General features: G+C 40.6%; 7 protein-coding genes and 2 non-coding genes across 9 annotated transcripts in view; 3 read left to right on the top strand and 6 right to left on the bottom strand.

The window, feature by feature from the left end:
- LOC122037477 (histone-lysine N-methyltransferase TRX1-like) overlaps positions 1 to 159 on the bottom strand; it is a 2,063-nt gene extending 1,904 nt beyond the window's left edge. Inside the window, exon 1 of the mRNA XM_042596975.1 lies at positions 88 to 159. The gene's annotated coding sequence lies outside the window, so the exon portion shown is untranslated. The remainder of the gene's footprint in view (positions 1 to 87) is intronic.
- Positions 160 to 64,606: 64,447 nt separating this feature from the next.
- Positions 64,607 to 66,841, bottom strand: LOC122037476 (subtilisin-like protease 4). Its single transcript, XM_042596974.1, has one exon. It carries the CDS (start codon positions 66,839 to 66,841, stop codon positions 64,607 to 64,609), a length of 2,235 nt encoding a protein of 744 aa, XP_042452908.1.
- Positions 66,842 to 88,167: 21,326 nt separating this feature from the next.
- On the bottom strand, positions 88,168 to 90,405 carry LOC122037475 (subtilisin-like protease). Its single transcript, XM_042596972.1, has one exon. It carries the CDS (start codon positions 90,403 to 90,405, stop codon positions 88,168 to 88,170), a length of 2,238 nt encoding a protein of 745 aa, XP_042452906.1.
- A 6,203-nt stretch (positions 90,406 to 96,608) lies between these two features.
- LOC122037474 (subtilisin-like protease 4) lies at positions 96,609 to 98,840 on the bottom strand. Its single transcript, XM_042596971.1, has one exon. The coding sequence runs from the start codon at positions 98,838 to 98,840 to the stop codon at positions 96,609 to 96,611; it is 2,232 nt and encodes a 743-aa protein (XP_042452905.1).
- A 1,183-nt stretch (positions 98,841 to 100,023) lies between these two features.
- On the bottom strand, positions 100,024 to 108,544 carry LOC122037473. Its single transcript, XM_042596970.1, has 10 exons — positions 108,112 to 108,544; positions 107,378 to 107,445; positions 103,304 to 103,465; positions 103,140 to 103,234; positions 102,684 to 102,765; positions 102,501 to 102,540; positions 101,883 to 102,130; positions 101,001 to 101,075; positions 100,627 to 100,728; positions 100,024 to 100,554 (listed from the first exon to the last, which is right to left on the bottom strand). The coding sequence occupies exons 1-10, from the start codon at positions 108,542 to 108,544 to the stop codon at positions 100,285 to 100,287; spliced, it is 1,575 nt and encodes a 524-aa protein (XP_042452904.1). The 3' UTR covers positions 100,024 to 100,284.
- Positions 108,545 to 116,454: 7,910 nt separating this feature from the next.
- On the top strand, positions 116,455 to 116,537 carry TRNAL-UAA. Its single transcript has one exon. It is a non-coding gene; the product is annotated as a tRNA-Leu (tRNA).
- A 105-nt stretch (positions 116,538 to 116,642) lies between these two features.
- TRNAL-UAA lies at positions 116,643 to 116,725 on the top strand. Its single transcript has one exon. It is a non-coding gene; the product is annotated as a tRNA-Leu (tRNA).
- Positions 116,726 to 123,894: 7,169 nt separating this feature from the next.
- Positions 123,895 to 125,896, bottom strand: LOC122037480 (membrane steroid-binding protein 1-like). Its single transcript, XM_042596978.1, has 2 exons — positions 125,534 to 125,896; positions 123,895 to 124,494 (listed from the first exon to the last, which is right to left on the bottom strand). The coding sequence occupies exons 1-2, from the start codon at positions 125,830 to 125,832 to the stop codon at positions 124,029 to 124,031; spliced, it is 765 nt and encodes a 254-aa protein (XP_042452912.1). The 5' UTR covers positions 125,833 to 125,896; the 3' UTR covers positions 123,895 to 124,028.
- A 2,631-nt stretch (positions 125,897 to 128,527) lies between these two features.
- LOC122037469 (CCR4-NOT transcription complex subunit 1-like) lies at positions 128,528 to 144,165 on the top strand (the record flags this gene model as incomplete). The annotated part of the gene is made up of 20 exons (XM_042596963.1): positions 128,528 to 128,752; positions 129,233 to 129,527; positions 129,643 to 129,871; positions 129,964 to 130,303; positions 130,388 to 130,501; positions 130,570 to 130,698; positions 130,782 to 130,958; positions 131,046 to 131,237; positions 137,985 to 138,122; positions 138,203 to 138,328; positions 138,426 to 138,670; positions 140,796 to 140,899; positions 141,991 to 142,085; positions 142,157 to 142,393; positions 142,680 to 142,892; positions 143,070 to 143,154; positions 143,313 to 143,410; positions 143,584 to 143,729; positions 143,830 to 143,938; positions 144,019 to 144,165. Coding segments are annotated over exons 1-20 (3,315 nt in total), but the record flags the coding sequence as incomplete, so codon positions are not given.
- Between the last annotated feature and the right edge of the window lie 14 nt (positions 144,166 to 144,179).

Here is a 144,179-nt window from a genome sequence, read left to right as displayed (position 1 = left end):
AGCAAAAGGTGAAGCTTCCAAACTGATGGTTTTTGAGAGGTGTTAGGAGATTAATGAACGATTGACCAGACAAAATTCAATACATACTCTATGATGCTTGGTGTCTGAATTGTACTCCGTGATGGAACCCTTGTACCAATCATCATCTATAGGCCAGAGAACCTGAAAAGGCTCAGTTAAAAGCTGATATCCACAGAAAATCATTTAGTCGGATACTCAGACAGTCATGGGAATTACTTGCCTTGCATTCCAACCCAATCAATGCATGTGGATCTACACCTTCAATTTCCAACCTACAAGAACAGAGGAAGCACCTAACTTAGCTTCCAATTACTCAGCATCTTTCAATTCCATTCTACCAAGTTCTGTTCAAACATTCCCTTGCCAGTAGCATGAACTAACTTAGCTTCCAATATTAGTCATCATCTTTCAAATTTACTTAACAAAGCTACATCAACAAACTGACCCAACATTTAAGCTAGCCATGCATACATAACAGAAGTAAGTGCAAAGCAACACTAGAATCAAATCCTCAATAACAAAGATAATAAAAACTAAAAGCTTGCAATACATAAATGAGAGCTAAAGGAAAAGAATTCAGCACCAATAGCAGTTATCAAACTAGAAGAATACCCTTCGAATTCCCATCACAAGGTGCAAACCACAGAAACATTCATCCATGAAAGAGAGCGATAAGAAATGGAAATTCAGCACCTAACATGTATCAATATTTGAAAGGAAACAACCGAATTATGTACCTAAATAAATACTTGCAATGAAATCCGAAACTAGCCCTACGAGAACAATCCAAAGCCTTCACAAGGAGAAAGAACTACATTGAAATCAATTCATAACCCACTAAAACTATCCACAAAACCAAAGATCATGATAACGACTTCTAATTCAGTTCTCAACATACACAACTAATCAAAGAACAACACAACAAAACCAAGGCCATTCACAGGAACAAAATAGCATCAAATTGCATCCCCACCAAAACCACAGCTATCTGCAAAACTGTACAACCTGGCAATGAAATCCTCATCATCCCAAGTTATGAAATAAAGCAGCACACCTCGAATTAAATCCACAAAAAAACCACAGTTAACCAGAGAAACAACACTTGATCAAATTGAAACCACACATTCCCAAATCCGTTCAAAGTTACCGAAGCAATAAATCACAAGAACATCATTGATCAAGGTCCCAAAATTTGTTCAACATTTCCGAAGCAATGGGTCAACAAGTACCTCATCGATCGAGGCTTAAAACTTCCACAACAGGAATTAACCAAACCTAACCAATGAGAACAACACGACACATCAAATTCGTTCAAAAGCCCCCAAATCATGGCTGGAAACAAAATGGATTGCAAGAGGAAACGAGAAGTTACGGAAATCTGCAAGGAACCGCACGATACGACAAGAACAAGCATGAACATCAAGAACATCTTTGGAATGCCTATCAAATCCTCCCTAGTTCTTATCCTCTACCTCACAGTACCCAAAATTCATTGCCAAAACTCGAGAAGAAACCTAGGGCGGAGCAAGAACAACACAAAACTTCGATTCGCAGCTCATTCAACCAGGAAACCATCATACCAGACCATCACTATAAATCCGAGGATCTATCCTCTACTTCATGGAGTTCATATCAATATATAGGATGTACTTGCCTTTCGCTTCTTGTGCCTGTAGCCGCAATCCTCGCTCTGTGTTACCGTGCGGACGGTGATCTTGCCCGATCAGTGTCCTCCACGGAAGATGGCTACGGGTTGCCAAGCTCAGCCCACGCTTGAGCTGCGGTGAGGTGCTCCGTCGGTGTGGCGGAGAATGTTAGGATCGATGGTCGCGGCTAGAGAGGGGGGTGTGAATAGCCGACCCCAAATTCTTCGCGTTTCTTCCTACGATTAGGGTTAGCGCAGCGGAAATAACTAAATAGAAACGCAAAAAGGAAAGATCAAACCTCAAACTCGAACTCGACGATGTAATGAGGTTCGGAGATGAAACTCCTACTCCTCGGCATGTCCGTAAGGTGGACGAAGCCTATCAATCCGTCGGTGGATGAGTCCCCGGAAAACCGGCTAATAAGAACTCCTTCTGGGTGGAGAAACCTCACCACAAACTCTTGCAACAGCAAGATGAGAGTACAAGTACAAGAAGCACAGCAAGATACAAATATAAAGATGAATATAACAACTCTTGCTTGCCTTCTCGTCGTCGACTGAAATCTGTAGATGAAGCACCAACTTCACAGAATCACAGCAGCAGTTGAAACCGGTCGAAGAAGTCGAGGAAGCTCACGCGAGCAGAAGCAATAACTTGCAGAAGCAAGAAGAAGATCAAGAAGAAGCAGAAGCTTCGGAGAAGAAGAAACAAACTGTAGCAGCCCTCGATCTCCTTTTATAACCTGCATCCACCTGTGAAGAAGAAGCCAGAAGACAGCAGAAGACAGAAGACCGTTGTGAGCCAACGGATAGTTCTGGACCGATCAGGCTCCAACCTGATCGATCCACACTGTCCCTGATCGGTCTTGGGGACCGATCGAGCTAAGCCTGGACCCTGTCTAGGAGGAGTCTGATCGGTCCCCGGACCGATCGCCTTCTCCTTCTTCTTCTTGTTTGCTCGATCGGTCTCGGACCGATCGGATAATCCTGAAGCATTACATTTGTTCTTGATCGGTCACTGGACCGATCACCGAGCCACCGAGCCACTCGAGCCCTCTCGACCTAGTCCGGAGAACGACCCGAGCCCTCTCCGACCGTCCGGTCCGAGAATGAGCTACCGAGCTACCGAGCCCTCTCCGACTCCATCCGGTCCAGAGAACGAGCTACCGAGCCCTCTCTGACCTAGTCCGGAGAGCGAGCTGCCGAGCTACGAGCTACCGAGCTACCGAGTTACCGAGTTACCGAGCTACCGAGCTACCGGGCTACCGAGCTACCGAGCTACCGAGCCCTCTCCGACTCCATCCGGTCCAGAGAACGAGCTACCGAGCCCTCTCTGACCTAGTCCAGAGAGCGAGCTGCCGAGCTACGAGCTACCGAGCTACCGAGCTACCGAGCTACCGAGCTACCGAGCCCTCTCTGACTTCCCATGCCAAGCTTCCATACTTGGACTTCTCCCGTGCCAAGCTCCCTTCTTGGACTTTTCCGTGCCAAGTCTCCATACTTGGACTTTTCTTGTGCCAAGCTCCCTGCTTGGACTTTTCACCAGATGTCTGGTCAACCTTGACCTATCTGGATTTCCCTTGCCTGGCTTCACTCACCAGGACTTTCCAACTGCCTGGCTTCACTCACCAGGACTTTCCAACTGCCTGGTTTCACTCATCAGGACTTTCCATCTGCCTGGCTTCACTCACCAGGACTTTCCAACTGCCTGGCTTCACTCACCAGGAGTTTCCATCTGCCTGGCTTCACTCACCAGGTTTTTCCCCTGCCTGGCTTCACTCACCAGGACTTTCACTTTCACCTAGCTTCACTCACTAGGATTTTCACCTGGCTTTACTCACTAGGATTTCCCGACTGCCTGGCTTCACTCACCAGGACTTTCCGAACTGCCTGATTTTACTCACCAGGACTTTCCGAACTGCCTAACATCCCAGTTAGGACTTCCCAGTCAAGTATCCGGTCAACCTTGACCTACTTGACTCTTCTTCATCCAACCTGATCAGACCCTGATCAATATCTCCCTGCATGGACAACTGCACCTGCATTGTCCATGTCTACATGTCTTTCTGTATTGTCAAACATCGAAACCATGACCAAGGTTTACGCTTGGTCAACTAGGTCAACCTTGACCTACTGGAAATTGCACCAACAGAGAAGATGCAAGGCACAAGGTTGGCAATTTCATGGAGAGGAGCGATGGTTTCGGCGATTTCGGGGATGTGAGGTGGCGGCGTGATGTCCCGTATGTACCTATACCTAGGTTACTTCGGTTAACTGAGGTAAATTAACTCTCGGTATATGATGTGTTTCTATCATCTTAAAAAGGTGTCATATCCATTCCAGTTAAATCTTAAAATTTTCCTATAATTCATAGAAAATTTACGAATGCATTCCTTAGTTATTCGTGTGACCTCTATTGATTTTATTTTTAATTAAATCCCTTAATTAATATTTGAGAGATCTTGCAATTGTACATTTTCACAAGCCCGACATCTGAGGGTTTATCCTTCCAACCCGCCTCCTCGCCCCCCACCCTCTGACTCGCCAGTCATCCTGGCCTTCACTTTCTTGGACGTGACGGAGGAGGATCCGTTAGGGTTGGCGCAGGGAACGGAGTAGGAGTACACTCGGTCGAGTGACAGGTAGTGCACGGGGTGCTCGACCTCCTCCTCGTGGAAGAACTCCTCCGCTGCGAGCACCATCGACGATGGGGCGAAGCAGAGCCGAAGGGTTTCGGACCGCCTAGGGTTTCCATAAGACAGAGAGAGGGAAATAGGAGGTTTCCTAATTTTCGCCTTCAGACCTCCCAAAATCGCTCGTTTCCCACCCTGACTGAAACTCGGGTACACAAAGGCATTGTCGCAAATATTTTTTTCAATATGCATAGGGTCTAAATTATATCGGATCAAATTAAATTTCTAGTATGGAAGGCTAAAAAAATATGCTTTGTTTTCTCCACATTTGTTCAATTGATCCTGTTTTTATTCTCACATTTGGTTTTGATTCATTATTCTTACCAAAAATTACATTCTTATTTAAGGTACAATTAGTTTTTTTCCATGAAAATTCCAGATGTGATAATCTTGTAAGATACCATTTATCATCAGATGTTCGTGTACTGTCTCACGATCATGACTCAATGAGTTTATGCATTTGCAACAAGGACATGGTCTCGTGACTTCTGGAGCTGCATTGCCAAATGAATAACCTAAAAAATATAGGATTCTCACCCGATACTCAAGACTGTCATGTGGCACAACCATCCATTGCTTCTGCAAATTTGATGTTGTTTAATAATTTATAAAAGTTAACACATTGAAACAAGATTTATCAAAATTACAGAAACTTTGTAGATAAAATTTCAAAGAATTCAACAAACATATATATAAATACAATTCCTAAATATAAAATTTAAAATATATAAATAGAAGGATTTTAAAAGAAAAAAAAAATCATATATATATATATGCTAATCGTCTTATGAGAAATCCATGATATTATTCAACTTAGAGAACAAAAATATGAAATGAAGTTTAGCATCATAGACACGCTGTAAGCAAACTACAATAATAAACTTAAAAATAATACGGATAACTTGTAGAAAAAGACAAATTAAATTAAAGGAATTTATTGGAAAAATTTACAAATCTACCGGCCAACACAAATTAAACCCTAATCGATTATAATTTTTATCACCATTAACATATAAAAACATTGTCACCATATGAAAACTAAACCAAGAAATTACCTTGAGAAACAAAATCAAAGGTGATTTATGATGTGGATGTCGAAGGATGATGTTAGGGTATAATTAATCTGACGGGTCACTAGAATAGAAAGGATCGTTGGAACATAGATGGTCGATAGAAAGAGAAGGTCGCTAGAACAAAGAGGGTCGCCGAAATAGAAAGGTTTGCTGAAATTGTGAAAATAATATGATATGCGAGCATGTTTTTTTTATTAATCTCGTATGTACCCTTTAGAAGCGGTCGTATGTAACCTTTAGAAGCGGTTTAGAACCGCTTCTAAAAGAAACATATAGAAACGGTTCTAATAACCGGTTCTATATGTGTCCAATAGCAACGGTTTACCAACCGCTTCAAAAAAATTCAATTGAAGCAGTTTTAAGAGCGGTTACACTTGACCGATTCTATTGGGTATGCTTTTACAACCGCTTCATCAACCGTTGCTAATATTTTGATCCTAATGTCCAATTTTTTTGTAGTGTTCGAAGCTTCCTAGATGGTGATTGGCTCTTCTTTGGGTGAGAGAATGTTAGAAGCGTACCCCGAGGCGTTACCAACCCCAGCGTGATCCGATCCATCACATCCAATATAAATGTTTTTTATGATGGTATGACACATACTTTTTCTGACCGCCACGTCACGTAGGCCTCTTGCCTTTCTCTCAGCGTCTGCATGTGTCACCGCCACGTGACACGATTGTGTGCTTTTCAAACCCTAAACCCTTCGTCTCCTTTTAAACTTTGTCCCTTCTTTTCTCTTCTCTAGAGTTCTTTTCTTGTTGCAGTCTTCAACCAAACCCCGTGCTCACCGTTTCTCAGCGATCACCTTTCTTGTCTTCAGTAAGTAATCTATTGTTTCACTAGCCTATACTTTTGTCCATGGCTGAGGAAGCAATTGCTCCTTGGTATGTCCATATGTCTTCTTCCTTTGATAAAAATGCGAGGCTAGCCATCCGTCGTCAGTATGAAATTCCTCGAGAGTATGGCATCATAATCCCAAAACCGGATGATCATCCTCATCGTCCCCCTGTTAATTGCATAATCTTTTTCAGGGATCAGTTGATAGGAGGTTTAAGGTTTCTCATTCCTCCTTTCTTGATTGAAATAAGCCAGTATTTTGATATTCCTTTGCAACAGTTTACCCCCAATGCATTTCGTTATCTATGCGGTACTTATATGCTGTTTTGTTTGCGGGATATTCCTCCTACTCCTTAAAATTTCTTCATGTTTTCTTATCCCAAATGTTCAGAACCGGGTGTTTTCTTGTTTCATTCATGGACTAAAATGGTTCTTTTTGAGGATATGCCCTCGTCTCTTAAAGCCTGGAAATCCCGTTTTTTCTTTCTGAAGTTTCCAGGACTCATTCCTTGGTCTTATGCCTGGAAATCCTTCTTGCCTCCCTTGCCCGACGTCAAGGAGTTTCATCTTCATCCTTCCTTTCCTGTTTACTGTGAGAAGTTATTAAACCACCGACTTTCTATTCCCAAGTGGCTGAGAGTCGATCTCCTATACCTATTTGGCTTAAGTCCCGTCAAACCTGATACTCGAGTTCCTTTAGGTAACACCTTATTTCTTTCTTCTTATTTTTAACTAACTAAACTATTTTTCTTTTCTATGTAGTGGATAGCTTCTATGATGCTTTGATTGACGAAGAACTACGTCTGGAAGAGGATGCCATTCGTGCAAAAGAAGTCGAACTTCTGGCTGCTATTATTCCTCCTCCTTCAATCGAGGAGCCGGCTCCTTTAGCGGAGGCACCCAGTTCTTTAGGGGTTCTTGAAGCTCTTGAGGCTTCTGAAGGTCCTTCTATGGAGATCCTTGCTATTTCTTTACCCACCGTTACTTCCCCAATGGCTACTGCTACTTCTTCATCTGCTCCTCTTCCCCTCATTGAACTCACATCTTCCGGTAGCCCCCATAAATCAATGGTTGAACTTGTCACCGGCAAACGTCCGGGGCGTAAACTTACCAGAATCCCTCCATCCAAAAGGAGGCTTGTCCTTCCGGCTGATGAACAGGTTTCAGAAGGTTTCATTCCTGCTGACCCTCCTTCTGACGAACCCACGTTGGCCGAAATCTACCCTTCTCTCACTTTTCCTGCTTCACCTTTCTCTAATGCCAGTGCTTCTGGTGATGTCTCTTTCACTTTTCCTCTATCTAATCCAACTTCTGGGTCTTTACCTTCCTCACATTCTTCTTATTTAGTGTTTGCTCCTCCATCTATTCCTACTTCCTCCTTTTCTGCTGGTTCTTCTACTATTCCTGTTCTACCCATACTTTTAGGAGGTTCCTTTGCTGGCGCTTGGGATAAAGTTCGTCCCATTTTTGAAGAACTTAATACTCCTGAAACAATTGATCGTTTCTCTCATAGGGAGAATCAGGTATGTCTACTAACGTCTATTTTCTATTTTTTAGCAATTATCTCATGACCCTTTATTATATCTCTAGCGATGGATAGAGAACATGGGTTTATCCCGACTGATGCACAATTTATACAACGAGAACAAGAGATTAAGATCTGAGAATGATAGGCTGAGACAAAAGGTTACTGAGTTATCTTCTGCCACGTTTTCCACTGCTGCCAAGAAACAACTTGAAGCTCAGATTGAAAGTCTTCAAACACAATTCAAATTGGCTACGAACCTCAACCAAGAATTGACTTCTAAAATTGACGAGCTAAAGGCTAATTATGAAGCAGAATTGGCTGAAAAACTTAAAGCTCTGCAGCTAAAGGAAGATGAAATAACCTCCTTGAACACCTCCCTTACTTCAGTTAAGACCGAGGTTTCTGTCAAAGAAGATGAACTGAAGACTTCCCAAATGGCTTTGGTGGTCTACAAAGCGAACGAAGATACTCGTTACAAGGAACGGGCCACTGCCATGCTCGAATCTCCTGAATTCAATAGGCCGATCGTGAAGTCTATCTTATCAGCCTTTACTGCGGGAGCTCAAGGGGCGATTCAGCAATTAAGAGAGGAGAGCTACTTATCTCGTGACCCTCCTCCTAATTTCTTAAATCGTCGCAGACTTATTGAGAACAAACCCCCTGATCTATACCCTCAGCTGACTTTAGTTTGATTTAAGTTCAAATTCTTGTAAAAAAGTGGATCCAAAACTCTATGATGACAATCTGACAAACTTATGTGACGCTGGTTATCCCCTTTTCTCTGTAAATTCCACTCTTTTTTATGACAGTCATATGTTTTTGTTTAAATATGTCAAATGTTGTTTGATAGGTCGTCATACAACCTCACCTAATAGATTATTATGTTTTAGATTGTTTCCTCATGACCGGGCGGTATATATCAAGGTTGATAAGTACCGCCCGATATTTTATAAACTAATTATATCTCGTCCGATCTGGTGTAGTTTTACTATGATATTCTCAATATCGATCGATTTATTTTACTTGATTGATTTACATCTATATCTTCATATGTTATTTTATGTATTAATCAAGTTTCTTATGGTTTTATCACAGTGTATATCATTTAACTTATCATGATGGACTTTCGGTCAACATATTTGGGTGGTCTTTGTCTCGGCCGATCTATCAGAATCGCCCGATTCATTTCTATGGGCCTCAAGTCCTGTCTGTTAACTAATACCTTGCGCTTAACTTTTGTCTTATTTTATAACACCAATAACCTGAACTTATAATTACTGGACTAATTTTTCTTTATATCCGTCAAGCTTTCTTAAGAATTGTTTCTAGGGAAACTTTACACATTTTTCGAGGAAGATTACTTAACTTTACCTCTTTCTTTTGATTTTATCTTTTACTACTATCACTCATTTATGACGATTGAAATTCTAAGTATCTTTCCTTTTCTTCTTTTCTTATGCTATTTCTGTTTGGGGGTTTTAGCACAGGGTCGAAAGAAAAACAAGGGTTTACGAAGTTTTCTTCTGCTTTCCTCCATCTCTTTTCCTCTTCCTTGATTCCTCTTTCTTTTATCATCTCTCTATGGCAGCTTCTCCTCCTGCATGGTTTCTCTCGTGTGTTTCCAACCTTATAGATATAGAAGAAGTGGACTTACAGGCGACCTATGATTTTCCTTCTTATATAATCCGTCCCGCTTCCCACGAGGGTCCACATCTTCCTCCTTTAGGGTGTATATCTATCTTTCGAGACCAAGTTCTACAAGGTTTCCGATTTCCTCTTCACCCTTTTTCTGTAATGTTAGCCTTTATTTTAATATTTCACTCAACCAGTTTGTCCCTCAATTCTTTTCTATTCTTATGGGTTTTATTGGGGTATCTAAACTGTTAAATTTTCCCTTGTCTCCTCGTCTTTTTCATCACTTCTTCATTCCTCGTCGAGTAAATGTTGGTGTTTTTAAATTCCAATCTCGTCCAAAGGCTATTTTGTTCAACCGAATTCCTCCTCAGGGGGAATAACGTCACAAATTTTTCTATATGCGTCTCCCTTCTCCCCCTCCGTTTCCTATCCAATGAATACATGATTTACCTCCACTTCCTAGCACCCATGATCTTCTTAACGATCCCTCTGTTGCTTCTGCCCTACCTAAACTGAGAGGAGCAAAATTCAGCTTACCGCATCTAATTGTGGAGGGTTTAATGTTTCCTTTCGGAATAAGCAAGATTGACACCCCTTTGGATGGATCCTTTGGTATGTATAAACATCTCGGTCCATATTTACTGATTAATACATCTCTTTTATAACGGTGTTTAATTCCTGTGTTTCAGCTGATGTTCTTCTTCCGGACTTTATGTACAAGAATCCTGCCATGACTAAGTCTTTTGTAAATAATCTTGGAGAAGAATGGTTGCGTGCCCGCCGATCTAATCCTGATTTCTCCACCTTGGGTTTGCTATCTGAAGAAGAACGACGGGCAGAGACTGTCGCAACCATGGAAGAGGAAGAAGAAGAGCCTTTTGTTACCTTAGTTAAAAAGTCAAATCTCACCGAGGCTTCTCCCTTTAGTGATTTCTTTGGTACTTTTGTGCAAGCTCCTTTTGTCCCGGCGCCCATTTCTCTCGAGAGAGGTAAGGCACCGATAACTCCTACCCATATTATCTCTAATCCTTCTCTTAGGATGATGAGACCCGGTCTACTTATCCCTTCTTCTTCTATTATTTCAGCTCCCTCTGCTTCTGCTTCTGAGATGGCCGTTATCCCTTCTGTGTCCTCTGCATCTTTGGCATTGGCCTTGCCTCCCTTAGCTTCTAGGCCTCGAGAAAAACGGACACCTTGCCGGAGATCTTCTCCAAGTGTCAGTCCTTCAACTATCAGTGTTTCCATAACCGAATCAGCTTCTCCTGCATTGTTACCCTCTATTCCATCTAGTTCTTCCTCTGCTTCTCTTGTTTCTACTATTTCCTTTCCTTCCATTGCATCTTCATCTTCTTTGCCTCTTTCTTTCCCCATTCCCCGACCTTTATTTAAACAGGCTATGGGTCTACCCTCTCAATTGGGTCAATCCTCTGATTCGTCTAGCTATGGTTCTCTGCAACTACAAGGCTTATTGGCCGAATCTTGGCGATAAGGTCAAGAACAACTAAGAGGCCTTAACCTGCCACATCAAGCTGACCGCCACGGTCGTCAGGCAATAGCTGTAAGTATTTCTAGTTATATGTTGTCACCTTTGTATCCTCATTTTTAACTATATCATCCTTTTGTTTAGTTTCTTGCCTCAAGCTTGCATATCGACCAGCTACTTGTTGCTAAGGACTAGGAGAACAACAAGTTGAAAACTCAACTGGAGACATTGAAGGCTACCTTACCTTCTCCTGATAACGACTTGGCTCAGTTGCAAGAGAAAGTGACCTTACAAAATCAACAGTTGGGGACCTTGAAACAAGAATTGGAGGAGTGCCAGCAGTTATTGAAAGATAAAGAGCTGGCAAGAAGAACTTCGGAATTACAGGTGGATCGATTACATTCTGGTCTTCGACTGGAGATTGCTTTAAAAGAGAAAGCTGTATTAGATGTTTCTCAAAAAAGTCTTATTTTAGAGAAAGTAGAGAAGCTTCATAATGCCTGTCTTTCTGACCAAGACCAAGACTAGCCTCTCTTGATTTCATTATCCTACAGGAACAAGAGCAGAGGAAAGCTCAAGATGTTGAATTGTCACTGCTCCAGAAGGAATTGGAACAGCTTAAATCAGAAAAGGATGCTTTAAAGGAACAAAACACAAAACTACAAGCTGATTTCTAAAGTTATAAGGAGCAAGAGAAGAGTCGGTGGGAAAAGTGGCGTCAGGCTTACTTAAAGTCTTCAGCCTTTGCTCAAGAATTTGTCCGCAGGATAGTGGGTGCTTTGAATCATTCCGTATCGGGAGTTCTTCAACATTAAGAGAGGGTGACTATCTACCTAAGGAACCTTCCCTTTCTTTCATAAATCGTCGCAGGCTTAACGAAGAACTGCCCGCAGATTTAAAAGGTCCTTTTCCAAATGTCTAAAGAGATTGTTCATAAAAGACTGGTAATAGAAGAACTGGTAATGAAAAGAAGTGTAATTAAAGCTTGGTAATTAAGTACTTGCGATATATAGGAAATTTTTGATACTTACTTGCTTCTTTATTATGCTGGTTTAAGAATACCCCTTCTGAAATGCTTTTGAGCATTAAGTATAAACTTTATTCGAGAATTCCTTGCTCATCTCGTGAAGTTAAGCCTCGTCTTGATGAATCCTTCTGCAGATAACATCTGGTGTGCTTCATATTTCCAAAAGAATGCATAATTTCAAGTGATTTCTGGATAAAGAATGTATAAAACTCCTGAATATAATATTCCGGGAGATTTTTTATGAAGATTTTCATATGGATGGGCTTCCAGATAGAAAATGTGCCATATGCATAGAATCCCCCTTTTAATCTAGTATAAAACGCTAACCGATCTTATGAATAAATCTATATAGCTCTGTATTTATCATGCCCATATAATCCCGATTAGTTATGCTCTGAAGTCTCCGGTTCTTCCCATGAAAACCTGTCCGAGTTACTTCATGCGATTTCCCGATGTTCTGTGATAGTTTAAAGTCTCCGGTTCCTCCCATGAAGACCCGTCCGAGTTACTTCATGAGATTTCCCGATCGACTATGTTCTGTGATAGTTTAAAGTCTCCGGTTCCTCCCATGAAGACCCGTCTGAGTTACTTCATGAGATTTCCCGATCGACTATGTTCTGTGATAGTTTAAAGTCTCTGGTTCCTCCCATGAAGACCCGTCCGAGTTACTTCATGAGATTTCCTGATCGACTATGTTCTGTGATAGTTTAAAGTCTCCGGTTCTTCCCATGAAGACTCGTCTGAGTTACTTCATGAGATTTCCCGATCGACCATGTTCTGTGATAGTTTAAAGTCTCCAGTTCCTCCCATGAAGACCCGTCTGAGTTACTTCATGAGATTTCCTGATCGACTATGTTCTGTGATAGTTTAAAGTCTCCGGTTCCTCCCATGAAGACCCGTCCGAGTTACTTCATGAGATTTCCCGATCGACTATGTTCTGTGATAGTTTAAAGTCTCCAGTTCCTCCCATGAAGACTCATCCGAGTTACTTCATGAGATTTCCCGATTGACTATGTTCTGTGATAGTTTAAAGTCTCCGGTTCCTCCCATGAAGACTCGTCCGAGTTACTTCATGAGATTTCCCGATAAAGACTATGTTCTGTGATAGTTTAAAGTCTCTGGTTCCTCCCATGAAGACCCGTCCGAGTTACTTCATGAGATTTCCCGATCGACTATGTTCTGTGATAGTTTAAAGTCTCCGGTTCCTCCCATGAAGACCCGTCCGAGTTACTTCATGAGATTTCCCGATCGACTATGTTCTATTGAAAAATTATGATTGCACTGACCTTATTAAAATTTCTGGCCTTTTCAGGGGAGGGGGAAGGTCGAATAAGTCTTTAAGATTCCCCATTGTTGATTGCTCGAACATAGATTATAAAAGTTCTACCAATACTGGTCAATCTGTATGAGCCACCTTTATTTTTGTGGCGGTATTTGCCTTATATTGAATTTATTGAAAGGAATGGAGTACATAAACTATGAAAATACTTGTCTTCTTTTCATTGGAAACTTACTTCAGACAATTATGGTTTGTTCCCTTTGACATATTTTTAAGTAGCATGATCTTTGTTAAATCCGGTAGGGTTGTAAATGATTTGCACTCCAGGGACGTTCCAGAATTCTTCCTTCATCATCTTGGAGATAATATGAGCTTGATGCAAGCTTTTCCACCACTTTCTAGGGTCCACCCCATTATGGTGCCAACTTACTAACATCCCCGACAGGCTTAATACGTTTCCACACTAGATCTCCTACTTGGAAAAATCTGGGGATGACCCTTTTGTTGTAATTTTGTCTCATTCTTTGTCGATACGATACGAGACGAGCATCAACTTTATCTCTGATTTCTTCTATCAAGTCCAGCTCCATGAGTCGCCGACCTTCATTGTTTGCATCATATAACTGCCTTCTGTCGGATTCTATTCCTACTTCAATGGGAATTATTGCTTCTCCTCTATAAACTAATTGAAAGGGAGTGATTCCTGTAGCTTCTCGAGGTGTAGTACGATATGCCCAAAGAACGATGGGTAACTCATCTACCCAGCTACCTCCAACATGATCCAATTTGATTTTTAAACCTCTTATAATTTCTCTATTGGTTACTTCCACTTGACTGTTACTTTGTGGATAAGCTACAGAGGTGAAGGCATGAGTAATACCATAACTCTCGCACCAAGCTAGAATTCTATCCCCTTGAAATTGCCTTCCATTATCAGAGACTAACTTATGAGGAATGCCAAATTTACATATAATATTTTTCCACAGAAATTTAATAACTACATCTTCAGTAATCCGGGCAAGTGGTTCTGCTTCTACCCATTTGGAAAAATAATCCACTGCTATCAATAAAAATCTTCTTTGTGCAACTGCCATAGGAAAGGGTCCTACTATGTCCATGCCCCACTGATTAAAGGGACATGAGACTATAGAGGTTTTCAACAATTGTGTGGGATGATGCGAAATATTTTGATGTTTCTGGCAAGACATACAAGTTCTTACCACTTTGTTGGCGTCTGCGTGTAGAGTAGGCCAAAAATATCCTGCTAATAAGATTTTTCGGGCCAATGCTCTTCCTCCTATATGACTGCCACATGAACCTTGATGGACTTCCTGTAGGATAAACTGTATATCTTCTGTACCAATACATTTGAGCAAAGGTCTAGAAAAAATTCTTTTATATAATTGTTCTCCTACCATAGTGTATTGAGCAGCTCTCTTCTTAAAGACCCTTGCCTATTCTGTATTACTGGGAAGAATACCTTGCTGTAAATACAATATGATTTGAGCCCTCCAATCACCTTGAATTTCTGCTTCAGCCTGTCTTTCAATACAAGATATTAACAGAGTTTGTTCTACGGGCCGATCTAGACTCCATGGCACTATAGCAGAGGCCAACTTAGCCAATTCATCTGCTACCTAATTTTCAGATCTAGGAACCTTGAAACTGAGATTTCAACTTATCAAACGCTTCAGCATATAACCGGAGTCTGTCATTATTAATTTCAAAATTGCCTGATAGTTGTTGGGCTGCCAACTGAGAATCAGAATAGATGAGAACTCGAGCTGCCCCTATATGCCGAGCGGCCTGCAATCCTGCTATCAGGGCTTCATATTCTGCTTCGTTGTTAGTAGCTCTATAATTCAATCTGATAGAGAGTTGAAGTCTGTCTTCCCTTGGAGATATAAGAAGAATGTCAATTCCACTACCTTGTCTAGTTGAGAAGCCATCTACATAAACTTTCCAAATGTTTTCTTCCTCAGGGCCTTGAACTTCTATAATGAAGTCTGCCAGAGCTTGTGCTTTGATGGCTGATCGAGGTTGATACTGGATGTCATATTCTCCGAGTTCAGTTGTCCATTTGATCAATCGACCTGATGCCTCTGGGTTGAGTAACACCCGTCCAAGAGTACTGTTGGTTAATACAATAATTTCATGCGATAAGAAATATGGGCGCAACCTCCGAGCGGTCAAGACTAGTGCATAGGCCAACTTTTCTAGTGTAGTATATCTACACTCAGCTCCTTTTAATAAATGGCTAGAAAAATATATAGGTTGTTGCTCTTTTCCTTCTTGTCTGACTAATACAGAGCCTACAATATTTTCATTAGCCGACAAATATACCCACAGAGTCTCTCCTACTATAGGCTTAGCTAATACAGGGAGAGTAAACAAATAATCTTTCAATTCTTGGAAAGCCTTATCACATTCCTCATTCCACTGAAATTTATTGGCTTTTCTGAGTATTTTAAAGAAATGAAAACTGCGATCGGCCGACCTGGAAATAAACCTAGACAAGGCTGTAATCCGGTCGATCAATCTTTGAGTTTCTCTCATGTTACGCGGCGGCTCCATGTTCTGAAGTGCCTTGACCTTGCTCGGGTTGGCTTCTATCCCTCGTTCGGACACCATATATCCCAGGAATTTTCCCTCTGTCGCGCCGAATAAACATTTTCTCGGATTTAACTTGAGACCATATTGTCTCAATGTCTTGCAGGTCTCCTCTATATCCCTGCACAGATCAGCAGCTTGAAGAGATTTAATTAAGATATCATCAACATATACTTCCATATTTCTATCAATCTGCTTCTGGAAGACCTTATTCATAAGCCTTTGATAAATTACTCCTGCATTTTTTAGTCCGAAGGGCATAACATTATAACAATAAGTACCTTCAGATGTTATAAAACTAACCTTTTCTTGGTCTTCTTTAGCTAAGGGAACCTGATGATAGCCTTGATAAGCGTCTAGCATAGAGATGTACTCACATCCAGCAGTGGAGTCCACCAATTGATCGATTCTGGATAACGGATAATAATCTTTTGGGCAAGCCTTGTTGAGATCCCGGAAATCAATGCACACCCGCCATTTGTTCCCCGGCTTAGAGACTAACACCACATTAGCTAACCAGCTAGGGAATTGTACCTCCCTGATATAACCAGCCTCCATGAGTTTGGTTATCTCTTCTTTGATGATTTAGTTCTGTTCCGCGCTAAAATTCCTCTTTCTTTGCATGACCGGGCGGGCATCTGGGAAGACATGTAAGGCGTGCTCCATGATTGCAGGAGAAACGCCCGAGACTTCTTTGGGCGTCCAAGCAAATACATCATTATTCTTCCTCAAGCACTGTATTAGCTCGGCTTTCAAGGTGGGATCAAGGTCAGCCGCAATATATGTAGTAGCTTCAGGTCGACCGGTCTGGATTTGAACTTCTTCCTTTTCTTCATGAACCAAAACAGATTGCTTTTCCTGAATGGTATTAACTTCCATTCTTTGAATTTTTCGGGCAGTGTTAGCTTCAGCCCGAACTATCTCTACATAACATTTTCGGACTGTCTTCTGATCACCTCGCACCTCCCTAACTTGGTCGTCCACAGGAAATTTAATTTTCTGACAAAAAGTAAAAACGACCGCCCTAAACTCATTCAAGGCAGGTCGACCCAGTATGACATTATAAGAGGATGGAGCATCTACTACCATGAAATAAGATCTCCTTGTTCTCATCAGAGGCTCCTCTCCTAGAGATATGGCCAACTTTATTTGACCTATCGGTTGTACTTCATTGCCTGTGAATCCATACAGAGGTGTGACCATCTGCTGAAGTTCACTTGGATCAATTTGTAATTGATCGAAAGCCTTCTTGAATATAATATTGATAGAACTGCCTGTGTCTATGAAGGTACGAGAAATGGTGTAGTTGGCTATCATGGCCTTGATAATTAGGGCATCATCATGGGGTATTTCTACCCCCTCAAGATCTCTAGGCCCAAAACTTATCTCGGGACCGGCCGCTCGTTCCATGCTACACCCCACGACATGAATTTCCAGTCTTCGAGCATGCGCCTTTCTGGCCCTATTAGAATCCCCATCAGTGGGTCCACCTGCAATCATATTGATATTGCCCCGAGCGGCATTACAACTATTTTCTTCCTGCCGAGTCGTTATAGCTTTAGAAGGTGCTTTCTCTGATACTTGGCTTGTACCAGCCGGGACTGGCAATGCATCCTGTCGAGGCTCGACCGGGCGATATTCTAATTTGAGTGGGCTTTGCTGCTTGGGGTATTGCTGCTTGGGGTATTGCTGCCGATAATAATTTTGCCTTTGATATCGCTCCCTATTAGCTTGTTTATTTCTTAAAACAAAACAGTCTTCAGTATGATGACTGCTAGTTTTATGATAAGTGCACCATCTCCTTGGTGCCTCGGGCTGTATCTCGACGTGTTGTACAGCTTGGGGGCGATATTCTAGTTGACGGTGAGGCGGATGAGCTGCTCTAGGCCCTCTTGGTGGAGGGATAGGGGTCGGAGCTTTCTCTTTAACGTGGATAGGAGAAGAGGTAGCACCCTCCTTCCTACGAGTGTCTTGAGCCTCCTCCACATTAATGAATTCAGTAGCGCGCTCAATTAAGGAATCAAAATTAACAGGAAGATTTCTTACTAAATCTTTAAAGAAATCATTATCATTTAGACCTTGAGAAAAAACACTCACTAAGATTTCTGTGGCAGCATTAGGTACATCAATGGCTACCTGATTGAATCTTTTGATGTACGCTCGGATGGATTCTTTGGCAGCTTGTTTAATTGAAAATAGACTCCAAGGAGTCTTATGATATCTTTTGTTGCTGGAAAAATAGTGTAGAAAAACTTTCTTGAAGTTTTTAAATTTACGAATAGACTTCTCTGGCAATCTCTTGAACCAGCGTCGTGCGGCCCCTCCGAGGGTAGTAAGAAACATTCGACACTTTACCCGTCAGAGAATTGTTGTAATAATGCTACGTTCTCGAATTTCAATAGATGATCTTCTGGATCTGTTGTTCCAGTGTATTCGCCAATCTGAAGATTTTGATACCGTTTAGGAAGCGGATCATCCAATACACTTTGAGAGAATGGGGAGATGATTTTCTCTGGTGAGCTATCGCTAGTTATCATTTTGATCTTGCGCTTTTCTTTGTCTGGTACTTCGCCAGAGGATTCTTGGAACATGGGCCTCCTACCCCCTTGCTCCATGGGAGTGCGAAGAAAGGCTCGTGGACGTCTGGTTGGAGAAACAGCAGCTGGAGGAAAATACGCCTGTTCCTCTTCTTCCAGTTCCTTTCCTTTTCGATGCTCAGTAGTTGAAATCGCCGGATTATAAGCCGTTGGCAGAGTAGCTCTTGTGTGAGCCTGAAGTTGTTGTTGTTGTTGTAAGGCTTTTTGTATGTGAGAATTGATGAGGAAATCCAGATCCTCACGACTAATAGTGAGTAGGTTTGATTTTCCGACTTCTTTCATCTTGTAGTCTCAGATTCAGGTGAAGTTCCCACAGACGACGCCAAATTTGATCCTGTCTGAGAAGCTGGGCAAGACGGAGATTCGGAAGAAGAAACCCACTGTGGATGTAGAAGAATAGTGCTGCTAGCGAAGAATAATGCCTAGAGAATGCCGATCCGAGAAACCTAAAGTGGATCGGGGAGAATAGAGTCACTGAATGCCTTCCTCGCACAAAGATCGGATGCCGAGAAAGAAATCCAATCGAAGAACGACCTAGCTTCAGAGCTTCCGAGACCTCCTGCGCACAAGAGATCAGCCAACACTATCGTCAGTGACCTAAGACCGGGGTGGGAATCCCTGGCTAGGCCCTCCGACGCTCAAGTTAGTGATCCCTCTCGGTGTGGAAGAAGGAAGAAGAAGATGAACAGTAGTCGGAAAATAGGGTTATGAATGTGCACAATGATGTGAACTTACCTAGCCAACGGAGAGGATTCCCCTTTTTATACCACTTCATATAACCTTCGTAGTCATGAAGTGGATCCCGGTTTGTTAGAGTTTGTTATGAGATGGCGTCAGCTGTGTACTTGTGGTGAATGACTTTTAAGGAATCTTTCTTGTACCCCAGATGTACCTTCTTTGTCGTTTAGCACCTGCAAAATAATCTAAAAACACATTTCCCGCCAAAATATATAACACCTGTCATAGAGTCACATATTGCAGATATCTTTATTAATTATCTTATTTGAAATATTTACCTCTATCCTACCTCACGAGTTCCTTTAAAGTATTTCTGTCGTTTCTTCCCGCACTTCTTGCTTTTATTATATCATGGATAGCTTAATGTACCAATGTTCCTTGCATCAGTCAAAGTTAATCATGACTAGAGACTTCTATCGACGACCTTCTATGTTACTTTACCTTAGGCTATATTTTATCAAGTATCTTTCCAAGGTACTGGTCAACCGACCAGTTTTGGCTTTCCTCCTGGGAAGTATATTTCGGTCGATATAAACTTACCTCCCTTGGAGGTATATCCCAGCCGATATTAGCCTACCTCCTTTGAGGTATATGCCAATTAATACGAATTTTTCTCCTGGGAAGTATATTTCGGTCGATACAAACTTACCTCCCTTGGAGGTATATTCCGGCCGATATTAGCTTACCTCCTTGGAGGCATATCCCGACCGATATTGGTCTTCTCTTCTAAGAGTATGTCTCGATCAATATTGGCCTATCTCCTTTGAGGCATGTCCCGACCGATATTAGCCTACCTTCTTTCCTTGGAGGTATATCCTAACCGATATTGGCCTACCTCCTTTCATTGGGGGCATATCTCGACCGATATTGGTCTTCTCTTCTAAGACAATGTCTCTATCGATGTTGTCCTGCCTCCTTTGAGGCATGTCCCGACCGATATTAGCCTATCTCCTTTAGGGCATATTCCGTCCGAGATTAGCATACCTCCTTCGAGGTATATCCCGGACGATATTAGCCTATCTCCTTTAGGGCGTATTTCGGCCGAGATTAGCATACCTCCTTCGAGGCATGTCCCGGCCGATATTAGTCTATCTCCTTTAGGGCATATTCCGGCCGAGATTAGCATACCTCCTTCGAGGTATATCCCGGACAATATTAGCCTATCTCCTTTAGGGCATATTCCGGCCGAGATTAGCATACCTCCTTCGAGGTATATCCCGGACGATATTAGCGTATCTCCTTTAAGGCGTATTTCGGCCGAGATTAGCATACCTCCTTCGAGGTATATCCCGGCTGATATCAGCCTATCTCCTTGGTTTTATTACCTCCTTTCCTTTCCTTATCTGGGACCCACGAAACCTAACACATATCAGATATATTTTAAACTTAAGAATACATAATACATAAAAAATATTTAGGAAACGATGTCAAGTTAACTTGGGGGAGTTTGATCTTTCGACGATTTGTTTAAACCATTAAATTAATTTTTAAGACTAAGTTTTTAAGGTAGCTAAAGCATGTAAAACAGTCTTTTGGAAAATAGCTAAGTTTTGAAAGAGTTGCTAAATATAAAGCATTTAAAGATTTATTTTTGCAAAAGTTTATTTTCAAAAATGACTTTGTAAATTCATAGAGGATTTTCAAATCAGAAATTTGAAAAGCTAATTTTCTAATATAAGTATAAGTTTCAAATTGTAGGATCAAGGTGAATTTTCAAAATATGTTTCAATTTTCAAACATAAGTTTTGTCAATCAAAGTTTTAAGGCAAAGTTAAATTTTCCAACCATCATTTTTCAGATTTGAAAAAGGATTTTAAAATTGAGTTTTAAAATATATTTACTTTTCAAAACTGATTGGAACAAAGTTTGGAAAAAAATCTGAGTTTATAAAATCTAATTAAAGAATTTAATTTTATAAAAGCTAGTTTTAAAAAAAAATTTGAAACATAAGATTACAAAAATTAATTCTGAGAAACTTTTCTTTTCAAGACTTAATAAGCTTGTAAAGATTTTAAATTTGAAACCAAAGACCAATTTGAATAATGAAAAAAAATATTAGAAAAATATTATGTTTAAGGCTGAGAAAATAATGTTGGTGTTAAGTGTTGATTTAATCCTCCCCCTAAACCTGACATCTAACATAGTGGTCTAACCAATTAGGTACTTACTGACTATCAGAAGATAACAACTTTCACTTGGTTAGTCAAGTTAAGTTCATTATAATCAGTTAGTGGTTGACTTAACTGAGTAACTTAGCTTGATCAATGTATGTTTTGTATTTAACACCTAGACTTATATCGATCAAATGACATAAGCATCTTAAGTCCAGGCAATTGACCTATACATCTCACCCCTTTCTATGTTTGTCAATCACAAGCAAAGTAAACCTAGGGTGTTGGTGAGATGCTCAAATACTAGTCCTGGGGGAACATGATTTCTAAAGGGATTTTTCTAGTCTAAGGCTAAAGTTGTTTTGAAATTCTAAAAGTAGGAAGGTTTTTTAAAAAAAAAATAAAACAATTTTGACCTAGAATTTAAAATAGTCAATTTTAAAACAATTTTGAATTTTGAAAATCCTAGTCTATTAAACACATTCCTAACTTTCTACGCAGATTGCTAAATTCACTTTCAGGGAGTGGTTTTGTGAATATGTCAACTAAATTGGATTTGGACTCAATGTATTTGAGTTCAATGTCCCCTTTAGTAACATGATCCCTGATGAAGTGATGCCTAATTTCAATATGTTTAGTTCTGGAATGATGCACTGGATTTTTTGTTAGGTTAATTGAGCTAATGTTATCAATTAAGACTTTGACATTTGTGAGGTTCAAGTTGAAATCTTTTAGGGTGTGTATCATCCATAATAATTGTGCAACACATTCTCCTATTGCTATATATTCTGACTCAGTTGTAGATAGGGCAACACAATGTTGCTTTCTACTAAACCAGCTGACAAGTGATGGACCTAATAATTGACATCCGCCACTTGTGCTTTTGCGGTCTAACTTGCATCCAGCATAATCTGAGTCAGAGTACCATATTAATTCAAAGTTATTAGTCCTAGGATACCAAATACCTACATTTGTTGTCCCTTTAAGATATCTAAAGATTCATTTGACTTGAGTCAAATGAGATTCTTTAGCACAAGTTTGGTATCTGACACACATACTAACTGCAAATAAGATATCTGGTCGACTTGCAGTTAAGTATAGTAGGCTACCTATGACACTCCTATAATGCTTTAGATCAACTGGTTTTCCATTGGGATCATCATCTAGGATTGTGTTTACTGTCATAGGTGTTTTCATCTCTTTGGTGTTTTCCATTTCAAATTTCTTAAGTAATTCCTTAGTATATTTTTGTTGATAAATGTAGTTACCTTCATTTGTTTGTTTGATTTGTAATCCTAAAAAGTAGGTTAATTTGCCTACCAGACTCATTTCAAACTCGTGTTCCATTAAACTTGTAAATTCATCTACGAATTCTGAATTTGTTGAGCCAAAGATTATGTTATCTACGTAAATTTGTGCTATAAAAATATCTTCTTTTATTAATTTGACAAATAAGGTTGGGTCAATTTGTCCTTGGTTAAATCCTTTAGATATTAGGTAAGACGTTAATCTTTCATACTAAGCCCTAGGTGCTTACTTAAGTCCATATAAGGCTTTCTTCAATTTATAGACATAATCGGGGTGTTCCAAACTCTCAAACCCAGGTGGTTGTCCTACGTAGACTTCTTCTTTTGTTAGTCCATTTAGGAATGCTGACTTAACATCCATTTGGTATAGTCGAAACCCTTTGTGTGCTGTATAGCTTAGTAACATCCTAATGGACTCTAGTCTATCTACTGGGGCATATGTTTCATCATAGTCAAGTCCTTCCACTTGACTGAACCCCTTAGCAACTAGCCTGACCTTATTTCTAGTAATTTCACCAGTTTCACTTAGTTTATTTCTAAATACCCATTTTGTTTCTATTATTTTCTTATTCTTGGGTGGTGGAACTGTTAGTATGTATACTAAAAGTCTAGCTTTTGGTATAAAATATTTATCTAGAAATAAGAATCACATTGGTCAAATATCTACATTTGTGATAAATGTAGTTGTTCAATTAATTTATATTGTAGATAACATGGTGTGTGGTGTCACACACAGAAGATCATGTTATCAGTACCTTATAAATTATAAACAGTAGCTCACGACCATGATGGAAAGGAATAAACCATTGGAAGGTCGTAGTGTAATTAGGTGTTAGTTTATCTTAATTATATAATTACACTAGTACACTAAGAGTGTATTGAGTAGGACCATTAGAGGTCGTTTCTTTTATACTGACTTTATAAAGGAACAAAGACCTCAGTTATTATGGAAGTGTGTGCTCTTAATCCTAATATAATAACAAGCATATATATTTGATATTTATTTCTTTAATTTATCAATGAGTGAGATTTAGTTCGATGAATCAATAAGCCCGATAAGTTGGGAAATGATATCACTTATAGTGTGTGTTGTTGATTATAGAAGGGAACTGTGTCCTAGTAATCTAGGTTGAGAATGTCCCCAAGAGGAGCTCATAAGGATTGTCATGTTAAACCCTGCAGGTGGACTTAGTCCGACATGACGATGAAGCTGAGTGGTACTACTCTTGGAGCTAGATATTAATTAAGTGAGTTGTCAGTAACTTACTTAATTAGTGGACATTTGTTATCTTAAACACAGGGAGACTAACACACTCATGATAAGAAGGAGCCCAAAATGTAATTTGAGATTGGTGCGGTAGTTCAATAATAGTTCTCTAGTGGAATGAATTATTATTGAAAAAAATTAAGTTGTGTGTTCGGGGCGAGCACGGGATGCTTAATTTTATCGGGAGACCAAAACCAATTCCTCCTCTCGGTCCCTATCGTAGCCTCTAGTACATAGAGATTTATACCCACCACATAGCCACCTTCTTACCCATCCAATGGGGTCGGCCAAGCTAGCTTGGAACCCAAGCTAGGGCCGGCCAAGACCAAGTGGATGAGCCATGTAGGTGGCCGGTCAAAGCTTGGGTCCCAAGCTTAGGTGGCCGGCCACTAGAATATTAAAAAGGATTTTTATTAAAATTATTTCTTATGTGGATATCATGATTTTAAAAGAGAGTTTAAAAATTAAAAATTTCCTTTTATAGCTTTCTACAAAAGATTAAGAGAAGAGATTAATCTCTTTCCTTATTTGTAGTTTAAAAGGATGGTTTTAATTTTTGGTAAAAACTTTCCTTATTTGTAAATCATCTACATGTTTAAAAGAGAGTTTAAAATTTGAAATCTTTCCTTATTTGTTGATTAAAGGAGGATTTTAAATTTTAAGAAAACTTTCCTTTTTAATCATGTTCATGATTTAAAAGAGAGTTTAAAATTAAATATTCTCTTTTATAAGTTTCTACAAAAGATTAAGAAAAGATTTGATATCTTTCCTTATTTGTAGATTAAAAGAGATTTTAATTTATAGAGATAACTTTCTTTTTATCCACATGTTTAAAAGAAAGATTTTAATTTATTAAATTTCCTTTTTATAAACCAATCATGAAGGGATAAAAATTATTGGAGAAATTTTTATAAATTTCCGGAATCAAATAAGGAAGTTTTAATTGTTGTTTAAAATTTTATTTGCTTGGAGAATTTATGTGGTGGCCAGCCATTACAAATTGAAAAGAAAAATTATTTTTAATTAAATAAATTTTCCTTTTCAATGGCAAAAGAATTAAGGAAGTTTTTATTAAATTTTCCTTATTTGCCAAGACCAATGATTATAAAAGAGGGGGTAGAGGAGGCTTCAAGGTGAAGGACTCTATTCTATTTTTCTCCCTCTTTTCCTTGGTGTGGTGGCCGGCCCTTCCCTTTCTCTTCTCTCCTCTTGTTGTGGCCGAAATCTATCATCTCTTGGAGCTTGGAGGATGTGGCCGGATCAAGGAAGGAGGAGAAGGAGAGAAAGCATGCATCCCTTGGAGCTTGGTTGGTGGAAAATTCTTCATCCTTTGGAAGTTCTTGTGCTTGGCCGAAACTTGAAGGAAGAAGGAAGAAGGTGCCTAGGTGGTTTTCATCTCGGAAGATCGTTGCCCACACAACGTCCGAGGTTAGAAGAGGAATACGGTAGAAGATCAAGAGGTCTTTCTAAAAGGTATAACTAGTAATTTTTGTTTCCGCATCATACTAGTTATTTTTGGAAATAATACTAAATACAAGAGGCATACGATTCTAGTGTTTTGAATTTATTTTCGATATAGTGTTCTTTTGATTTTCTTTTCCTTGTGATTTGATTGTTCTTTTCGGTTGACCTAAAGTTATTTTAGGAAATTAAATATTAGCTTTCCTTAAAAGGTTTTGTCTAGTCGGTGGTGGTTGCTCCCATATCCAAGAAGGTCATGTGCCTCGCCACGTCAGTACTGGGAACCAATTATGGAAATTAATATTTAATGGAATTAATAACTTAAGGTGACTTGGGTCGAACGTGTTAAGTTCCGCAGGAGATCCAAGTCAAAACCTAAAAGAACAAATAGATTAAGTTTTGGATCAAACGTGTTAAGTTCCGCAGGCGATCCAAAATTTAATTTAAAAGAACACATGGTAGCTAGGAAAAGGTTCAGACCTTTGTACAAAATTTTTGTACAGTGGAACTTCTAGGTTTTTCGAGTAGCAACCAACAGGAACCAGGTCCCAGACTTCATTACGCTCAAATTGAGCTAGTTCTTCTTGCATAGCTATGACCCAGTCTGGGTCAAGTAGTGATTCTGCTATGGTTTTGGGTTCAAAATTTAAGGATATTTGACTTAGATTTCTAAAGGAGGATCTAGTTTGAACCCTAAGATCTGGGGCACCAATTATTTGATCAATTAGGTGATTTGGATTGACTCTTATTGTTCTGGGGGGTTGACTCTCCTGAGGTTGTTCTTCTTCTTCATGATTTAGAATTTGGTTGGTTCCTTCAGAATTATTGTTTTCTTGAATTAATTCACTTGATTGATGTTGTGTTTGTTCTGTGTTTTGTTTAGATTCTTCAAATTTCACATTCGTGGTTTCTTCAATTCTTAAGGTAACCTTATTGTAAACCCTATAACCTCTACTATTTAGGGAGTATCCTAAGAAAATTCCATTTTCAACCTTGGAGGTGAATTTTCCTAAATGTTCTCTTGTGTTTAAGATAAAAGCTGAGCATCCAAACACTCTAAAATATTTTATATTAGGTTGTTTATTGTAATAAACTTCAAAAAATGTTTTGTTATGGGTTTTGTTTAGTGTTGTTCTGTTTTGAACATAGCAAGCTGTACTAACAGCTTCTGCCCAAAAATATTTAGGTAAGTTGTATTCATTTAACATTGTTCTAGAGGCCAAGTAATGTTCTATTTTTTCTTTCTATAATTCCATTTTGTTGGGGGGTTTTAGGGCACGAAAATTCGTGATGATAGTCATTTTCAAGATAGAATTTGTTAAAGTTATGATTTTTAAATTCTCCCCCATTATCACTTCTAATTCTTTTAATTTTAAGGTCCTTTTCATTTTCAACTTGTTTACAAAAGTTTGTAAAAATTTCAAAAGTTTCATCTTTATTTTTTAAAAATTTTATCCAAGTGAACCTAGAATAGTCATCTATTATAACTAGACAGTATAGACTTCCATTTATTGATTTGACTCCATGGGAGTCAAATAAGTCTAAATGTAATAGTTCTAAGATTGAGTTGGTTTGTGATTCATTAGTTGGTTTGTGGGTAGATTTTGTTTGCTTACCTTGTTGACAAGCATTACATATGGTTGAATCAAGGTTAGGTAATTTTGGTAATCCTCTAACTAGTCCATTTAGTCTGCTTATATTTCTGAAGTTTGTATGTGACATTCTTCTATGTCATAACCAGGTTTCTTCTTTTTGTGTTAAATAACACTTAATTGAAGAAGTGGATAAGTTAATTACATAGATGTTGTCTTTCCTAAATCCTTTTAGACTTATGTTAGGGTTGTTTAGGTGTTTGATTAAACATTCTGTAGATAAAAACCTAACTTTATACCTAGTATCACACAGTTGACTGATACTCAAAAGATTATACTTGAAATTTTCAACAAGTAAAACATTTGTAATAATAAAGTCAATTTTTAGTTCGATGTTACCTATACCAATTACCTTGAGTTTGCCATTGTTCTCAAAGGCAACTGTTCCTAGGCTTTTGTAGGTGAGTTGAGTGAATTTTGTGTGATCTCCAGTCATGTGTTTGGAGCAACCACTATCCAAAATCCACTTAGTTTCCTACAATAAGTAGGAATTGGGGTTAGTTTAACTATTGAACTTAAAAAATTATAAGTTTTAATTTTAAAATAAATTTCTAAGTTAAAAATTTAAGTTTTAATAATTAAAAAAAATTAAGTTAAAAAAATTTAAGTCTTAATTTCTAAAATAAATTTTTAAGTTAAAAATTATGTTTTAATTTTAAAAATAAATTTTTAAGTTTTTTTTTAAATTAAGTTTTAATTTTAAAAATAAAATTTTAAGTTAAAAAAATAAGTTTTAATTTTGAAAAAAAAAATTAAGTTTAAAAAAATTAAGTTTTAATTTTGAAAATAAATTTTTAAGTTTTAAAAAAATTAAGTTTTAATTTTGAAAATAAATTTTTAAGTTAAAAAAAATAAGTTTTAATTTTGAAAATAAATTTTTAAGTTTAAAAAATAAGTTTTAATTTTGAAAATAAATTTTTAAGTTTAAAAAAAATTAAGTTTTAATTTTGAAAATAAATTTTTAAGTTTAAAAAAAATTAAGTTTTAATTTTTAAAATAAATTTTTAAGTTTTTAAAAAAATTAAGTTTTAATTTTAATTTAATGTTCTTAGTCATCCCACCCGATCTATGTTTTCAATCAGGGAATCCTATGATTTTGTGAGATGAATTAGATTCAATTTTAGAGTTTGTTTTTAACTTGTGTTAGATTCAGGTTTGGCTTTGAGTTCAACAAATAGGCGTTCTCTGGATAAACTTCTGGGTTATGGTGAGTCACTCGGGCATCATTAAAGTAACTATGCCTTCGAGGTTTTCCAAATAGTCCTATCCACTGAACTTAGTACAAAACCTTGGTCTAACTGGTTAGGATTCATAAAGGGTAGCTTCGGTCAGTTTCACTTAGCCAAATGCACCAGGTCGAAGCCATATCTTCCTAGACATGCATAGACTAAGCTTCCCTAACGTACTATCATCCAATATTTCACCAGTACCATTTTTCAAGTTAAGCTTGAACCATTTTTAACTAATCCTAATTACCCTGTCGGGTAGGTTGGTTAGGGTTACCCTGCCGGATAGGTTAGTTTTGGAGTTGCCAGCTATTCTGAAGTCTCCCCCTGAATTAATGACCATTTAATTTAACTTTGTTCTCGGTTTATGTCTATTTCTTTTATAATTAAATTTTACTTGATGATAGTTTACATTTTGTTGAGTTTTAATATGTTTAGATTTTAAACCTTTTGGTTCAGGTTTGTATTCTAGTTTTTTATTTGGTTTATTTGACTTTATATAATATATTTTATCTTTAGGGATGTAGTATTGATTAAGTCCTACTTGCGTGATTAAACATGCTTTCGGAACCCAAGCTTGTTTTGTTGGTTTGTGTTGGGTTATTAATGACTTGAATGTTTTATTTGAACTTGACTTATAGCCAAGTCCGGTTTTATTATAAATTACTTTTTGATTATTTAATATTAAATCTAAGTTTTTGGATCTTGTTGTGAATTTTTCTAACATTTCTTTTAGATTATTAATTTCATTTTTTAGTGATAAATTCTCCTCCTCAAGTGTTAGATCTTGAGTTGGATTTGAATTTTTTATTTGTTACTTGAGATTTTGATTTTCTTCAAAGAGCAGCTCATTTTCTTTTTCTATTTTAACTAATTTACTGTTTAAGCAAGAAATAATTTTGAAAAAATTCTTATTTAAATTTTGGTATACCTTTTCAGGACCTTCGGAAACGAGTACGAACTCGTGTCTCGATTCGGGTTCGGACCCGTCTTCCGATTCTTCGGCTTCCGATTCATCCGAGGAAGTGTCGTCCCACGTTGCTTTAAGAGCCTTCTTTTTGGTCGTCCTTGGTTTCTCATTTTTCAATTTTGGACACTCGTTCTTGTAGTGGCCCTTTTTGTTGCATCCAAAGCATGTCACACTCCTCGGGTCGGTTGGAGAATTGATCTTCTGAAGGTCCTTTTTGGTGAAGCTCTTTTTCCTCCTGGTGAACATTTTCCTTACCAAGTTCACCAGGTGCTCTTCATCTTCAGAGTTCTGATCAGAGTCGTCTACAGGTTCAGACTTATTCTTTATCTTCTCCTTGGAGGAACCTACAAACAAAGCTACACCCTTCTCGGCCCCGACGTTAGTTTGTTCGTGTAGTTCTAATTCACAAAACAACTCGTCTAATTTAAGTTTAGATAAGTTTTTTGAAATTTTGTAGGCATCCACAATAGATGCCCACAAACTATTACGTGGAAACGCATTCAGTGCATACCTTATTAAGTCCCGGTTCTCCATTTGGTGGCCTATCGCGTGGAGTCCGTTGAGGATGTCCTTGATCCTCGCGTGTAGCTGACTTGCAGTTTCCCCTTCCTGCATTTTTATATTAAATATTTTATTTAAGAGTAAATCCCTTTTTGTTACCTTAGCATCGCTGGTTCCTTCGTGCAGCTCAATCAGTTTGTCCCACAGTTCTTTGGCGTTCTTATGTGGTCCGACCCGGTTTAGTTCTTCTCTAGTCAATCCACACTGTAGGGTGTTGATTGCCTTGTTCTCTGTTGATGCCTTCTTTTTTAGGTCTGATGTCCAATCTTCTGGATCCAATAGATTCCCGGAACTGTCTACTGGTATTTTGTAGGGTCTGGTGACGCTCATCCACTGGTCGAAGTCCGTCTTGAGATACACTTCCATTCTCTTCTTCCAGTACGGGAAATCGTCCCCGTTGAAAAGGGGAGGTCGTACTGTGCTGAAGCCTTCAAGCTGAGACATTTTAATCCCTGCACACAATCAAACAGATAGACAGGCAAATTCCCAAGACTTGGTCTTGGATTAGCAGTGCAGGAATAATTAAAAGATAATAAAAGAACTAAATTGGTGTTGCACCAATTTAGATTTAATTACAATGAGAAAACTTTCCAAGAAGATAATAGTATCAGTTTGGAATTAAACGTAAGACTGAAAGCGAAAGAAAAAAAAACAAAAGAAAATCCCCCCCCCTTGTCTGATTGGTGGTTGCACCAAATCAGAGCGGTACCTGCTCTGATACCACTTGTTGGATCGTGATGTTTCGATAGAGGGGGGGTGAATATCGATTAAAGAATTCGTTCGAAAAGAGTTACGCGCAGCGGAAATAGAAAAATAACGCTAACACAAACCAGTTTTACTTGGTTCGGAGCATGTGTCGACTCCTACTCCAAGGACTGCACATAAGGGTGCTTTCGGTGGACAATCACTAGCAGTTCGAAAAATTATTACAAACTAAGTGCTAAAATGATAATGAAAATTAAAGCGATACCGACAAGAAAATTAACCAAAGAAGAAAGAGCGCGTTGTCGGAGCTTTGTTAGCGTCGCAGGAGCGCAGAGCAGCAGAGCAAGCAGTATAAGATCTCTCTTTTTCAGTTGTATCTGAAGCTCCCCCCTGACCCTCCTTTTATATGAGGCTCGGGGCGCCCCGGATCCCTTCCGGGCACCCTGGTGAGACGTGACAGGTCCAACCAGCGAGCTCCACGTGGTGACGCGCGATCTGGATAAAAATCGCCTCTCGGGCGCCCGGATCCCTTCCGGGCGCCCGGACCTCAGAGCGCCCGGACCACCTTTCTCCAGAAATCAGCTTTCCTGCAAGACAAGGTTAGTCCGAGGCAAATAAATAATGTATATCCTGTAAAACAGAGTGTTAGCACAGTTTATAAGTTTGACATAAAAAGTATGACTTAAATTTCATCTTTCCAAGACCGGAATCTAGTCACGATCTCGACTTAGAGATCCGAAATGGGTCTAAGCTGGATCGACGCCTAATGTTCCCTTCCCGGGAACGCGTCCTCACAGTCACTCCCTTCCAGTGACTTACCTTTACTCACCTGTCAGACGTCCGGTCAGCCCTTCAACCCGTCTGGACTTCTCGCCAGCTATCCGATCAGCCCGTCGACCTAGCTGGACTTCTCGCCAAGCATACGGTCAGCCCGTCGACCTAGCTGGACTTCTCGCCAAGCGTCCGGTCAGTCCGTCGACCCGCTTGGACTTCGTGCCAGACATCCGGTCAACCCGTTGACCTGTCTGGGCTTTGTCTGCACACTCGGTCAGAGTGTTAGATCACGACAAACCTAACTTAACCTGATTTGTCATTCATCAAAACCTGAGTTAGACTGTTAGTGCTAACCGCACCAACAACTACTATTTCTTCGTTCGCTTTCTCGAGCGGCCAGATTTCCCGACCGACTGGCAGTTAGAAGTGTCGAACCCTCCGGAGCTCAGGAAGTACAAAAGCCGCTTGGACTACCTCCATGCAACTTCAAGCTTAGCCGGTCAGAAGTACCATATCTACAAGTTGCTGCTGGAGGGCGTCCTCTACGTGTTCGGCTTGAGCCCGATCCGCATGAAGCTTCCGCCCAACCTAGGTATGCTTTTTCTTCTCCCAATTTTTGAATCTAACTGATTTTTCCTCCTTTTGTGCAGCTCCAATCATGTTGCGAGTGCGTCTGACCGGCAAGTGCAAGCTTGCGGACGCAGAGATCAATGCTGCAAAAATGGCCGAGCTGGAGAGCCGGGCCTGCAGCCGGTCAACTCCCATGAGGATCCGCTCTGCGACGAAGAGGGAAAACAAGTGCTGGGGAGTGGAGGTGGAGCCGGCCAGACGACAGCTAGTGGAGCGGCAGCTACTGCCGACCTTCCGCCCGAATGACCGTCGATGGTTCCTATCATAGTCGCCTCAGAGTTAGCTACCTCCGATGAACCCTTGTGACAACGCAAGAGATGCCGAGCTGAAGGTTCCTCCTGATCTTCCACTTCTGCCCTGCAGACCACAACATCGGTTGTCTCCCGACCTTCCTCTGAGCTAGGTGAGGCCTCCATTCCTCCTCTCCAGCAGGGAGTCGTAGAACTCCCTACTTCCATATCATCCGACCAGACACCTTCGTTGTCCGCGCTTCCTCAGGGGATGATTTGCTTGCCGCCAGTCACCTTCATGCCACCACCTTTGTCGGTGGCCCAGGCGTCCCGCATCCGACCAGTTCCAGCGTCCCGATCTTCGGGCAGGGCAACTTCAGACCCCTCTGGCCCGAGTAGCCAAAGGCAAATAACTGCAATCATCCATTTGCCGATGGACAAGTACCGCAATGCGGACGACCCAACGCCCCTCACCTCTGAGCACTAGATAAGGATTCAAGGGCTGCTCGTACAGATATGGGTCGATGCTCGGGCCCGCGCGACTGTCATCTCTTCGGGGGAGCTCGCCAATTGCCATATCCAGATGTCTACTAGGGTAAGTGCATAGCTTTTGTATTTACTTTTCATCCATTCTACACATACCATTTTCTTGTTGCTGCAGTTTTGGGTAGAGAGCCTGGCCATGTGCCACAGGTTCACCTATTTTGAGCACGAAGTCCAGCAACTACGTGCTCCGAGCGACCAATCATCTGTCTCTCAGGCGCGTGTGGAGGAGATGAGGACTGAGATGACCCAATTAAAGGTCGATCTGAATAAGAGTTCTGAGTTGCTGGAGGCAGAGAGCGGCAAAAGTGCCGAGCAAGCAACACAGCTAGCACGACTCAACAAGCAGACCACCTTCTTCGAAGTGAAGATCCACTCGGCCAATACCAAGAAGCTTCGAGCTATCGAAGATCTGGAAATCAAGAACAAGGAGTTACGAGTATTGACTCAGAACTTGAAGGAAGCGGAGGCCTGCTTGAATGAAGAGCAGGAGGGTCGATCGGCCAAACGGTCTACAGCGAAGGCCCAACTCGACGTCAAAGATGCAGAGTTGGCCACTTTGAAGGCAGATTTAGAGGCATCTCGGTTAGCACTAGAAGTTTACCAAAGGGCGGAGTCCAGCCGATTCGAGGTGCAGAAAAGGCTTACCTCCACTTGGACGCCTTTAATGACCAAGTCACCGATCGGGCGCTCCGTCTTTTCAATCTTGCCATCGACGGGATGCTCGACCAACTAAAGGGCGGCGGTTATATCCCGACCAACTTGACGAACAAGGTTATCAACCGAGATAAGATGACTGGGTCGCTGCCCAATGATGTACTCGACTACCTCGAGTGAGCTTGCTCTTGCGTGCCTTGTCACCTTTTTTACTGCCCTTCAGTGTAAAAACTACAAGTGTTAATGAATGGCCACCCGTTCGACACACCTTTTTATTTGATGTCACTCCTTTGTGTTGTGCTGTTCGGCACACCTTATTTTATTTTTCGACTTGTTTGTACCCGCATTGCCGCTCAGGATCGAGTAGGACTACGAACCACTTACCATTTTGCGAAAAACTTCTAAGTGTGGCTCCGTTACCCACCGGTTGGCGTCATACTACTTGCTTTGGATATAAGCCATTTTTTGTTGGTCTCTGGTTTATAGTCGTCGCTCGGCTGTCGCAGATGTAGACTTGGATTTAAGGTTGTTGCTCGACCATTGACATGCGTAGACAAGAATTTAAGATCGTCGCTCAACCGTTGGCGAAGACCCGGGTTTAACGTCGTCGCTCGATGATTGATGAAGATCAGGGTTTAAGGTCGTCGCTCGACCGTTGATGACAATAAGGGTTTAAGGTCGTCGCTCGACTGTTGATGACGACAAGGATTTAAGGTCGCCGCTCAACCGTTGATGTAGATAAGGGTTTAACGTCGCCGCTCAATGATTGCAATGCGTAGACAAGGGTTTATAGTCGCTGCTCAACTTTTAAGTTGACCGATCGGCTCAAGAGTCTGGAAAACTTTGTGTTTTTATTCATGTTTGTCCTACATTTAGAAAGTACATATATACTTATACAGGTACATCTATATTTACTCATGCACCTCTCACCCAGTCTTGTAGGTTAGAGATGATTGGCGCTCCATGGCCGCTCAAGCCGTCTTTCATCTTCGTCCTCTAGGTAGTAGGCTCTCGAGCGGAGTTTCTGCACGATCTTGTAAGGCCCCACCCATGGTGCCTCGAGCTTGGTGATGTCGCCAATTGGTTTTATTCTCTTCCACACCAGATTGCCAACTTGGAAAGACTTCGGGATCACTCTTCGGTTGTAATTCTGCTTCATCTACTGTCGGTACCATCAGTCGAACGACAGCTTTATCCTACACTTCGTCTACCAAGTTGAGCTCCATTAGCCTCCACTAGGCATTCCCCTTGTCGTAGAGTTGTACCCGATCAGACTCTACTCCAACTTCCATCGAGACCAATACTTCACCACAGTACACCAGATGAAATAGTGTTATGTCGGTCGCTTCTTTTGGTGTTGTGCGAAGAGCCTATAGGACACTGGGGAGTTCATCGACCCAGCTGCCCCTGTGTGGTCAAGCCAAGCTCGTAGGCCTTTGAGGATCTCCTGGTTGGTGACTTCCGCTTGACCGTTACTTTGGGGATAAGCCACTGAAGTGAAGGCCTGCTAGATGTCATAGCCTTCGCACCACTCCCTGAGCCTTCGACGAGCGAACTATCTCCCATTATCCTAAACGAGCCGACGGTGGGTGCCAAACCGGCATAGGAATCTCTGCTGATCGGTCAGATGAATTTGATAACCATCTGTTCATTTATTTTAGCCAGCGGCTCGGCCTTCACCCACTTTGAGAAATAATCCACCGCGACGAGCAGGAATCTCTGCTGACCGGTCACTATTGGAAATGGTCTCATGATGTCCATACCTCATTGGTCGAACGGGCAAGACAACGTGGATGCCTTCATCTCCTCGGTTGGTCAGTATGAGATATTATGATACTTCTGGCAGGACAGACATGTGGCTACTGTTCGAGCAACATCCTCTTGGAGAGTGGGCCAAAAATATCCGGCTAGGAGAATCTTTCGACCCAGCGAACAACCGTCCGAATGCTTCCATAGGAGCCTTGGTGCACTTCCTGAAGGATGTATTCTGCGTCCTCTGGTCCAACACACTTAGCAGGGGCCTGGAGAAGGCTCTCTTATGTAGGCGCAGCGGAGGCCGGCAAGGGGGGGGGGTGAATTGCTGTAAACAAAAATAAAACTACCCTCCTCGTTCTTTCAACTCAATTAATGCAATAGTAAATAAAATAAAGGAAAAAATAAAAGCAGAAACCAAATTTAACCTGGTTACAACCAAGAGGGTTGTTAATCTAGGGCAGTAAGAAAACACACTAAGAAAATTCTCCTTTGCTGAAGGCGGAGAAGCCTTTTACACTCTAATGGCTTAGAACTATTGCTAGGAAATGCTTACAGAGTTGAATGTAGAAGTTGTTATGAATTCCTAGCTATAGGGGCCTTTAAATAGCCTTTGGAAATATGATCTCGAGGGTCCAAGGCGCCTCCAAGAGGTGAGCGGATAAAACTTTATTCGCAGCTCGAAACGGTCACTTTGACCTGTTGAAGGCGCCTTCAAGCTGGAGGCGCCTCCAAGCCTGATGGAGGCACCTCCAAGCTGGCAGCTCCAATTCCAGCTTGCTTTCTTCAACTTCCGACACTCCGTTCTTTTGGGTGATTGCGACCAGCTGGAATAGGGCTCACCTGAACCCAATTCCCGGCCTTCTCCTCGAGCAGCCTTCCGTCCCGGCTTAACGTCCCTCGAACGCCGCACACGCTCTTCACGCCCACCGGAGTACTTTTCCGCAGCTCTCTCGTCCTTCGGACGCACCGAGCCCGTCGGCTCCCTTCCCGTGCCGTCCTTCTCGCTAGCTGCGTCTTCCGCTCGACTTTCTGTACTCCTAAGCTCCTGCACACTCAGACACAGGGATCAAACACAGCAGGACCTAACCAACTTGGTTGATCACCAAAACTACCACGGGGTCCAACAATCTCCCCCTTTTTGATGTGCATCAACCCAAGTTCAAGTTAGGATTTACAAATAGACATAAATAGTAATTTTAAAGGAAATTACTAAACTAACATATTTAAGCATAAATTTGCAATAAATAAAATTGCAACACAGTTTAGAAAAAATATTAAAATTTTTTAATTTTTCGTACTCCCCCTAAATTTGTACCTTTCTCTCCCCCTTTGATCACAGCAAAAATGGGATACCAATAAGAGAATATTAAGCAAATTATTAAGGTAGAAAAAATTCTGAGCAAAAATGAATTTTTAGAAAAAAAATTTCTAAGTTTAAACTGAATTTTCCAAAAAAAAATTCTAAGTCAATTGAAGTTATTTAGAATTTCTCTAGAAAAAAAAAATTCTAAGTTAGAATTCTCAAGAATAGTTTTTAAATAATAAAAAAAATGTTTGATAAACTTTCAAAGCATTATTTAATTCTTGTTTTTAATACTTTTTCAGAAGGTTAATTAAATATTTTCTTTCAATATTTTAGCTTCCAGGTCGTGGCGAGGCACTAGGCCTTCTTGGTTATTGGAACAACAACCACTTCCTTAGACAAAGCTTCCATAAAGAATTTCAATATTTAATTTTCTCTCTTAAATCTTTTAATTAAAAAAAACATTAATTTAGCACAGATTTTGGAACCCAATAGGGGTTCCTTCCTACAGGGTTATTCAAAAATTTAGGGGATACATAGTTTCTTAGTACTTTTCTAAGTTACCCTAATGGTTTCTAATGTACCAATTTAATTTACCATAAATTCTAATTTTTGAATTTGGAAACTTCTTTAAGCATGCATCATTTTTCAATATCATTTTTTAATTTTGTATTTTCTAATTTCAAAATTTCATTTTCCTTTTCAAATTTGTCTAACTCTTTAGAAAGTGCTTTTATAAATTTAAAGGACTGAGTCGGGGTTAGATTGCGTACCTTACTTACCTGACTCGGTGATGCTCCCCCTTCACTGCAGCTTTCCTCTTCTGATGTTCCTCCCCCTTCGTCGATGCTCATCTCTGAACTAGACGTTTCTTCTAGCTGATGGTTGGCCATCAGTGCTAGTCCCGAGAATTCTTCGACTTCCGATTCGGAGGATGACGAATCATCCCATGTGGCCTTTAGGTTGTATTTGGTTCGAGCTGGCTTCTTGCTCCTTTCCTTATCCTTCTGTTTGCTCTTCAATTTTGGACAGTCCTCCTTGATGTACCCTTCTTCGTTACAGTTGTAGCAACGGACAATCCTTCTCTTTTGACGATGTTTAGTTGACTGCGATCTAAATTTGTTAGATTTAAAAAACTTATTAAAACGTCTTACCATTAATGCAGCTTCGTTTTCGTCGATTGTTGCTTCAGAGTCAGGATCATCCTTTTCGGCTCGTAGGGCAATGTTGAGGTTCGACTTCTCTACTAGATTTTCTACAAGTCGAGATTCGTGAAGTTCGAAGGTTGAAAACAATTGTTCCAATGTACTTACCTTGAGATCCTTAGAGATGTAGTAATCATCTACTAAGGAGGCCCACTCGGGAGTTCTCGGGAAGGCGTTGAGCGCGTATTGAATTGAGTCCCAGTTAGTTACTTCTTCTCCAAGATTGTTGAGTTGAGTGATCAGCTCTTTGATCCTCGCTTGGAGTTGCGCTACCTTCTCGCCTTGGTTCATCCGGAGGTTTGTCAACTGGGTTCGGAGGATGTCACGCCGTGCCAGCTTTGCTTCGGAGGTACCTTCGTGAAGCTCCAAGAATTTCTCCCAGAGATCTTTCACGGAGTTGTAGCTTCCGATTCGACTTACCTCGTGTGGTGGCAGAACGCTGAGTAGGTGGAACTCAGCCTTTCCATTGGCGACAAAATCTGCTTGCTCCTTTTTCGTCCAGGTGTTTGCCTCCTTATCTTTCGGAACTGCACAACCATATTTCATTATTAAAAGAATGTCAAATTTAGTTTAAAAAAATACCTCCATTTTGTGCTTCCATGTGGCGAAGTCTCCGTTGAATTTCGGGGGATGGATGTTCGCTCCGGCCATCGTCTTGATCGTAGTGCTTCAGTTGGCGGTTAGTCCTTCTGAGGCGATCAAGCTCTGATACCAATTGTAGGTGCAGCGGAGGCCAGCAAGAGGGGGGGTGAATTGCTGTAAACAAAAATAAAACTACCCTCCTCATTCTTTCAACTCAATTAATGCAATAGTAAATAAAATAAAGGCAGAAATAAAAGCAGAAATTGAATTTAACCTGGTTACAACCAAGAGAGTTGTTAATCCAGGGCAGTAAGAAAGCACACTAAGAAAATTCTCCTTTGCTGAAGGCGGAGAAGCCTTTTACACTCTAATGGCTCAGAACTACTGCTAGGAAATTCCTTGTTAGGGTGTATACTAAAAGCCTAGCTTTTGGTATAAACATTTATCTAGTAATAAGAATCACATTGGTCAAATGTCTATATTTATGATAAATGTAGTTGTTCAATTAATTTATATTGTAGATAACATGGTGTGTGGTGTCACACACAGAGGATCATGTTATCAGTACCTTATAAATTATAAACAGTAGCTCACGACCAAAATGGAAAGGAACAAACCATTAGAAGGTCGTAGTGTAATTAGGTATCAGTTTATCTTGACTGTATAATTACACTAGTACACTTAGAGTGTATTGAGTAGGACCATTTGAGGTCGTTTCTTTTATACTGATTTTATAAAGAAACAAAGACCTCGGTTATTATGGAAGTGTGTGCTCTTAATCCTAATATAATAACAAGCACATATATTTGATATTTATTTCTTTAATTTATCAATGGGTGAGATTTAGTTCGATGAATCAATAAGCCCGATAAGTTGGGAAATGGTATCACTTATAGTGTGTGTTGTTGATTATAGAAGGAAACTGTGTCCTAGAGATACTAGGTTGATAATGTCCTCAAGATTAGCTCATAAGGATTGTCATGTTAAACCCTGCAGGTGGACCTAGTCCGACATGATGATAAGGTTGAGTGGTACTACTCTTGGACTAAGATATTAATTAAATGAGTTGTCAGTAACTCACTTAATTAGTGGACATTCGATATCTTAAACACAGGGAGACTAACACACTCATGATAAGAAGGAGCCCAAAATGTAATTTGGGATTGGTGCGGTAGTTCAATAATAGTTCTCTAGTGGAATGAATTATTATTGATAAAATTAAGTTGTGTGTTCGAGGCGAGATGCTTAATTTTATTGGGAGACCAAAACCAATTCCTCCTCTCGGTCCCTATCGTAGCCTCTTGTATATAGAGATTTATACCCACCACATACCACCTTCTTACCCAACCAATAGGGGCCGGCCAAGCTAAGCTTGAAGCTCAAGCTTAGGGTCGGCCAAGCCTAAAGGTTGAGCCTTAAGGTGGTCGGCCACATCATATTAAAAGGATTTTTATTAAAATTAATTCTTATGTGGATATCATAGTTTTAAAAGAGAGTTTAAAATTAAATCTTTCCTTTTAAAAGCTTTCTATAAAAGATTAAGAAAAGATTTGAAATCTTTCCTTATTTGTAGATTGAAAGGAGATTTTATTTTAAGAAAAACTTTCCTTTTTAACCATGATAATAATTTAAAAGAGAAGTTTAAAAATTAAATATTCTCTTTTATTAGTTTCTACAAAAGATTAAGAAAAGATTTGATATCTTTCCTTATTTGTAGATTAAAAAGAGATTTTAATTTTTAAAAGATAACTTTCCTTTTGGAAATTATCCACATGTTTAAAAGAAGAATTTTAATTTATAAAATTTCCTTTTTATTAACCATCATGAAGAAAATTATTGGAGAAATTTTTTATAAATTTCTGGAGACAAATTAGGAAGTTTTAATTAATTAAAACTCTCCTTGTTTATAGCTTGATGGTGGCCGGCCATGTAAATTGAGAATAGGAAAATTATTTTTAATTAAATAAATTTTTCTTTTCCATGGCAAAAGAATTAAGGAAGTTTTTAATTAAATTTCCTTATTTGCCAAGACCAAGGATTATAAAAGAGGGGGTAGAGGTGCCTTCATGGGTGATCAACTCTATTATTCTTCTCCTCTCTTTTCCTCCTTGGTGGCCGGCCCTAGCTTCTTCCTCTTCTCTTCTTCTTATGGCCGGCGGCAACCTCTCTTGGAGCTCTTGATGGTGGCCGGTTCTAGCTAGGAGAAGAAGGAGAGAAAGGTGGTTTTGTTTCTTGCATCCCTTGGAGCTTGGTGGTGGTGGCCGGACCTCTACTTCTCTTGGAGAATTGTGGTGGCCGAAACTTGTAAGGAAGAAGAAGGTGCTTGGTGGTTCTCATCTCGGAAGATCGTTGTCCACACAACGTCCGAGGTTAGAAGAGGAATACGGTAGAAGATCAAGAGGTCTTTTAGAAGGTATAACTAGTAATTTTTCCTTTCCGCATCATGCTAGTTATTTATGGAAATAATACCAAATACAAGAGGCTTACGATTCTAGTATTTCGAATATGTTTTTCGAAGTTGTATTCTTTTATTTTTCTTTTCCTTGTGATTTGATTGTTCTTTTTGGTTGACCTAAAGTTATTTTAGGAAATTAAATATTAGCTTTCCATAAAAGGTTTTGTCTAGTCGGTGGTGGTTGTTCCCATATCCAAGAAGGCCATATGCCTCGCCACGTCAGTACTGGGAACCAATTATGGAAATTAATATTTAATGGAATTAATAACTTAGGTGATTTGGATCAAACGTGTTAAGTTCCGCAGGAGACCCAAGTCTAAACCTTAAAGAACAAATAGATTAAGTTTTGGATCAAACGTGTTAAGTTCCGCAGGCGATCCAAAATTTAATTTAAAAGAACACATGGTAGCTAGGAAAAGGTTCAGACCTTTGTACAAAATTTTTGTATAGTGGAACCTCTAGGTTTTCCGAGTAGCAACCAACAATTGGTATCAGAGCTAGGGTTTTGCCTCTGTGTATTTGGTATTAGTTTAATTATGCACATGTCATACATAATTTAGGCAGGATAATAGTAGGATGTGCTAACTTTGTGGATGCATGATCCAACTATTATGGCTTATAGTTTTATGTGTGTGATTGGACCCTTGGACATGTCAAGGACATTTATATGTGTGTGCATGATTGTATTATAAAATACAGCAGTAGATTTAGTTTTATTAGGATTTTATTTTGATCTAGATACATGTACATTCCTTTTATGGAATATAGGATCAAAATTGTAAAATTCTATTTATGTCATGGATCGAATCTTGCAAAGCGTAGAACCTTCTAAGGACCAGAGGCGCAGTGGAACAAGGAGCAAGATGGATGCGGCTAGACCCGGTGGCGGTGGCCAAATATGGCAGCAGCTTGGGATGATAACACACGGAGGACAACTAGAGATAAAAGCCATAATAGTTGAAAATTAGATTTTCTATTTATTGCTTTTATATTGTGCTATGTGTGCATGTTAGTTTACAAGTTTAGTAGGCTAGCATAGTTAAAATTCCTCATTAATAAATAACTAAGTGGGAGAGGGATTTTTAAGTAAATCCCATGGTCTCCATTACTGGTTTGTAAGTGATGCAAACAAGCTTGCGCGTTGGCTCTGAGTGCCTTCCTCCATAACGGATGAGCTTGTTTGCGGATCACTAGAACAGACTTCCATTTTTGGATGACTATAGGAAGTTAATTAAGAGCGTGTGATCTTCCCCAACGGAAGGGGCATAATCTTATTAATGGACTTAGTGTCAAGTAATGGTATACACTTAGACACATCTAATAGTATCCTCCCCATCGGAGTCACTGCTATTATTTGTGTGACCAAATGAAACCAACTATTAATTTGTCATAAAACTAGGTTGACAAGATAATAAAATTAAAGGGTTAAAACCCCTCTTACAAATGATTGATTTTGTATACGTCCACACTAACGTGGCATACAAAATTAACGGTGTTTGAGATAATTTTATTTGTCATAAAGTTACGTTGACAAGATAGTTAATGGGTAAAATCCTCCTCTTACAAATGTTGATTTTGTATACGTCCACACTAACGTGGCATGCAAAATTCACGTGTTTTGAGGTGTTGGTAAATTTAAATAGTATTGTTAGAGGAATCAATATTATTTTAAATTTAGAGTCTTGACCAAATATTTGATTAAAGATAGACCAACTATTAATTTTATTCATCATAAAGTAAGGTTGACGAGATAATAAAATTAAATGATAAAATTTCCTCTTTGAATTTGTATACGTCCACACTAACGTGGCATACAAAATTCATGGGGATTTTTAAGGAGTTGGTCTTAACCAAATATTTTTGTGATTCTTAGGAAGATGGTCAATCCCTAGCTGATATACTTTAGGATAGACTTAGTGGTCCCAATTATAATTGATTGGAAATAGAATTTTGACATTAAGGTAGACTGTCCTCTTAGAACTAAGAACAATATAGGTGTATTTTATTCATTAGTTGATACATGTTTAGTGGAGTTATCTACCGACCTGGTGTGTAGATATGAGAGCCACTGATCATATTTGCAATTCATTGCAGGGTTCCAGGAAACCCGACAACTAAATGAAAATAAAAAACACCGTCCACATGGGCACTACTGCAAAAGTAGCAGTGGGAGAGGTTTATTCTCTAATAGGAATAAAATTTGGATTATTAGGAATTGTCTTTACATACTAAGTTTAGAAAGAACCTGATTTCAGTTTCTAAACTATTATAAAATAGATATTGTGTCTATTTTGATAACAAAGTTGTTATCAAGAAAAATAGGCAAGTTATCTATTCTGGTATGTTGGTTGACAATTTATAATCCAATAACTCCCATGATGCAACAAATGGAAATTAATAACACATCTTCTAACGTAAGAGAAAGCAACCTTCGAAAAGGAACCAATTATATCTTTGACATCTAAGGCTAGGTTATATTAACTTAAGTAGGTTTCATTGGTAGCTGATGAACTTTTGGGTTCATTAGTAGTGGAAATCTTTCCAACCTGCGAGTCTTACTTGGAAGGAAAATAACCAAGAAGCTTTTAAGTCCAAGGGGTATGGAGTCAAAGATATGTTGAAATCGGTTCATTCTGATTTGTGTGATCCTATGACTATCCAGACAAGAGGTAGTATTGAATATTTCATCTATTTTATAGACAACTATTCAAGATACAAATAAATTTACTTAATGTACCGTAAGACTAAGTACTTTGATTAGTTCAAAGAGTACAAGGCTGATGCGGAGAAATGTTAAAGTAAATGTCACTATGGTAAGATCGTAATGGCAAGTACCTCTTGGGAGAATTTAGGAGTCACTTATCAAAAGTAGGGATTCAATCCCAACTAACTGCACCTGGTACACCCCAACAGAATGGTGTAGTAGAAAGAAGGTAAAGGACTCTTATGAAATAATTAGATAGATGATGAGTTATTTAGAAAATTACCAAATTTGTTTTAAGGATAAACTTTGATAACTAAAGTGAACATAGTACCTTCCAAGTTAGAACTCTCTACTCATATAGAATTGCTGAATAGGTGAAAACCTATTTTGAAGCATATTCGGATTTGGGTAATCCAGTACATATGTTAAAGAGAGACAATGATAAGTTGGATAGGAGTTCACTTGTTTGTAAGTTATCCTAGATAAACAAAAGTAGGTTTATAGTCTTAAAAATCAGAAGGTAATTGTTAGCATCAATGACTGATTTTTTAGAAAAGGACTATATAATGAACCACGTGCTCATAAGTAAATTTGTTCTTAAGGAAATAATAAAGGACATGTCTAACCTAGTACCAACTGTACAAGATGAGATACCACAAGAAAACTGCAACACGTATCACAAATTGATACACAATTACAGAAAGTGTCTTATTGTAGTGGGAGGGTTGTTATGCAACCTAAATAGGTTCATGTTTTGGGAGAGTTTTTGGACTCGATCCCTGGAGGGCATGAACCTGATCTCCGGTCATATGATGAAGCACTCCAAGATAAAGATGCAGCATCTTGGCAAAGAGTAATGAATAAAAGAATTAGAATATATGTATTCTAATAAAATCTGGAAGCTTGTAGAATCACCAAATGGTGTAAAAGTCGTTGGGTATAAAAAGGTCTATAATAGGAAAAGAGGGATAGACAGGAAGGTAGTAACTTTCAAAGCAAGGCTTGATGAAAAAGGAAACTTTTTCACTGGTAGTCATGCTTAAGTCTATCCGGATTCTTTTATCTATTTGGCAAGAGGATGTCAAGACAGCATTCCTTAATGGAAGTTTTGAAAAAAAACATCCATATAAAGCAACCAGAAGGGTTCATTGCAAAGGGCTAAGAGCATCTTGTGTAAGCTCAATCAGTCTATGGACTGAGGCAAAGCTTCAAGGTCTTGGAACATCCGGTTTATCAAAGTAATCCAGATCTATGGATTTATTTAGTAACTGGATAAGTCTTGTGTATACAAAAGGTGTGATGGAAGCGTGGTGGTATTTCTTGTACTATACGTAGATAACATTTTTGGTAGTTGGAAACAATATCAAAATGTTGTCAGAAGTAAGGGTATGATTGTCCAAATAATTCGATATAAAGGACTTGGGAGAATGTATATATTTTTGAGATCAAAATAATAAGGGATCGAAAGAAAAATATATTTTACTTATCCCAAGCTTGATACATCGGAAAATCCTTGCTCGTTTTAAGCATGCAAAACTCCTCGAAAGGTTTCTTACTTTTTAAGGATGGAGTAACTTTATCTAAAGATATGTCTCTGTAGACATCAAAGGAGATAAAGGAAATAAAGGCAGTTCTTTATGCTACGGCTGTTGGAAGCCTAATGTATGCTATGTACGAGATCAGAAATCTGTTTTGCCAAATGCATAGTTAGCAGATATCAAAGTAACCCTGGACATGGACAGTGGACTGCAGTAAAGCATATATTGTAGTACCTTAGAGGCACTAGAGATTATATGCTAGCTTACAAGACAGTTAATTTGGTCCTTGTGGGTTGTATGGATTTTGACTTCCAATCGGATAGGGACAATAATAAGTCAACCTCGGGGTTTTGTGTTTACTTTAGGAGGTAAAGTCATAACTATGGAAGAGTGATAAGCATAGGTGTTTTTCTGGACTCCACCATAGAAGCTTAGTATATGGCAAGCCTCTGAGGTAGCTATAAAAGCTGAATGACTCAATAATCTCAAGATAGACTTAGATATGATTTCTGGTTTGTCCAAAGATTATTACAATTTATTGTAATAATATTGGTGCAGTAGCAAACTCGAAGAAACCATAAGTCTATAAAGGCAAGTAAACACAATAGAGCGCAAGTACCACCCAATACGAGAAATCGTATAAACGAGGAGAAGTTGTTGCTGCCTAAATTGCATCAGGTGATGACCTATAGATCCTTCCACCGAGGTCCTTAAGGCAAGAGCTTTTGATGGACATGTTGAAGGGTTAGGAATCAGATGTATGGCAGCAGATATGGCAGCTTAGTCTTTTAGTATAAGTGGGAGATTGTTAGGGTGTATACTAAAAGCCTAGCTTTTGGTATAAACATTTATCTAGTAATAAGAATCACATTGGTCAAATGTCTACATTTATGATAAATATAGTTGTTCAATTAATTTATATTGTAGATAACATGGTGTGTGGTGTCACACACAGAGGATCATGTTATCAGTACCTTATAAATTATAAACAGTAGCTCACGACCAAAATGGAAAGGAACAAACCATTAGAAGGTCGTAGTGTAATTAGGTATCAGTTTATCTTGACTGTATAATTACACTAGTACACTTAGAGTGTATTGAGTAGGACCATTTGAGGTCGTTTCTTTTATACTGATTTTATAAAGAAACAAAGACCTCGGTTATTATGGAAGTGTGTGCTCTTAATCCTAATATAATAACAAGCACATATATTTGATATTTATTTCTTTAATTTATCAATGGGTGAGATTTAGTTCGATGAATCAATAAGCCCGATAAGTTGGGAAATGGTATCACTTATAGTGTGTGTTGTTGATTATAGAAGGAAACTGTGTCCTAGAGATACTAGGTTGATAATGTCCTCAAGAGGAGCTCATAAGGATTGTCATGTTAAACCCTGCAGGTGGACTTAGTCCGACATGATGATAAGGTTGAGTGGTACTACTCTTGGACTAAGATATTAATTAAATGAGTTGTCAATAACTCACTTAATTAGTGGACATTCGATATCTTAAACACAGGGAGACTAACACACTCATGATAAGAAGGAGCCCAAAATGTAATTTGGGATTGGTGCGGTAGTTCAATAATAGTTCTCTAGTGGAATGAATTATTATTGATAAAATTAAGTTGTGTGTTCGGGGCACGGGATGCTTAATTTTATCGGGAGACCAAAACCAATTCCTCCTCTCGGTCCCTATCGTAGCCTCTTGTATATAGAGATTTATACCCACCACATACCCATCTTCTTACCCAACCAATAGGGGCCGGCCAAGCTAAGCTTGAAGCTCAAGCTTAGGGCCGGCCAAGCCTAAAGGTTGGCCTTAAGGTGGCCGGCCAATAGCTTGGAGCCCAAGCTTAGGTGGCCGGCCACATCATATTAAAAAGAATTTTTTATTAAAATTATTTCTTATGTGGATATCATAGTTTTAAAAGAGAGTTTAAAATTAAATCTTTCCTTTTAAAGCTTTCTACAAAAGATTAAGAAAAGATTTGAAATCTTTCCTTATTTGTAGATTGAAAGGAGATTTTATTTTTAAGAAAAACTTTCCTTTTTAACCATGATAATAATTTAAAAGAGAAGTTTAAAAATTAAATATTCTCTTTTATTAGTTTCTACAAAAGATTAAGAAAAGATTTGATATCTTTCCTTATTTGTAGATTGAAAAGAGATTTTAATTTTTAAGAGATAACTTTCCTTTTGGAAATTATCCACATGTTTAAAAGAAGAATTTTAATTTATAAAATTTCCTTTTTATACCATGAAGGGAAAATTATTGGAGAAATTTTTTATAAATTTCTGGAGACAAATTAGGAAGTTTTAATTAATTAAAACTCTCCTTGTTTATAGCTTGATGGTGGCCGGCCATGTAAATTGAGAATAGGAAAATTGTTTTTAATTAAATAAATTTTTCTTTTCCATGGCAAAAGAATTAAGGAAGTTTTTAATTAAATTTCCTTATTTGCCAAGACCAAGGATTATAAAAGAGGGGGTAGAGGTGCCTTCATGGGTGATCAACTCTATTATTCTTCTCCTCTCTTTTCCTCCTTGGTGGCCGGCCCTAGCTTCTTCCTCTTCTCTTCTTCTTATGGCCGGCGGCAACCTCTCTTGGAGCTCTTGATGGTGGCCGGTTCTAGCTAGGAGAAGAAGGAGAGAAAGGTGGTTTTGTTTCTTGCATCCCTTGGAGCTTGGTGGTGGTGGCCGGACCTCTACTTCTCTTGGAGAATTGTGGTGGCCGAAACTTGTAAGGAAGAAGAAGGTGCTTGGTGGTTCTCATCTCGGAAGATCGTTGTCCACACAACGTCCGAGGTTAGAAGAGGAATACGGTAGAAGATCAAGAGGTCTTTTAGAAGGTATAACTAGTAATTTTTCCTTTCCGCATCATGCTAGTTATTTATGGAAATAATACCAAATACAAGAGGCTTACGATTCTAGTATTTCGAATATGTTTTTCGAAGTTGTGTTCTTTTATTTTTCTTTTCCTTGTGATTTGATTGTTCTTTTTGGTTGACCTAAAGTTATTTTAGGAAATTAAATATTAGCTTTCCATAAAAGGTTTTGTCTAGTCGGTGGTGGTTGTTCCCATATCCAAGAAGGTCATGTGCCTCGCCACGTCAGTACTGGGAACCAATTATGTAAATTAATATTTAATGGAATTAATAACTTAGGTGATTTGGATCAAACGTGTTAAGTTCCGCAGGAGACCCAAGTCTAAACCTTAAAGAATAAATAGATTAAGTTTTGGATCAAACGTGTTAAGTTCCGCAGGCGATCCAAAATTTAATTTAAAAGAACACATGGTAGCTAGGAAAAGGTTCAGACCTTTGTACAAAATTTTTGTACAGTGGAACCTCTAGGTTTTCCGAGTAGCAACCAACATTCCTAGCTCCAGGGGCCTTTAAATAGCCTCTGGAAATCTGATCTCGAGGGTCCAAGGTGCCTCCAATAGGAGTCCAAGGTGCCTCCAAGAGGTGAGCGGATAAAACTTTATCCGCAGCTCGAAACGGTCACTTTGACCTGTTGAATGCGCCTTCAACAAAGTAGAAGGTGCCTTCAAGCTGGAGGCGCCTCCAAGCTTGATGGAGGCGCCTCCAAGCTGACAGCTCCAATTCCAGCTTGCTTTCTTCAGCTTCCGACGCTCCGTTCTTTTGGGTGATTGCGGCCAACCAGAATAGGGCTCACCCGAACCCAATTCCCGGCCTTCTCCTCGAGCAGCCTTCCGTCCCGGCTTAACGTCCCTCGAACGCCGTGCACGCTCTTCACTCCCACCGGAGTACTCTTTCGTAGCTCTCTCGTCCTTCGGACGCATCGAGCCCGTCGGCTCCCTTCCCGTGCCGTCCTTCTCACTAGATGCGTCTTCCGCTCGACTTCCTGTGCTCCTAAGATCCTGCACACTCAGACACAGGGATCAAATACAGCAGGACCTAACCAACTTGGTTGATCACATCAAAACTACCACGGGGTCCAACATCTTATACAGCTGATCCCCGACCAAAGTGAACCATCTCACTCGCCTTTTTAATAAGCGGGCCTCTTTTTGATCGAAAGGTGTGACACCCGATCAAAGGAACTCTATCAATGTTATCCTCCAGTCGCTCAGGAAGGTTATCTCTTCTATCCTGTCAATATACGTCACCAATGAGACTTGCTCGATCGGTTGCTCTATCACGATCGGCGACAATGAACTGGCTAACTTCACCAACCCATCTGTGGCCTGATTCTTTGCCCGGGGAATCATTTGTATGAGGACTTCTTGGAAATTTTTTTTTAGCTTCTCAAAGGCTTTTGCGTATAGCTTGAGTCGGGAGCTGCTTATCTCGAACGTCCCTGATAGCTGCCGAGCTTCCAACTGAGAGTTCGAGTGAATGAGGATTTTTGTGGCTCTGACATGTCGTGTCGTCTATAAGCCGGCTATCAATGCTTCATATTCGGCTTCCTTATTGGTGGCCCGATAATTCAATCGAACGGAAAGTTGCATCCAATCCTCTCGCAGTGATATTAGTAGTATGTCGATCCCACTGCCTTGCCGGGTGGAAGAACCGTCGACATATATTCTCCAATTTTCTTCCGGCTCAGCGTTCTGGATCTCTGTGACGAAATTAGCCAAGGCCTGAGCTTTGATCTCCGTTCGGGGCTGATATTATATGTCAAATTCACTTAACTCGATTGTCCACTTGATTAGCCAGCCGGATGCCTTTGGGTTGAGGAGGACTCTTCCTACGACGCTGTTAGTCATCATGACGATTGGATGCGCTAGGAAGTACGGGAGGAGTCTTCGAGCAGCTAGCACCAACTCATAAGTTAACTTTTCAAGACATGTATAGTGGGATTTTGCATCTTTCAATATATGGTTCAAAAAATACATGAACTGTTGTTCGTGGCCTTTCTACCTAACTAATGCTGAGCCAACCGCATACTTGGTGGACGACAGGTAGATCCAGAGCGGCTCACTAGCACTCGGCTTAACTAACACAGGCAAGGAGTTAAGGTACTCCTTGAGCTCTTCTAGTGCATTGTCGCACCCCACGTCCCATTGGAATTTCGTCGCTCAACACAGCACCTTGAAGAACGGATGACTCCGGTTGGATGACTTGGAGATGAACCTTGATAGCGCAGTGATTCGTCCGATCAGCCGTTGAGCCTCCTTCAAGTTGTGAGGTGGAGGCATGTCTTATAGCGCCTTCATCTTGCTCAGATTCGCCTTGATGCCCCATTCGGTGATGATGTATTCATGGAAGCGGCCACTCTTCATAGGAGGTCTCTCTGTGATCACGTTCACCTCCAAGCGAGGGTTTTTCCGAGTGACCCTTGCTTCTGATTTGACCATCTCGACGTAGCATCGCCAAGCGGCCAACTGGTCACCCTTGACTTCGCCAATCTTGTTGTCCACCGGGAATTTAATCTTCTGGCAAAAGGTGGACACCACCGCTCGGAACTTGTTAAGGGATGGTTGGCCTAATATGATGTTATAGGTCGACGACGCGTCCACCACAATGAAATTAATGGTCCTTGTCCTCTTTAGCGACTCCTTCCCGAGCGAAACGACCAGGTGAACTTGGCCGATTGACAGCACTTTGTTGCCTGTGAATCCGTAGAGTGGAGTCGTCATGGGTAGCAAATCACCATGATCGATTTGCAATTGATCGAATACCTTCTTGAATATGATATTCACCGAGCTTCCTATATCAACAAAGGTTTGGTGAATAGTGTAATTGGCGATTACAGCTCAGATGATTAGTGTGTCATCGTGAGGGATTTCCACTCCCTCTAAGTCTCTCGGGCCGAAGCTGATCTCAGGTCCTTCGGCTCTCTCTTTACTGCAGTCCACATCATGAATCTCGAGTCGCCGAGCGTGCAACTTCCTCACTTGGTTGGAATAACCACCGGTTAGCCCTCCGACGATCATTTCTATTTTACCCTGAGCGGTGTTGCTCCTATTCTCCTCCTCTTGAGTTGAAGGTCTGCTCCGCTCGACAGGCGCTTGGGCAGGACTTGGGTTGTTCCCTCGCTGGGGTTGATGATAGCATGGCTTGGTCGTTGTTCTTTCTTCTTCTCTTCGGTCAGCTGATCAGCGCCTGTGTCTCCGATCAGGGGATGGTGACCGACAGCGATACCCCCTCAGGGCTGACCTGCTGGCTATCAGCGTCAGGCCATAGTAGTCCCGGGTATTGTGTATCGCCGACTAATAGAAGGAACAAAACATCGATGCCCATATTTTGTCCTTTGCAGCCTTTGGGTGATCGGCTGCCACGTGATGCATGGCATGCGTCTAGGGCTCATGGTGTGGCTGAGCTCCACCCAATAGAGGCCCCTTAGGGGGTTGATGGCTGCTCTACTACCGTCGTTCAGACACTCTTGTGGGTTCGGCTGGTGTCTTCCTCCTCCTTGCCGCCTGGGCTTCTTCCACGTTGATGTATTTAGTGACCTTCTTTTGTAAGCGCTGAAGTCCCTTGGCGGCTTTCGAATGAGCAATCGAAAGAATTCCCCCTCGGTGGACCCTTGGGTGAAGGTGTTCACCAACACATCCAAGGAGACCGTTGGGATGTTCATGGTTACCTGATTGAAGTGTTGGATGTAGACTCTCAATGCTTCTTTGGGCCCTTGCTTCAGCGAGAACAAATCCACGCTCGTCTTCTGGTGACGGTGGCTACTGGTGAAGTGGTGAAGAAATACCACCCGGAAGTCCTTGAAGTTGTGGATTGATCCGTCCAGTAATCTCTTGAACCAGCATTGTGTTAATCCAGAGAGAGAGTGGCGAGGAAGACCCGACATTTAACTTCGTCGATGTACTGATGAAGTGTGGTCGTATTGTCAAATTTGGCCAAGTGGTCATCTGGGTCGGTGGTTCCGTTGTACTCTTCGATCGCCAGTGGAGTGTAGTGCTTTGGCAAAGGGTCGTTCAGAATATCCTTCGAAATTACTGATTGATCTGCTCGGGTGAATCATCCTGCTTGGGTGCCTTCCCTTTCCTTGCGTCCCGAAAGGGTGCATCATCTGAGGAAGACCCCCGGTTATTGTCCGCTCGACCCCCGTTCCTCTGATGGGGTCCTGAATAGCGCTCAGTGGAAGGTATAGGCGTATTGGGCACTTCCCCATATGTGTCGGCCGACTTCTTGCTATTACCCCGAGCAGATATTCGGTCCTCTCGGTCACCGTGTTCTGCTAGTCGGCTAGCGGCTGATGCTGTAGGCTCTTACGCTTGGCGTTCGGCCAACGCCTGTTGTTGTTGTTGCTCTACTATCTTGGTTGCTCGGGCTTGTACCAGCATGTTGAGCAACTCTTGTGTCAGCATCACCGTTGTGAATCATTCAGCGTCTTCCATCTTCTCGTTCAGATGCAGGTTATCTTCCCACATACGACGTCAAAATGATCCTATCCGAAAGCGTGAAGCTGGAAAGCTAGGGATGTAGCAGCTTCGCTGACTAGCAGAAGACCTCGCTCCGCTCTTCAAAACAAGTAACGTCAGTGCCGGGCCAGGGAAGGGATCCCGGTGTTTATTGGTGCGGGAAGCATCCGACGATCGAACTCAAGTTTTAATAATGACAAAGAAATTCAAAGTTAAGATTATTTGTTATCTAACATGTGTGAATGAGTTTACAGGAAAGTCCTAACTGCGGTTAGGTAGGTGAAAAATCCTAAGGGGCGGTAACCTTAGGTCCTAGGGGATGGTAACCGTAGGTGGAGGAAAACCCTAAGGGGTGACAACCTTAGGTCCTAGGGGGTGGTAACCCAAGGTGGTGGAAAATCCTAAGGGGGGATAACCTTAGGTCCTACGGGGAGGTAACCCTAGGTGGAAGAAAACCCTAAGGGGTAGTAACCCTAGGTGCTAGGAGGTGGTAACCCTACGCAGAAAGTTCAGTCGGTCTGGAGGACTAAACTGGCAATAGGTATGCTCTCCTGAGTGGAGTAGGTGAGGACGCGTTCCCCGCAGAGGGAACAGTAGGCGTCGGTTCGACCTAGGGTTTCTGGTCGGAAATCCGAAGTCAGAATCGGACAGTCCGGTGACTGTCATACATTTTTATGCTATTATTGTGGACTAACATGTTTTGCAGGGTCAAAAGAGCAAAGTTTGCCTCGGGTGAACAGTACCCGAGGCACCCTCATGGAGCTTCGAGGCACCTTGGGTGCAAAGGAGGAGAAGTGCGCGCAACAAGGCTGGAGGCGCCCTCATGGAGGCTTAAGGCACCATGGACAACCTTGAAGGTGCCCTCAAGGAGCATGGAGGTGCCTTCAAATGGATGAGCGACGAAGGAGTTTGGGCTTATCCGTGTGCGGCTAACTCGATGATTGGAGGTGCCCTCAAGGGGATTGAGGGCACCCTCAACAGACTTTATAAGGAGGTTTCGACCAACACTTAGAGATATCACTTCCAGAGTAATCCTTCTGCAATACGCTGCTAACGAGGCATTCCGACTGAGCTACGACAAGACCCCGATGACCCGGAGCTGCGAAACTTCCATATTGTGTTGTTGGTATAGCTTTTTCAGCATTGTTTGTAATCATTCCTTGTAATCTTTTTGCACGATTATAGTTATTGCCCAAAGTAAACGCTCAACAAGCGTGGGCCTTGGAGTAGGAGTTGCCCAAGGCTCCGAACCAAGAAAAAATACTTGGGTCTTTTTGTGTGTGCTTTATTTATTTCTGCTACTTTACTCAAACGTTTTCGAATACGAAAAGTGAAAGCCACGAGTGCTATTCGCCCCCCCCCCCCTCTAACGCATCTCGATCCAACAATTGGTATCAAAGCGGGGTCGTTTCGATTTGGTGCAACCACCAGTCAAGCACATTTTCATGGTGTTTTTCAGTTTTTCGGAGTTGATCGAAATCAGTATTCTTGTCATCTTCCGATCTAGTTTTTTTTCTTAATCGAATTTGTCTCGAAGTTGGTGCAACACCACTCGAGATCGCGTAGTATCTTCTCTTTTAAACCGCACTATTAATCCAGGATTAAGTCATGGGACAAGTTTTTTGTTCATTTTTTTTCATGCAAGATTCAATGGCTCTCCAAGAAGGCTATAGTACCGCTCGTCCACTGCTCTTCACCGGAGATGACTTCGGTTACTGGAAGGGCCGAATGGCGGCGTACCTTAAGACTCACTTTGAAGCCTGGATGATCGTCAAAACCGGGCTCGAACTACCAATTGACGGCTCTGGCAAACCAATACCATACGAGAACTGGGACGCGACTCTGATCAAGAAAGTATAAGCCAACGTCAAAGCGACCTGCACCCTCCAATGTGGACTAACGAAGGAGGAGTTGAACTACGTCGGCCCGTTCTCGAGCGCCAAAGAACTGTGGGAGAAGCTGATTGGATTATATGAAGGAACATCCGACACCAAGGTAAGTAAGAGGGATTTTATTCTTAACAAATTATATAATATAAAGTTGCAGGAGGGTGAAACGGCAAGCCAATTGCATGCATGCATCCAAGACCTCCTCAACGGTCTCCACGCAATCGGACAAAAGGTAGAAAATAGAGACATCATCAGGTATTCCCTAAATGTTTTTTTGAGGAATATCTTGTGGGCATCCATGGTAGATGCTTACAAGGTATCCAAGGATCTCTCTTCAATTAAATTGGATGAATTGTTTTCAGAATTCGAATTGCATGAACAGATTAACTCACATTTGGCCAAAAAGGGTATAGCTTTGGTTGCAGGTATAGGCAGAGCGAGCGAGTCAAAACCAAGACGCAGAATCGAACCAGAGTCATAAGAAGAACCGGATTCAGATGATGACGATGACGAGCTCACGACCGAACTCGTCAACCTGGTGAGGAAGCTCTACAAAAAGAAGAAAGGCTTCAACAAGAAGGATGTCAAAAAGTTGATCCAGTCCAAGGAGGCCCAATCAAACTCAAAGGTGAAGTTCGAAGTAACGTGCTATGGATGCAACCAAAAGGGGCACATCAAGGCTAACTGCTCGAACCAGAAAGATGCGAAGAAGCAAGTAAAGAAGAAGGCTCTGAAGGCGACCTGGAACGAGTTTTCTTCAGAAGAGTCCGACGATGAAGAACTCGAACAAACGAGTTTCCTTGCAATGATGGCCCGAGATCGAATCAATGAATCCGGGAGTGAGGACGAATCGGAGGTTGAGTCCGAGAGAAGTCACGAATCCGTATCCGTTTCCGAAGGGCCTAACCCCTCTGTAAGTATTTCTCGCTTATACAATTTAATCAATTATTTTATACATAAATTAGCTAAATCTAACTTTCAGATCAAGTCACTTCTAAAGGAGACAACCCTTACCAACTCTGAATCTTTGACTGACCCGATTCAGACTGGAACTTCAACTCAAGTCCAAAAGCTTGAGGAAGAGAATTCCAACCTGCAAACTCAAGTCAAGGATTTGAAGATAGCATTGGAACGATTTACACTGGGTTCCAAGAATTTTGACTTGATTCTTAGAAAACAGAAGGTCATATACAATCGATCCGGACTAGGGTTTAAAGCTAAAAGAAAATACTAGTGTTATCTATCACTTGTTAACAGATCGAATAGAAAGGTAGTCCAAGCTTGGGTACCTAAGTCCAACTTGGTCAATCAAGTTGGACTTAGTCAATATTGGGTCCCCAAGGATCAAGTTCATTACCTTGATAGACCATATCGAGGCTATGATCTAGGGGAAGTCAATAAAAAAATTATCTTGATAAATAAATAAATTTGCTTGATGATTGTTTATGTTCTATTCTTTATAATATGCATGTTTAGATTAGGATAGATTAAGGACCTAGACGTAATTTACACTTGTTTAGTTAAACCTAGGGGTTTCAAAAGGAAAATTAAATATATAATTTATTTGAAAGGCTCTATCTAGAAGTGGTGGATGATCTCATACCCAAGAAGGCCTAGTGCCTCGCCACAGCCTAGGAGCCAATTTTTGAAATGTGTATTTAATTGACCAATTGGAAAATCAAAGTCTAACTCAAATATAAATTAATCCTTAGAAATAATCTAAATTACAAATAACCATTTCACAATACTACTTAAGGTTCCCTGATTGATAACTTAGAATCGGGTGAGATGGATCTAAGTTGAACTTAGTCAAATTTAACTAAATGAATTAACTTAATAAATAAACTTAATCAACTTAATTAAATTAACTAATAAATAAATTAATTAACTTAATAAATAAATTAATTAACTTAATAAATAATTAATCAACTTAATTAAATTAACTAATAAATAAATTAATTAACTTAAATCAAATTAATCAAATTAATAAACATAATCTAATCAAATTAATAAATCAACTTAAATCAAATCAAACAAATTAATAATTCAGCATAATTTAATCAATCTAATAAATTAATTAACTTAATCAAACCAATTAAACTTAATCAATTAACAACTTAATAAACCATCTCACATTCACTCATAGGAATATCATATTTGATCATCTAAACTGGGTGAGATGGAAAATAAATGAGCTGATTTCAATCAAACTAGCTTCTGAATCTATTAAATTGACCAAAATCAAATACTTTATGTAGGAACATAAAGATTTGGATCAATGGATGCTAGATAGTGGATGCTACAGATACATGAATGGAGATAGATTGAAATTCACTAAGTTGAAACTCAAGAACCTAGGGTCTGTTGCGTTTGGCAATGACGGAACCCTTAAGGTAATCGGAATAGGTAATATTCAATTAAATTCCAATTTTTACATTCGAAAAGTCTTATTGGTTGAACAATTCAGTTTTAATTTACTTAGTATTAGCCAGTTATGTGACTTAGGATATTTAGTCACATTTTCAAAAACTGAGTGCATAATTAAGAACATTAATAATCCTGAAATCACACTTAAGGGTATTAGGAAAAAGAACATCTATACTATAGACCTACCAACTTCCTCATTAGAGTGTTTATTAACACAACAAGAGGAAACCGAGTTATGGCACAGGAGACTGGGCCATACTCACACTAGACTCATTTCAAAAATGAGTCAAAATGGTTTAGTTAGAGGTTTGTTCAAATTAAAATTTACTGAAAATTCAATCTGTAATGCTTGTCAACAGGGTAAACAAACCAAGAAAAATCATAAATTAACCAACCTGAATAGAACTGTTGGATCGAGAAGCGCTAGGGGGGTGAATAGTGCGCGTGGCTTTCACGCGTTTCGGATTCGAAAATCGACAAGAGTAAAGCAGCGGAATAAGAAATAAAAACAAGACACAAAAACACCAAGATTTACTTGGTTCGGAGCCTTGGGTGACTCCTACTCCAATGCCCACGCTCCTTGAGCGTTTACTTTGGGCACCAACTAATATAGTACAAAAGTTACAATTGAATATTATAATAAGTGCAATAAAAGCTATACCGACAACAAAATGGAAATTTAGAAGTTCTGGGTCATCGGGGACTTGTTGTAGCATAGTCGGGTCATTTCTTGAGCAGCACACGAAAGATGAATCGCTTTGGAATTGATGATCTGAGTTGTTGGTCGAATACCCCATATAAAGGCTGTTGGAGGTGCCTCAAAGCCCCTTGAGGGCACCTCCAACGAGCCAAGTCAGCCGCGCGGATAAACGTTGAAGAAGTCCTCGCTGATCCTTTTAAAGGCGCTTCCATAAGCCTTGAAGGCGCCTCCAACCTGCCATCTGAGGCGCCTCAAGCCTCCATGAGGGCGCCTCCAATGTAGCTTCCAGCGCTGCTTCTGCCTTGCACCCGAGGTGCCTCAAGCTCCATGAGGGCACCTCGGTACTATTCATCCGAGGCTAATCTTGCTCCTTTGTCCTTGCAAAACATGTTAGTCCACAAACTAACCACATATCATGCAAAAAAAAGTTAGCACACACAATAATCATAATAAGAAAGTTTGATAGTCACGGACTGCCCGGTTCTGACTTCAGATTTTCAACCGGAACCCCTAGGTCGAACCGACGCCTACTATTCTCTCTTCCGGGGAGCGCATCCTCACCTACTCCACTCAGGAGAGCATACCTGATGCTAGTCCGGTCCTCCAGACCGACTGGATTTTTTGCCTAGGGTTACCTCCCCCTAGGACCTAGGGTTACCACCCCCATGGATTTTTCGCCACCTAGGGTTACCTCCTCCTAGGACCTAAGGTTACCCCCGCTTTGGATTTCCTCCACCTAGGGTTACTACCCCCTAGGGTTTTCCTTCACCTAGGGTACCCCTATGACCTAGGGTTACCACCCCTTAGGGTTTTTCTTCACCTAGGGTTACCACCTCCTAGGACCTAGAGTTACCACCCCCTAGGGTTTTGCACTTGCCTAACCGCAGTTAGGTCTTTCCTGAAAAACCTCATTCGCACATGTTAGATAACAAAACAAGTTAACTTTGAATTCCTTTGCCATTATCAAAACTTGGGTTCGATCGTCGGATGCTTCCCGCACCAACAATCTCTCCCTTTTTTATTATGGAAACTAAAATTCAAAGTTAAGCAAAAAGACATAATAAAGAAGTGTTGTAAAGATAACAGTGCAAGCATAACTGAAAAATAGCGCAGGCATAAATACAAAGCTCTCCCGTAATAAAAACTCTCCCTTAATAAAAGCTCCTTTTAAAATTTTATTTTAAATTTTCTGATACTCTTCCCCTTTGCCATAAATCAAAATAAGCAAGACAGTAAAGAAAAATTAGGAAAGTGATCAATGACCTTAGCTAAGAATAATTTTTTTTTTAGAGATCTTTTTAGTACGTTTAAAATAGAGAATTAGAAATACTTTGATTACAGCTTAGCTTTTTAGAATAAATTTTCTTGTAATACTTTTAGCTAAGTGAACTTCAAGGGGGTTTTTAAAAAAAACTTTAAATTTTGAAAAGTCTTGAAAAGTACTTAGATAAATTTGAAAGGCTTTTGCAAAATATTTAGTTAAAATTGAAAAGGCTTTTGAAAAATATTTAGCCAAATTTGAAGTACTTAGCCATATTTGAGTACTTAGCCAATTTTGAAAAACTTTTTGAAAGGTAATTAGTCAATTTTGAAAAACTTTTTGAAAAGTACTTAGTCAAATTTAAAGTACTTAGCCAGTTTTTAAAGAAGGGAGTTTGATAGGAACTACCACACTTAGCATTAAATAGGAAATTTTCTTGTAGGAAAAATTAATTTTCGAAATAAATTTAGCTAAGGGAAAGTTTTGATTTGAAAAGTAACTTAGCTAAACAATTTGTAAAAAGATGATAAAAGTTTAAATAAAAAAAACTTCTAGAAAAGAGCTCTTTTAGGGTTAAAAGGTTGATTTAATTTTTAGCTTGATTTAAATAATTTTAGCTAAGGCCACCCTCACAAAAAAAACATTCAAAAAGTCCTATAGTTCAAGCATGAGTAAAAAAACAAAAATTAATACTTAATTTTCTTGACCATATGTCTAACCATTTGCTACTAGCTGTTTACCTAGAGGGTAACAATTTTCACTTGGTTAGTCAAGTTAAGTTAGTGATCCAGTTATATTTCACTAAGTCTGGATAACTTAGCTTGATTAATGTAAGTTAGATAGCCCAGACTTATGTCGATACACAGACATAAGCATACTGAAATCTAGGCAATACCCTATGCATCTCACACCATTCTAAATGTTTTCAAACACAAGCAAGTTAATACTAGTGTGCTTGTGAGATGCTCTGGTTGGAACTAGGGGTACATGATTTCTAGGGGATAAAATCCTAAGCTAAACCAGATTTTTAAAAAACTAACAAGAGTTGAAATTTTGAAAAATATTTTTCCTAGGATTTTAAAACCAATTTTAAAAACAAGTTGAGCAAATATAGTAAGTAGAAAATAGGTTCTATTCTACTAATCACATCCCTATTTGTCTTCTAAGTGAACTGAACTCAAGTTCATGTAAGGGATTTGTGAATATGTCAACTAGGTTTGATTTTGACTCAACATAGTTAAGTACAATATCACCCTTAGCTACGTGATCCCTTACAAAGTAGTGATTTACTTCTATATGTTTAGTCTTTGAGTGGTGAATTGAGTTTTTTGTTAGATTAATTAAACTTATATTATCAATTGAAATTTTAGTTTTCTGATATTCTAGTTGATAGTCTTTTAGGGTATGCATCATCCATAATAATTGAGATGCACATTCACCTAGTGCTATATATTCAGCTTCATTGGTAGATAAAGCAACACAGTGTTGCTTTCTGCTGGACCAACTTACTAGGCACTGACCTAGAAATTAACAACTACCACTTGTCTTTTTCCTATCTAGCTTGCACCCGGCATAGTCTGAGTCAGAATAGCCAGTTAGGTCAAGGGTGCAAGACCTAGGGTACCATAATCCTACATTTAGGGTTCCCTTAATATACCTAAGTATTATTTTGACAAAGTTAAGTAAGACTCTTTTTGCACAAGATTGGTATCTTGCACACATACCTACTGCAAAAAGAATGTCTGGACGGCTCGCAGTTAGGTACAGTAGACTCTCTATCGCACTTCGATAGTATTTCAAGTCTACTGATTTACCTTCTAAGTTTGAGTCAATTTTAATATTAGTAGCCATTGGTGTATTAATATTTTTTGAGTTTTCCATTCCGAATTTTCTAATTAATTCCTTTGCATATTTAGTTTGATAGATGTAAATTTCATCTTTGGTTTGTTTAATTTATAAACCTAAGAAAAAGTTAAGTTCAACTACTAGACTCATTTCAAATTCATTTCTCATTAATTTGGTAAATTCTTTTAAAAATTTGGAATTCGTTGAACCAAAAATTATATCTTCTACATATATTTGAGCTATAAAAATATCATTTTATAGGGTTTTTACAAATATGGTTGGATCTATTTGACCTTGGTTGAACCCTTTAGATATTAGATAATTGGATAGGCGTTCATACCAAGCCCTAGGTGCTTGTTTTAATCCATATAAGGTTTTTTTTAGCCTAAAGACATGATTTGGATATTCTAAGTCCTCAAATCCAGGGGGTTGACCTACATATACTTCTTCTTTGATAAATCCATTTAGGAATGCGGATTTTACATCCATTTGATAAAGCTTGAATCCTTTATGTGTTGCATAGGCTAGCAACATCTTAATGGATTCAAGTCTGGCTACAGGGGCATAGGTCTCATCATAGTTCAACCCTTCTATTTGGTTGAACCCTTTAGCTACTAACTTTGCTTTGTTTCTAACTATTTCACCCTGATCATTTAACTTGTTCCTAAAAACCCATTTAGTATCAATTATGGACTTGTTAGTGGGTTTAGGTATTAATTCCTAAACCTGGTTTCTTTCAAATTGGACTAATTCGTCTTGCATTGCTAATGTCCAGTCTGGGTTTGGTAGGGCTTCATCTACAGTTTTGGGTTCAATTTTGGAAATGAGGGCTATTTGGCTTAGGTTTCTATAAGATGACCTAGTTCTGACTCCTAGAGTTGGATCACCCAGTATTTGGTCAGAGGGGTGATTGGTACTTGTTCAAAGAACCTCATCAGGTTATCAATGTAGGACATAAAAAATCGAGGAGTGGAATAATTACCAACAGGAAAAATACTACAGTTAAATAGAAAACAAATAAGCAGCCTAACAAAATCATCCACTTCAAAATCCTTCCATCATCCAGCTAATACAAACATTTTATCATGAATTGTAGTCCTATTTACGTTGCCGACTTTTCCTCCAAATAACCGAGCCACAAATTTGGACTCCATACTGACATCCAAATCAATAGGTTGCCCCACATGGGCCAAACCAAGGATGATGCAAAACTCGGTCGATGTGAATGGAACTACAATGTTATCACCAAACAAGAAAGAACACGAAGACTACTGGAATATGTTTAATACTAAATCTATTATGATACTACTAATTGGCAGCTTAGGAATCTCAAGCCATGGAGCGAGTGGAGTGCTTTTGATCCTCTCTTTTTGCTTATTACCCAAATTGGGCAACACTCCATCCAACACAGCTTTGAAATATGTTGGTGAACAACATGAACATGATTGTATGCTACTTTTGCTCTTGCTCTTCTCCACATATTTCCCCTTAACCTCCTTTATTTTAATAGCTCTAGTTTTCTTTCCCATTTCTGTATAAAAATAAATTATCTAACAATTAATGCCATAAACTATAATTCATGGAAAATATGAGCATTAAAGTTCTTAAATTATATATATTATTCAGTTTATTGATAATCACTACACAACAATCACATATCTCATTCAATCATTTAATTGAAAAAGATAAAACACAAACACATTTATAAAATAGGTTGCAATTTAGAACAATCCAGAACACATTTTTATTCAAATTACCAAAATCAACCACACTGAAACAACAAGAACAATTTATAATTCATACTATAAAGTACAAGTCATGAAAAATATGGACATCAAAATACTTAAATTGAGTATATTATTCAGTTTTTTGCTAATCAATACATAAGAGTAACATATATTTTTTAATTCTTTAATTGAAGAAGATAAATCACAAATAGAGTTATAAAATTATAACTCAAACATCAAAATTAATTTTATTCTATCTAGTAAATTGGACAACATCAAAAATTTAAACTATTTACCCATTCATACCCTAAAGTACAAACCCTAAACATTTTGGACATCAAAGCACTTAAATTGAGTAGATTATTTAATTTATTGATAATCAATACCCAAAACTAACATATATCTTACAATTCTTTAATTGTGTTGATGTATGGTGCACCAGAATCGAACCTGAGTTTTGGTGTTGTTAAATATTCAAGTTAAGTCTTGTTGTGATCTAACAAGTTAACCAAGTGTGTAGGTTGTTTACTCAACTAGGAAAGTCCTACTTGGAGACTAGGTAGGAAAGACTTAGTAGATCATGGAAGCCAGGTGGAAAGACCAAGTGGGTCGAGAGGATTCGACACTTGGCGGAGAAACTCGATAGGTTTGGAGGACCATAGATTGAGGGAAAGTCCTGGGTGGCCGATCCAATACTAAGCGATAAAGTCCAAACATGTCTGGAGGATCATGTTTGGCAGGTAGGTTGAGGTAAGCAACTGGAGGAGTGACAGTGAGGTCATGTTCCTGAAAGGAACAACCTAAGGTCGCTGATCCAACTGAACAATCGGGAAGGTTTCCAAGTTGAGATTGAGATAGTTCTACTGTCTAATACTATTCATGCATCAAATATATTATTACTGTTCTAATCTCTGTTTTGCAAGAATATTCTATATAACTCTGTTTTGTAGGTCCAGTCTGATCAGTCGATCGAACAGGAGGATCGATCGATCGAGCAAGGCTAACTCGGATCAGAGACAAGATCAGATCAAAGCAGAGCAACATTCAATCAAGGCCTGATTGGTCGACCGAACTCGATGATCGGTCGACCGAACCCTAATGATGTGACACCTATCAAATCGATCAGAAGCACATTTAGAAAATTGGTTGATCGGTTGATCGAACTAGGGGATCAGTCGACCAAACTAGCATCGCATTAAAGGCGCATTAATGAAGAATCTCGACGAACGGGGAAAGGTCATAGTTCGATCGACCGAACAAAGCTATCAGTCTACCGAACCATTAAACATCATTAATGCCCGAGGATCGGATCTCAACGAAGAAGGCAGGGAGCGGATTCGGTCGACCGAACCAAAGGATCGGTCGACCGAACGGTACCGATTCTTATAAAAGTGGAGCTCGAGGGTTATTACTATCTTATATTCTTGTATACTGTACACATTGCTTCTTTCTGAAGGTTTCGGAAAGAAGAATATTAGTGGATTGTCCAACGGTGCGATCAAGGATCACAGAGTCTTGGAGTACGAGTCGACGTAGGCTCCGAACCAAGTAACCACATGAGTTCTTTATTTTCTGTTGCACTACTTCTGTTTTTACGAGTAAAAGAAAAGTGTTTTTGACGAGCGATATTCACCTCCTCCCTCTATTGCTTCAATACGATCCTACAAATTGAAGAAGATAAAACACAAACACACTCATAAAATTCAATTCAAACATCAAAACCAATTTTATTCGAGCCAGCAGAATGGACAACACCAATAATTATAACAATTTACTTATTCATATCCTAAAGTACAACCCTATAGATTTTGGATATTAAAGTACTTAAATTGAGTACATTACTTAGTTTATTGCTAATCACTACAAAATTTACACATATCTCATATTCCTTAAATTGGAAAAGATGCAATACAAACTTATTCATAAAATCACAATGCAAACACCTAAACCTAATTTCATTGAACTTCAATCTCAGAAAATCGAAAATACCCATGAACTAAAGCTTCGATTTTTCACAGAGGAATAACAAATTAGTCAAAATCTAGGGCACACAAATTTTACTTACCAATGATTTAAGGGATTAAGATGGTTAGTTGGGTTCTACCGCCTCTCTGAGTTTTGCCTTCAACGTCGATGGAGATTGTTTAGGCATGAAGTCGGAGAGTACGTCGCCGATGGTTTGGAGGTACGGAAGCATAATGCGTCTCTGAGTTTTGGAGTTGCGGAGGAGGAGTGCGTCGTCGAGGTTTGGAGTCGCGAAGTGATGCGTCGGACGATGGGAAAGAAAGGAGCAATTGTGCATTTTAAAATGAGGGCAATATGATAATTTTGTTAAGATTAGGGAGCTAAAATAAATAAATTGGTTTTGTTAAGTATAAAATAAATGTATATTGACACCGGAATGTAAATGTTCAAAGAATGCAAATATTTAAATTTATATGGTGATTTAAAGATAATTTCCTGTTGTTTGCTCCAATTTTACAGAATATATAAAATTAACTTTAGAATTTTCTTATCGAGAAAATTGGAAATTACTTTATTGATCATCAAAACATAAATTTTCTAAGAAGGGGAAACACAGACAATTGATGGGTCACTGAAATAGTGTATCACTTGAGGAGGATGGAGATTGGGCTCCTCACCACAGGCCTCGCCGGAGAAACCCACCTCAGTTGCCCCTCGATCACCGGCGGCGTTCGTGCTCCCAGGCGGCCGCGTCGCTTGAAGCTGATCTTAAAGCTCTTCTTCTCATTCACCCGCTCGAACGTCAAGCTTCTCGGTACCACAACCGCCGATACGAACTTCGGCACCTTCACCTTCGCGTAGTACGTCGCCGGGGACTGGCCGACGTTGGTCACGGTCCTAATGAAACTCACCGTCCTTTTCGGGTCCGTTGTCAATTGGACGGTGATGGAGGGATAGTTCAGGTCTCCTTCTTGGATGCTCTTGATCGACGAGCAGTTGATTTTCCGGTTAACGATAGATCGAATTTGATAGTCAGAATAGCCGAGGCCGCAGAGGTAGGGATAGTAGTCCTCCGGCGAGTTGTCGTAGACGAGCCCCGGGTCGAGGACCTTTAGCGGCTTGACATGGCCTGCGCCGAGGGCGAAGATATCGGCCGGGAGGTTGGTCTCGTCGGAGATGGGTTTGTTGGTGTTGTCCTTCACGTAGGCGGTGGTCATTATGGCGGATTTGATGGCGGCGGGAGACCAATCGGGATGGGCTTTCTTGATCAGGGCGGCGACGCCGGAAAGGTGCGGGCAGGACATGGAGGTGCCGGAGATGACCTTAAATTTTTCCGTGTTCCAGGCGGCGAGGACGTTGACTCCGGGGCCAGTGATGTCGGGCTTGAGGATCCCCGGCGTGATTAGGCTGGGCCCGCGGGAGGAGAAGGAGGTGATCGCCGGCGAGCGGGGCATGTGAGTGACGGCGCCACTGAACATGATGGAGGCCGTCGGGCGGGCAGTGGAGTTGATGTAGGCCTTGATATCAAGTCCGCCGGCGTAAGGAATGTTAGACGCCGGGACGGTGAGGAGGTTGGCGTAAGTGCTATAGCCGTCTAAATCATAGTTGGGCAACACCATGCCGGCGGCGCCGGCTTGCTTGACGACTTCATCCAATGGGACGGTGGGATCGCCACCGCGGTCGCAGAACACGATCTTTCCCTTCACGTTGACGCCGTCCAGGGAACCCTCGAGGCAAAACCTGGCCCTGCCGTCGAGAAGCACGAGAGGGTACTTCTTCTTCGGCGAGAATCCCCGCGGCTGGTACAAGCTCTGGCCGCGGAACTGGCGGCCGTCGCCGAGCTTGACGGTGGCCGAAAACGAGCGGTCCATGGTGCTCGCTGCCACCGTGAGCAACCACGGCGCGTCATTGACTACGGTGGATTGGTACGGCCCTGAGTTGCCAGCAGCGCAGCTGACGAAAATTCCTCTGCTCATGGCGTGGAACCCGCCGATCGAGACCGAATCATCGTAGAAGGGAGTAGGCACGTAGCCGCCGAGCGAGATCGAAAGTACATCGACTCCGTCCTCCACCGCGGCGTCCATGCCGGCGAGTATGTCGTACGACTGACACCCCTCGTCCGTGCACACCTTGTACATAGCGACGTGCGCTAGCGGGGCCACCCCGGCGGCGAGGCCCCTGGCGAGCCCGTACACGTTGGCGTGCTTCACGAACGCGCCGCCAGCGGTGCTCGCCGTGTGAGTTCCGTGGCCGTCGTTATCGATCGGCGAGACCGTCGACCGGTGCCGGGACCGGTCGTAATTGACGAAGGACCGAACGCCGATGAGCTTGTTGTTGCAGAACTGCTTCGTGAACGACGCGTTCCCGAAGTCGCACCGACCCTTCCACTTGGCGGGCGGCGGCGGAATGCCTTGGTCGTCAAACGAAGGATGGCCGGGGGTGACGCCGGTGTCTAGGAGGCCGATGATGACGCCTTCGCCCATGTCGGTGATGTTCCACACGCTATGGGTGCGGTGGCGCAGCCCCAGGAACCGCGGCGTGTGGGTGGTCAGCGGACGGTAAACAGAGCTCGGGACGGCGCGCACGAACCAGTCCACCTTCGACATAGCCGCCACCTCCCGCTCCGTCAACATCGCCGAGAAGCCGGTCATAACATTCCTGTAGGAGTGTATAACCCTCGACGCCGCATCATCTTCTTCGATCTCCAAAGTGCCGGCGACGTTCTTCAAAAGGGAGTTGTAGTCAACGGAATCATACGCCGAAACCGGCGGTGGGATATCAACATAAACAATGTAGGCTTTGAGCTCTTCGTCGGAGTAGGCGGCGCCGCCGCCGGTGAGGAGAACGGAAACACAGAGGAAGAAGAAATGAATCGTCATTAACGCTATTCGATATTCTTCACAAAAGAATTTATACAAGAGATTTTTTTAATAATTATGGTATTTTTATGGAATTTGGCAGCAAAGGAGCATTAATTTGAATAATGATTTGCCAATTCAATGCATTTGAATTAATTTTAGAAAATGAAAGGGCAACATTTTAAATTTATAATTGTAAAAAAAACTTTTATTTAAAAAAACTATTTTTAAAAAGAGAAATGATACGCTAAGGGAATCTGGAGCACAAAATGCTCAGGGAATGACTTAGCACTTCCTGCGTGGAAAAAAAAAAGAAATAAAAAAATCAATACGGAGCAAACAGGCAAGCTTTTGCCCTAAATCCCACGGCTTCTCTTTCCCCTCCACCTGCAATGCGATTCTCGACTCGACTTCTCCCTTCTCCTCCACCACCAGCGAAGCCCTATCTCCCTTCTCCTCCACCAGCAAAGCCCTAAAGCTCCTCCACCAGCGAAGCTCGTCCTCTACTCCACGCGGTGAAGCTCCAAGCTCCTCCACCATGCTGTGAAGCTCACGCGGCTCGGCTCGACTTCTCCCTTCTCCTCCACTGTCGCCGCTTCTCCCTCCTCCTCCACCCACGACGACGGCCAACCGAATCCTTAGACGCCACCCCAGCAAAGCCCTAAAGTCGTCCTCCACTAGCGAAGCCCTAAAGCTCATCCACCAGCGAAGCTCGTCCTCTACTCCACACTGTGAAGCTCCTCCACGTTGTGAAGCTCCTCGAAGCTTCTCAAAGACCTAAATCTCCTCCACACCCTAAAGTCATACTTCCCCCGGACCTAAAACTCCTCCACAGTAATTCTGTCGAAGCTCCTCCACGCCCTAACGCCACACTAACTTGGTCGATGTGGAGAGGATCTCGTTCGGAGGGAAGGTAAGAGTTATTTTCTTCCTTATAGTTCCTTTAGAGGATTTTTATTGGTTGATTAATTGGAGGAATATGTTTCTAGTGCTCATTTCGGCACAGAAATGTCACTCTTTGATCGTCGATGTTACTGTATCTACTGGATTTAGGAGTCGTTTGGGGAATTTGAGATTCTTTGTTCGTTTGAATGATTGACTTGAGATTTTAGAAGGATTTTAGGCTGCGTAAGCAAATATGCTTCCCTTTTGCCATATATGATGTTATGGGTGTCGTATTGTTATATCATATAGCTGCAAACAATTTGGTAATTAGGTGATCTTTCTAGTTTGCATTCGTTTTCTCTTCTTTTCTTTTTTTGTCAGTTGCTGGCATTTCTTCTCATATTGCTGTATTTTTTCCTATTACATGTTTTGGTCATGATTGATGAGTTGTTCTTCTATATGATTATTTCTTTCTTTTATGCTAGGCACTTGTAGAAAGATAACCCAACCAATACCTATTTTAATTGGGATCAATCAGTGTTAACACAAATGATTGAAGTCTGGTTTAGAAACTCATAGATGAATGCGAATTATTTGTGAGCTTGGAGGCGTCGGAAGCCCTCGATCTGGAAGCATCGAGCGCCGAGCAAAAGTCCAGTCGAATTATTTGAACTCACATAATGTCCGGAAGCATCAAGCGCAGAGCAAAAGTTCAGTCGATCTGGAGGATCGTACTGGCAACAGGTAAAACTCCTGAGTGGAGTAGGTGAGGACGCATTCCCCGCAGAGGGAACAGTAGGCGTCGGGTCGACCTAGGACTTCCGGTCGGAAATCCGAAGTCAGACTCGGACAGTCTGAAGACTGTCAGAATATTTTATTATCATGATTAATATTTGTGCTAACTTGGTTTTGTAGGATGTGTTTGTATTTGTAGACTAACATGTTTTGCAGGGCCAAAAACTAGAGTTTAGCCTCGGATGAACAGTGTATGAGGCGCCTCCATGGAGCTTGGAGGCGCCTCGGGTGCAAGCTGAAGCCACCTGTCCAGAGGAGCTGGAGGCGCCTCGGATGAAGCTGGAGGCGCCTTGGACCAAGGCTTGAAGGCGCCTTGAAGAGGCTTGGAGGCGCCTTGAAGAGGCTTGGAGGCGCCTTAAACCAGATAAGGGGCGACCAGGCCTGTACTGATCCACCCGTGCGACTCAGCGGCCTGGAGGCGCCTCCAGCACAGTATAAAAGAGGGGTTCAAGGCAACACTCCAGATATCTTCGTCCAAGCGATCCTTCTGCGAAAAGCTGCTAACGACACATCTCGAAGTGCTGCGACAACCTCCCGACGACCCAGAACTTCATTTTTTCATCTCTCGTTGTCGGTATAAGATCATTATTTTAATTTGAGATGTAATTGTTATTGGAACCCCAAGGTTGGTTTTGGTGTGATCAACAAGTTAAGTTAGGTTCTGTTGTTTTCTAACCTTGTGTCTAAGTGTGCAGGAGCTTAGGAGCACAGGTACTCGAGCGGAAGACGCAGCTAGCGAGAAGGATGGCACGCGGTGCGTCCGAGGGACGAGGCGCTGCGGAAGAGTACACCGGCGGACGAGAAGGAAGTGCGCGCGATGGTTCCGAGGTACGAAAGCCGGAGCGGAAGATTGCTCGGGGAGCAAGAGACGCAGCTAGCGCGAAGGTCGGCACGGGGTGCGATCGAGGGACGAAGTCTGCGGATGGGTACGCTGGTGGACGAGAAGGGACACGCGGCAATTCCGAGGGACGAGAAGCCGGAGGGAAGCACGCTCGAGAAGACTGGAAGATGGGTTCGGGTGAGCCCTATTCCGGATGTCAGAGATCACCCAATCAAGCGGATCCGGAGCGGAAGAACCGGACCGAGGCGGGACTGAACCAGAGAAGCGGTCCCGGATAAAAAAGTCAATTGTGTTGACTTTGGTCCGGGCGCCGGAACTAAGTCGGGCGCCCGAACGTCTCAACAATTTTGACCAGATCGAGAATTATCTCGATCCGAACGTTGGGGATAAATTTTATCCCCAGCCGGAACCCTTCAGGCGCCCGACCAAGGCTATAAATATAGCCTTGGTCCGTAAGCTTTAATCGGATCGAAATTGTAAACAACACTTGTGTGCTTCCACCGCTTAGATTAGCTTCTTTCTTTTTGTAACGCTTCTCCGCCTGAAGGAGCTCTTAGTGCGATCTTCATCCTTGGATTAACAACCTCCCGGTTGTAACCAAGTCAAATTCGGACTCGCTTTTATGCTTTATTTTCTGCTTAATCTATTTTTATGTGTTAGCTTAATCGCACGAGAAAGGGTTGTTTGATTTTTGACTATTCAACCCCTTCTACCCGACGCATCGGTCCTACAAGTGGTATCGAGCCGAGGCGCTTAAAGAGGTAACCACGGAATCAAAAATACTAGATGCTCCATCCACCACGAAATACTGAAGGATTTCACCACATGGAAAAAACTGATGCAGGTATTTCTTAAAACCGATATTGAACTATTTTTAACAATGAAATTTGGCTTTGAAGCTCCAGAGGACAAGGAAATAGATAAATGGACAAAAGGAGCAGGTGACTTCGTGGCGACGGCAAGCAGAGTACCATCTGCTAAGCGTTCTTCCGCCTCAAGAAGTCAACAGGATCGGTAAATACAACTCCACAAAGGAACTTTGGGAAAAGTTCACGAAGGGACGTCCGAAGCCAAGCTCGCCAGAAGAGATCTGCTTCGGAATCAGCTCACAAACCTGCGACTTGGGGAAGACGAGACAGTCGCACATCTGCACTCCAGAATTAAAGAAATAATCACCGGACTCACGAATCTCGGAGAAGAGGTAAGTAACCGAGATTCGCTCAGGTACGCGTTAAATTCTTTTCCGAGAAATTCAAAATGGACATCACTAGTAGATGCTTTTTACATTTCTAAGGACTTAGAAAAAATTTCATTAGAAGAATTTTTTTCAACATTTGAAGTCCACGAGTCAAGATGTGCAGGGATGAAGGAGCCCAAGAACAACGTCGCCCTCAAAGCTTCGAGAGACGAACCTGAGTCAGAATCTTCTCTCGACGACGAGGAAATGGTAATGATGGTAAGGCGATTTAAAAATATTTGTAAATCTAGGAAATCTAACCATCCGCAGGGAAGAAAGAAAAGAACCATCCGCTGCTACCATTGCGATGAAGAAGAGCACGTCAAGGACAATTGCCCTAAACTGAAGAACAAAGGGAAGGACAAGGGTAAGAAGCCTATCCAAAAGCGCAAGGCCCTAAAAGCGACGTGGGACGATACGTCGTCGGAATCGGAAGTCGAGGAGTTCTCCGGGCTCGCGTTAATGGCGAGTCATCAAGACGACGACTGCGAGTCAAGCTCTTCCGAAATGAGCATCGAAAGCATCGATGAAGGGGGAGCCACGTCCGAAGAGAGCAGCAGTTCGGGGGGAGAAACCGACAACGAGATCGACAAGGTAAGTGAGGTACGATCTCTTCCTCCTGATAAAATGTTTAAATTCATTAAAATATTAACAAAGATTGCTGCAAATTAGAAAATGAAAATAAAGATTTAAAAGCAATATTAGCTACATCTTGTCCGTTAGAAATGCTAGATAAATCAAATTTAGAAAATGAAAAATTAAAATTAGAAATTCAAAATTTAAAAATTCAAGTAGAAAACTTGAAAAACTCTGATTGCTCATCTAAAACCAATTTTAGAAGGTTCAATAATTTGAATTGGTATTATAGATATCACCAGGGACAAATTAAAAATATCTCTAGAAAATATGTCCCTAAGAAATTTTTAGTTAATCCAGTAGGTTGGAACCTTTATTGGGTTCCTAAATCTTGCTGAGTGTAAATTTTTAAATCAAAGTTAGCGCTTTAAGTGAGAAAATTAAACAAAAATTTCTTTATGGGCTTTGACTAGAAAGTGGTTGTTGCTCCAATAACCAAGAAGGCCTAGTGCCTCGCCACTGCCTGGAAGCCAAATATTGAAATAAATGTCTAATTAATAAAGCATTAATACTAGAATTATTTAATGCTTTAAAAAGTTATTCAAACATGTTTCAAAATTTTGACATAAATTTTTTAAATAATTAATTTTTTTAAAAAAAAAATTCGATTTTCAAAAATAATTTTTACTTAGAGTGTTTAGAAAAATTTTCAAAAATTATTTTTTCCTAAGTTAAAGTTTTACTTAGAGTTTTTTTTTCTGCTTTTATTGATTCAAAAATATTTTTTAAAATATTTAATTAAGTTTTATTGATTGCAAAATTCTTTTTTAGAATCTTTTGACTTAGAAATTTTTTTAAGGTAGCTTTTCAAAATTTTCTAAGTCTTTAACCCTTAGATTTTTTTTAACCCCAATTTTTTTGTGATCAAAGGGGGAGAAGGATAAGTATAAGTCTAGGGGGAGGTAGCCTAAAACAATTTTTTTTCTATCTTTGTGCACTAAATTGTAAATTTAGTTAGTTTATTTTTTGTCTAATTAACCCTATCTTAACTTGGGTTGATCACACCAAAAAAGGGGAGATTGTTGGAACCCCAAGGTTGGTTTTGGTGTGATCAACAAGTTAAGTTAGGTTCTGTTACGTTGTTTTCTAACCTTGTGTCTAAATGTGCAGGAGCTTAGGAGCACAGGTACTCGAGCGGAAGACGCAGCTAGCGAGAAGGATGGCACGCGGTGCGTCCGAGGGACGAGGCGCTGCGGAAGAGTACACCGGCGGACGAGAAGGAAGTGCGCGCGATGGTTCCGAGGTACGAAAGCCGGAGCGGAAGATTGCTCGGGGAGCAAGAGACGCAGCTAGCGCGAAGGTCGGCACGGGGTGCGATCGAGGGACGAAGTCTGCGGATGGGTACGTTGGTGGACGAGAAGGGACACGCGGCAATTCCGAGGGACGAGAAGCCGGAGGGAAGCACGCTCGAGAAGACCGGAAGATGGGTTCGGGTGAGCCCTATTCCGGATGTCAGAGATCACCCAATCAAGCGGATCCGGAGCGGAAGAACCGGACCGAGGCGGGACTGAACCAGAGAAGCGGTCCCGGATAAAAAAGTCAACTGTGTTGACTTTCGGGGTCCGGGGCGCCCGGAACCCTTCCGGGCGCCCGGAACAGTAATTTTGACCAGATCGAGAATTATCTCGATCCGAACGTTGGGGGATAAATTTTATCCCCCCAGGGCGCCCGGAACCCTTCTAGGCGCCCCGACCAAGGCTATAAATATAGCCTTGGTCCAGAAGCTTTCAATCAGATCAGAAATTGTAAACAACACTTGTGTGCTTCCACTGTTTAGATTAGCTTCTGTCTTTCTGTGCTTACACTGCTGTAAACGAGGCTTCTCCACCTGAAGGAGCTCTTAGTGCGATCTTCATCCTTGGATTAACAACCTCCCCGGTTGTAACCAAGTCAAATTCGGTGCCTCGTTTTTATGCTTTATTTTCTGTTTAATCTATTTTTTATGTGTTAGCTTAATCGTACGAGAAAGGGCTGTGTTTGATTTTTCAGGACTATTCAACCCCCCCTTCTACCCGGCCGCATCGGTCCTACAATTGTTATACTTGTAAACTTTATCAATTCTATAGTTGTTGCCCACCGAAAGCAGTCAACGACCGCGGGCCTTGGAGTAGGAGTCATCACAGGCTCCGAACCAAGTAAACGACCTGTGTTCGAGTTGTGTGCCTTTTATTTTTCTGTTGCTTTATTACTCTTATTACTCGTCGAGTTTTACGAAGTCGATTCTGAAATGCGGAATAGCCACGAGCGCTATTCACCCCCCCCCCCCTAACGCTTTCGATCCAACAGGGTCATGGACTGGACTGATAGACTGGCTCTAATTGTGGTTAGCACAGTGTGGCATATACACCCTAGTTAACTAAGGAGGTTTTTATTTCTTCTGTGAGATACATTTTTCTTCTTTATAATGTAATCAACTTAGATAATTTGATATAGTACTGCTTTGGATTGTTTATTGTTCCTGAATGCCCTACTCTTCAAATCGGTTTGTAATTTTCGGGCTATAGACTCATGATGCCTACTTATAGGTGAGGAAGATGTGACCTAAGATGGGAGAGAGAGAATGCGGACGGGGTAGCCAAGGAGACCAGATGGATGCATGATACTGTCCAGAAGTTTCAGGAGTGTCGTGTAGTTTTGGGTCTGTTAAAATAAAATTATTACTGGAATTCATGGTCTCATGTGTGATTCACTTGTTTTGTTCTTGTATTGACCGACGGCGATGTTTCATTTACAGTGAGCATGATATATCTTGATGTGAGGGATTTGTTTCAAAATTTTAAGTATACCGGTCGTAATAAAAAAAATTATCTAAGTTCTAGGGATGTTTCATATCTAGTCGGCCCGTTGACCTCTGGACTTACCACTAGCTATCCAGTCCCCTGGACCTAGCTAGAATTCAGCTTGGTGTCCGATCTTTTGGACTTGTCAATTCATGCACACTTGGTAATGTAATTAGATCACAAAACACCTAACTTAACTCACTTGTTATTCATCAAAACCTGAGTTAGACTGTCAGTGCAAACTGCACCAATAGAGGGTTTATTTCGTTCAGTGAAAGCTCAAACCGGACTTGCATTATTTCTTCTTTGAGCCTGATGATGGCGTGGTTCGGCCGTTGTTCTTTCTTCATCCCTTTGTCCGGCAAATCGGCGCCTATGGCATCGATTAGGAAATGGTGATCGACGGCGATAACCCCGTGGAACCGGTTTGCTCATGATTGGTGTTAGGTCATAGCAGTCATGCGTGTTGTTTGTCGCCGACTAGTGGAAGGAACAGAACAATGGCGTTCATGGCTTGCCTTTTGCAGCTTTTGGGCGACCGACTGCCACATGTTGCACAGCATGCGTTCTGGGCTCTTGGTGTTACTGTGCTCCTCCCGCTTGGGGCCCCTTGGGTGATTGATGGCTACTCGATGGTCGCCGCTCAAGCGCTACTGTGGGCTCGACAGGCACCTCCTCTCTTCTCGCCGCTTGCGCCTCTTCCATGTTTATGTACTCCATGGCCCTCCTGAGCAGGTGGTCGAAGTCTTTCGGCGGCTTTCGAATGAGTGAATGAAAGAACTCTCCTTCGGTGAGCTCCTACGCTAAGGCGTTCACCAATAGACCGATGGAATATCTATGGCCACCTGGTTAAAGCGTTTAATGTAGGCCCTTAATGCCTCCTTGGACTCCTCTTTTAATGCGAACAGATTAACGCTCGTCTTCTGATAGCGACAGCTGCTGGCGAAGTGATGTAAGAACGCTGCTCGGAAGTCCCTAAAGCTATGAATTGATCCGTTCGACAATCGTCTGAACCAGCATTGTGCCGATCGGGAGAGGGTAGTGAGGAAGACTCGACACTTCACCCCGTCCGTGTGCTGATGAAGTGTGATCGCATTATGAAACTTGGCCAAGTGGTCATCCGGATCGGTCATTCTATTGTATTCCCCGATCATCAGTGGGGTGTAGTGTCTTGGTAGAGGATCGTCCAGAATCCCTTTTGAGATCTGTTGATTGATCCACTTGGGTGAATCATCATTCTTTGGTGTTTTTCCTTTCTGTGCATCCCGAATGGGCGCATCGTCCAAGGAGGATCCTTGCTCCTTGTCACTCGGCGTTATTCCTCTGATGGAGTCCGGAACAGTACTCGATGAAAGGGGATCGACGCATTGGGCGCCTCTCCATATGTGCTAGTCTACTTCTTGTTCTAGCCCCGAGCAGATATGTGATCTACTCGGTCTCCGTATCTGACCTGATGACCCGTTGCTGATATCACAGGCTCATGTACCTGGCACTTGGCCAGCGCCTGTTGCTATTGTTGCTCCACCATTTTTGTTACTCAGGCTTGTATTAACATATCCAACCCTACCTTTGTCAAAGTTACCGTGGTGAGTCGTCCAACGTCCTCCATCTTCATGTTTCGGGTGCAGGCTACGTTCCCACAAACGACGCCAATATGATCATATCCGAAAATCGTGAAGATGGCTAGTTGGGGATGCGGCTACTACGTTGACTAGATGCAGATTCTGCTCCGCTCTACAAAACAAGAAACATCAGTGCCGAGCTCGGGAAGGGGTCCCCGGCGTTGGCCCTCCGACGCTCAAGTCATTCACCGAAAAGAGGAAAAAGATGGAGCAACAGTAAACACAGGCGTGAATAGTGAATAACACGTACCTCCATTGGTGTATAGACCCCCCCTTTATATAGTGCTCTGGTGGGTAACGTGCATGCTCCTCAAGGGATGGGCACGTTCTTTAATTTATCCTATAAAAGAACCTATCAGGAAAGTGTCTCTAACATCATATCTTAATAAGACATACATATCCCTAACAAGACAGTAGAAGCTTCCATCGTACGATCTGTTTGTTGATCATGCCTCATGTCAGCAGCACTATCTCCCAAAATAATATTGAGAGATATGTCAATGATCTCGTTGCTCGACCGAGCGGGGAAGTCGCTTTGCTGGGGACTCCTCCGTTCGGTCGGCATCAGCTGCTCTTCTTTGTGGTAACTGGGTACAGTGGCTTGTTTCCGTCTAACCAGACTAACTCGCCGGTCGTCCCAACGCTCTTCTGCTCTGTGATGAGTGCCTGATGATCTTGGCTGCATGGGCATTCTGCTTGAACCAGCTCTTTGCCGGTCGAGAGCTTCATGCCCAATCGGCCATTGCAGTAGAGTTCCGCTCCCCCCGCCTCCTTTAAGCCTGTTAGTTCTCTGACATTAACTTCCTTGACTTTGACTTTCACGTTGGCTGCTATCTCCGTCCTTTAACCTGCACTTAATGGCCCCCCTTATCACCCCATCAAATAGTAATCTACCTATTTCACATTTTTATCTTAAAAAAACCTCACATTTAATAGACTATAATCAAAGAAAAAACATACTTATAATGACATGTGCCAAAAATATAAATTATAAAACATATATAAGGGAAGAGTGAAATGAAATGAAATCTAAATTTATGAAAACAAAATAATATCTTAGTGGTAACTTTCACAAGGAATGAAATCAGTTATCTTGTCATTTTTTCCTCATTTATATTGGATTTTTTTTCTAAATGAGTTAGTTTTGTTTGATTTACAAGAGTGAGTATTACTTAATCATTCATTCTTGAATGCATTCATTTTGTTGTTTTGTAGGATAGGCTATTTAGATTGTACGATGAACATGCTAATTACCTTAAGACTAATCAAGCAAACTGACAGAATCAATCGGGCAAAGATAGACCAACAAGTCATAAATGAGTTCGAAAGAGTTGCACCGTGCAACCGAGCCAAATGAGTTGAAAGAGCAATGCTAAGTGGCCTATAGAAGTTACATCGGGCGGCAATGCCTTGAAGTTTTATGCATCTATTTGTCTAAACATCATCATTTTAAAGGGCGAAGAGGTGAATATTTTTAGTTGATTATTCAATACATTACTGCGAAGTATTGCTGTGAACATTTATGTAAAAGTAGCTTTGATGTCTGGACAAAATTTTTGTTACATCTTTGGTTTTAGAAGTCTTGAAATTGTTGCATGTGTCAATCTTAGGAGTATACTTGTGGACCATCAGTCAGATCCGGACAAAAATTAGAACTGGTATTTCTCTAGCTTGGGTAAGTTTACGAATCATATATGCGAAAAAATTACTGAGTAGGTTAGCACAAATACATCAGAGTTGACCTTTCTTTATACTTGGGGAGAATTTTTCTTCTTCATATTTTAACCTACTATAATAATAAATATATCCTCAAACGCCCTAAAATCCTGCAAAATTACCTGCATTTTGTTTTTTCTAGTTCCTATATTAATACTTGATCCTCTCCGAAAATAGGAGGGTGAAAAGCGAGAGATGTGATTGCTACATTGAGTGTGGTTTTAGAACACGTTCCACTCTACAAAATAAATAATGTCAGTGCCAAACCAGGAAAAAGGTCTCCGGCGTTGGCCCTCCGACGCTCAACTCAGTCACAGGAAGTGTAGAAGGAAATTGAGCAACAGTAACATAAGCGCAAACAGTAATCACACGTACCTCCGCCAGTGATGGACCCCCTTTTATATAGAGTCTTAGTGGACGACATGCACACTGCTCGAGGTGTGGGCACGTTCTCCAATATGTCTTATGTCAGGAAAGTATCTCAGACATCATACCTTAACGGGACATGCATATCCCTGACAAGACAGTAAAGCTTCCGTTGTATGATCCGCTTATCAATCATGTCTCGTGTCAATGACGATATCTCCTAAAAGGATATCGAGAGATACGGTCATGGTCCTGTTGCTTGGCCGAGCTGGGTAGCCGCTCGGCTAGGACTCCTCTACTGCGTCGATGACCAGGTCCCGCTGCTTGGCCGAGCGAGGTAGCCGCTCGGCAGAGACTCCTCCGCTCTGTCGGCCTCAGAGAGTTGACAATGGTCTTGCCGCTTGGCCGAGCAGGGTATCCGCTCGACCAGGACCCCTCCGCTTTGTCAACCTCAGTTGCTCTTCCCTGCGGTGATTCTGTAGTAGAATGACCTCCCCGTTTAGACAAGCTATCCGGTCTCCTTGGCTTCCTGTTACTCCATATTGAGTGTTTGGCTATCTTACCATGTAATCCAAGTTAGACGGTTGGCTGGTCCGCCCGGACACTTATTGCCCCAACCAACCCTCATAGCCTCTTGCCGATCGGACCCTGATTGTCCCGACCGACCGATGTAGCCGTCCTCCGCTCGGCTACTGTAGGCGATCCTTTTAACACCTCAGCATTGACCACCTTTGTAGGGGATTGGTGGTCGGCTAGAAGGGGAGTTGGATAGACGTGCCCCCAAATCAATCGCTTCTTCCTACACTTGTTAGTTATGCAGCGGAAATACAAACAAACAAGTATAAAGTTAAACTAAAGACAAGACAAGAAAGCAAGCCGCTAACACATCGATGTAACGTGGTTCAGAGATAACTTGCTCCTACTCCACAACTGTCCGTTAGATGGGTGATCCCTTAATCCGTCGGTGGATTAATCCCCGGAAACTCCGGATAGCACAATCCTCCTTGTCAGTGGAGAAACCTCGCCACAACTTGACCAAGAGCACTCGGATTGCTAGGGAACTAGTTGACTACTAATTAGGATTAACCACCACTAATTTCGTCAACTATAACCAAGCTCCCAAGCCTTGGTTATATAGGTCACGGGTTGGAAAACTCCACTTACCAGTCGACTCCCAAAGCCATCAGTCGACTGCCAAAGCCATCAGTCGACTGCCCTCTATGAAAATTTGACTGTTGCATCACAATGGCTCAATATCAGTCGACTGGTAAAAAGTACCAGTCGATTGCTCCACACTTGATGAGTGAACAGAAGTATTTTGTTCGCTCTCAGTCGATTGATGGAACCACCAATCGACTGGTACCCGAGTACAATCTCTCAGCACTCGAACCCTCACCCTTACGACTCATTTGACGCTTCTTTGCAGCCTTGACCTCTTGCCTTCAAGTCTACTTCCTTTAGCTCTCATCCCTCGAATGCATTCAAGCCCGCGGCTTGTCCCCAATGCCATCCTTCGCGTATACCTCGAAGTCGCTTCCCTCAGCCCTTGTCCTCGCTGCATTGTCCACGGTCACTCGGATGCTCCATCCTTCACCGGACCCGAAGCCATCAACCTGAGTCATATGTGTATCCTGCAAACCTGCACACTCACATACACATATCAAATACAAGGGCGAACCTAACTTAAACCTTTTGACCAAACACCAAAACACATGGTCGAACGGACCATTGGGATTGCTCCAACAATCTCTCCCTTTTTGATGTTTGATAATACGTTTAAGTTAGGGAAAACATAATAGCAAATAAACATCCAAAACATAATAGCAAATAAACCATTGGGATGCCTCAGGTTTTCCCAACTAAACCTTAATTCTCTCCCTTTGCCTAACATCCAAAAAGTTCTCCGACAATATCTCAATTGTTGAAAATTTGTCATCCAAATTGACCCTAAACTCGTGTATTTATCCCCCATGGATCTCATACACCTAAATGAGCTGATCTGGTCAAAATCAGTGCTGAAAAATATTTTTCAAACTAGTATCAGTCGACTGCACCAGTCGGCTGCCCTTATCAAAATAGCACACAAAACTATTCTGTGTTCGATATTCACTGTTACCAGTCGACTAGCACCCTAATTCCAGCCCTTTTCAGCACTCTGAACCCAATTTCAGAAATGCATAGAAAATTCCACAGACATTCAAAAATCCTTAAATTTTGTAAAGATGCCTGTTTTATCAATGTCTACTTGGAAAAAATATATGCAAAAATATATTTATCACAAATCTCAAAATTGACACAAAACTCAAAACTAACTAAATGGTTCAATTGAACATTGGCCTAAAGTCCTAGTTTTGGCTTCCTCTTGATGTATTTGTCCATACTAACCCACAATGCATCCTTAGCATTGGTTTATATGACATCTATACATCCAAAACCAATTATCATGCTATATGACCCCAATGTCATATTTCTAAGCATGAAACGCAATCCAATTATGCCAATTCTCTAAGGTTGAGACTCAAATCCGTCTCCAAACCACTTGACATATTCCATGACCCAATCTAGACTCCAAAATAAAATCCACTTGAGATTCATTGGCCATGGGTCCCAATTTGACTCTTTGAGCTCCCCCTAGAGCTCTTAACTTTAGTCACCTCCCTAGGTGACTCATCCACAATGGCTAGGCCACATCGGTGCACCTCCGGTGACACTTGGCCTACAAACCTAACATTTTTAACTTTGGACACCTTGTCCTTGGTTAATTTAACTTTACCATTAAATGACTTTCTCTTTCCATTTATTGGCTTCTCCTTGCTATAGTCATATGTAACCCTAGCCTAAGACTTTCCCTTAGTATTGGAGACACTAGATCGGTATCCTAGACCCGATCTATCATTGTTGGGTCTTTGACTACCCAACACTATACCTAAATCCTTAGATCCAACATTGAATCTTTCTAGGGTTTTCTCCAACTTATCAAGTTTTACCTTGAAGGCTTGATTTTTCCTTTCTAGGTTCCTAAACCTAGAGTCAACATACCCACCTTGGGCATTCCTAAACCTACCCATTTTTCTAGGCATATGTCTCCCCTTCTTGAGATTAATGTCTTGGGTCTCTTTAGGTCTATCATTTCTAGATTTATCATGCATAGATTTCCTAGGGTTTTGATCGACATTTACCCTACTTCTATCATGATATCTCAAGCCAAAATTTTGCATGGGTAAATAATGAAAATTATTCCTAGCATGCATGGAGGAGTTTAAATTTGAATTAACCTTCAAGTTAGGATATACCTCCCTTACCCTTGAAGCTCCTCCTTGACTTGAGCTCCTTTTCTTCTCTCATTTCTTTAGATGCGTAAGCTTCTTGATTTCCCTCTTGGGGCATTTGGTGTGGTAGTGACCCTTCTCCTCACATATGAAGCATACAATATGCATCTTTTTCTTTTGGACTTCTTCATTCCTACAACCCATTTTAGTATTCAAATTAACTTGAATGGGTTTAGGAGTTACCTCTTTCTTACCCATAGGACATCTACTCTTGTAGTTCCCCTTTTCATTGCACTTGAAGCATATTATGTGATCTTTTGACTTCACTTCAGTGGAGGTGCTTGCTATGTTGACTTCCAAGACTTCCTCTTCAATTGTCTTGGATTCTTCAACCCTTGAAGATGCTGATGATGCTTCCTCATTATCTTTCTCCTCCTCAGATGTTGAGCGTGACTCAACTTCCGTTTGATCCACCTCCTCTTCTTGAGCTACTATGCCCATCTCCTTGGGCTCTACCTCTTCATGTGTAGGCAAAAGTTCTTCTCCTAGAACTTTCTTTACCTTGCTCCACAACTCGTGGGCGTTCTTATATTCACCTACACGACTTATCACGTTATAAGGCAAAGTTTCAATCAATATTAATATTACCTTTGAATTTGCCTCCGATCATGTGGTTTACTCCTCCGTCCAATGTCGTGGTCGGAGCTTCTTCCCTTTCTTATCCTTCGGGACTTCAAATGGCTCTTCGACTACCATCATTATGTCCCAATCCATCTCGAAGAAGTTCTTTATCTTTACCATCCAAAAAGTGATGTCCCATAAGCTTCCTCCTTCGAACTTTGGCGGATTTATCAAGTCGGTCATCTTTGTTTTCTCGGCGGTTAGTCCGACGGAGAGCAACCTCGCTCTGATACCACTTGTAGGGGATCGGTGGCCGGCTAGAAGGGGGGTTGGATAGACGTGCCCCCTGTAGGGTGATCGGTGGCCGGCTAGAAGGGGGTTGGATTGTTAGGCCACCCCCAATTTCGATTTCTTCTCTACAAGACGTTAGTTTGCACAAGCGGACATATAGAAACTAACAATGAAAGCAATGAGTAAGAATACAAACGCTAACACAATCGTTTACGTGGTTCGGAGATTACTTGCTCCTACTCCACGGCGTGTCCTTGAGGTGGACGAACCCTTGATCCTTTGGTGGATCAGTCCCCGGCAATCTTCGGCTAGCTCTTACTCCTTCTCGGTGGAGCAAACCTCTCACAAGGCTCTCTTCCTCTTTACAATGATGAAGTTTAGGTTTGGGAGGAAGAGAATGGCTTGGAAGCTTTGGACAATTGCTAAGGAGTGATTCAACAATAATCAGTAACCTCCTTCAAGCCCCAAAGCTTCCTATAAATAAGAGGAGAGAGTTGATCATCATATCAACTCATCTCGGCACCAGTCGACTGGCAAAACCATCAGTCGACTGGTGCTACCTTTGGAGGTAGCCAACGACTACTTTGCAGCACCAAGGGTTTGTTGATGATGGGATAATTGGTGTTATATTTCTATTCAAATTGATGGACATTAGGGTCTAGATGGTTCGAGTAAGTGACTTTGGAGTTAGATTTTATTATCCAAGATAAATTTTGAGTCAATTCTATTAGATTAATTTTCCATTCTTAATTTTACTATTTTGTTTTTTTTTTGGATTTTATTATTTTTTATTTTTTTTGAAAAAAAAATTATTCGCTGCTTTTAGTAACGTAAATATTTTGTTTCATTTTTTTATAATTGAATATAGAAAATCAAATCAAATTATTTTTCAACACGGGTAAAATATACTTTTTATTACTATTTTCAACCACTCATCCATTTAAAGATCTCATATTGTAATCATTTCAAGTTAAATTTCTAAATTTAAAAGTAGTTTAAATATACTCTTTATTACTATTTTAGGCATTCCTAATGCTCGGGCGGTAAACGAACAGCTTTAGGGTGTTCAAGTTTATTTGATAAAATAATCGAGCCAAGCTTAAAATGAACCAAGCCTTTGAAATGATTGTTCAAGCTTGACTTGGTATATCTTTTATGAGTTTGAGCTTATTTTAAACTTAAATTGAGCTTGGTTCGTTTAAATATTATTGAGCTCTCAATTCAATATTGACTTGAACTTGGTTCGAGTTTGATTCGTTTAGATGTTATCAAGCTTTTAATTCAAGTTTTTTTGATTATTTGAAATTTGTAATTATTTGATTGGTTAATGAGGTTAATAATTCAAATATATTTATTTATTTTATTGATTAATTAGCATATTGATAAGATTTTTATTAATAAATATATTGTTCATGAATATTGTTCCGGATATGAATGTGGCATGGGAGGAATTAATGGGAGGTCAAAGGGCATTTGGGTAATTGGGGATGTTGAGGGTTTTGGGGATAAGGAGGCAGCCGGTTCGTGATAAGAGAGAGAGGGAGGCTGGTGTTCTTGGGTGGTGGGCCTCCACGCTCACACCAGGAAGAAGCTCCGGGGTTCTTCCGCCGCCGCCGGGGAGAAAGAGAGAGGGGGAGGGGCTTTTGGTGGACGGGCGCCGCCAAAGGAAGGGGGTTCAGGCATTTTGTGGATTTCCACCGCTGGCCACGATGAAGCTTTTCTCCTTCCCAAGCTCCCTGCCGGAGCCGACGAAGTCGCCGGCGCTCCCTGCTTCCTCTTCTCTACCCCTTTCCCCCAGCAGCTTCACCCCTGCGTGGCCATCAGCAGGAAGGGGGAGATCGGTTCATATTGTTGCCCCCAGCCAAGGAGAGCGCTATTCCTTCTTGTGTCCTTCACCGGCGCCCGGCAAGGCCGCCGGCGCTGCTCTTCTCCTTTCCTTCCTCTCCTCTCGCCGCAGCAGCCACGAGCAGGGAGGGGGAAGCTCGTCTCTCTTCCTCTCCCAGTCGGCGTCCACCACAGCAGCTTGTGGCTATCACTGTGACCGATCATCAGGACGGTCTTCGCCATCGTCTACCACCACGAGGCGGGCTCCGCCACCTCCAGCAGGTAGTGTCACCGCCGCCGGCAGTCGCTGCCGCCCCTTCCGACGGCCCCCACAGTTAGCTCCGGCGTCCTGACAGCTCGCATCGACGGCTGTACATTTGAGATCCGGCCCTTTGCGGCGTTTCTATGCATCCATTGTGTTTTCTGGCCATCAAGCCGTGATGTTCTGTTCTTTGTATTACTGCTATGATGATCCGGCCTGCGTGCCGCGTATCGGCCTATGAGCCATTGTGTATCGCCACCATCAGATTCGGCTTATCAGCGGGTCCCCACCCATCCCATTGTTGGGGCCACGACGACTCGGTCAGCACCATGACCAGCTCATCCATCCATCCGAGGGCGCCCCCCTGGGCCAGGGTACGTTCTCGTACCTTTTCTGCATTTAGTTAATTATTTTATCGTTAGTATTCGATTGCTCATATATCTGTGGGATTCGCCTCGAGCACCGAGGTACCAGAGGCCGGGGCAACCCGGTCGCTGGATACAGGTATAGTTGACCGGAGGAGGACTTCTGACGATCTGGTCAACGTAGAGGACAGCTCATCAACCGGGTCATGGGGATGCGGTCAACCTTCCAGACACGTCACCCCCCGGCAGGTTCGTTTTCTCAGCTTTCGGACAGGATCAAATTGGCGCCGTCTGTGGGAACGCGCCTGATCTGGAACGTGAAGATGGGCGATGTCGGATAGTTCTGCCATCCTCATGACCACGAATATGAGCTGGATGCTCGAGTTAGGAGTTTCCCGGGCCGTTCGGCCGGGAAGGATTACCCGAAGACCCTGAGCCGTTTGGCCGGGCTGCGTATGGGATACGAGCGATGCTTGAAATAGAAGATCCCGAGCCGTTCGGCCGGGAAGGGTATCACGAAGACCCCGAGCTGTTCAGCCGGGCTGCATACTATTATGGCAGGATGGGAAACCAAAACCCTGCGCTGTTCAGGATGATAGAGGGAGGTTATTGCCTTGTATTCTGAAGAGTGTCTTATGTTCTCCTAACTCCACGGGTGTTCGGGAGTAGGGAGCTAATGCAGATCTCCGTTGGTCGCTAGGGAGCGAAGGCCTGAGCCGCTCGGCCAGGTACATTTTAGCTGAGTACTTCCTCAGGGAGCGAAGGCCTGAGCCGCTCGGCCAGGTACATTATAGCTGAGTACTACCTCAGGGAGCGAAGGCCTGAGCCGCTCGGTCAGGTACATTTTAGCCGAGACTACCTCGGGGAGGATTATATACGAGCCAAGCGCTCGATGTGAAGGCCCGAGCCGGTCGGCCGGGTATATGGTTTTCCGAGCCAAGCGCTCGACGACGAAGGCCCGAGCCGTTCGGCCGGGTGTGTAGTCTCACTTGGAAACCGACGAGCACCGTCGTTAAAAATCGAGAGTCGGGCCGGCGACTATAAACCTCCCGGGCGACCGACCAAGAGTCGGGGCGCAGTCGGGCCGGCGATTATAAACCTCCCGGGCTGAAGACCTCTGCACGGACCAGCATATCATATATTCTATCTCCCCCGTTCGAGGTCGAGTTATCACCGAAGGCCCCCGAGCTGATCGGCCAGGAGGTTTATATCCGAGCCACAGGCTCGAGGACCGAAGGCCCCCGAGCCGTTCGGCCGAAAGGTTATTATCCGAGCCAAGCGCTCGAAGCCGAAGGCCCCCGAGCCGTTCGGCCGGGAGGACCAGTATATCGGACCAGTATATCATACATCTATCTCCCCCGTTTGGGGTCGAGTAGCCGTCGCGAGCATCTATCTCCCCCGTTCGGGGTTGAGCAGTCCTCGCGGCCCGGCATCTATCTGACCGATCGACGTCATCGCAGTCGCACGCGCGGCATCGTCCGCCCAGCATCTATCTGACCGATCGACGTCACCGCGGTCGCACGCGCGGCATCGTCCGCCCGGCATCTATCTGACCGATCGACGTCACCACGCATGGCATCGTCCGTCCGGCATCTATACATCCGATCGTCAGCATTACGATCGTTCGCACGACAGCATTCATCCGGCATCTATCCATCCGATCGGCATTATTCCGATCGCTCATTCAGCATTGCCAACTCCTCGCTACTCGACTGCCGGACCAGCATTTTATGTTCGCTCGTTGACCATTCTCGATGCTGCTCATTCAGCACGTCAGGCCAACATTTCATGATCGACTGATAGTCATTTTCTCTGTCGCCCATTCGGCGTTGTCCGCTCGCCGTCTACTCACTCGATCGACATCTTTCCGATCATCCGTTCGGCCACACCGCTTGATCTAGGTCGCACGCCCGGCCTTGTGCCGGTCTACTCAGCGTCCCACGTGCCGCTCGATCGGCTATCAGTTTACATGTCAAGCACTCAGCGTGTTGTCGTTCACTCAGCATCTTCCGCTCAGCGTCTATCCACCCGATCGGCATCACTTCGATCGTCCGGTCGGTATCTTCGTGGCTGCGTACTAGGCATTGGTCCGGTTACAGATTTGATCCGCTCGGCACGAGTACTATCTCATGCGACACCATTATTATAGCGACCGATCGCTGGAGACAGTATACTTTGGGTTCAGCGATTTGATTTTGATATCGTGAGCGGTTCAGCCCTTTGCGATAGACTTGTCTAGTCAGTCGGACTCACGCCTCCTTCGACTAGACTTGAAGGGGAGGCTTGTGTTCCGGATATGAATGTGGCATGGGAGGAATTAATGGGAGGTCAAAGGGCATTTGGGTAATTGGGGATGTTGAGGGTTTTGGGGATAAGGAGGCAGCCGATTCGTGATAAGAGAGAGAGGGAGGCTGGTGTTCTTGGGTGGTGGGCCTCCACGCTCACACCAGGAAGAAGCTCCGGGGTTCTTCCGCCGCCGCCGGGGAGAAAGAGAGAGGGGGAGGGGCTTTTGGTGGACGGGCGCTGCCAAAGGGAAGGGGGTTCGGGCATTTTGTGGATTTCCGCCGCTGGCCACGATGAAGCTTTTCTCCTTCCCAAGCTCCCCGCCGGAGCCGACGAAGTCGCCGGCGCTCCCTGCTTCCTCTTCTCTACCCCTTTCCCCCAGCAGCTTCACCCCTGCGTGGCCATCAACAGGAAGGGGGAGATCGGTTCATATTGTTGCCACCAGCCAAGGAGAGCGCTATTCCTTCTTGTGTCCTTCACCGGCGCCCGGCAAGGCCGCCGGCGCTGCTCTTCTCCTTTCCTTCCTCTCCTCTCGCCGCAGCAGCCACGAGCAGGGAGGGGGAAGCTCGTCTCTCTTCCTCTCCCAGTCGGCGTCCACCACAACAGCTTGTGGCTATCACTGTGACCGATCATCAGGACAGTCTTCGCCATCGTCTACCACCACAAGGCGGGCTCCGCCACCTCCAGCAGGTGGTGTCACCGCCGCCGGCAGTCGCTGCCGCCCCTTCCGACGGCCCCCACAGTTAGCTCCGGCGTCCTGACAGCTCGCATCGACGGCTGTACATTTGAGATCCGGCCCTTTGCGGCGTTTCTATGCATCCATTGTGTTTTCTGGCCATCGAGCCGTGATGTTCTATTCTTTGTATTACTGCTATGATGATCCGGCCTGCGTGCCGCGTATCGGCCTATGAGCCATTGTGTATTGCCACCATCAGATTCAGCTTATCAGCGGGTCCCCACCCATCCCATTGTTGGGGCCACAACGACTCGGTCAGCACCATGACCAGCTCATCCATCCATCCGAGGGCGCCCCCCTGGGCCAGGGTACGTTCTCGTACCTTTTCTGCATTTAGTTAATTATTTTGTCGTTAGTATTCGATTGCTCATATATCTGTGGGATTCGCCTCGAGCACCGAGGTACCAGAGGCCGGGGCGACCCGGTCGCTGGATACAGGTACAATTGACCGGAGGAGGACTTCTGACGATCTGGTCAACGTAGAGGACAGCTCATCAACCGGGTCATGGGGATGCGGTCAACCTTCCAGACACGTCACCCCCCGGCAGGTTCGTTTTCTCAGCTTCCGGACAGGATCAAATATTATTCACTAATATTGTCCATAAATGTTTGAGTTCAACATATATATGTATATTCAAGTTTATTTATTTAATTTAATAAATTATTCAATTTTATTTATTTAATTTATCACGTAATATAAATAAGTAAATATAATTGGAAGTTATAATCAAATGAAAATTCTTTATTGATCATCAAAATATAAATTTTCTAAAAAAACAGGAAAACACAAATAATTGATGGGTCACTGAAATAATGTATCACTTGAGGAAGATGGAGATTGGGCTCCTCACCACAGCCCTCGCCGGTGAAACCCACCTCAGTTGCCCCTCGATCACCGGCGGCCTCCGTGCTCCCAGGCGGCCGCGTCGCTTGAAGCTGATCTTAAAGCTCTTCTTCTCATTCACCCGCTCGAACGTCAAGCTTCTCGGTACCACAACCGCCGAGACGAACTTCGGCACCTTCACCTTCGCGTAGTACGTCGCCGGGGAATGGCCGACGTTGGTCACGGTCCTCGTGAAAGTCACCGTCCTTTTCTGGTTCGCAGGCAATCGGACGGTGATGGAGGGATAGTTCAGGTCTCCTTCTCGGATGCTCTTGATCGACGAGCAGTTGATTTTCCGGTTAACGATGGATCGAATTTGATGGTCAGAATAACCGAGGCCGCAGAGGTAGGGATAGTAGTCCTCCGGCGAGTTGTCGTAGACGAGCCCCGGGTCGAGGACCTTTAGCGGCTTGACATGGCCAGCGCCGAGGGCGAAGAGATCGGCCGGGAGGTTGGTCTCGTCGGGGATGGGTTTGTTGGTGTTGTCCTTCACGTATGCGGTGGTCATTATGGCGGATTTGATGGCGGCGGGCGACCAATCGGGGTGGACTTTCTTGATCAGGGCGGCGACGCCGGAAAGGTGCGGGCAGGACATGGAGGTGCCGGAGATGACGTAGAATTTTTCCGTGTTCCAGGCGGCGAGGACGTCGACTCCGGGGCCAGTGATATCGGGCTTGAGGATCCCCGGCGTGATTTGGCTGGGCCCGCGGGAGGAGAAGGAGGTGATCGCCGGCGAGCGGGGCACGTGAGTGACGGCGCCACTGAACACGATGGAGGCCGTCGGGCGGGCAGTGGAGTTGATGTAGGCCTTGATCTTAAGTCCGTCGGCGTAAGGAATGTTAGACCCCGGGACGGCGAGGGGGGGGCTGGCGTAAGTGCTATAGCCGTCTAAATCATAGTTGGGCAACACTATGCCGGCGCCGCCTGCTTGCTTGACGACTTCATCCAATGGGAGGGCGGGATTGCCACCGCGGTCGCAGAACACGATCTTTCCCTTCACGTTGACGCCGTCCAGGGAACCCTCGAGGCAAAACCTGGCCCTGCCGTCGAGCAACACGAGAGGGTACTTCTTCTTCGGCGAGAATCCCCGCGGTTGGTACAAGCTCTGGCCGCGGAACTGGCGGCCGTCGCCGAGCTTGACGGTGGCCGAAAACGAGCGGTCCATGGTGCTCGCTGCCACCGTGAGCAACCACGGCGCGTCGTTGGATACGGTGGAAGGGTACGGCCCTGAGTTGCCAGCAGCGCAGCTGACGAAAATTCCTCTGCTCATGGCGTGGAACCCGCCGATCGCGACCGGTTCATCGTAGAAGGGAGTAGGCTCGCCGGCGAGCGAGATGGAAAGCACATCAACGCCGTCCTCCACCGCGGCGTCCATGCCGGCGAGTACGTCGTACCCCTGACACCCGTCGTCCGTGCACACCTTGTACATAGCGACGTGCGCATGCGGGGCCACCCCGGCGGCGAGGCCCCTGGCGAGCCCGTACACGTTGGCGTGCTTCACGAACGCGCCGCCAGCGGTGCTCGCCGTGTGAGTTCCGTGGCCGCCGGTATCGATCGGCGAGACCGTCGACCGGTGCCGGGACCGGTCGTAATTGACCAAGGACCGAACGCCGATGAGCTTGTTGTTGCAGAACTGCTTCGTCAACGACGCGTTCCCGAAGTCGCACCGACCCTTCCACTTGGCGGGCGGCGGCGGAATGCCGTGGTCGTCAAACGAAGGATGGCCGGGGGTGATGCCGGTGTCTAGGATGCCGATGATGACGCCTTCGCCCATGTCGGTGATGTTCCACACGCTATGGGTGCGGTGGCGCAGCCCCAGGAACCGCGGCGTGTGGGTGGTCAGCGGACGGTAAACAGAGCTCCGAACGGCGCGCACGAACCAGTCCACCTTCGACAAAGCCGCCACCTCCCGCTCCGTCAACATCGCCGAGAATCCGGTCATAACATTCCGGTAGGAGTGTATAACCCTCGATGCCGCATCATCTTCTTCGATCTCCAAAGTGCCGGCGACGTTCTTCAAAAGGGAGTTGTAGTCGCCGGAATCATACGCAGAAACCGGCGGTGGGATATCAACGAAAACAATGTAGGCTTTGAGCTCTTCGTCGGAGTAGGCGGCGCCGCCGCCGGCGGCGAGGAGAAAGGAAACACAGAGGAAGAAGAAAAGAATCGTCATTAACGCTATTGGATATTCTTTACAAAAGAATTTATAAAAGAGATTATTTAATAATTATGGTATTTTTATGAAATTTGGCAAAGCATTAATCTGTACATGACTAACCCACAAACTCAGTATCTCTTATTTGGAAGAAAAAAATAGCAGGTGATTAAGTGACAACCTGAATATGTTACCCTTATACTATGATCAGGGGACGCATTAATTTGTAATAATGATTTATCAATTCAATGCATTTGAATTAATTTTAGAAAATGAAAGGGCAAAATTTTGCATTTATAATTGTAAACAATAAAACTTTTATTTAAAAAAACTGTTTTATAAAAATTAGTAAAATGTCTTCGCAATTAATCAATAACACTTTCAAGTTGCTTAAACATAATAATAACTATTGTGCCATATTAAACAATTTAATAATGTTAATAATTAAAGAATTACTTGATAAAACTCATTTAACTTTTCAGAGGTAAAATCAAAATTTATAAATATAGAAAAATAGCTAAATTGATTATTTTTTAGTTGTTTACTTAGAGCATTCAATGTTAATGTTACAGTGCTGAAAAAGGTGTCCATGCCAATGTTAATGCCTCAGGCATTAACACCGTTGTGGATGCCCTTATTCATGATAATATAAGGTATTTAATTGATTTTGTAATAAATATCATGCATTCAGATTTGCATCTTAATCAAGTAATTTTGCCCATTTTATTTATACCTTACTTTTAATAAAAGGAAGGAAACATGGAAAATAAAGGGAATATTATTTTAATTTAAATATAAATATAAATAATCATATACTAGTAACGTGAGAGTATCCGATAATAATAGTGATTCTGTTTAAAAATCATGGAGATAGTTAATTTGAGATGTGGCTACTGTGTTGATTGAATATAAACTTCATTCCACTTTGTAACACAAGAACGTCAGTGTCGAGTTAGGGAAGGGGTCCCCGGCATTAGCCCTCCGACGATCAAGTCAGTCACTAAAAAGATAAAAAAGACAGAGCAACAGTAGACACAGTGTGAATATTGAATAGCGCGTACCTCCGTCCGTGTATGGACCCCCCTTTATATAGTGTCTTGATAGACGATGTGCACGCTCCTCCAGGCGTGGGTATATTCTCCAATTTGTCCTATGAAAAGACCTGTCAGGAAAGTGCGTCTGACATCATACCTTAATAGAGCATGCATATCCCTAACAATACAGTAGAAGCTTCCGTCGTACGATCCGTCTGTTGATCATGTCTCATGTCAGCGGTACTATCTCCCAAAAAGATATTGAGAGATGCGTCAATGATCTCGCTGCTTGGCTGAGCGGGGAAGCCGCTCGACTGGGGACTCCTCCGCTCGATTGGCATCGACTGCTCTTCCTTACAGTAACTGGGTACAATAGCTTGTTTTCGCCCGACCAGACTAACTCTCCGGTCATCCCAATGCTCCTCTGCTCCTTGATGAGCATCTAATGATCTTGGCTACACGGGCATTCTGTTTGAACCAGCCCTTTGCCAATTGGGAGCTTCATGCTCGATCGGCCATTGCAGTAAAGCTATGCTCTACCCCCTTTTGGTGAGCTCGTTAGTTCTCTGACGTTGACCTCCTTGACTTTGATTTTCACGTTGGCTGCTATCTCAATCCTTTTAACTAGCACTTAGTAGGCCCCCCTTTATCTCCGTATCACAAGTCTTCCCCTCAAGTCTAGTCGAAAGAGGCTTCAAGTCCGACTGATTGGACGAGTAGTGCCTCTGGTGACCTCTGCCAGTCGAACACTCTCTGTGCTCTGGCTATTAGTCGGCTCATATCTCCTAATTGCTGTTTGACTTTAGTTTATTAACTTGAGTCTAACCGTCATTCAGATATAATGATCATCAAAGTTTTATCGTTGACTCAGAGATCTAATTCACCGACCGACCATTCCTTTCTCTGTTCTCGAGCTCCTAATCGAATCACATAATCTTCGTCGTTCTACTTCCTTTGCTGACCTAGGTATGTAGCTGCCGCCCAGATCATACCTTATAAGTCTGGTGGTGGATCGACCGTTCGGCTATATCATAGTCAGGTACTTGTGTCGATCGAGATGGTTGACGACAACACTTAGTGAATTTTTCCATTTCTTTGTGTTTTTCTCGGATGAGCTCCCTTTCGCAGTGGCTGACGTCATCTAAATTTTTGGAAGACTGTGCAAATCTTTGATTATTATGATCGAGCACACGACTATGCCTTTGAATTAAGTCCCATTAATGCTTTCCGTTAGCCGACTGTCATGTGTCCTACCTTCTGCCACAGCATGTTTGACTTGCTAGGCGGATATCCACTGATGATGTGACAGGCGCCTTTTCAAATTCTACGACCAAATTTCATCTTAGTTTTGCGTAACCCTTGATTGGATGGCTCTGGGCGATCGGTCGCGAGATTTATAAACCTTCATTTACTCACCATCGTCTTCACATTGCCTTGCACTTTCATCTTCGAGCACTCTCTACAATGCTTCTCCTTCTCATCTTCGCTGGCGACCTTTCTCAATAAGGTTCTTCTTTCCTCCTTTTGTTGAATCCGTGCTTTGCTTCTTCTTGCTTTCCTTGTTTTCAATTGTTGGTTCTCCATAATCTCCTATGTCTATCTCCGGGCTATGGTACACTTCCACTGAGTCCAAGTTTAACGAGAATGAGATAGACAAGATGAAATCCACATACCATTTTCCATCTGACTATCAAATTGTCATTCCCTCCGCCTACGACTAGTCACACGAACCTCCCGCCGGCTTCCTTCCCTTCTTTAAGGATCAAGTTTGTGTCGGTCTCCAATTTCTTGTTCATCCTTTCTTTTCTGCCATCTGTAAATATTTTCATATATCCTTGCACTAACTGGTTCCAAACTCCTTTAGGTTGTTGTGCGGTGTAGTAGTATTGTTATGCCTGCACGATATTCCTTTAACGCCTCAGATATTCCATTATTTTTATTATCTTAAGTTATCTGAGTCCGACATCTTTTTATTCCAAACCCAAGTGGGACTGAGCCCGATCCGCATGTGGATGTTACAACTGACCTACCTCCCGAACGGCCTTCCATACTGTCGATCGCAGTGGCCTCAAAGTCAGCCACTTCCAGTGAGCCTCTGATACAGCGCAAGAGGTACCACGGGGAAGCTTCCTCCCACTCCGCCACTTCCTCCCTAGAAACCCCCGCCTGAGTAGGTTCACGCCCGTCCTCCGAGCGGGGGGGCGGGGGAGATATCCTCGCCCACCTTTCCCCAACCGCCTAGGTCCCCACATCTGTATCTTCCGACCCGATGCCCTCTCAGTCTGGGTTGCCATCGGGGTCCATATGTGCGCTGCCTGTAGCGTATATGCCCCCTCTCTCATCTCTATCGACCATACAGGTATCCTCCATCCACCCATCCCCGACGTCCAAGTCCATGGGCAAGGTGGCTTCTGAACTTTCTGGTTCGAGCGGCTAGAGGCAAATAATGACCATCATCCATTTCTCCACTAATGAATGGTGTCGTCCGAGCAACGTCGATGTCAGGGCCCGCGCGATGGTCATCTCTCCGAGGAAGCTTGCGAATAGCCATACCCAGATGGCCACTGAGGTATGTATATTGCATCTATATTTACTTGCTTATTGTCCACTGTGCACGTACTAACTTATTGTCACTGTAGTATTGGGTCGAGAGTCTAGCCATATGTCAAAGGCTAGCCTTTTTGGAGCATGAAGTCCAATAGTTGCGCGCTCCGAGTGGCCAATGAGAGGTTGTTCGGGCATGTTCGGAGTAGCTGACTTCTAAGGCGGCTCAACTGAAGGTCGATCTGTAGAAGAGCTCCAAGCTGCTACAAGCGGAGAGGGCCAAGAGCGCTAAGCAGGCCTCCCAGCTAGAAAGGCTCAACAAGCAGGCCACCTCTTTTGAGTCCAAAATCCTTTCCGCTAATACTAGGAAGCTCCGAGCCATAGAAGATTTGGAGATCAATAATAAAGAGACTTGGCTCTTGGCTTAGAATTTGAAGGAGGCTAAGGCCGCTTTAAGTGCCAAGCGAGAGAGTCGATCAGCTGAACAAGCCTTACTGAAGGTTTAGCTCATTGCTAAGGATGCCGAGCTGACCTTGTTAAGGACCGAGTTGGAGGCCTTCCGCTCGGCCTCCAAAATCTATCAAGACGGGGAGGTCGACCTGTTCAAGGTTTTCAAGCGGGATTATCTCCACTCGGACTCCTTCAATGACCGGTTCACCGACCGAGTGCTCCGTCTCTTCAATTTCGACATTGATGGGACTCTTGACCAGTTGAAGGACGGTGGCTATTTTCTGACCGCACTGACCAACAAAGTGATCAACCGGGAGAGCTGATCGAGTCACTACCGAATGATGTGCTAGATTATCTTGAGCGACCCCCCATCTCTACTCCACAGGCCTCCTTTTGTATTGTCTCCCGATGCCTTGTAAAAAATTTTCTAAGTGTCAATGCATAATCACCCGTTAGACGCATCTTTCTTCAATTAATTTTTGCAAGTGTTCCCTCATGCATCGTCGTTCGGCGTTTCTTCACTTTGTTAAATTTTGCAAATGCTCCTTCATGCCCTATCATTCGGCATTCCTTTACTTTATAAAATTTTGTAAACACTCCTTCGCGCCTAGCTGTTCGGCTTGTTACGATTCCACAAGTGTACGGATTCATCGTCAGTAATATAAAAGATTATCAAACCCACAAGGACTGGTTATAAGCACTAATGAAGACACACTTAGGATTAGCTACACTATCGATGATTGTAAATAATCTAAGAAAAAAATCGGGAAGCGAAGAATGAGAACTAGCAACGAGAGGAAAATCAAATCAAATCAAATCTTATTCACTGCTTTTAGGAATGTAAATATTTTGTTTCATTTCTAATTTTCATTTTTTTATAATTGAATATAGAAAATCAAATCAAATTATTTTTCAACACGGTTAAAATATGCTTTCTATTATTATTTTCAGCCACTAATCCATCTAAAGATCTCATAATATAATCATTTCAAGTCCTATAAATTTCTAAATTTATAAGGAGTTTCAATATGCTCTCTATTACTATTTTAGGTATTCTTAGTGGTAGGGTTATAAATGAACCGAGTTTTGGGGTGTTCAAGCTTATTTGATAAAGTAATCGAGCCAAGTTTAAAATGAACCAAGCCTTTGAAAGGATTGTTCAAGTTTGGCTTGATATATTTTTTATGAGCTTGAGATTGTTTGAAACTTGACTTGAGCTTTGTTCGTTTAAATATTATCGAGCTCTCAATTAAAGCTTGTTTGATTGTTTAAAACTTTTAGTTATTTGATTGGTTATTGAGGTTGATAATTCAAACTTATTTATTTATTTTATTATTTAATTAGTATATTAATAAGAGTTTTAATAATAAATATATTGTTCATAAATATTATTCACGAACATTGTTTACGAACGTTAACAAGTTGAATACATATGTATTCAAGTATGTTTGTTTAGTTTAACGAGTTGTTCAAGCTTGTTTGTTTAATTGATCACGTATATATTAAACGAATATAAACAAGCTCTACCAAGTCGAACATTAAACTTGTTCACGAATGTTTGGTTCATTTATATTCCTATCTAGTGGTGATCCAAAGATATTGAAAAAAAAAATTTCTTTTTTTCTTCTTCTTATTTAATTTTTTTTCCTATGTCTATTATAGGAGATCAGGCCCACGCTGAACTTGAGGAGATATGACAATGAAAAAAGTTATGAATTAGTTGAACAAACAAATATAAAATGAATTCAAGTGTAAATTACATAACGGATAACATAAGAAAAATTACAAGTGTCGAATCGATAAAAAAAAAAATGGAGTGTTCTCTTACCAACAATTCATGCTAAAATTGATAATGTGGATTTCTTAAATTATAAAGAATTTAAATATATTTTTCATTATTATTTTCGACTTTTCTATATATATATATCAAAGTAGTAAAATGGAAAGATAAAATATATTAATGTACTCTTCCAAAGTGTAATACTGGTCAATTCAGGAAGTTAAGTGCTGTTTTTGGTAAATTGCCCTTTATTATTTGTTTCAATTTTACAGAATATATAAAATTAACTTTAGAATTTTCTTATTAAGAAAATTGGAAGTTATAGTCCAATGAAAACTCTTATAGATCATGAAAATATAAATTTTCTAAAAAGGAAAACACATAGATAATTGACGTGTCACTGCAGTGGTGGATTACTTTAGGAAGATGGAGATTGGGCTCCTCACCACAGGCCTCCCCGGAGAAACCCACCTCAGTTGCCCCTCGATCACCGGCGGCGTGAGTGCTCCCAGGCGGCCGCGTAGCTTGAAGCTGATCTTAAAGCTCTTCTTCTCATTCACCCGCTCGAACGTCAAGCTTCTCGGCACCACAACCGCCGATACGAAGTTCGGCACCTTCACCTTCGCGTAGTACGTCGCCGGGGACTGGCCGACGTTGGTCACGGTCCTCGTGAAACTCACCGTCCTTTTCTGGTTTGTTGTCAATTGGACGGTGATGGAGGGATAGTTCAGGTCTCCTTCTCGGATGCTCTTGATCGACGAGCAGTTGACTTTCCGGTTAACGATGGATCGAATTTGATAGTCAGAATAGCCGAGGCCGCAGAGGTAGGGATAGTAGTCCTTCGGCGAGTTGTCGTAGACGAGCCCCGGGTCGAGGACCTTTAGCGGCTTGACATGGCCGGCGCCGAGGGCGAAGAGACCGGCCGGGAGGTTGGTCTCGTCGGAGATGGGTTTGTTGGTGTTGTCCTTCACGTAGGCGGTGGTCATTATGGCGGATTTGATGGCGGCGGGCGACCAATGGGGGTGGGCTTTCTTGATCAGGGCGGCGACGCCGGAAAGGTGCGGGCAGGACATGGAGGTGCCGGAGATGACCTTAAATTTTTCCGTGTTCCAGGCGGCGAGGACGTTGACTCCGGGGCCAGTGATGTCGGGCTTGAGGATCCCCGGCGTGATTCGGCTGGGCCCGCGGGAGGAGAAGGAGGTGATCGCCGGCGAGCGGGGCACGTGAGTGACGGCGCCACTGAACACGATGGCGGCCGTCGGGCGGGCAGTGGAGTTGATGTAGGCCTTGATCTTAAGTCCGTCGGGGTACGGAATGTTAGACGCCGGGACGGCGTGGAGGGTGGCGGAAGTGCTATAGCCGTCTTCCTCATAGTTGGGCAACACCATGCCGGCGCCGCCGGCTTGCTTGACGACTTGCCCCTTTGGGACGGTGGAGACGCCGCCGGGGTCGCAGAACACGATCTTTCCCTTCACGTTGACGCCGTCCAGGGAACCGTCGAGGCATAAACTTGCCCCGCCGTCGAGAAACACGAGAGGGTACTTCTTCTTCGCCGAAAATCCCCGCGGCTGGTACAAGCTCTCGCCGCGGAACTGGCGGCCGTCGCCGAGCTTGACGGTGGCCGAAAACGAGCGGTCCATGGTGCTCGCTGCCACCGTGAGCAACCACGGCGCGTCGTTGGATACGGTGGAAGGGTACGGCCCTGAGTTGCCAGCAGCACAGCTGACGAAAATTCCTCTGCTCATGGCGTGGAACCCGCCGATCGCGACCGGTTCATCGTAGAAGGGAGTAGGCTCGCCGGCGAGCGAGATGGAAAGCACATCAACGCCGTCCTCCACCGCGGCGTCCATGCCGGCGAGTACGTCGTACCCCTGACACCCGTCGTCCGTGCACACCTTGTACATAGCGACGTGCGCATGCGGGGCCACCCCCGCGGCGAGGCCCTTGGCGAGCCCGTACACGTTGGCGTGATTTACGAACGCGCCGCCAGCGGTGCTCGCCGTGTGAGTGCCGTGGCCGTCGTTATCGATCGGCGAGACCGACGACCGGTGGCGGGACCGGTCGTAATTGACTAAGGACCTAACGCCGATGAGCTTGTTGTTGCAGAACTGCTTCGTCAACGACGCGTTCCCGAAGTCGCACCGACCCTTCCACTTGGCGGGCGGCGGCGGAATGCCGTGGTCGTCAAACGAAGGATGGCCGGGGGTGACGCCGGTGTCTAGGAGGCCGATGATGACGCCTTCGCCCATGTCGGTGATGTTCCACACGCTATGGGTGCGGTGGCGCAGCCCCAGGAACCGCGGCGTGTGGGTGGTCAGCGGACGGTAAACAGAGCTCCGAACGGCGCGCACGAACCAGTCCACCTTCGACAAAGCCGCCACCTCCCGCTCCGTCAACATCGCCGAGAAGCCGGTCATAACATTCCGGTAGGAGTGTATAACCCTCGATGCCGCATCATCTTCTTCGATCTCCAAAGTGCCGGCGGCGTTCTTCAAAAGGGAGTTGTAGTCAACGGAATCATACGCCGAAACCGGCGGTGGGATATCAACGTAAACAATGTAGGCTTTGAGCTCTTCGTCGGAGTAGGCGGCGCCGCCGCCGGCGAGGAGAAAGGAAACACAGAGGAAGAAGAAAAGAATCGTCATTAACGCTATTCGATATTCTTTACAAAAGAATTTATACAACAGATTTTTTTAATAATTATGGTATTTTTTTGGAATTTGGCAACAAAGAAGCATTAATTTGCAATAATGATTTGCCAAATCAATGCATTTGAATTAATTTTAGAAAATGAAAGGGCAAAGTTTTACATTTATAATTGTAAATAATAAAAAAACTTTTATTTAAAAAAAACTATTTCTTAAAAATTATTAAAATGCCTTCGCAATTAATCAATAACACTTTCAAGTTGCTTAAACATAATAATAAGTACTTAGTGTCATATTAAACAATTTAATAATGTTAATAATTAAAGAATTACTTGATAAAAATTCTTTTAATTTTTCGGAGGTAAAATCAAAATTTATGAATATAGAAAATAGCTAAATTAATTATTTTTAGTAGTTCACTTATTCATGATAATATAAGGTATTTAATTGATTTTGTAATAAATATCATCTGCATTCATTGAATAATGGGAAAAGGTTAAAAAAAGATTTGCATCTTAATCAAGTAATTTTGCCCATTTTATTTATACCTTACTTTTAATAAAAGGAAGGAAACATGAAAATTAAAGGAAATATTATTCAAAATTTAAAATATAAATATAAATAAGCATATACTAATAACATGAGAGTGTACAAGAATAATAGTAATATACCTATTTGAAATGAAATCGGTTATCTTGTCAGTTTTTTTTCTCATTTAACTGATTATTTTTTTCTAAATGAGTTGGTTTTGTTTGATTTACGAGAGTGACTATTACTTAATCATTCATTCTTGAATGCATTCACTTTGTTGTTTTGTAGGATAAGCTATTTAGATTGTATGATGAACATGCTCATGCTAATTACCTTAAGATTGTTCAAGCAAACTGACCGAATCAATATGGCAAAGATAGACCAACAAGTCAAATGAGTTTCGAAAGAGTTCCACTGTGCAATCGAGCCAAATGAGTTGAAAGAGCCACACAAATCAACCTAGACAAGCAAATTCTAGTGATATAGACGATATGACATCGAATATACTTACAAAGATGTGCAAGTTGCCGCCGAACATCTTCTTCTTTGACAAGGATCAAGGCTAGAGTCGCTTTAGATGTCGGCATGTACAATAAAAGATATAGTGGTCATAGAGGTTTTTGACAACTTAGATCAATAAGAAAACCTATGAAGATGTTAACAATTTTCTCACTGACAAAACAAAATAAATATGTTCACGAACGAGTGCATCAAAATTAGAGGTGGAATCAAACTGGATCCTGTAGAAGGAAAACGAAACTAGTATCGCACTTATATGCATATTTTGGGCATCCTAAGTGAAATAGCCTTACATAGAGATCGTAGAGTGGCGATATTCATGTAGCCAGCTGCAAATAGTTGGTACGAATAAAATACGATCTGATGATGATGACTGGTATCAGGCATCCTTTCAGCCCCTTTGCCGTCGTTTTTTATGTATCTTCTTGATGAGACGCCTTATGCAAGTCTTACTGTCCCAATTGGACTTCACAAGCCTCTGGTACCGACGAATCACTCTCCTCGCAATCAAGGTTTCTTTCTTTTTCCTCCGCCTCGGAGCTGCGGGTGGTGAAGTTAGGGTTGCAGGTTGATTAGGAGACACAGTTGGCACATCCCATGATAAATGTTGTGACCAGCTCCTATGCAAGGCATTATATCCATCCATCCTTCTCATGAGTTCCTATCAAACAAAGAAATATATTGAGCCACCAGGAATGGTTCGGTCTCAGCACATAAAAGGGATGAAACCCACCACCACCCTCTCCTCCATCGCGGAAAGCCGGGTCCTCATATTATCCTCTAGATAGCGCACAGATTGTTCAAGGGCCTCCAACCGTCGTGAAAGGTTGTTAAACTGAAAGCGTGAGGATAAGAATGTGCATACAAAGTTTACAATGGGAATGCCATATAAACACTGCATTCAAAGATTTAAATATTGATGTAAGAATTGTTACTGATTCTAAGCCTGCAATTGATTTTGTCAAGGGAACTAATGATCTTGTTTGGCCCATAGTAAGATGTACTAATCGCTAACTCAGTTCTTAGAAAGAGTGTGGGGTGTTTGTGGTTGGATGGTTTAATGCATTAGTTGAGTAAATTTGTTGCAAGGAGAAAAAATAACAGCACCTCAGAAGCTGAAACTTCACTCGGTTGCACTGTTTCCTCTGGCCGTGAGCTTGCATTAGCATCCTCCATGATTGCCTTTTAAAAGAGAGAGGATTAGAATTATTGAAGAGGAAGCAGGATTAAAAAAGAGTACAATATCAACCAAAGAAGCAGGAATTATCACTTTCACCTAGATCATTTTTAATCCTAAGTCTCAAGCTAATAGTCGAGACACATAGCTGATGATTAGAAAATCTAGTTCACATCAAATGCAAATACACAAACTAAACGTAGCATAAACAAAGAACATTGTAGCCTTTCCTTTGGGGAAAACAATAATAATTCTCAGAGCCAAAATTACAAGCTGATAAAGCCAAGGAGACTATGAAGAAAAGGCAAAGTGAGACATTGAAGACATAGAAACCAACAAAATCATTGAAAATGTCTCACAAAATCACTATGATGCAAGAATAAATCAATACTTCTGGTACAGAAATAACTGTGATTCCAACAGATAATCACGACGAAAATCTGTAGAAATGCCGAGATGGGAAATCACACCTTCCACCGCACGTCAATTATCATGGGCGTTGGTTTCGTTAAGAGAGAAACCAAATCCGCAAATTAAGAACCTCATCACAAATCAAGAAACTCATCACAAATCCATTGAGATCAAGAACCTCATCACAAATTAAGAAACTCTTTCCATTTTCTCAAATTAGGGTTTCGAACCAAAAACACAGCAGGAAATCTGCCATCGGAGCAAGAAAGCATTTGGCCACTTTACAACCCCGTCGCAGACGAAACGAGACCACAGAAAGCATGCGAGGGCTATGAAAAATGCAGGAAGTTCATGATTTCGCTTGTCTGCAAGAAGGAAACACCGATCGGAGGATAAATCACCGAGCGAGGAGGCGAAGATCGAAGCTCGACGGAGACGGCGATCGCGTGTGGGGTAGATGGAATCGCGCCGGCGTCGAGGAGGGATCGAGAGCTCTGGAGCGAAAGATCGACGAGGGTTCGCTTCTTCTCTCGTCGGCCTCCGCGGAGAATGGGAATGAGTTTGTAGGTCACAAACACACATGGCCAGTGGGAGCCACCTGATATTGCCGACGTCGATAAATATAATTTATATGAATAACAATAAATAGCTGTTAATATAAAAAAAAATGGTAGACAACAATAAAAAAATGGTAAAAAATAACTTATTTTTTTATTTAAAAAATATTTGAAAAAAATTAAAAGTTCATCTTTTTATAAGTAAAAATGTAGCGCTATTTTATAATTATTAAAGGATGTCCTATTTTTAATTAGTTATTTATATTTATCTATTCCTTTTTCAATATTATTCTCAATATTATCTTCCATCTCAATGATTCTATCTAAATTCTAAATCGAGAACAGTTATAATAGTTACAAAACTACATCTGATATATTGTAATAGATACAATTTTATTTCTCCTACCACGTGAATATGTTTCAACAAATTTAAAATATATTATAATAATTAAGAAATCATACCTGTTACAATACCTTGTAACAGGTAGGATAGCAACCCTCGCTAGCATAAAAGGACAGGTGAACACCAACAAAGATAAGATCTCTCTTAGCGTGCGCGCGCACACACACGCAAAACACTCACTTCCCTTTTATTCTTCTCCTTTTAGCTCAACACAGATTTGACCGTCGGAGGATCGCACCGACCATTCTTCTCCTTCTAGAGAGGGCTCTAGCAGCGGGAACCCACGCGGGTGTGGGGCTCCTCCACACCAACCACAATTTCAAACTTCAGATAAAACAAGTTTACATGTTAATCGCATTGTCATTCTGTAATAGGAACATCTAGACTAACATTGCAACTCGTTACACGAAAACATATAGCCAGTTCTTAGGTACAATTCCGATAAGCAATAGATTTGCAATCGCCCAAGTTGAAGACACGACTATGTTAGCAAGCCCTACAGATCTCTTTACATGTCGAAACGAACTGAGTCGTTGTTTGATGAGAAATATGAACACTTTGACACAATGATCACGATAATCTACCCTCGTGTCGAGTTGATATCAATGTGAGCATTCATCAAATCCAATTGCCTCGACCCAGGCCACCCCCCTACGATCGGAGAAGCTGTGGAGTTTGGGTTAGGAAGACTAGCATACGATGCAGTTTGCTCGATGTCGCGATTTGTTTCACGGCCAGCCTTTGCTTTGTTTTTCGCCTTAGGTTCTGTGTAAATGAAGCTTCCTACGATTACCTGCAAAGGGAAAAGTTATACATAGTGTGCAGAAAGAAAAAGTGTATGAGTCAAGTATTGAAGGAAGACCTGAACAGGAGTGGTAGCTATAAGTACTCCGGCGACACCCCCACCAATGACTCGACCATCGGTATTCGATAGAGAGATGCTCAATCCTCTGGTTCTGCTCCGTGATCCACCATTGTCGGTCATCATGCATGAACCGGATAGACAGAGTATCTCAAATCGGCCCTGATCATGTTCAAATCATGAGTAAATTTTGCTTTGGTAAAGATCATCCATTTACAGAATCAGTTTGACTATCAATAAAGATCAACAACTTGGGATCGGTTTGACAACCAAGTTTTTTGGTTCAATATTAGTAGGCACAATATCTCATGAACTTGTCTGTACTTAATAGTGAATTCAAAGGAAAGGTAACACATGTTGGGATCTTTGTTTTGGTGTAATCTGAGCGCAGGCAGAATGACGGTGATCCTGTCCGAACCAAGAGTCAGCGGACGCTGGGCACGTGGCGCTCTCTGTTGGATCCTCGAGTGCTCCGGCGAACCTGCAACAAAACCGAGCCGGGAGGGGTGCCCCGGCGACGGTCCTCCGACGCTCAAGTCAGGTAAGTGGTGGAGAAAGTGGCTGCCAAATTTGTATTATGCGTACCTTTGGCGAAGTAATAGCCTCTTTATATAGGACGGAGAAGGAACTGATGCACGCCCACCGAGGTGCGTACGTGTCAGCAACCCATACCACGGTATGCACTTGTCAGAGAGCTTACCTGACACCATGCTGCCACAGTCCGAGCATGTTCTTTAATGGGACGGCAGGACCACCCGTTGTCAGACTAGAAGTATGGCACAGCCATACGACTTGACGGCTGTCAGAAGATGTCCCCGTCTTTTACCCACCGTCTGACTGGGGTGCCCGGCCCGCCGGGCTGGTGATGAACGTCGTCCGGACGGCCTTGATTCTTTACGCCGTCCGGGCGGCACCTCCTTCCGCTCGGTCATTACGCACTGCTTTATTTGAGCGTCGGACCCCTGGTCCCTACCAGGGTGCCTTTTACTATCAGATTTCCCTTTCTTCTGAGTCCGGTCGGCTCGCCCTTTTCCGGCGAGCCACTGGACCCTTTGACCTCCCCTCAGCGTTGACTCCTTATGGGGTTCCGGATTTTTACCGCCGGATCACTTGCCTTCCTCTCGAGTCTAGTCGAAGGAGGCAAAGTCCATATTTATGAAATTGTATAAACTGTAAATACCGAATTGATGTTCGGTGCTAGTTTTCAAAAGGATGTGGTTCGCTCGTGAAAGGCTGAAAATAAGGTAGTATGACATCTATAGCATCCAAGATGCACAAAGTGTAACATATATGATAGGTGCCCCCTCGGAAGAACCTAAATTCAAAATTATATACCTCTCCAACCATGAATGTTATAAGGCAGTAGATAGATCGTTTATGGATGAAAGAATGCGGCCTATTCCAAATCCTAGACCATTCCAATAGCGATAGTAATGACATGCGGAATAACTGTTAGAGTGTATACTAAAAGCCTAGCTTTTGGTATAAACATTTATCTAGAAATAAGAATCACATTGGTCAAATGTCTACATTTGTGATAAATGTAGTTGTTCAATTAATTTATATTGTAGATAACATGGTGTGTGGTGTCACACACAGAGGATCATGTTATCGGTACCTTATAAATTATAAACAGTAGCTCACGACCAAAATGGAAAGGAACAAACCATTAGAAGGTCGTAGTGTAATTAGGTATCAGTTTATCTTGACTGTATAATTACACTAGTACACTTAGAGTGTATTGAGTAGGACCATTTGAGGTCGTTTCTTTTATACTGATTTTATAAAGAAACAAAGACCTCGGTTATTATGGAAGTGTGTGTTCTTAATCCTAATATAATAACAAGCACATATATTTGATATTTATTTCTTTAATTTATCAAAGGGTGAGATTTAGTTCGATGAATCAATAAACCCGATAAGTTGGGAAATGGTATCACTTATAGTGTGTGTTGTTGATTATAGAAGGAAACTGTGTCCTAGAGATACTAGGTTGATAATGTCCTCAAGAGGAGCTCATAAGGATTGTCATGTTAAACCCTGCAGGTGGACCTAGTCCGACATGATGATAAGGTTGAGTGGTACTACTCTTGGACTAAGATATTAATTAAATGAGTTGTCAGTAACTCACTTAATTAGTGGACATTCGATATCTTAAACAGGGAGACTAACACACTCATGATAAGAAGGAGACCAAAATGTAATTTGGGATTGGTGCGGTAGTTCAATAATAGTTCTCTAGTGGAATGAATTATTATTGATAAAATTAAGTTGTGTGTTCGGGGCGAGCACGGGATGCTTAATTTTATCGGGAGATCAAAACCAATTCCTCCTCTCGGTCCCTATCGTAGCCTCTTGTATATAGAGATTTATACCCACCACATACCCACCTTCTTACCCAACCAATAGGGTCGGCCAAGCTAAGCTTGAAGCTCAAGCTTAGGGCCGGCCAAGCCTAAAGGTTGGCCTTAAGGTGGCCGCAATAGCTTGGAGCCCAAGCTTAGGTGGCCGACCACATCATATTAAAAAGGATTTTTATTAAAATTATTTCTTATGTGGATATCATAGTTTAAAAGAGAGTTTAAAAATTAAATATTTCCTTTTAAAAGCTTTCTATAAAAGATTAAGAAAAGATTTGAAATCTTTCCTTATTTGTAGATTGAAAGGAGATTTTATTTTTAAGAAAAACTTTCCTTTTAACCATGATAATAATTTAAAAGAGAAGTTTAAAAATTAAATATTCTCTTTTATTAGTTTCTACAAAAGATTAAGAAAGATTTGATATCTTTCCTTATTTGTAGATTGAAAAGAGATTTTAATTTTAGAGATAACTTTCCTTTTGGAAATTATCCACATGTTTAAAAGAAGAATTTTAATTTATAAAATTTCCTTTTATTAAACACCATGAAGGGAAAATTATTGGAGAAATTTTTTATAAATTTCTGGAGACAAATTAGGAAGTTTTAATTAATTAAAACTCTCCTTGTTTATAACTTGATGGTGGCCAGCCATGTAAATTGAGAATAGGAAAATTGTTAAATAAATTTTTCTTTTTCATGGCAAAAGAATTAAGGAAGTTTTTAATTAAATTTCCTTATTTGCCAAGACCAAGGATTATAAAAGAGGGGGTAGAGGTGCCTTCATGGGTGATCAACTCTATTATTCTTCTCCTCTCTTTTCCTCCTTGGTGGCCGGCCCTAGCTTCTTCCTCTTCTCTTCTTCTTATGGCCGGCGGCAACCTTTCTTGGAGCTCTTGATGGTGGCCGGTTCTAGCTAGGAGAAGAAGGAGAGAAAGGTGGTTTTGTTTCTTGCATCCCTTGGAGCTTGGTGGTGGTGGCCGGACCTCTACTTCTCTTGGAGAATTGTGGTGGCCGAAACTTGCAAGGAAGAAGAAGGTGCTTGGTGGTTCTCATCTCGGAAGATCGTTGCCCACACAACGTCCGAGGTTAGAAGAGGAATACGGTAGAAGATCAAGAGGTCTTTTTAGAAGGTATAACTAGTAATTTTTCCTTTCCGCATCATGCTAGTTATTTATGGAAATAATATCAAATACAAGAGGCTTACGATTCTAGTATTTCGAATATGTTTTTCGAAGTTGTGTTCTTTTATTTTTCTTTTCCTTGTGATTTGATTGTTCTTTTCGGTTAACCTAAAGTTATTTTAGGAAATTAAATATTAGCTTTCCATAAAAGGTTTTGTCTAGTCGGTGGTGGTTGCTCCCATATCCAAGAAGGCCATGTGCCTCGCCACGTCAGTACTGGGAACCAATTATGGAAATTAATATTTAATGGAATTAATAACTTAAGGTGACTTGGGTCGAACGTGTTAAGTTCCGCAGGAGATCCAAGTCTAAACCTTAAAGAACAAATAGATTAAGTTTTGGATCAAACGTGTTAAGTTCCGCAGGAGATCCAAATTTTAATTTAAAAGAACACATGGTAGCTAGGAAAAGGTTCAGACCTTTGTACAAAATTTTTGTACAGTGGAACCTCTAGGTTTTCCGAGTAGCAACCAACAATAACAACATATACTATAGGTGATTACTCAAAAGAAACCGAATTCTAAACTCTATACCTCTCCAACTGCGATCATTATGACATGTGGAGTAAACCTCAATCCAGCTGAACCAGCAACCCATTCACCTATTGCAAGCACGAGTATATATATAACTCAGCAGTTGGATGACATTATAGGAAATTCTGATCAAATAAATTTATCGAATGAATGAAACTAAAGCACAAGTGAAGAACATATCAAGAGAACAAATCAAACGTATATGCTACGAGTGAAGAACATGCTTGTGTTCTCAACATAATGAAAAAGTAGTTTAAGAATGAGCCTTTCAATCCCTTTAAATAAATTAAGTAGCTACTCTTAAGCTGTAAACCGACTAATAATGAAGGTAGACCGTCTTCGAACGTATATGCTACAAGTGAAGAACATGCTTGTGATATAAACATAATCAAATAGTAGTTTAAGAATGAGCCTTTCAAGCCATTTAAATAAATTAAGTAGCTACTCTTAAGGTGTCAACCAACTAATCATGGAGTTAGAAGTCTTCCCCTAGTTCGACGGATAAATCCAGAGGACGACTTATGCACACTCGGAAGACGACCTCCAAGAGATTCATCCCATTTGAGATTCGAATTATGATCCTCTTATTATTCGACTGAGTGCTTTACCACCTCAAGTTTCATTGATCATGGATCTCATAAACATCAAGAGAATGCTCGAAGATCATAAGACAGACAGAAACTAAAGCAAGTTTTCTATCATTTAGTAATGGCGAGTTTGGATTTTTATCCCACCAAGTGATGCTAGTTGCTGCTTCCTCCCGGTGTCCAGCGGTCGCCCTCTCCCTCGCTTTTGCGTCGGAATGCCAGCTCCGGGAGCTAACCCAGACCCGGTCCTGAAGGTGCCAGAGGGGGCAGATAACGAACTAGGTGAGAGTGCCAAAGCTACAGCCCCATCCGGTCCATACTTCCTCGGCCGTCCTCTCTTCATGTTCACTGATTCCACCAGGTTGGCACCTTCGCCGAGCTCACTGCCACCGTGAGCTGAGGCCGCGGGCGGGGAGTCCACCCGAAACGCCCCCGAACCAACGCCGGCGGATTGGATGCTCAGACTTTGCGCCGCCAGGTGCAACCCAGGCTGCGAAGCGGCGACTGAGCCAGGAATTCCTCTATGAGCAATGTAGTACGGCACCACGCCGGGCATCGCCATGGCGTCTCTCCCATCCATAGCTGAACCAGAAAAAGAGGGGAAAAAAGGAAGCTTTTATAGAACACTAAATGACCAAATCTACTGGTTCTAATCGACCTAGCAAGGAAAATCTCACCTTTCTCAAACTTTGTGAGTCCTCTTTAACAACATCAAGGGAGAAAGAATCCAAATTTGCTCTTTCTGTGGCGAATGGCGAGAACCAGCCGCGCAGCTAGACACCGCAAGAGATCGATGAAAGCTTTAGAGGAGGGTAGGGTGTAATTAAGACTCCAGCAGTACCCGAAATGTCATACCTTCCTATCTTCGCCTTCCCTCACTCTCCCCCTCTCTCTGTCTCTCTCTCTCTGCGCTCCAAACGTAAAAGGGTATCGTGCCACCCCCACGGGCTGGATCAGCTGGTTAGGTGCCTTCAGCTTGCCAATGAAGTTGTGGGGTCGAAGGTCGCCAGTTGCACTCGGGGATAAAACCCTGGTCTGTTGCGCCAAAAATTCCTTCGACCCCCCAGTCACCTATCCTGCCTAGCATTAACCGTGATTTACTCCCTCTGGAATCTTGTGGGGTCGGGGTCGGGGGTCACTAGGGTGGCGGTTCCACCTTTTGCCAGTAAAAGGGTGTCGTGCCAGGAGGCCGCTGGGTCGAAACTCAATGGCAACAGGGGAATAAATCCCCTATCCCTGTATCCCACCCGGTCCGTCCCATGTTAGCTCGGGTGCTGCGATTTACCTCCCTCACAAATGACCGTGGGTCCGGTCGGTGGAGGCCTTGGGGGCGAGGGTTTCGCCTTTTGCTGCAAGTTAAAGGGTGTTGTGCCCCCACGGGCTGGATCAGCTGGTTAGGTGCCCGCAGCTTGCCAATGAAGTCGTGGGGTCGAAGGTCGCTAGTTGTACTCGGGGATAAAACCCTGATCTGCTGCGCCAAAAATTCCTTCGACCCCCAGTCACTTATCCTGCCCAGCATTAACTATGATTTACTCCCTCTGGAATCTTGTGGGGGCCGGGGCCAGGGGGCCGCTAGGGTGGCGGTTCCACCTTTTGCCAGTAAAAGGGTGTCGTGCCAGGAGGCCACCGGGTCGAAACTCAGTGGCAACAGGAGAATAAATCCTCTATCCCTGTATCCCACCCGGTCCGTCCCATGTTAGCTCGGGTGCTGCGATTTACCTCCCTCACAATGACTGTGGGTCCGGTCGGTGGGGGCCCTGGGGTGAGGGTTTCGCCTTTTGCTGCAAGTAAAAGGGTGTCGTGCCCCCACGGGTTGGATCAGCTAGTTAGGTGCCTACAGCTTGCCAATGAAGTCGTGGGGTCGAAGGTCGTCAGTTGCACTCGGGGATAAAACCTTGGTCTGCTGCGCCAAAAATTCCTTCGACCCCCAGTCACCTATCCTGCCCAGCATTAACCGTGATTTACTCCCTCTGGAATCTTGTGAGGCCGGGGTCAGGGGGCCGCTAGGGTGGTGGTTCCACCTTTTGCCAGTAAAAGGGTGTCATGGGGACCCCGTGGGTCATCCGAGATGGCATGGGGCGGAAGTTGCTGCAAGGAGGTCGCTGAGTCGAAACTCAGTGGCAACGGGGGGATAAATCCCCTATCCCTATATCCCACCCGGTCCGTCCCATGTTAGCTCGGGTGCTGCGATTTACCTCCCTCACAATGACCATGGGTCCGGGCGGTGGGGGCCCTGGGGGCGAGGGTTTCGCCTTTTGCTGAAAGTAAAAGGGTGTCGTGGGTCATCCGAGATGGCATGGGGTGGAAGTTGCTGCAAGCAGGCCGCCGGGTCGAAACTCAGTGGCAACGGGGGAATAAATCCCCTATCCCTGTATCCCATCCGGTCCGTCCCATGTTAGGTCGGGTGCTGCGATTTACCTCCCTCACAATGACCGTGGGTCCGGTCGGTGGGGGCCCTGGGGGCGAGGGTTTCGCCTTTTTACTGCAAGTAAAAGGGTGTCGTGGGTCATCCGAGATGGCATGGGGTGGAAGTTGCTGCAAGGAGGCCGCCGGGTCGAAACTCAGTGGCAACAGGGGAATAAATCCCCTATCCCTGTATCCCACCAGGTCCGTCCCATGTTAGCTCGGGTGCTGCGATTTACCTCCCTCACAATGACCGTGGGTCCGGTCGGTGGGGGCCCTGGGGGTGAGGGTTTCGCCCTTTTGCTACAAGTAAAAGGGTGGCGTAAAACCTCGGTCTGCTGCGCTTTAAATTTCACTCGACCCCCAATCACCCTTCTTGTCCAACTTAACCGTGATTTATCCCCTCTGAATATTTATGGGGCCAGACCTAGGGGTCATTAAGGTGACGGTTCCACCTTTTTGCAATGTAAAAGGGTGGCAGTCGATGGCGCGAAGCAGTGGGCGCAATAGCCACACAGATGGCAGAGCTCAACTTAGTCATAAATGAGGCGATCCTCAAAATCACAGCGAAACTCCGTCGAAACAAGAAGACGAAGAAAAAGTCGTCAGTTTTATCATTCTTGCTCACTGATTTGGTTCGAATTCTTCACTTCGACTACTTCTACCAATGCGGCTATTGCTACCCAGAGAAGTGGGAGAAGAGGAGGGAACATCGCACGGTGGCCACAGCGATGACAAGATAATTACAAAACTTTATTTCCTGCAAAATCAATTAATAAATAAAAAAATGATTAACATTTAAAAAAGGAATCATTGGTTGTCATCGTCTTTGCTGTCTGGTCTCATACAGTGGCTATTCGACATGCGGGAACGCAATAATGGAGTTGACAACGACTGCGAACTCATCTGCCACGTCATCAAGAGTCCACGTCACCCAAACAATTTTAGCTAAAAATAACGTCTCAAATTAACTAATATATGCTTCTTTTCGAAGTTATTATCTCCCCAGAGTCATGATATCGTGATAGGACATTTAAATTATCATTTAGATAGTTTGAATCTCTGTTATGATATATTTGTATAATTTTTTTTTTCAAATGAAAGGCGTAATCAAAAGATATTGAATTTCTGAATAGGTCATCGTGTGTACTTTCTGATTTATCCTGATGATCTATAAAAAAAACAGGTTAAATTAATCATTCAATAATAATCAATATATATATATATATATATATATATATATATATATATATATATATATATATATTATATCTCTTAGTTATGAAAATTTCTGTGAGACTAACTATGTGCTTCTTCTAGGTTATTTTTATGCGCTTCTTCCTAAATTTATATACAATTTCGTGTCAACACTCAACTTTTTTAAATTTATATTTTATGAAATAAAAATAGACAACTAATTCCGAGTAAATTTATCTCTAATTTATATAAATTTAAAATTATTTTTTTCTCAACTTTTTTATTAAATTTTAAAACGTTTTTTTGGTAAAATTATATCATTTCAAATTTTATGTATTTATTTTTTTATAGAAAATTTTATTTTCAATTTCATCTCAACTTTATTTTAAATTCTGTTTTCAAATTATCTCTAATTTACATAAATTTAAAACAAATTTTATGTTTGTCTTAAAATTTTGTCTCTAATTTATATAAATTTGAAATAATTTCTTTTCCATCTCGAATATTTATTAAATTTTAAACTAAATTTTGAAGAGAAATTATATTATTACAAATTTCAATATTGTAGTCTCAAATTTATTTTAAATTCTGTTTCAAACTAATCTCTAATTTATATAAATAAGAAACATTAGTTTTGTCTTAAAAAATTTATCTCTAATTTATATAATTTTTTTAAAAAATTCATCTTCGAATGGATGATATTGTTTCAAATTTCCTTTGTAATATGTATTTATTTTTTATATAAAAATTTATTTATAATTTCATCTCAAATTCATTTTAAAATTAAATTTCAAATTTGTTTTCATGTATTATAATCTTATCGGAAATCGATGGAGATACCACGCTAGACAAATGACTCTATCATTGACTAAGAGAAAACTCTAATATAAAAAAAAATGATGACACCCGACACTCCTTTCTACACATACTTTGAACGAGAACTAGAGAGGGGGTCCCTGGTACAGATACTCCGATGCTCAAGTCAGTACAGTAGCCGAGTGGAGAAGAAGAAGAACAGTAAATGCATGGGCATGCTCGTAGTAAAGCGTAATCAGCGTATGTAGTAAAACGTTGTAAAAAACATATCTGGCCAATGAAGATGACCCCGACCATTTTTATACTGACCCTCAGAACCTCTATAATCGTAAGGTGTCAGAGAATGTTTAGTGTCAGAATATGCCAAATAATGGAATATGTATAGTCACCCTTCGAGGAAGGTTCGGTCATAGGTATCTGAACCGTCTTTTGTAACCTCCATATTAGTGAGGCGGCTAAGAATGTTTGACGTCAGAATATGCTAAGTAACATCAGACAATGGAAGTTGTACAAACACCCTCAGAGGAAGGTTCCCTCACATATATATGTTATGATAGTGGAATATTCCTTGATGAGTAGTTGTTATTCTCTAACAGGTTGTTAGGATTCTTTGACAAGGTTGTTGTTGGAATCCCAGGGTTGTTTTGATGCGATCAATAGGTTAAGTTAGGTCCTGTGTTGTTTTAACCTTGTGTCTAAGTGTGCATGACCTTAGGAGCACAGGGAGTCGAGCAGAAGACGTAGCTAGCGAGAAGGGCGACACAGGAGAGTGCGTCTGAGGGACGAGGCGCTGTAGAAGAGTACACCGGCGGACGAGAAGGAAGTGTGCGGTGTTTCAAAGGGACGAGAAGCCAGAACGAAAAATTGCTCGGGGAGCAAGAGGCGCAGCTAGCGAGAAGGTCGGCACGGGGTGCGACCGAGGGACGAAGAGCTGCGGATGAGTACGCTAGCGGATGAGAAGGAACCACGCGACGATTCCGATGGACGAGAAGCCAGAGCGGAAGCCTGCTCGAGAAGGTCAAAATTAGGTTCGGGTGAGCCTTATCAATTGGCTGAAATCACCCAAGCGAGCGGAGCCGGAGCGGAAGACCCGGACCGAGACGAATAGCACCGGAGCAGAGGACCCGGACCAAAAATCAACTCAAGAATTAGCAATCCAACACTTGTGTGCTTTCATTTATAGTTTATCTTCTGTTTTTTGTGCTTTCACTACTGTAAGAGGTTTCTCCGCCTGAAGGAGATATTCTAGTGCGCGTTTCATTCCTTGGATTAACAACCTCCTTGGTTGTAACAAAGTCAAGTCTGTGAGTCTCTTTATATTTATTACTTTCTGTTTATTTAATTTATGCAAGTGTTTATTTGCAAGTTCGAGAAGGGTTATTTTTTTTTTTTTAGGCTATTCAACCCCCGCTTCTAGCCGGCCCAACAATCCCATCAAGTGGTATCAGAGCAAGGACGCCTTAGGAGGACTAACCGCCGACTAAAACAACGAGATGGCTGGAACGTACATCTACCCACCAACGATCGAGAGGGAGTTCGCTTTTTAGAAGCGACGAATGCAGGTTTATTTTAAAACTAATTTTAATATGTTATTAATAATGATGTATGGTTATGAAGCTCCAAAGAATACAAAAGGAGAAGAACTTGAGAAGCATCAATGTGTTGGTGCAATCGACCTCCAAGGTTTTAATGCCTGACAAATATGTTTAAGTATGTTTAAGTATGGAGTTTGATCAAGAGAAGTCCTAGTTGTAGGCTAGGCAAGGGGAGAAATCTCGGTAGATCATGGAAGCCAGGTGGATAGGTCTGGAGGACCTGATCCCTGGGTAGCCGAATATTGAGTCATAGTTGTAGGCTAGGTAAGAGAAATCTCGGTATATCGTGGAAGCCAGGTGGATAGGTCTGGAGGACTTAATCCCAAGGTAGCCGAATACTGAGTCTTGGTGAGTGAAGCCAAGTGGAGAAAAATCCTAGGGGGTGGTAACCTTATGTTCTGGTAAGTGAAGTCAGATGAAGTAAATCCTAGGGGGTGGTAACATTAGGTAACGAGAAGTCTTGGAGGAGTGAACTCCAAGCAAGGTTGTTCGGATGGTTTCGGTCGACCGGACCAGCGGATCTCGGTAAATCTATGTTTAGGTTTATCATTGTATTTTGTATTACTATTATTGTTGTTGGCTAATGTAGTATTATAGGAAAAGTCTTAGTGGATCGGGCGATCAAACACTGAGCTGACAAAAGTCTAAATAGGTCTGGAGGACCAATGTTTGGCAGGTAAGTTGAGGTATGCAACTAGAGGAGCAACAGTGAGGTCGGGTTCTTAAAGTGAACAACCTTAGGTCGCTGATCCAACTGAAGAAACCGGATCGGTTTCTAAGTTGAGATCAAGATAGTTTTACTGTCTTATTTTATTACTCATGTATTATATTACTGTGCTAACATTTGTTTTGCAGGAATATTGTTTAACTCTATTTTGTAGATTCGGCCTAATCGATCGACCGAACAGGAGGATCGGTCGACCGAACCAGCTTGACTCAAACCAGAGATCAGTTCAGACCAAAGCGAAGCACAATCCGATCGAAACTTGATCGGTCGACCGAACCAGGGATCGTTCGACCGATCCAATCAACATTAAACAACATTACAAGAAGATATTTGCCAGATTTCGACGAACAAGGAAAAGGCTTGTTCGGTCGACCGAAAAGATGGTTCGGTCGACCGAACCATTAAAGACCAGTAAATGCAAAAGATCGAGCCAGCTTCAGACTTCAGCCAGGAAGGAAGGGAGCGGGTTCGGTCGACCGAACAGTGGGATCGGTCGACCGAACGTCCAGTACACCTATAAATGAAGGCTCGAAGTCAAAGGCTTAACGACTTTTTCCGATCGATTCAAGAGTCCTTCTGCAAGCTTGCCATGCTACGAATTTTCATCAGTCCTGCAAAGCTACTCCATCCGACCGAGCTTCGACTTTAAAATTCCATTATCGGCATATTTCTTTTTGTATTGCACTTAATTCTATAAGATAGTAGAGTGTTACTATCTTACATCATTGTACCTGTACGATCCACTTCTCTCCGAAGGTTTCGGAAAGAAGTGTCATAGTGGTTTGTCCATCGATGCGGTCAAAGACCGCGGGCTTTCGAGTAGGAGTCGAGCTAGGCTCCGAACGAAGTAAACAAATGTGTCTCTCTCTTTACTTTCCGCTGCACATTTCTGATTTCAAAAAGGAAAAGAAAAGTTTGAAAGCAAGTGATATTAACCCCCTCCCCCTCTATCGCTAGCATTCGATCTATCACAATGGACTGACGAGCAGCGCGATGAATTCATGGCAAATGGTAAGGCTGAATCCCGCCTTCTGAGTGTACTACCTACCCAGGATCTCGAAAGAGTCAGAAAATACAGAAGCGCAAAAGAACTTTGGGAAAAGTTCTTGAATCTCTACGAAGAACCATAATGGTAAGTGCTTTGTATTTCAATCACAAAATCAACTAAGGCTCAAGCTTTAATGGTCGCTTGAGGTTACGTTGATACCGTATATCATATTTGTTGAACTCAGTATTCCATTTGATCAATCTCCCTGAAGTCTCTGGGTTGATAAGCACTCGCCCCAGGGTGCGATTAGTTAATATGATGATCATGTGAGAAAGAAAATAGAGATAACTTCATAATGACTAGGACTAGCCTACATATTAATTTTTTAAGAGTGATGTAGTGAGCATATATATGATCAAACATACAAGACCTATCTCTCCACTTCTTCAATACAATTCTCAAAATATATCCAGCCGGCCTAAAGTGATGGGCAGACGAACACATGCTTATTGACTCCATCTCTATAATAATTGACTCCATCTCTATAAATACAGACCGAGGACTTTTCTCCTCTTCCATTAATAATAATGTTGGCGAGCAATGAACTCATGTGAGACAGGGTCGATACAATGTTAATAGCTAGTTGAGATATCTAGAGAAACGATGTTCATAAATTTAGAGGAGTCTCCAAGTTTTCCTCTTGTAATGTTTCATAATAGTATTATAGTATATATAAATAACAAATATGACAATTTTAAAACAAAGCTGGTTTGCCCGAGTGGTTAAGGGGGAAGACTTAAGATCTTCTGCACATAAGTGCGCATGGGTTCGAACCCCATAGCCAGCATTTTAGTTCTTTTATTTTTATATTCCAAAATTAAAAAATAAAACTGTATTATAAAAGAGCGTTATTATAATTAATATACTTTGTTAGCTATAATTTAAAAGCAAAGCTGGTTTGCCCGAGTGGTTAAGGGGGAAGACTTAAGATCTTCTGCACATAAGTGCGCATGGGTTCGAACCCCATAGCCAGCATTTTAATTCTTTTATTTTTGATTTTTTATTCCAAAATTAAAAAATAAAACTGTATTATAAAAGAGCGCTATTATAATTAATATACTTTGTTAGCTAATTTAGTAGTCATATTACTACTCATGTTTGGCTGCTCTTGGGTCAATAGCCAAATCCACTGCTCTCCAATGGAAAGACTCCGATGAAGATTTCTAGTAAAAGAACTAAAAAGATTGAAAAGGGTTAAAAGGGGAGTCTCTTTATTATCATCATTGCCTTATATAAAGATCTAAGAGTGGTCATGATGTATCTCTTCCTCTTCACTAATGGGTATGTAATCGGTCTTTATAACAATTGTATTGCATATGAATGCGGAGCAGTTTGATCTAAGCCCCATCCTAAGTGTGGCTTGTGGGGCTTGACTCGAAAGTCACTCGAGTTGATGATTGTGAGTCGACTAACTTGACTCAAGTTTGGCCATGAGTCATGGTTGGCTACATTGATTAAGTTTTGGGTCTGCCATGTGATCATGTTGTTCCAACCACATTTATTAGGTCATACACTCACCATTTAGACAGAGCCGATCCTTATTGTTCAAAGGCCCTACGCGAAATTATAAATTATGCCCTAATTTTATCTAACGAACACTGTTTTTTTTAATTAAAAAAATCATATTTGAAAAAAAAACCATAGAATGAGGGGGTCAAACATGATCTCATACTACAATTTACAAGGACTTCACAGACTTACATGTATTCCAAACAAAAATCATTCTCTCCGTATTTACATTCCAATAACACAATATAAAATAGACTTTATTTACACACTTTCTAACAAAAATACTCTAACAAATCCAAGAGATTTCAACCTCTTCCTTGATATAAAACCACCAACAATGAACGCTGAGCAAAAGCCTTCAAACTCACAAAACGAAATCCCAAACATGTAGAACGCACCAAAATCTCCAAACTTTCATAACACCATAGAACTTTCAGAACCACCACCACACCACCAATACATAACGTAGGAAATCCACCAACTCTCCCAAATAATCAACTTACACATTAAAGCTTCATCAACAAATTCAGTCAGCGGCTCAAACCCCAATAACACCACAAATCAATATCAATTTCTGATCAAAATTAAGCACAACCACAGGGTATGTTTTTCGAACTCCCAATTACAAAGAAAACCTTTAGAAATCCACCAAATAAAATTTTGCTCAATGAATCAGCCACATATACAACCCTTCAAAAAATATACATTGCTCCACCTTCTTTAGAAACCATAATATCAGACTCCAACAGCAATAGTATCTTAGAATCAAAACATATCAAATACTAACTCATATCAGAACAAAACCAACCAAATGCATAAACCCCTACACTATCAGAACATCACATTTTCTGATAAGAAAGAAGTGCTACACATGAAAAACCAACCTTTACAAATTTCCAACGACTAATACAAAAAATCACTATAAACACAGCACATCATAATAACATTCTTGCACAACATATCATAAACTATCAACATCACAGCTTCAATCCAGCCCCTTATAGGTACATTTTGTAAATAAGCTTCTCCTCCCTGCAAGATACCCACTGCAACATCCATACTCTAGTCGACCAACCACCAAAAGAAGAGCTACCCAATCTGACATGAATAAAACTTCTTTGTATCAAAGCATATCAAGAATACTCCAATAAAAAAGGATGCTCCTTGAAACAAAATTTCCACCACAGAGAATACTCCACCATTTCCCTCCGAAAGCCACAGTAAACAAAAAATTATCAATTTATCAAACTATCAATTAATCTAATCACCAAAAGAAAAAGAGTATGAATAGCACCAATTAGCATAAGTACTGGAGTTATTATGACTTATGAACACTTTAAGAGCATAAATACAATGTCACATGTACTCATAAGTAATGAAATGTTTACCTACAAGTGCGAATGAGAGTAAATGCAAATGATATAATTAAATGATCGGTTGTAATACACCTGCAAAAAACACACAAAGGTAACTCATTTAAAGTATATTCGTGATACACTTTTAAAGGCAAAATCATCAATAATAACATCATATTCAATGTTTTCCAAAATATTCTTTTCAATGCATAAAATTACTAATCCATTTAGTCTATCTTGAGGCATTGTGGTCCGTAAATAAGATTTTATTAATTTTAATTTTGAAAAACTTATTTCGACAGATGCCACTATCACGGGTATTGTCAATAATATCCTATAAGCAATCATCACATTTGGAAATATATCCATTGTTTTTTAAAAAATATAATATTTGAATGGAAGATCAGTTTTTATTTGTTTCATAAGATTCACTTGATAACATTACTTACAAAACTTGTAGTTCTGAAAACATATATTTTGCATCAATATCAGAAGTGTCACCATTTCTTAAATTATTTCAAGATTAACACAAGAACTCATCAAGTCATCATCATCTAATGAAACTAATTTTGCAACATTATATAAGAACCTAAATATAAATTCAAAATATTGTAACTGTTCAAATCTACTCTTCAATTGCCCAAGAGCAATATCGACCACTAAGATAAAATAATTTATTCGAAAAGATTCTTTTGGTGATTGATTTTCTCTTTCAGTGTTAGCAATTTAATCAAAATATCTCTTTCTACAAATTTTACGTTTTATAGGAAATATAGGCTCAATTTCCATATCAGATGCTATTTTTTTTGCATCAACCATAACAGGAGCAAAATCATTTTCTCTATATTTTTCAAAAAAGGAAACAAGACCAGACACTTATTTTACAGCAACATCAAAACACATATCCTCTTACTGTAATTTTTTTCTAACTAAGTTAATTTTATGTAAAATATCATGTCAAATAACAAGACTTAATATAAATTCAAAACTTGAAAGTTCACCATATGCTAAAGTTTAAACATCTTTACTTACTTTATCATCTTCGCTTATTTCTGCTAATTTAAACAAAGCTTCTCTGATTTGGAAGCTTGAGATAGTATTGCTTTGATTGTTTCAATATGGATTTCCCATCTTGTAGTTGATAATGATTTTAAAGTTAATCCATCAATATATTCAAGCAAAATATTCTATTTTTTTGTTGAATTAGAGAACACGGTGTAATTGACATGCTCCAAAAAATAATTTTGCTTTAGCACAAGAATTTACCATGTCACAAACAACTAAGTTAAGAGAATGAGAACCACATGACATGTAAAATACTCTAGGATTAATGTCAAGCAATCTTCTTTGCACGCCTTGATTTTTGTCTTTCATATTAGATCCATTATCATAACATTGCCCTCTCACATTATCAATATCAAGTTATAAAGATTGTAAAACAACTTACAATTCATTGAAAATACCTAAACCAGTTGTATCTTCTACATTTATAAATTCTAAAAAGTACTCTTCTATTTTAATTGGAGTCTCTGAAACATCTGTACATCTTAATATAAGAGTCATTTGTTATTTGTGACTTGCATCCGGTGTACAATTAAGAATTACTGGAAAATATTTTGCCTCTTTTACTTTTTTAATTATTGCATTATTGACTTTAGAAGCTAGAAGAGATATTAACTCATTTTGAATTTTATGAATAAGATAGTGATAATGAATCTTTTTATCTTGAATGAGTCGAAAATGCTCTTGCATTATTGGATCAAAAATCTGTAATCATTTCAAGTAGACCTAAAAAATTATCATTACCATCTTCATAAATTTTGTCATGTGTACCACGAAATGTTAAATTATGTATAGCAAGACATTTTACAACAACAACTATTCTTAGCATAACATGTTTTCAATGTTTTGTGTCCTTTTTAATTTGTTCTTGTATTTCCTTATCAATTGTCAATGTTTTCTTTAATCTCATTTGTAGTTCAACAAAGACTCTCAGATTAGTGAGGTGTTCAACACTATTTTCATGTTGTTTAAGTTTGTCACATAAATGTTTCCAGTCATTAACTCCTTCTTTTGCTAAATTACTTTTGGTGTGCATTACTTTAAACAACTTACAACAAATACAAAATATTTTGTCCAACTCCTTCGAATATACTAACCATTTTCAATCACGAGTCTCACCATTTGGTAACATTTGAACATAGTAAGTATGAGAAAAGTGTCGAGATTCTTTATCTAAAGGAAACTTAATACTATCTTCTCTTTTAGGACCTCTTTTCACAAGTAAATCTCTCTTTTTTTATCAAGATTATCCCAAACTCTTGGATTAAATATGTTTATATCATATCTAGGTATCGAACATTGATATTCATTTGTACGCTCATCATCACAATTATCAATATCTTTAGTTTTTCCAATTTCAATTTCATTCAAATCATTAAGATCTGTAGTTTCTTCATTCTCATTTTCTACAAATTTTTCATTCTCATCACTTTCGTTTCTCATAAATTCTTCATATTCATTATTATTATTTTCAACAAAATCTTCATTTGCATTTAATTCATTACTTAAAATCTGAACTAAGATTTCTGTTGTGTTGTGTGATTCTTTACTAAAATATTTATTCAATGAACCTCTTAAGCTTTGGGCTATCTCCTCGTCTTTTTTTCTTTTTTTTGTCTTTTTTGATATCCATAGAGTTGTTTCATGATGATAGATAATTATGAACAATAAGCAATAAATAAAGAACAATAAAACCTGATATGGAGAATTTTTCTTTGATTCAAAATTCACTTATATAAGACCTAACACGGATATCATGCAAGTTTATAAAAAAACACAACAATTTAATTGTTTAGAAGTTGGGATCTTATTCATGCAATTAAAGACACAAGCATATTAATCAAACTAGCTAAATGACATGTAAACTTAGTTAATCTACTTATCATTTACTAGCTAAAAGAATCCATTCGAAGAGAATAAATAACTAAAAGCCAAGGCTTTTTAGAGTAAACCAATAAGAAAGTTCTTGTATCTCACACACATACACACAAATCCATTTGTTGATATCTGCTTGTTTTTCTTAATCAGGAGCCTACTAAGTGTGACCAACTATCGAGGACGGATCCAGGAGCTGGGCTAATCGATCCGATCCCAAGTTAGTTGACTCCAATGCGGACATCATAGAAGAGGTCCAAATTCACTTCGCTTGAGCGCATTACCATCTCGTCTTTTCTTATATTTTACCTAATTTAAAATTTGTATTGAATGTATTTTTTTATTATTTATGAATTGTTAAATTAATTTATTAGTAATGATATTTGACGGAAGGCTAGCCCTTGACGCTAGTTTTAGAGAGCTGTTGCCAATGGTGAGGTAGATGTAGTCAATCTACAAGCGCAACGTGAGGTCATTCTTGAGTGTCTCACGTAAGATCTCAATCCATAGATGCTCGTCTTCAGCATCGATGTAAGAGTACACCAGGTGAAGGATATATCAGTCCAATTGATGAAGCCACAAACCAGGTCAACCATGTAGACAACTATAGCTACGGGAGCAAGGGTCTAGCTATGGAGGAGTGGTCATGGTTGTCAGCGGTGAAAGAGAAAGGGGGTGAATAAGCAAGGTAGAGGAGGAAGGTGATATTATAGGAGGACGACGGATGGAGGATGACAACAAGAGGAGTAAGGGTCGTTGTCCATGGTCAGAGCTAGTCGATAGCTAAGGAAATAATAAACAGAAAATATGATAGCATATTGCAAGTTGTATCTAAATGGATAAGAGCAAAAAAGGGGGTTGTATGTAATTTTAAAAATTTTGAATTAATAAAAAACAATCTAATATTATTATTATTTTTTGCTTGACTTGTATTTACTTAGGTGATGTTTTTTTTCTTCCCTTGATTTGATAAGGTGGTTGTACTAAGCTGATGGGAGGACAATGATTCTCTCATTGAGGGCCTCATGGACGATAAGGGGAGCAACTTCTTGGAATTGATCTTCCCTCGCTTCTTCTCAATAAAGAAGACGACCTTGTGGCCTTCCTCCTCAATTGACGGATAAAGCCCTACTATTCACCTCCTCCCTCTTCTCTCTATCAATTATGCTCCTCGCCTTATCATTTTTTCCTCTGCTTGCGCTGTGCCCGTAGGGCTGTGATTGTGCCGCTATAACAGCCACAAGAGCATCCTTCCTCAGATTGCTCTTCTTACTAATCTCGAGTGAAAGAGGGAGTAAGGAGGTTTGATAAGGGGGTTGTACTGAACAATTTCGATGCAAAATTGCAAATTGAAAAGTAGAAGTTGAAATTTTGGTAAAATCCAAGTATACAAACCCTAATCGATTGCCTAATCAAATAACAAATTAAAACCCTAATTAACTAGGTGAAAAATCGAGATCTGATCGCGGATCGCGGTTGCCCAAATCGATAAAAATGATTACTGACCAGAGGACTGGAGGAGCAGTCGTTGAGGTTATCACACTGGCGATATCCTCTCGATGGTAAGGTTAAAGGCACTGGAGACGCCGAGGTCGGTGAGGATGGCAGCCGAAGAGAATCGTCATGGATGTGAGAGTCGAGAGAGCTAGGGTTTCATCACTTCAGAGATGGCTTCAGCAACAAGCGACGAGAAACGTGAGGGTGAGACAAAATAAAAATTTTATTAAAAAAAATTATTTATTTATATTTTTTGGACCCTAGGCAAGGGCCCTGGTAGCCCTAATCCAGGACCGACTCTGCATTTATATGTATTTAGGTATGTTGCTTGACTCATCATGCATTATGATCGTATGCGACTGATGAAATTATTTTACTCGGAAGTGAGTCAGGCCATTCAGAATTGATCGGATACAATCATAGATATCATCATGCATGAGACAACGTGTAACATAACACTTCTCTCTCTATATACATATATAAAATACATAATATGTATTTAATATTTTCCCACCTTATCTATTAGGTTGTAATATATATGAAATAGCTAGGATAAATTTAGTCCGTCGCTAATTAACATGTCGATCGCTATATAGCATGAAATTTTAATGGCCACTACCAATTCGGTCGCTATGAGCTCGTGGTGGAAATGTATGGCGACGTGTATACCTGTAGCTCATCTAACTCACCAAATCAAAGTGTTTTTTTTTTTGCTTTTTCGGTCTGTTTTAGCTCAACATTGGCTGTAGCAAATATTCAGGCTCGTCCAAGACAGTGCCAAATTGCCAGGTGCCTTCTTTGATCTGCCAGAGCAAAAAAGAGCCACAGCGTTCAAAGACCATGCAATAGAGGAAAACACAAACGACGTTTATTCGCATATTGCAGTGCATACGTAAAACATGCCAGTTTCTGTAATAAGAACAACTGCTTGGCTAAGAAATTCGGTAACTTGTCTAATGCCGATGAGAGGATAAACGGAGTCACTCTTTTGAGTCCTTGCTACTACCAATTTCTTTCGACTCTACCTTACCGTCGTCCGGAGAATTCTCGTTTGCATCTGCTGGATCCACTGGTTTCACATCCTTCTCTGTTGGCTCGGCATCTTGATCATGGCCGGTGTTACCATCATCGTTGGTTTTAGCACGGAACTCTCGACTCCCAGCAGTTTCGGTGGTAGATTCATCCTCCCGGGTGCTATTTTCTGTTACTCCAGAGGGACCACAGCCAGAGGAATCAGTCGCAGCGACAGTCTTTTTGACTGTCCCAACTTTCGCATATTTACTCATGAATTTGTATTCCCAATCCTGCAAGGCCTCGAGCTCGAAAGGGCCGAGGTCGGAGAGATCGCTGGTTAGATCTTTTGGTTCGAAAGACATTTTTGCCAATGCTCGGCTTGCATCTTTGCCTGCAAACAAAGCATAAGGTCCTCCAGGTCCATAGAAAATCCTGGAGAAGAGAACATAAAAGTCATCAAAAATTTCTTCTAAAGGTGTTTGTTCATGCAAAACATGCAGCAAAGAAAAAAAATCCAAATGTAATTCTCTACCATCTGAAGGAACAGTCCATGAGAAAGTAAAATTGAATATCATGCCAATGGCGTATATTCAAAGAAATACAGTATAGACACAACTCTAATAATTAGTAAGAACGGTAGTAAGAACTCACCAATCATATTATGATAAGTAAATACCAATGTCTATTAGCCTCTAAGGGAAGATCACAGTATTCACAAAGAAATACTTGGGACAAGCTACATATTTACAATCATATTTCATTGAAGTACGAAAAAATATCAAATGAATTAGGTAAATCATTTCCCAGTGTTCCATGATAGCTAAAAACTAACAAGATGAGTAACTTTTGAGTGGAAGAATCATTCATTTTTTTGCATAACAAACACGAGAAGATGTATTTTTCATGCAATTAATTCCATAACAAAAGTTCTCAAATTTAGGAACCACATAAAGATGCAGGGACATTGCATAGTTAATCTAGAGGAGGACTAACTGTGCAATCCACCTGTTGTTTTGCCTGAAAATTTTTTTGAATGTATTCTGCTAATTGGTCGAATATATCATGAAATGACTTGGTGGCGTGGAAAATCCACATAATGAGGACGAATAAAACCTCTTGCTGAAGATCCTCATCGCAGATCGGTTTGTTCAGATTGTCCACTTCAGTGCACAATTAAAACCTCTTGCTGAAGATCTAAATTGATTGAATGATACTACCTGTTATTTGTGCCGAGACAAACACACTGAAATTGCTATTGTTTTGATTCCTTTCCAGTTTTTACCGTAGGCACAGCAGGAGTAAACATGACCATATACATAATTTAGGATTTAAATTTTACATCAGTCATTTGATCCAACATCGAGTGCCTTGAATCGTATATAACTTACAAAGAATCGGGCAACCGTCCAGATCGAAACATAATCCACCAAAATCTGATCAAACACATCGAGAAATCGAGAGAGCGACGAACCTGCTCTGGGTGACGTCATAGATCTGGCTCTTGATGGCCATGAGGAGCGGCTTCTTGGGATCGGATCCATCGTAGTCGCGGAGCTCCTCCTCGGTGATCTCCCCGAGCTGTACGGGGGGCAGCAGGGTCTCCTCTTCCCGCTTCCTAGACGGAGGCGGCGGCGGCGGCGCCAGGAACCCCGCCACCAAGTGGTAAAGCGCCCAGGCTATCGCCAGCACCGTGAAGAACATCGCCGGCGACAGGCCTGTGTACGCCTCGATCGCCTTCTTCGCCGTCTCCCAAGCCTCCGCCACCGCCATCTCTCTCTCTCTTTCTCTCGGAGCGGATATCCCGATGCGCAGTTAGAAAAGGGAGATGTAAAGCGTGAACTGCATTTATAGAGGAACGGACATGGTCCCTCAATGCCACTGTTGGATGCATCCATTTTAGTTGCTTTTTCACCGTAGAAAAAAAATATGATTTAATTCTTATTATGGATGTAATTGTAATTTATATTTGACATAAATTATGTAAAAGTAGCATAAAAAATTATGGAGCAAAAAGTAGATGTAGTTAATCTTAAACCGTTCAATATCCTCCTCCAGTGTCATTGTTTCTAACCAAATATAGGATTTGATTTTTAAATCTATTATTGTAGCAATCATGCCCCCGGACTATGATATCATGGTAGAACATTTAAATTATCATTCAGATATTTATAATTTAAACTTAAGTTATAATATATTTATAAAAAAATTTCTCTAAATGAGGAGCATAATCAAATGATGTTAAACTTCTTGATTAGTCGTTATATGCGCTTTTCAATTTATCCTAATGGTCAAATCGATCACCCTTTGAATAGACTAATTGAGATTACTTTTATTAATACAGCAATCATCGACGTTTGGTGCGCTCAATAGAAAAATGAATTTATTCATAAATCTTTTATTTCATTGATTGAAAATTAGATTTTGGAATAAAATTTAAAATTTTAAGTAAGGATTAAATTCATCTTTTCCTTAATTTTCAACGTATCCAAAAACTTAAATATTATTTTAGTTATTTTAAATAAAAATACTCTTAATATAAATTTATTCAAATTTTCATCTCATCACACTTTATCTCTCCTCAATTTCTCCTATCACGCGTTCTCTGTTGGGATCCTTGGTAGCCGGCTAGAGGGGGGTAAATAGTCTACACAATAATAAATGAATTTTTCTCAAACATTACAGATTTATTAAACTAACACTTGCATACAAGAAAACTGAGTAATTAAAGAAAGAAAAGAGACACAAAAGAAGTTACTTGGTTTACAATCAGTTGATTGCTAATCCAAAGCAGTTGAAGCCCACTATCAAAGTCTTTTTCAAGCGGAGAAGCCTTATACAGTATTGACGCCTCACAAACAAGTAATAGAACAAAAGAGCATCTTTTCCTTAATTTTCAACGTATCCAAAAACTTAAATATTATTTTAGTTATTTTAAATAAAAATACTCTTAATATAAATTTATTCAAATTTTCTTTCATATCATTTTCTTTTTACGACCTCTCTTATTATACATTATTTCTTCATTTTTTTTTATCATATTTTCTCTTTCTTCAATTTATTTCATCACTTTCTCTACCATTCTATATTACTATTATTTCTATTTAGATTCCATAATATTATTATTTTCATTACCATTCCATAATATTATTATTATTCCATTTATATTCTAATTCCTAGAAAAAACTAGACGTCACCTTAATACCAACCAACCGTTATAATCTGGACAATATAAAAGATGTGAATTACATTATATAAAAACTATAATTAAGTGTAACTGTATTTAGGAGAATATTAAAAGGAAGTAATTAATTATTTATATTTTCAAAATAATATTACTTTTTGAAAACTTTAAAAAACTTAACTAATAATTTTATGTCTAAAATACTCTTCCATATTTGAGATGAAATAGTTTGGATAAAATTAATCTTAAATGGCATATTTTTTAATCAATATTATTACTTTAAAATAATATAATTTTAGTTAAGATTTTGACATAGTTAAATATTGCTCTAATGATTTTAGGATAACTATAGATTACATATTAGAGGATTTGATCTCTTAACTAATACCATCTACCCTCTTAATTTCACCTCTAGTTAATTTAATGGTTGGTTATAAGTTGTAGCATGATTTATCTCTTTTTATATATTTTAAAAACAAAATATAGAGGACATCTAACATTGAATATAATCATCTTTTACTATCAATTATCTTTAGAATAAATCAAAATTAAATTATTCTTGATAATTTGCCCAACAATTGATCTCCATAATTGAAATTCCACCATAAAAATTGTCATTGCTTTAATTTGTCTCGAACATCTTATGGTTGCACGATGTTGGGACTATATTTTGATGATTTTTTTACATTATATATCTAACTTATATGACTAATTATGGAAATGATTAACTCCGTAAAATTTTTTATTAGTTATCAAGATAAATCAGAAAAGATACCGGTCTAATTCAATTTTTGGAATGTAAGATAATGTAATTTGTGTACTCCTTTTGGAATATTTTTTAATAAAATTATTGGAAATAATAAATTTTAATCAAATTACTCTAAGATAATATAGTTTTAATTAAATTGTTCTAAAAAAAACTTTAGATATTAAAATACGACGAATAAGATGTTATTTTAATATTTTTAAAAAGTTCCCTATCATATTTTAGCATTATTATATTTCAAATACATTATTATTTGCCTTATTTATATCATCATACTATGTTATGAAAATTATTTAAAATTAGTATTTAATAAAATACCTATTTTAAATAAAAAATATTTAACTTTATTTCTTTCCTTAAATTATCAGTAAATGCAAGGACTATGTTAATATTAACAACCTATTGTGGTGTGGTATGAAATAGTGTACCTTGGGGTTGTTTTTATAAAATAACCTTTATTGATTTTAATGATATCCATATCCCATGGCTATAAATGATAAATCTGGTCATCTCTAGGCAAAGCCTTTTCCTGCTGTTCGTTCCAAAACCGCGATTCCCCTCTGTCTCTCGCTCGGTTCTTCCATCAGCTTGGAAACCCTAGCGCTGCTCGGCCATCCTCCGCTTCCACCGTTGCCGACGCTGCCGCGATGCTTTCCTCCTTCATCTTCGCCGGTCAGATCCGGTTCCTGCTGCAGAGCGTGAACGAGTTCAACTTCGACTCCACCCTCCGGGAACTCTTCCAGGTAACTGGACCCGTATCCTGCTCAGTTGTCGCATTGTTTTCTCGATTTTTTGATCGGCATAGACAGCGAGTAGCGCCTCCCTCGAGAGGGCGACGGTTCATTCTATATGTATGGCGAATTGATCGGTGTTACAGAGATTAGGCTTTGGTGTGTTCTCGATTGGGGGTGGGTGTCAAAAACCCTGTTAAAATTAAACTTCTTGACTAGCCTTCTTGATTTCTGCTTCGCAGATGCCCATTCTTTGTACCCGGCAAATAAAACTATGCCGGTTTGTTCTTTGTTTTTTTTCCTGGACAGTAAGGTCCTGATGGAAGATTTGAAATGGAATACCTTGCTAGAGTCTTATATGTATATATTTGCTGCTCTTTATTCTTATCAATCTTGGCCGCTGTTATCTACTAAAAAAGAATATTGAAAATGTTTTTGTCGTCCAACTCAAATGATCTCTTATCTCATATAACCTTATCAATTTTCTTTCAGCTCGTGGAGTGTGGAAGTGAGGGCAGCACCTTCTTGCTTCAGACGTGTTTGGATCAAATTTTAGTTAAAGATGGAGATATTCCTCCGCTGAAAAAAGATTTGGTTTCTTCTGTTGTGAGATATTTGCTAGACAAACCACATTTCAGTACAAACCTTTCTGAAGCTTTGAGTAGCATTTCGATAAATGAAAGTCTCCTTGAAGATATTTCTAACACACTGGGTATGTCAGTGGCTGAGAAAATAGGCGTTGGGCTTGCTTTATTGGACTCTAATAATCCAGATTTAAAGATGAGAGGTTAGTTTGTTTACTTGGATCCAAGAATACTACCTTTTCTTCTTCTCTCATATATTTCAAAAGTGCATTTTCTCAATTTTATATTATGTGATTGAACAACGTCTTTGATTGTTAGGTCAAAATTTTTGCATTGCTCAAATTGAGGAATTATGTGCAAATCCTTCCTCCACTTTGCACACAGAGCAAATTCATGATATTGTCATGTTTCTCTATCGAACTGAAGGGCTTTCAAAGCACATGGATTCTTTTACTAGAATTCTATCTCTTCTTCAACTGAAAGGGAGATCTTTTTTCTTGTCAGCCCCGTTGCTGACAAATGAGAGCATTGCTGTCAACAATTTCAGGTTGTTTGAATGTATCTAGTGAAAATTGTAAGTTTGAGCATCCTGAGCAACTCAAATTTCAAGTTTTTCATCCATACTTTGTTATATCACAGGCATTTGGAATTATTCTCTGGATGTTTTGACAATGATTTTGATGCTGCATTAGCTGAAATTGAAAAGGAGATTAGCATGGCTGACATAGTGGCAGAATTGGGCTATGGATGCACAATTGGCATTTCTCATTGTAAAGAGATACTGTCTCAATTCCAACCACTCAATGAAGAGACAATTTCAAAGTTAATAGGGATAATTGCCTGCAATCATTCCAATCTTGAAGATCCTCTAAATGTTCATGCAACTTTCTGTTCAGCTCTCGGTAGCTGCTTTGCTAGTGATTCTTCACCATTGAACACGTGGAATGTTAATGTTCTTGTTGAAACAATTAAGGAAATTGTGAGTTTAATTTTTGTCTAGTGCTGCAAAGGTAAAAATTTATCTTATATAAGAAACATTTTCTTAATCCTAACTTGTATGCAGGCTCCAAAGACAAATTGGGCACTTGTAATGGAAAACCTTGACCACGAGGGCTTTGTGATTCCGGATGAAACTGCATTTTCACTTTTAATGTCCATATATAAAAGTGCATGTCAGGTACTCTTTGCTTGCGGATGTAAAATAAACTTTTCACTAGCATGCTAAAGGCTAAGTTTGCTTGATAGGATCCTTTCCCACTCCATGCTATTTGCGGCTCTGCTTGGAAGAATGCTGAAGGGCAGCTTTCTTTTTTGAGATATGCTGTGTCAGCTCCTCCTGAAGTTTTCACATTCAAACACTGTTCAAGGCAGCTGGTATTTGCTATTGCTATTGTGGTTATGTATTTGCATATTCATTAGTTTCTTCATGCAAAACTGTTGTTCTGATATTTTTTCAGTCAATTGCTGATCTAGAGCATCTCAAGAATGGAAATCAGGCATGGTTTTGTCTAGATCTGTTGGAGATTTTATGCCAGCTTGCCGAAAGTGGCCATGCTAGTTTGGTCAGGGTCATATTAGATTACCCTCTTAGTCAGTATCCTGAGGTTTTACTTATTGGAGTTGCTCACATTAGTGTATGATATTCTTTCACTTCCTGAGTTTCTGGAAGGTGTGTTTTTTACTGAATAATGAAATTGATTATTTTTTATTGTTCCAAACAGACTACTTACAATCTCATCCAGTATGAAGTATCTTCTACATTATTTCATGTGATTCTACAAGATCCCTCAAAAAGCAGCATACTTGCTCATCTATGGAAAATAAATCCCAACCTAGTTCTTCGAGGATTCATAGAAAGCTTGATTGATCCCGAGATTTTATTTAGGATTGTGGATCTATGTGATGATCTGAAGGTAATTGCTGTTGATTTAGCAATATTATATTGTTCCAGGCATGATATTTACCTTTTGTATTATGCAATTTTCTTAGCTTTTGCAGCCAAGGCATTAAATATTATCCTGAACATTTTTTTTTTCCATTAACTATTAAACTACCTACTATTATATTGGTATTCCAAACAATAAGCAAATATACGGCTACTGACTATGTGATTTTTTGGTGGGACTTTAACATGTCATTCTTATTATCCTGTTCTATATAATTTTATTTTGATCTCGCTTAAATATCTTCATTTTCATTGACCAATGCTCATTTTCATTGACCAATGGAGTGTTTTTTATTGCTCTTACGTACAATCTCATCCATTATGAAGTATCTTCTACATTATTTTTTGTGATTCTAAAAGATCCCTCAAGAAGCTGCACATTTGCTCATCTATGGCACATAAATCCCAACCTAGTTCTTCGAGGATTCTTAGAAAGCTTGCCCGACCAATGGAGGGGTTTGCTTTTGCAATTGCTGGCAATAGATCAGTACTTTATGTTCACCGTAATTCTCTATTTTATGAGTGCACCAAACATATAGACACACATTAACACTCCATCTGTCAATGATGATTGTGATTTCTCATGCATTTACTAAAGAACAACTTGCTGGGAGTGTAACTTGCCTGTAGTTTTATTTTCATGTTGCTACTTGCCTGTCAATTTAGTAAGATGATTTATGCATACATTTTACTTTTTCTCTTCTGCAAAGAGGGGCTTTATTCAATAAAGGGGCAAACAATTATTTTCTCTACTATGAAGGGAATATAAATCATTTTTAAACTTCAACTTAAATTGATTAACAATGCTTTTGAAATATTGAAACAACTAGAACCCGGTCAAATTGGGTGTTTTATTATTATACTTTTGTTTTACGCTAACTGCTAAATGATGCATATTGTTTGGGGTTAATAATCCAAGTAATTGCCAAAAAAATAGAGAAATTACCTATATTTTTTAGGATTCCTGCGTATCTTCTTGTATCTTCTCTATTATTAGATGTTTTCTTCTGTTTTGGTTCCTGCATTTTTATTTGAATTATGATTTTATACAATTTCAATTTGTCTGATCCAATCAGTCAACTGTTATCATTGTTTTATGACTGGACTTTCCTGATTCCAATTCCAGTTTTCATTTAACTATTAATATTCGCTGGATTTGATTTCTAATTATATTCCTTATGGTACAGAAGACTTCTAAACCTTTATGATCTTTATCTTCACATAATTGCTAATGTAATTAGATGTTGTATGAATAATAATGGGAAAGGACCAGTCATGGCGACACCAGTTAAACTCTACCCATGACGACTGGTCATGGCCGGTCTTAAGCCTGGATAGAGGAGGATTGCGTTAGGTTGCCAGCCAGCCTTAAAACTATACCAAATATTCAATAAATGAATCAATTAAACTATTGTGCTAATGTTAGTTTGTTCTCCGGAAGGAATGCGTTGCAGAGTCCGATTGTAATGTCTCGGCAAGGACCGCTATATCTCCAGAACTCAGGTGTAGTGCTAAATATGAAAGAGTTCACGTTGTAGGGTCCGACTGAAACGTATCTGCAAAGACCACTATATAATGGGTGTAGTGTTAAATAGATAAGAACTCTCACACCATAGGTTGGATAAGAACAAATATAATAGGAAAACTAATAATTGAAGATTTGGAACATGAACCATAGGACCCCTCACTGGTAAATCAATGGAGGTCGTGTATACGATGATTAGGAGAAGAATTAGTATTTTGTGTGTACTAAGTGAGAAGGCAAGGATGATAGAGAATTCAGGTTTTAAGTTATGGTACACGGGAAAGAGTAAAGTAAGAAATGAGTGAGTATTATTGTAGATAGTTCGTTAAAGGATGAAGTTGTAGGAGTAGTTAGAAAATGGGATAGAATTATAACCCTTAAGATAATAGTGACAAAAGAAACTATGAACATAATTAGCGTGTATATGTACCACAAGTAGGATTAGATGAAACAACCAAATCAAGGTTTTGTGATGATTTAGATGAAATATTATAAAACATTTCGTCAAATGAAATGATTTTAACACGAGGTTATTTAAATGTGCATGTCGGAGTGAAACATGAGGAATATGAGAGGATACATGAGAGTTATGAGTTTGGAACGAGAAATGAGGAAGGAAAAACTATATTAGATTTTGCGATAGCATATGACCTTATATTAACTAATATGTTTTTTTAAGAAAAGAGAAGAATATTTTAGTTAAAAAAACTATATACAACTCATAGAATTAAGTGGTGAAAATTAAATGATGGTAAATAAAATATATTTAAGGAGAAGGTAGGAGTACAAGCATTAAGTGTAAATACAGTGATTCTAATATGACATGGGATAAGATGATATCAAAGCTGAAAATAGTAGCTAAGAGTGTTTTAGTTAAAGGGACATGCACCATTAAGTAAAAAATGTTGGTGGTGGAATGAGAAATTACAAGAGAAATGAAGGAAAAAATGAATAGTTTATAAGGGATTATATATTTATAAAAACCAGGAAAACTTAAAAAAATATAAACTTTTGAACGATTATATAAAAAATTGGATATAAAAGGAGGGGAAAGAGACATTTACAAAATAACTAAAGTGAGTGAAAGGAAGAAAACAGATCTTCCAAATAAAATGTATTAAAGATGAATGTAATAGAGTACTAGTAAACGATGGAGAAATAAAAGAACGGTGGAAGAGGTATTTTCATCAACTTTTTTATGAAGGTTTAGGTGACCAACTTAACTTAGGTAATTTAAGAAGTCAAATGAGCATAGAAATTTAAATTTTTATCGTAAAATTCAAACTGAAAGTTGAGATAATGACTCGAGCTCATGAGCAGAACAAGGAAGTTGCAGAGATGAGAGCATTAAAGAGAAAGCGGAGTTGATTTATGGAGAAAAAACTTCGATAGATACGTTTATGATGGTAAAGACTATGTACTTAGATGACCAATAAGTGATCAGTTAGGCGTACAAAATTATGATAAATATACATATCAAACGAGGAACAGGAAGAACAATAGAGGCTTGGTTAGGAACAATAAAATAATGATAGGAAATTTATTTAAATTTAGGTGACCAAATAACTTAGGAAATAGAAGTCAACGACGTAGAAATTTAAATTTTTATCGTAAAATTCAAACTTCAGAAGTAGAATAAATTTTAAATGGGATGTAAAAGTCGTTGGACCAGATGATATTTCGATAGAGGTATGGAAGTGCTTAGGGAAATAAAGTATTGAATGACTTACAAAATTATTTAATATGATATTGAAAACGAAAAAAATAGTTGATCAATGGAGGATAATTACTCTAGTTCCCTTGCATAAGAACAAGGAAGACATATAGGGATGTAAACGAACTGAACCGAGCCGAACAGTATTAGGAGTATTAAACTAATGAGTCATACTATGAAATTTTGAGAAAAAGTAATAGAAAAAAGATTAAGGAGATCATAGCGACCGAAAATTAATTTGGGTTCATGTATGGAAAGTCGACAATAGACGCGAAAAAACTTATGATAGAATCTTAAGAGAAATTATATGCAGAATTCTAGATAAGAGAGTTGTTAGCATAACATATATTAAACTAATTAATGATCTGTATGAGGATGTAACAATTAGAGTAAAGACTTCAGGCGGAATAATAGAGTCACATCAAGGATCAATTCTAAGTCCTAATTTTTTACACTAATTATGAACGAACTCACGGCGCACATTCAAGACACAGGATCGTGGTGCATGTTATTTTCAGATGATATTATTTTGGTAGATGAAACATGTGAAAGAATAAATGCTAAACTAGAATCTTAGCGGGAAACACTAGAAGGGATATGTTTTAGGTTTAGTAGATTAAAGACAGAATATATGGAATTTAAGTTTAGTAATATTAGGTGTAATGAGCCAATTGTTAAGATAGGAGATGACAAGTTGCCCGGAATCGAGAGCTTTAAATATTTAAGATCATTTTTACAAAATGATGGAGAGATTGAGAGAGATGTTTTACTTAAAATTAGAGCTGTCATGGTGGGCCAACCATTTGGCGGGGCAGGGAAGGAACCCGTCATCTTGGCGGATTGGGAAATTCCCAACTCGACTCAATCCAAGGCGGGTTGCGGATTAGGCATGCCAACCCGCAGGCCTATCAAAAATTTAAAAAAAATTGAAAAAATGTTTTATATCTTCAACGTTTTATTTCGGAAAGGTTTCATCAATTAAATGTATCCAGAAATAGATATTTTAAATATAAATGGGCATAAACGAGTTCTTATGTTTAATAAAAAGTACTATTTTTATTTTAAAATTATAACAAAAAAAAATAATAAATTGACATAAAACTTAGCTTACATGTGTTGTTCAATCCACGGGCCAAACCAAGCCTGTTGCGGGTCGACCCGCACGAGTCACGGGCCCATGTGGGTCGGCCCGTGACGGGCTTAGGTTGAAAAAATTTCAACCCAACTCGCTTAAATTGTTTGGCGGGGTGGGTCATCTCGACGGACCCAACCTGAATTGACGGCTCTACATAAAATACAAGCAGGATGGTTGAAATAGAGGAGAATGTCGGGTGTTTTATGTGACTTAAAGTACTTCTAAAACTTTAAGGAAAGTTATATAAAACCGCGGTTATACTTGCTATATTATATGAAATTGAATGTGGGGTATGACTCGAGCACATGAGCAGAAGATGAGAGTTGTAGAGATGTGGATGTTAAGGTGGATGTGTGGACATACCAGATGGATAAAATAAGAAATGAGAGCATTTGAGAGAGTCGGAGTTGCATCTATCGAGGGAGAACTCCGTAAGACATGTTTAAGATGGTATGAGCATGTACTTAGATGTCTAATAAATTTTCCATTTAGACGATGTGAAACTATGACAAACACGCATATCAAACGAGGAAGAGGAAGACCAAAACAAGACTTGGTTAGCAATATTAAAACAAGATAAAATTTATTTAAATAGAGATGATGATATAGTAGGAGATAGAGCTTAATGACGTAAAAAGATTCATATAGCCGACCCCACTTAGTGGGAAAAAGTTTGGTTGTTGAATAATAATGGGAAACTTTTGAATAATTATGTAAGATTTATAAATAACTCATAAGCTTGTAGAAAAAACTACTTCAATTGATGCAATGCAATTTTTTAAAAAGGTTTTATATTTTATTTGGATAGGCTTACGAATTAACCTTTTTGTATGGCAAACATCTAAAAAAAAAGGCGTATGAAGTTCTTGTCAATGCGAGGTCTTGAGAATGGTCGAGCCACATTGGTTGGGTCTATTGTATGTAGCCTTAGCTTGCATTACAAGAGGTTGATTCCATTACTCGAACCCATAACCACAAGGTCACACGGCAACAACTTTACTATTGTGCCAAGGCCGAATGCCAAACATCTGATTCTAATTATTTGTCGAGTGAAACATTATCCATAATGTTGCATGGTTAATATTTGAAAGTTCCTGTTACCTGAATTAGTCTTTGATATATGATTTACCATTTGTATCTTAGAAGGTTGGTGTATAGGAGGCTTGCTTTGATTGTTAATGCAGATGCATTGCGTTTTCTTGGCAACATTGTTGACATGGGGTGGTTCAATAATAGGTTCATATGCTTGGATGATTCTGCATTTATTTCTCTTGTCATAGAGCTTAATTGAAGATCTGGTAGGTTCAATAATTGAGTCATATGCTAGCAAACACAATATTCATTGCCTTCGCACACAGCTTTGATGGGATCTGACAGCTGATCCTTAGTAATTTTAAAATACATTAGATGATGTCATGAAAGATGGGATGATTTTGGGAATTGAAAAATATTGAAATAAAATACGTGATATTCATAAACATGGTAATTTAATTGCATATTTGAACCAGATGTAAAATTCTCAGGTTAAGATTCACTTGCCCGTTCTGCAGTTCCATATTTTTGTTAGTATATAAACCTGATGCGCCATGAGTTTTTTTTTTTATGGATGTTCCTCTTGGAGATCATTGATGAGACATGTAGGTCCCAGTTGGATTTCTGACTGTGGAACCAGTGACTGAGAGTTCTGATACTCGGATTTCTTGGTAGGATTGTAAATATGAAGTGTGTTACTGAAAGTAGTTTCTGCTTGAACCTGCTTGCTTTTCTGACAGCATCACCTTTAAAAATGACATTAACAGAAGGGTCTCAATTTGGATGGAAATGAGGCAATATGAGCAATAATGTTTGAGTTGGATTTGATTAGGACAGTCTTTTGATAAAGAGAGGTAATGGAAGAGTTGAATTGAGGAATGTGTAAGGTGTTTATGGGATAGAGAAAGATGATTTCTATCTACAAGGCAATTGTTTAAATAATCTCCTATTTTTATGCCGGGCATGGTCTGTTGCCTAGTGTAATTCAGGCTGTAAAATCTTTATCATGCTTGAAAAAGTCAACCGCAGGCTGAAGGAAAATAGGTTTACCCCTCCATAATTGCACAAACAACATTCCGCTTTGGTAAACTTTAAATCTCGTGTCAGTAAATCTGCAATAGGATGACCTATTCTTAATCTATAAATTGCTAATTGCTAAAGGCTAACAAATCCACAATCTTTATGTATCACTATTCTTGTACTTTATACAAGCAAGTAAACATTTCATTTGTAATAGTTTTCGTTGATGGATGTGTAGCTCTCATTTAGATGTGCTTATTTACATACCCAACTTTTTTTTTTTTTGCAGATTTTATCATCCGTTCTGGTCGCAACTCCTTTTCCTTTTAGCATTAGATTGGCTGCTGTTGCTTCCAGGAAAGATCACATTAATCTCGAGAATTGGTTGAATGAATATTTGACTGCATATAAAGATGTTTTTTTTGAGGTAATGTTACGATAATATGAGTATACTTTGAATAATTGGTTCCCTTGCTTTTCTTGGTTCAAGAAGTTCTATGACCCCAGGATTGTCTAAGGTTTCTAAAAGAAGCACTCGGTGATGCAATAGCTGATATCCCAGATGTCTCTCTTCCAGAGTCTCGATCAGCTATTTTGAATGAATATCATGAAACATGTTCAATATTCTTCAAGGTCATTTCATAGTTCCTGTTTCTATTAGTGTTGATGCATATAATCCATTTATTCATGACATTGCGTAACATCACAAATATAAAATTCCAATGTTCAGGTTCTCCAGGCACATTCTGGACAGTTTATTTCTAACCAGCATTTTGAGGAAATAAAGAAACTGCATGTATCATCTAATCCAAGGATTCCAACTGTTGAACCATTGGTTCCGACAGTTTCAGAGGGTGTTTCAGATGATATAGATGCAGAGGTGAATACCTATTTCCATCAGATGTTCTCTGGACAGTTGACCATTGATGCTATGATTCAGATGCTTGCACGTTTCAAAGAATCTTCTGATCCGAGGTCTGTTGAGTTAGTGATTCTTAGTTGAATTTCCATTGTAATTCAGGAGCATTCCTTTTCCATTCTACTTCTCTGCATTGTCAGACTGAGCGATTGTTTAAATTTTGAGTATTGGTCAAATATTATGATTTATTATGGTTACGTTTCTGTTCTATAGTCAGAGAACTTTGATTATAGACTTTATGGGTGACATGTCATGACCTGGTTCATCTAGCAGTTGGAATCAATATGTGCTTGTAGTTTGCCTATTTGCCATCAATTGCAGGTGACTGCTTAGATGTGGACTCTTTCAGCAAGATGATACCATTTGAACAAACCACACTCTGGCATCTTGCTTGTGATGATACACTCTCTCTTGACATTCCTGCTTATTGGCATGATATGCTTTGTTGTTCAAGAGGGCAGGTTGGAAATTTGAACTAAAAACCATGTTGAAATTGCAGGGTAGGAAAAAGGGAAATACAGTAAGCAAAAACATTTAATTACAGGATAGCTAATTAGGCAAGCAAGATATGATAAAATAAAATAGCTCTGCCATCTCATCTATCTTTGAATACCTCAGTATGCATAGGTTTGCTATGCTACTACCTACCGCAACTTGAGATGAGGAAACCAACCCATTAAATTTGTTAGAACCAGCCACTAGGTTAGAATGCTGGTACTACCTACCACAACCTGAGATGAGGAAATTAACCCATTAAATTTGTTACAACCAACAACTAAGTTCGAATACTTAAACCTTAGTTAACAATGTTAGAAATCAACTACTAAGTTAGAATGTTTAAACTGAAGTAAGATGGCTCATCTAAGTTTATAAACCCTTTTTTACCTATTATTGTGAGACTAGGATGTTTGCTGTGGAACATATCATTTGCTTATATGAATCTGTGTAAAAAATATCCATGAACATGCCCATTAATATGCGTTCATGTGTTGCTAGTTTTTATGTGTATTTTGCAATGCTTGTTTTCAATTTGGAAATGATAAATTCAAATTTTAGTTAAAAGTTCAGCAATTGTTTTTGAGGAGTTGAAACATGCTTAAAGTACTATTTGCCTAAGATTATTGATTTTAACACACTTTTGTTATTTTGTCTACATGTACTAATGCTTTTCAAGAAAGAAATGCTAATGTTGATGCCAAATCAAAAGGATGTAGCTAGAGGTGTTGATACACCTTGCATGTGCCTAGGCCTGTTTCGACCCTTTTATTGTGTCATGTGCAGTTCATCCAGTAATGGTGGAGTTGTGGCTAAGACGATGACCCTGTGTGGATTAGATAGGATTTTATAAAGTAAATAATAATGCTAATAAAAATAAAATTAAAATTTATAAAAATAATAATAATAAATTTGAGAGGTTAGTAGAGAAATTAACGACATTAAGAGAATGACAATTGAGAATGGGAATTTTGAGAAACTCTGCCCTAGTCTGACTCATGGGGAAAGTTTGGCCCAGCCTGGCATGAGTACATGACCCAACTCTCACAGTCTGGCCCATTTAATGCCTCTAGATGTGGCATTATTTATGACGTCACTGTGCTTCACAATTTCATTTTACAGTAGCGAGGAGTTGAAATATGCTTAATGGATTATGCTAAAAAGTAGGTATTCTAATACACTTGAGTACTCAAGTTTTTCAGGAAAGAAATGTTTACTTTTGATATCCAACCAAAAGGTTGTATCACTGTTTATCAAGTTACTCCGCTTCACATTTTTCATTTTAAGTAGTAATGATTATGTTGGCTTGTCCATATTATTTCTTTTCTGTGTCTGAACCTCCATCTTCAGCAATTGTTCTGAGAGTTTCTGTTTTTCTTTTTTTTTTTCATGTTTTCTAGGATATACAAAAAAATATTCTTGGAAACTCAACTATTGTGTATATATATATGGGAAGTTGTTCTTGCTGCATCCATTCCTTGAAAATTCAAATCCTTCAATTGTATTAATTCCTTTATCACTTAGTCTATAACCATTCACAAAGAAACTCATAGAAGTTCCAAGGACACTCTTTGTTTTTATTTTGCTAATAGTTACACTATTGAAGAATCTATTCATTTTGTTTCTCTTTTAGTTGTTAATTGTAGAGGTTTTTTTTTTTTTAAAATTTCGTTCAATTAATTTCAGGCAGCAGAAGATCTTGGACTGTATCATCCACAATCTATTTGATGAGTACAAGTTCTTCCCCAAGTATCCCGACAGGCAACTAAAGATAGTTGCAGTGCTCTTCGGTGAGAGTCATAATTTGGTTCTAGTTATTTATCAATCTGTTATGTCCTTTTCTTTTTTTATGTATTTGTTTCTTCTTTATCTTTTGTACATTTTCTTTCCTTTTGGAATGTGTTTCCCAAAGAAACCAAGTCATTATTTATCTTTATCATGCTCTTTTCCTTTTAATATCTTTTGTTTTTCTGCTAGATATCTGTTCAACCTTTTATTTCCTTTTAGATGTACACTCAAATTAAAAATTGTTTTTGTTAAATTTTGCTCTCTTAGTTATGTTTTTTTCTCATGATTCTCCTTCTGAAGGAATACCACAAAAAGCATATTTGTATTTCTGTTCATAGTGTGTTAATTTTGTACTTGTTTTCCCTTCTTGTGCTGATTCAATATTATTGTCTATAAAGGGTATCTGATACACAGATCCCTTCGCGTGTGCACTCTTGAGTTATAATCTTTTTGTATTTACTAGAGTTATTTCTAAGGTAACTTATTGTGCTAATTTAACTTTTTGGATGAAAATGCGAAATTAAACCTTGCAATATTTTGACAAACATATTAATTGGTATTTCAACATACATGAAGTGAGAAAGGTAGGGTATGCAGAAGTCACTATTGGAAACTGAAGCGGATCCTGGGCTTCATTGCAAATCATGTAACCATTGTTTTAGTAAATTATTCAGGTTAGTCTCTTTAGTAGATTTTATGGGTAGAATCTTATTCTCGTCTAGTCCCTATATAAGGTCATGTTACATAATTATGTCCATAAAGTTTATAAGTTACCATTTCCCTAGGAGATAGTGTTCTTGTTGTTTTGATGCAAAACTCAAGATCTAGCATAACTCAATTTGGGTATTTCTCCACCAAAACCGGCTGCAGCTTACGTTAAAATTTTTGTGTCCTAATACGAATCCAGCCTGACACTTCAACAACCAACATGTTGACAAAATTAACTTCAATGTGTTCTCCAATAATCACCGCCTTAAAATTTTGCAGTAAGATTTTGTATCTGGTTGTCATTTTCATCCTAGTTTTAATTGCCAAATATTTTTGTTTTATTTTTCTCTTAGAACATTTTTTTTGACTATTCCTATTTGCATAGGTTCTTTAATAAAGCACCAACTGGTGACAGATATTGCGCTTGGTATCGCTTTACGTGGGGTTATCCATGCGTTGCGTAAATCTGTTGATTCTAAAGTTTGTTTATATCTTCTTCTTCCTTTATATTTTCTAATTCTAGATGATAACTATAGTTCTGTTTGATTCAGATGTTTATGTTTGGTGCCAATGCATTAGAGCAGTTTACAGATCGTCTAGTTGAGTGGCCCGCCTATTGCAATCACATATTACAGATATCTCATTTGCGTGGTACACATGCTGAATTGGTTTCATTCATTGAACGAGCACTCACGAGGATTTCCTCTAGCCAGTCAGAGTCAAATAGTGGTAACCCAATTAGCATTGATCAACAAAGCTCTGGAGCACCTTCTACTGAAACCATGGAGGTATGTATTGGTAAAATCCGTTATATCAATTGTATGCCTATCAATTCTTTCATGTCTTCATAAAAAGCTTAGATTGGATTTATATATAGTTTTCTGCTGGCTTAGTTCTTAGAACTCTAGATAGAGTTTGGATGCTTTTGAGAAATCTCCATTTTGAATTTTGAGTATTTGTTACTTGCTTTGGTTTTGTACACCATCTCATTCTTACATTCACTTTCAGATAGGATAATATTAGACTTCCATTTATTTGAGTAAAATGGCTTTCAATTCTTTTTTTTTAACACAGGCATCTGAGTCATCATGGCACATGATGGGTTCAGCTTCTATCCACCTGGGCCACCAGTTTTCCTCTTTGCAGTTGCAGCAGAGGCATCAGGGTTTTCTTGGTGAAAAGAGCAAAGCTTCTGCCATGTCTGCCACTCATACAAAGCCTCCTTCATCACATACTGGGCAATCTTCATTTCTTTCTGGATCGTCAGAATCAGTTGCTAACCAGAAGGTGTTTGTTTAATTTATGTGATGATGATATTGAAGTTAAACTTTCTCTACTAAATTCATTGAAATGCTTATGAAGACTCATGGCTGACTTCTGTTTTCATTAATGTTGATTTTTTGCTTTCCCGAATGCTCTCTAGGACTTATCAATCCGGTGACAAATATTTTACATCATTTGCAGATCACATCTCATCATTCTGTTGCCACAGCAGCTTCTGTTACATCATCCCCAAATTTCCTTCGTGCTCGGGGCACTACAGCTTCTGGTAAGATAAAAAAGATTTAAAGTTATTATTTTTAGTTCCTTTGTTACCATGTGGAATAGGCACTGCAAGCTTGAGGTGCTTTATGTCTATTTCTAATTTTTATTTCCTAATACCTTTTGGTATATCATTGTGGAACATGATTGATATTATTTTTATAGGCATGCTTCGGCAACCTTCTTACAACACAGGTTTTGGGGCTGCATTAAACATTGAAACACTTGTTGCTGCAGCTGAGAGGAGAGATACACCAATTGAGGTTGCTCTCATATCTTTGGATGTTTGAGTCCATTGATTTTGTACTTTGTTGTCCTCAATGCGGAGAAATCCTGTATACCAAGCTTAGGATCATTGGGGCATTACTATTTCTTAGTTTGTGATCTTGAATCTCAATGGCCATTTATAATTACTGGGTATATGCCTTTTGTTTAGGTTCCTCCATCAGAAATCCAAGACAAGATATTTTTCATGATCAACAACATTTCAACTTCAAACATGGAAGCAAAAGCTAAAGAGTTCAGTGAAGTTCTCAAGGAGCAATATTATCCTTGGTTTGCACAGTACATGGTGATGAAAAGGTTGATATGGATGTTCTCTGATGTAGTTTTCATATCCATTCCTTTACTTTGATTTTTGTTTGAAGTTTACCTGGATTTCCATTAATGGGCTCTCTTGTAGGGCAAGCATTGAACCAAATTTTCACGACTTGTACCTAAAATTCTTGGAGAAAGTTAACTCAAAAATGTTAAATAAGGAGATAGTGAAAGCTACGTATGAGAACTGCAAGGTTCTTGGTCTTGTTGCTCATCTCAAATTGTTTTATTAATGCTAATTTATCTTCCTTTTTCTGACCTCTTCTTTGTTTAGGTGTTGCTAAGATCTGATCTTATTAAATCCAGTTCTGAAGAACGATCACTTCTTAAAAATCTTGGTAGTTGGCTTGGGAAATTTACCATTGGTAGGAATCAAGCATTGCGTGCAAAAGAAATTGATCCCAAAGCTTTGATTATAGAGGTATTCCCTTTTAC

The sequence above is a fragment of the Zingiber officinale genome, unplaced genomic scaffold (assembly GCF_018446385.1).
Source record: "Zingiber officinale cultivar Zhangliang unplaced genomic scaffold, Zo_v1.1 ctg51, whole genome shotgun sequence".
NCBI classification, from domain to species: domain Eukaryota; kingdom Viridiplantae; phylum Streptophyta; class Magnoliopsida; order Zingiberales; family Zingiberaceae; genus Zingiber; species Zingiber officinale.
The sequence above is the reverse complement of the archived record's forward strand: the minus strand, read 5'-3'. Positions and strand labels throughout refer to the sequence as shown.

What these genes read in the sequence shown, in the direction of transcription:
- LOC122037476 (XM_042596974.1), bottom strand. Translation starts at nt 66,841, where the DNA reads ATGACGATTCATTTCTTCTTCCTCTGTGTTTCCGTTCTCCTCACCGGC.
- LOC122037475 (XM_042596972.1), bottom strand. Translation starts at nt 90,405, where the DNA reads ATGACGATTCTTTTCTTCTTCCTCTGTGTTTCCTTTCTCCTCGCCGCC.
- LOC122037474 (XM_042596971.1), bottom strand. Translation starts at nt 98,840, where the DNA reads ATGACGATTCTTTTCTTCTTCCTCTGTGTTTCCTTTCTCCTCGCCGGC.
- LOC122037473 (XM_042596970.1), bottom strand. Translation starts at nt 108,544, where the DNA reads ATGGATGGGAGAGACGCCATGGCGATGCCCGGCGTGGTGCCGTACTAC. An exon ending in TAGCTACCACTCCTGTTCAG is followed by an intron (nt 103,235 to 103,303) that starts GTCTTCCTTCAA and finishes TTCCCTTTGCAG; the next exon opens with GTAATCGTAGGAAGCTTCAT. An exon ending in TCTCTAGAAGGAGAAGAATG is followed by an intron (nt 102,541 to 102,683) that starts GTCGGTGCGATC and finishes CTTTTATGCTAG; the next exon opens with CGAGGGTTGCTATCCTACCT.
- LOC122037480 (XM_042596978.1), bottom strand. Translation starts at nt 125,832, where the DNA reads ATGGCGGTGGCGGAGGCTTGGGAGACGGCGAAGAAGGCGATCGAGGCG. An exon ending in TATGACGTCACCCAGAGCAG is followed by an intron (nt 124,495 to 125,533) that starts GTTCGTCGCTCT and finishes TCTCTTCTCCAG; the next exon opens with GATTTTCTATGGACCTGGAG.